This window comes from Chaetura pelagica, unplaced genomic scaffold, assembly GCF_000747805.2.
Source record: "Chaetura pelagica isolate M959 unplaced genomic scaffold, ChaPel_1.0 scaffold3, whole genome shotgun sequence".
NCBI lineage: Eukaryota > Metazoa > Chordata > Aves > Apodiformes > Apodidae > Chaetura > Chaetura pelagica.
This window is the reverse complement of record NW_009952974.1, coordinates 12,727,272-12,845,397: the sequence shown is the minus strand read 5'-3', so window position 1 is coordinate 12,845,397 and position 118,126 is coordinate 12,727,272. Positions and strand designations below refer to the sequence as shown.

Sequence of the window (118,126 nt, the reverse complement as noted above, 5' to 3'; positions counted from 1 at the left end):
AAAAAAAAAAGGTCATTAGAATGGTTCTACCACCTTTGAAGTCTAGAAAAAGCCTAGAATTGCCCATTCTATGATCAGTCCCAGTTTAAGACAGTAGATGTGTCATTTTTAAAATAAAATTTCATTAATTCCCAGGTAATTTTTCCTACTATAGTACCTCTCTCTTCTTGGCTTTCTCTCTCTTTCTGTGACCCAATCTTTCATTACTCTCACTGTGAAAATCTTGCTACATGTTACGCCTTTTAGTGACATTGTCCAGGTTAAACTTAGGAAATTAAGCTGAAATGTCCAGACTCATGCTCTAGTATCAATATGTGGTGGATCAGACTGTTCTGCATTATATGCTTCTAGACTGCCAAGGTCTGGGATATTGCAGAAAGGGCTGAGAGATGCTTTGTGTCACCACAACAATCCTGACTGACTTTGGAGCAGCACCAACATCATCAGCGACCTGTTACCCTTCTTAAAACAAGGACAGTTAGCACAATGCAAAAGCATGAATATGAGTAAATGTAAAATGCAAAGTATAGTATGAATTTCAGCGCATAAAGAATAGTAGGTTAGAATCTCTATGAAACTGGGTTTATTTACAGCTAAAAGAACAAACCCTACTGAACCCTACCAAACATAATGTTTAAAAGTATTGTATTAAAGCACAGTTCAGCTGGGTGATGACTACCTTTAAACTTCACAGAATTCAATGAACACCATTTAGTTTAGACAGTGCCCTTGAGTAGTGTTTCTTTTTAGCTCCGAGTGTATTTATTACTGGGAGCCATCCAGCTCCCTCCAAGTGGCACAGACCCAGGCAATTTGGGAGCAGTTGTGTGCAAAAGCAGCTGTGTTCTTCTCACCCCCTGGGCTGCACTGAACATTGCCTGGTCACAGCAAGGATCAGGGACACTGTTTTTATTCTTTCAGTTCTACAAAACCACTCATTTTTGCAGTTAGCAGTGACTTTGCAGTAAATATATGTTCTGGGCAGCAAAAAGCAAAGAGTATGTTGGTGGCACAAACCACAAGGTGTTTGTTTTATTACTCTCCCTTAAACATTGTCTTTAATCGGGTACAGTTGCTCTAGGGCTGTTTGACTTCTGCACGTGTTCCAGATGTACAATAACCTGTATTTGTGCAGTACTTCTGTGTTGGAGAGTTGACATTGGGATGACTGCTATCTAGATGCTTTTTTCCATTACACTTATAAAACACATTTTGAATGTAATACAGTTAGGATTATTATTATGTCTGACAGTTTAAAATGAGGTTTTCACCATTATGACAGATTTGGGTAGAAATATTCCACCAAATAGGGCAAACCATGACTAAAAGCAACTTGAAATATAAGATTAATTATTACATTGCCAAGAGATGATTTCTAGCTGAAGGAACCAAATTCTTTAAAGTCCTCTATCTGTATTTAATGATGTGGCCATGCTTGCAGTAAATCAGGTAGAGGTTAATGAGGGGGAGGCATTATTACAATGTGTTGTGTGAAAAGCACACATTAAAAAATCATATTGAAACTTGCAAATTTTTGCACACACAGCACTGACTTTTGTATGATATGTAGACACACTGAAGCACAGTAACAGAACTAGTCTGGATCTTCAACACTCCTTTTCTCTTCCAGAGTTCAGCTGTTTTCCCAGATAACCACAGTAAGAATTACATCTATTGTAGGGTCCATTATTATTTTGTATACCTAAACACACACACTCCTTTATCTAGCAAACTGCTTATGCCTGTATTGTGCTTAAGAACTGGTAAGGGGGAAAAAAAAAAGTTAACCTTAACTGGCTGCTAGATACATACCAACTTTCTGGTCTTGGACAAATATTCAGCAGAATTAAGTATTTTTATTTCAAGAAGACAGCAAGTTTATCCTTTGACAGCTATCATGTCTCAACACAGACAACAAAATGGTCTGACAAAATGTTGGATGGTAAGAAAAGCTCTCCAAAAGTAGCTTTTCAGAACGTTTGTGGCCTTATTAATAGAGCTAGGCAAATCCATTCCTTATTGTTGCTCTGAAACAGTCTTGCATAACCTTACCTTCAGGACAAGCATGGATAAAAATGGGCTGTCTTCAACATGAGAAGGGTGGAAAACTAAGATGTATTTATTCCATTCCTTGGTAAGGAAACCAATTTTGGTTACTGAAGTCTGTAATTTAGGGATGTGAAGGATTCATGGGCTGCCCTGCAGTTATTTATACATATTTTTGGTAAATTTCAGTATTTCTGAATCTTTGTAGTAATTCCATACTTCATCTAACAGCTAAGTAGCTACATTTTAATCTGAATTAGTTGGTTTATATTGTTTCCCTCTTACATCTATAGTGTTAGATTTTAATACAGCAGAAAGACCATATAAGCATGTTACCATAAAGACCTGACTATTATTATCATTATAGTAACAGAAAAGCTCTGAACATAGGGTATTCTTTTCCTCAACCATATTGCTGCAAAAATCTCATGTCCCTGAAAAAAAAAAAAAAGTTGTAACTGCCACTTCTTATGTGTAATTCCAATTTAGGCTTAGTAAAAATGTCCTTTCTTGGAAAAAAACCCTTCTTTTTCTGGTTAAGATTCTACTCTTTTCCTTGCAACAGAGATGACATGTAATCTGATGGTGCTCTCACCTTGACTCCTTCACTCTGGTGTTTTACAAGTTTTCAGACTTTTATCTTGTGGACTTAAAATAGGACATGCTGTAAGAACAGGTTTTACTGCTCGCTCTCCTTCAATTTTCTTAGCAGGCAAACACTTGATGGTGCCTGTTCCTTAATGGTTCAGAGCAGTGGAGCCTGAGCTTGAACTTGGTGAAGAGTCCTGGCCTGACTTCTGTAACGCGCTGTGGTTAACTGTTCATAGCTTCTAAATGTTCACCTTTTCTTCTTTAAATCTGTTTTACTCCCCCCCAAGAGGATTATTATTTACTAAACTGCCACGCAAACCGTGGTGCCTCAGTCCCAGCGCCTTCGCACTTGGCACCGCGCGCCATCTTGGCCCGTGTCTGGCGAGGCACGGACCGGCCGCCCGCGGCCCTTACAGCCGGAAAGCGCGCTCAGGGGGACTCCGGGCACGGCGTGTCCGGCCTGCCCGGCGCGGGGCCGCGGGGCCGGGGCGACCTTTCCCCTCGCGCCGCTCCCGGCCAATGGGAGGCCTTGCCCCGCCCCTTCCGCCGGCGTGTCCCGCGTGCCGCCGCGCGCGTCTCTTCCTGTCCGGCGGAGCCGCGCAGGGCGGAGGTGAGACCGGCCCGGGTCCGCTCGGCGCCGCGGGGCTTGCGGGGAGGGAGGGAGAGCGAGCGAGCGGGAGAGCCGCCGGGCCCGGCAGCCGCCGGGAGCCGCGGGGCCTCCGGCGGGCAGCGCGGGGAGGGAGTTTCTCCTCGGCTTTGCGGAGGCCCCGGGCTCGGCCGCCGCGCTCTGCCGCGAGGAGGAGGCGGAGGAGGCCGGGGCGGAGGGTGCGCGGCGGGCCGTGGCGGGGCCTGCAGCGCGCCTTGCTTCTCTGCTTTCAGATGCCCCCGAAAAAGGGAGGCGACGGGGTTAAGTCACACCCGATCATCGGGAGGTTCGGGACGTCCCTGAAGATCGGGATCGTCGGGCTGCCAAACGTGGGGTAGGTGGGGGAGCGGGCCGGGCTGGGGTCGCTGCTGCCCAGGTAGTGACTCCGCACGGTCCTCGGGTGAAGCCGAGGTCACATGCCAGTGAGAGACCTACGTTTTTAGCTTCAGCTGCTTGTAGGGTGAGGCTGGTCTGTGGAAGTCTGGACAAGATAATGGTAAAGAAATACAAGTCTTGGCGGTTGTTGAGTTTTAGGAAATGCTGCGTCTTTTGCATTTCCTTATTCCCACTCCGTGTATGGATAATACATGTTTTTGTGCAAATGTGCACGCATGCACAGACATTACTTATAGGGTTTTTTTTGAGACGATAATGCCCCCAGGAAGGGATTAATGGTATCGTAAGTGTCACTTGCAGCGAAGAGGACTTCCATTTTTTATTTTTTTTTCAGAGTTTGTAATGAAAATTATCTAAGTTACAGTTTGAAAGAGGTGGTGGGAGGTGAATTGTTTTTCTCTGTCATGCATCTCATCTGTAGTTGTTATAGCTCCTCAAAGGAGCTGTACTTAAAGCACTTAAGGACTGGAGGATAACTGTGTGAAACTACTGGCATTACTTTGTGTAGTGTATTTACTAAAAGTTCTCAACACTCTTAAACTTTAAAAAAAAATGGAGGAAAAATCTTGGAGAATGCCTCAGAACCATAAGTACTGCTTTAGTGGTTTTTCATTATCACTTATTTTACGTTTAGGATTTAGGTGAGTTGTGCCCCAGAAACAGGATAATTAGCAGTAACACTGTGTAAAATGTTGATGGGGAAAAATAGCATTTGTGGTTGTGTTAGGGTGTCACTTAAAAATAATTGTGACTGACTTTTGAGCACCTTGGCTGTTTGCTCAGAATAAGTTAGTGGCCAGAAGAGCCACTTTGCTTTTTACTTAAAATTTCTTTGCTAACTGACATGTGCAATATAATCCTTTAGGAGAATTCTCAAGGGCAAGGAAGAGAGGTAAACATAATTGGCATCCAGTGGGACACTGTATTTGAAGGTGTTTCGTACTTAAATCAAGGAAGTGGTCATTATTGAAGTAAAGGGGAAGTTTTGTATTGCTTTTGGGTTGGAATTAGATATGCGTTTCTATCCAGCACTTTTAAATGCATTTGATTTGAGCTTCTTAAGAACGTGTATATTTCGTTTATAGGAAATCAACGTTTTTCAATGTGTTAACGAAGAGTCAAGCGGCAGCAGAAAACTTTCCTTTCTGTACTATTGATCCAAATGAAAGTCGAGTGCCTGTGCCAGATGACAGATTTGACTTCCTATGCCAGTATCACAAACCTCCAAGGTAACTAAAATTCTTAATATTTTTCTTCAGTTAAGCAGCTGAAATAGTATTAATGAACCCAAGATTTTAATGGAAGCTTAATGCACTTATAATATCTTCAAGGTTTTACTGACATCTATTTTAAAATGTGAAATTACATATGTACTTTGATTGTACTTTTTCCCACCTCTCCAATATGATCTTTGTGGTATGAGAATGAGAAATCTGGGAGATGCTGCTCATTGCTCTGCACTGTTTGGGTGCTTGGTGTTCCTGTCTTTGAAGTTAGTGGCTTCCAGGTGACTTGGAGGATCTTCTGAAGAGATGTGGAAAAGGAACAGTAGTGAACATACCTAGCATGTCATGAGGTTTCTCATTTGCAAGATTTCCACCCTGTATTTTGTATCATTCACAATATTGTATATGCTGCAGGTAGCCAAACAAGTATCTGGCAATGTAGCTGTGCCCTCAGTCTTTTGACAGGAAGCTTTTTCGGCAGCCTTTTTTACCCTGATTCTTTCTCTCCTTTTTATAGGCTTTGATACATGTTACCTTGTATATTCACAGACAGTCCTACAATATGTCTCTTCTAATAATTTTCTTAATGCAGGAGTGTTGTTGCATCCATGAGTTTTGCTATTGGCTGTTTCTGTAATCTGCTCTATATTTTTGGTGTGGGGACTGGATTATTGCTTGAACAGCAAAACAAGGTGCTTTCAGAAAAGAAACTTTAATAGACGCTTGTGACTTAATTCTGTTTGCAGTTACTTGCAAAGGCATCTTGATAAAGTGAGTGTGCTTAAATCATAGGACAAATTGGTATGCACATCTGTGCTTTTGTTCAACACCTGGGCCTTGGTTTTAGAGCCACACCACGCCCACAATTAAAAAAAGATTGATGAGTCACTGATCAAAAATCCATTTGTTAACATCATTTTCAGGTCCAAGCAAGTTTCTTCAATCTGCAGTTCTTGTATACTTTTTAAATACTGAAAAATACTTTCATATGGAGCTGTTTGTTTAAGAGGATTATTATAACATGTTATCTTATTTTTCCGGCTCCAGTGAGTATTAAGCATACTTGTGGTCTGTTTGCATCATAAAACAACACTGCTGAGTTTGAGAGAAAACTTTCTGGTTGTTGATTGTACAGAGAAAATGATGTTGCTTTTCAGTTTTGTTGACAAATCTGTTTTAAATTGTAGTGTTGCTGCATTGGCCACATAGATAATCTTCTTTCAGCTATGAGTGGCTATTTCTAAATTAATAGTTGAAGTGACAAAGAGATTATTATCTCTTTCCTCATCCTGCCTTCAGCCTATCCTTACAGGAACTGTTAAGATTGTAAATACCTGTATGTGTGTTCTCTGACTTGCAAATCCTTTCTCTAGAAAAAAAACCAACAACCTCCACCCCTTAAATATTATTGAAAACAGTGTATTTACTGAATCTCTATTCAGTAGATATAGTAATTGCATAATAAGCTGGATATAAATAGTAAATCAGCTTTCACTGAGTGGTGTTTTGGCTTTTGAAAGGTCTATTTGTTACTTAAAATCAATGGATGTGGGGATTAGTGGGTAGTTATAGCTCCTAAGTTCAATTGTGCTGCTTATATGATTTTAGTATTTCACTGTAACAGTAACAAAGTAGTGATAATTAGTGATAACTCAGTGGCACAGTAGACTGAGGTAATTCTTCTCGGGCTCTTTGTGTTTATCTGAGACTAACTGAGGAAAAGAAGGCTATGGTCATGAAGATATACAACTGAATTGTAATTTTAATTCCTTTTTCTTGTATAGTCTTGATTTTGTTCTTCATCTTTATGTAATAAGTTCTGTGTTAATTTTCTACTTGTTTGGATTTGTTGATGTAATCAATCTGTGCACACAGTTTTATAAACAGTGAGTTATCTTCAAATTAAACTCCTGTCTAGTCTCAGAATTTTGCATTTGGGTTTTTATTTCCCATATGTTACACTTAGTCATCAGATCTCTGCAGTCATTGGTGGGAGGTGGGGGAAAAGCAAAAAAGAGGGTGGGTGTGCGACATTGTCTTAACCAAAGTAATGACAGGCCAAAGTGGTCTTGCCCTGTTGCCTCCAGTGAGTGAGGGAAGGGAGGAGTGGGACTGGCCCGGGCTGGCAGATGGTGTCTGTCACACGGAGCCGAGGTTGCTGCTGCTACACAGAGACTCTCTTGCCGACAGGGTTGCTAGTCTGAGTTTGTCGCCCTTCTGCCGTTGGAGGAGGAGTTCAGCTCTTCAGGTCCTGTTTGTTGCTTGACAATCTGTTCCTATCTCCAAAAGAAGAAAGCACTGGCTTGGATGGGGCTGGTGTGCAGTTAGTTGCTAGCCCTTGCTGAATGCTGACTGCTATTACTTAATTGGAAATGTAAATGTTTGTGAATGAAATCATGTAGGCAACAATTTAGAGACTATTAGGTAAAGGTAAATCTGTACTTAATAGATTAAGGTAAGCTGCCAGAACTTACAACCTGTGCTTTTTTTTCTTTCTGCAGCAGTGGGTGATGTATACGACTGTTTAAATAAGTTCAGGGATACAGACTGTACACAGAAGGTGGGCTCCAGGAATTTCCAGTAAAAACTGCTGTGTTGCTGCCAAATGAACTAGATGAGCAAATTGCCTTGAGCTTGCTTTCTGGTGTGAATGCAACTGTGGGTATTAAAAAAACAAGAGACTTTAATATATTAAAAATAATTCTGAATGCTTGTTAATTTTTTATCTTATTTTGCTGTTACTACCTTAATTTATGTATTTAAATTACTTGCTTTTAATTGTCATACAATATTCAGTGAAAATTCATATTTGTTACATTGTGCCAACACTTAGCTTTTTCAGAAAGGAAAAACTGTTGGCTGTTTGTTTTGTTGTCCTCCTGCCCCTGTTCCTCCAACACAGGCTCTTATTTTCAGTCAAGGTTTGACAGACTAATGATTGAATTAGTTCCAGTTTAGTAATTGGAAAGCAAGTATTTTCTTGGACTGATTCACTTCAGCAGGAGAATATATTCTTTAGACTGACTCACTTGAGCAGGAACTAAAGCAGAAAGGTGTAATTTTTTTTCCCCTCTAATCTGTGAATCTTAAACAGGTAGCAGAGGATGAGATCTGCTAATTCTAAAATGGGAAAGAGATAATTTTTCATCTCAGCGGGTAGCTTCTTCTTTGAAAACTGACTTGGAAGCCAGTTATCTATTCACTGCAGTTAATATTTTAATGGGACATTTTGTGTTTAGAAGTGATGGTTTTCTTACACGAGAAAAGAACTGTGTGTATAGCACATCTAAAGAAATTTAAATCTTAATAAAACTAATAAAGCTACTCTTGTGCATTTTTTGTTCTAAATTTCATTAATCACCTTAAGCCTAGAAATATGTATTTTTAGTGTAAGTATGTCAAACTGATGATATCTGGAAAAGTGATTTGTCATAAGTCACAAATATCTTGAAAGTCTCTTCAGTATATGCACCCAGCAGACTTAGCCTGTACAGTCCTGCCTAGTACCACAGCTGTAGCACACTGTGCCTGTCCAGGAGATGTGTCTCAGTGGAGACATATTTGATTCGAGTCTCAAAATTATTTTGAGTGAGGGGGTGGAAGAAGCTGCTATTTCTGCTTTTCTTTTTTTAATTTTGTGCCTTAAATAATCTTCTCGCTGCAATTATTTGTATTCTGACTTTCTTTACTTTAAACTATATGGTTTCCTAAAAGAAATATTAATGTAGAAGCCATGTAAGTCTAAGCTATGTTTTAACTGTAAATAGCTAAAACTGACTATTGGCTGACAGTAATCAACCTGTGTGAAAACATTAATTAAAAAAGTTATTTTGAAGTCAATGTTTCTGCTTCCTCCTCTGGTGAAAATAAAATGAAAGTGTAAGAAGGAATGAGTAAAATGTAAATAGTTTCTTTCATCCTTTCTCAAGTTAACTGTATTCATTTAATGCCTTGTTTGCACCTGTAAGCAAGTCCATTGCTTTGGACATCGGTATTCACAAAACACAATGCTTATTGCAGCCACAAACATTTCTGTTGGACTGTTTTTAATCTATCTTGGGTGTCGTTTTCAAACAAATTTTTAAAGCAATCCTGGTTATCTTGCACTAGCATACTATGTAAAGTGTAACTACCCCTCTTCAGCTCTAGCACTGTTTAGGTTGTCTGTCTTTCTGGTTGGCACATTGCTTTGCTTTGTTCTGTTGCATTGTAGATTGTTAAAATTTGTGCATTCAGATCCTAATGCTCCAGTGAAGGTTACTGAACCAAATCTGAATAACTTGCTTTGTTGTCTAGTCATGAAAGTTCTGCATAATATGAAGTAGAAGTTCTCTTGAACTTATTGTAGGATAGCATACTCAAATACTTCATAAAGTTTTGAAATCTAAATAATGTAATCAGATGGTGTAAAGTACTACTTAGAAACCAGATCAGCAGTAGAACATTTTTACTGACATTGTGTAGAACTTTGTTTGGAAAGAGCATTTATGGGAATGAAGACCACCTGTAGTTCCAGAATGAAACACGAATAAATTAGTTGAATGTAACTCTGGCATATCAGCATCTGTAGGAGAATCCCATTTTTTTTTTACAGAAAACAAGCAAAAAATTGGCAAGTATAGAATGTTGTTAATATGCTTTTTCCTTTGGTGTTACTGAGTTTGCCTGCTCTTCAGTTAGTTCTGAGCCTGTGTAAATCAGCTTGGCTGGGATGCTTGTTCTAGCATTGCAAATGAATAATTTGTCAGCAGTGCATGAAAGATGGTGGTGACTTGACTGCCTGGTAAGAGAAGTAAAAATTTAATTAGTTGTAATTTGCTGGCGTGGTAACTTACTGATGAGTTCAAGAATGCAGACATTTGATATACTCAGAACACTGAGTATGTGTCTTAATGCACATTGAATCTTTTGCCTTTCAATAATTCATTTAAGTGAAACTTAATTAGCAGATTTTTGACTTCTGGTTCATGTGCTGTTAGGTTCAAGTCTTGTTGGTTAGTACCATGGATAAAATGCTATTGATTTTATTGTTCTTCCATAGAAATTACCAGAGTACATCTGCAGTACCTGGTTCCTCAGAAGCAGATTCCTTTACCCTGTGAGGTATTTTGCTTACATTGGTCAAAACTGCTTCCAAGATTGAATGCAGAAGCTGTAAGAGGGAGTACAGTCTCCTGGAAGTGGGAGGGATGGTGAACTGTTCTGTATGGCAATGAGCCAAAAATACCAGTGAGGACAGATTAAGATTTGAATGGCTTTCTAAGAAGTTGTCACAATATACATGTTCTTCTGTGTTGCTACTTTTACTTCAGGTTATTTGTGAACTCTTAATGGATAACTCCTAATTAAGTTACGTGAAATTTTGGGACGGAGGAAGAGTTTCCTTTTCCAACAGATGTCAGGTAACAGCTTTTAAAGGCAGAAGAGCTTGTGCTGGAACTGGGAGATGAGTAGCAGATTTGGCTTTACTGATGAGGGAGCTGGACATTTTTATCCTTACGCTGAAGAATCTGGCCTTTTTGGTATGTGAGACCTATGGTCAGGCAGAGTTAGAGTTGGGAGAAATTTCTTGAACTATTCAAGAAATGAATAAAAATTAAGTGTGTTATGAGAATTATCAACCAGGCTTACTGGGAAATTGCTGCATTTTGTACTTAGTTGGAGCTGTCATATGGCTTTTCAGGGTCTCCTGGTGCATATAAGATTTCAGTAAAATGTAGTGAATGCTGCAGAGAAATTATCTAGGTATTGTTTTAATTGTAGAAGAAAGATTGTGGACACCTAGAAGAATAAAAAACCAGGAAGAGAAAAAGCATTTTGGTTCCAATCTAAGTCAAAGTTGCAGGTGTATGCTGCCTGTAAGGTTTTTCAACTAAACAACTGCTTGTAGAAACTCAAGAAATAAATGTGCCTCTTGCCCTCAAAGTTTGTAAAAAAAAAAAAGTGCGCAACAAATTGTAGATACCATATATGTGTGCATTTTAAAAGATAAAAAGTAACTGGTTGCACTGTACTGTTCAGTACTGCTCTACTGAACAAACAGGTCAGGTAAAGAAAGTCCTCTTGCTTAAAATAACTGTTTTGGACAGAAGTTTGAAACAAAGTTGGTGAGAAACAGGCTTCCTTCCCTGCAAAATACGTAACGCTATGGATGCATAAGTCTGTTATTCCTGAATACCCTTTCCACTGGATTACAAACCCATGCTTTCTTCAGAGCAGTGAGTCTTGTGCTCTTTGTCGCACAGTAGCTAGATAATACAGTGAAGTGTGCTGACACAAAACCTCTGCTGCTGTATACTGGGTGAGTCTTTGTTCAAGGATGATACCTACACTTAACATATAGAGATACTTCTGAATTTGGTGATCTGTGTCATATTATAAATTCCTGTGACATGCTTTATGGTAGGTTGGTGTTGCATTGATTTGTACAAAGGATCAGTTGGTGCCACCTGTTCCTGATGAACATTGGAGGCTCAGTGATGTTATGCTAATGCTGACAGACGAATCTTTAGAAATGGAAATTAATCTGTTTGGAGCAGAGGAAAAAAAAGAACAATCCAGTTAAGTCTTCTGAATTTATTACATTTAAAAGAGCTAAAAGACACTCGAGATATACAGTACTTTCCCCCCATTCTTTGCAGTGTTTTCTGGTTATTTAGTTTGATAATACCTGTTCTTTGTCCTTTAGAGCACAGGCAGGTGTGACTAGTTTGTGCCTTTTTCTGCTTTTCTCTGTATTCATCTTCTTACAATGAAATACAGATCTAGGCTTATGAAAGAGACTTCTAAGAATGGGGATAGTTGTGTTTTGCTTGTTATGTTATGTTTGTGGTACCCAAGGTGAAGGAGAAAAAACATCCTAGAAACTTGGATACTCTTCAAAGGTCTCTTGCTCGTATTAGGCCATTGTAAAATAAATGTGTGGGGGTTTCCATTGTCTAGCAAATGAGATTGATTCTGGAGATAGTGGTTCATCTGCATATGAAGGTATCTCTCTTGCTTTAACGTGGCATCTTTGTAGTGAAAGTGTGAATTCTTCTGATGACTGGCCAGGAAGTTAATCCTGCCAGAATGATGAGAGGGGAGCACAGAAAGGGAACATTTCTAACACCACCTTTGTTTACCTTAGAACACGGTTTAAAATTACAATAGAGAAGTGCTTTAAATAATGGCATTTTCCTGTCTTGCTCTTGACTTAGGTATGTGTCAAAAAGCAAGGAATTAAAACAATTCTTACTGGGAAGTTGCTGCTGTTTTCTCTGAGGCATGTGTTAGTTCTGCGGTTCTGTCAGGCAAAAAGAGTTACCGCCTTAATGTATTAATAGATCTATTGATTTCTGTCTTCAGTTGTGCATGACTCTTGGCAGTGTGTTAAATTTAAATATTTGCTGTTTCCATTTGAGTTTGTGGACTGGTAGTTAAAAAAAAAAAGTTTGCTAAAAAAAAGTAAAATAGTGGGACCAAATTGTGACACTTTCAAAGTTTGTGTCAAGATGTAATTATATCAATGTTCTTTCTACTGCATTCGTCAGCCTTAAGCTGCAGTATGAAACATCTGTCTTCCTGAGGGTGAGCCCTTCTTTTCATGGGCCTAGTGAAGGTTAAAGGTAAAAGTCAACAAGTTGTGTACCTGAATTTAGATATCTTGTGCTATGCTATAAATACTTTCTTGCATATTTTTTTAAACTCACCTTTGTGGGTTTTGTGTTCTGTTCGTGCTTGTTTCTAAGTACATCACAAAGGTATTAATGACATGAAACATGTAATAACTTCCTAACTTATTACACCTAGCAGGTTTAGTGATACATGTTAAAGACATATCTATTTGTCCAGATCTTGTATTGCAAAGTTAGTTTCACATTTCTTGGAAAGTGTTAGGGGACGATTGGAGAACAAAACCAGGGTAAGATCTTTGGCTTCTAGATCACCACACTCCTAGAAATATTTATGTTGAAATATAACTGAGGTATAATGGGGGTAATTTAAAGTATCTGGAATGTAAGTAGTGTTGCAGTTATTTATTTTTAAGCCATCAATCTGGAGATCTTGGTGACAATGGTCTGCAGGTTCTGTTCTTTTGCAAGTGAGGCATTTGCAGGATTTCAATGTGATTGTCTCTGCCATTGTTTATGATGGTGTTATTTGCATGGACTATATGAAGGTGCTTTTAATCAACACCTTATCACAAATTTTTGGTTGTTGTTTTTTTTCCTTGACTCAACTGTTTTTTTGAGAAATAATCTGGTTTAGAATATATCTGGAAAGATTAAGGCCATTTAAATTGTTTGCTTATTTTAAAGCAATGTGAGAATCTGCAGAGGATAAAAGGCCTACAGCTTATACATTGCCATGTGCATTTTCCATAGCTCTAAAAGCTTTCCGGTCCATTTTTTATAAGCTAAGTTGAACTTCATGACTATTCTGTTGCTATATAAAATGTGGTGTAGACATGTCTGCTAACCCAGTGCTGTTAACTGTGACTGAAAACACCAGAACCATTTACATTATAATGTCAGCTTAATCTTAACTCATTTTCTAGTTTTAATCTCCACTGTATTAAAAAAATGCCCTGGTCTTCTGAGAAAGTTGCTTCATTTATTGAACTAAATGGTAACATTAACAGGTGTGCAATAGCAGAGTGCAATAACTCTTTATGTGTCATGTCCCTTTGGTACTATTAAAACTACTCATAACAGACAACTGACTTTTTGCTTCAGTGTTTCAGGCCTGACTGATTATTTGTGTAGTTTTCAGTATGAGTCTACACTTAAAACCTAGTTTACTTGATATCACGTGAATAATGGCAGAGAATTTTAAGAATGCTTGATGTTTTACATGGGAAGTGGCGAATCTTGTATTTTGTACGTTGCATGTTAAATAAGGAAGAAAACTACTGTCATGTATAACTTGTTCTAGAAAAGAGGAATGTTGTATTTTCATGTTCTGAATTTATTTCTGTACCAAAAGCTTTGGCTAGTATCCTTCAGTAATGAAACTTTTAATTTTTGTATTTCAGCAAAATTCCAGCCTTTCTGAATGTGGTGGATATTGCAGGCCTTGTGAAAGGAGCCCACACTGGCCAAGGCTTAGGAAATTCCTTTTTGTCTCATATTAATGCCTGCGATGGGATCTTTCATCTGATGCGTACGTAAACTTATATATTCTGTCTGTAGCTAAAAACCAGCATTGTTGTACTCTAATTGTGGAACAAATATCCACTAAAATTTTAACTTTTACTATTCAATTCAAAGTCATCAGGTTTTGGGTTTTGCCAACCAAGAAAGTTGCCATCTGTTCTTCACTGGCATTGGGCTGAAGCTGGGTTTTTGGAAATCTGCAGTAATGTTTTTTGTGGTGCATGGCAGTGGATTTGTTTAGTTTTATAAAGGAGGAGGAATTTAATGTGCTGATAAAAGGCTGAAATGGAGGTAGAAGATAAAAATACGGAGTTAGTAGCAGACTCTGGGATTTTATTCCTCACAAGACAAACCTCACTTATTTCCTTTTCCCAATTTCTGTAAGACTGTTTATTATCTTGGAACACATCTTCTGCCCCAGGTCTCTGAATTCTGAACATTTCTTAATTAGACTAAGGGCTTTGATTCTTTCTTTCATCGTCTCTTACCACAATATAGAACTGACCTTCAGATTCATATTAACCTTACAAACTGAGCATCTAAAAGCTTGTTGAAAATGTACGCTTTCTCTACTGGTTTGCAGTACACATTGAGTGTTGAAAAAGACTTCTGTTCTGAAAAGATTGAGCTTCATAATATTTGTGCAGATTTGAGGAAGCTGGACATCTTTGTTGCTGTCTTGTAGTTGGCCACTATTATACAGTGAGTGATTGAACAGTAGAACAAAGTAAATAAAAGACAGCAATTATTTTTATTTGGTAATTGGAGCAAAATGTTTTTTGCTAGCAGTGTGTTTTCAAAACATCACCCAAAGGCATGGAGTATTACTATTTTGTAGTACTGATTTACATGCTTAGAACTTGCTCCCATGGGCTTGGTTTTTGAAGCATATTTTTATCAGAGCAGTGAACTGGTGTGCCTCTGCACTCATAGCAAACAGGTAAGTACGTTGCCTCAGTTAGATGAAATTATTATACATCAAAAATACCCAGGCACTGATTTGGTGCAGAGTTTTCAATCAAGAGAGACAAACTTTGTGGGAAAGGTATTACAGTCCTAGGCTTATTCTGTTGAAGAAGCAGGACATGCTTTTGGGAGCATTGGCCTTTTTTTAAGATCTTTTGGTACCTGGAAGCCATCTATAACTGTGTGTGTAACATTCTCATTTGAAAACTTGGCCTTACATACTACTACTATTTTCTGTTAAAATTGCTTGATGTGTACTTTCTGTAGAACAGAAAACTGTGAGCTATTGGTTGTTGCTAAGGAGTTAATATTTAAAACTACAGCCTTTTGAAAAGGCAAGGTCAGATCCTTACTTGTAGAGTAAGACTTGTAAGTCTTTTGAAGTTGTGCATTGTTGTAGGAACTAGTTTGATATGTGAAGGCTGTACTGGTACATCAGTATATTTTCACTATTTGTAACTACCCAAGAACCATTGCTACAGTATTGGTAGAAAAAAAGGGGAGATCAATTTTCGTAAATTCATTGCTATCCTGGAACTGTAATTACTCATTTGCCTGGTGTCAGTTGAGAACAAGTGATAAACTCTTTATACTTGCTCTGTTTTGATAATTGTATCATAAATGTTTGTTAAGAAAAAGATTGATACAATAGTGGAGAAGATGCATTTTAATCTATATGTTGAATAATCCTAAACATTTGTTTCAGATAGCTATTACAAGAGTTAACATAAATTGTATTTTTCTTTGGGAATTGAAAGAGACTATTGTTGTGGAGTTTTAAAACATTTGGATACTTCCTTCGTATTAACATCTATTTCTTCTTGTCCAATCTTACATTTACTTGTTATATGTTTCAGTTTCTTTCAAGGATTCTGAAATGTAATGTTGTTTTTCTTCTTCAAAGCAAAAAAGATAATGGAATCACTTTTATAATAGCACTCTTTCTTTTTAAAATCTCAACTCTGCCTCTCATGCTGTTCTTCCTAGATGTTTTAGCTAGAACTCAAGCTAATGATGAACTGAAGCAGAAATTCTGTGTGTTGATTGTCCAATAAACACAAAGATCTTTCAAAGTATTACTTAGGGATAATAATAATAAAAAGCTAATGGAAATGTTTGTGGTTGAGAGATGTAAAACTATCTTTTTTTCCCCCTGCAAAGTGCATATTGGTTCTACTTTCCTCTCCCCACAGTATTATAAAAATGAAGATTTGGCACTAAAATCTAGTAATAGCCCTCTAAATTTTTTAAAATAAAATAATGTGTTGGTCACACAGCAACCTACAACTCACTGAAGTTTTCAACATATTATGCCAGCTTACATTATAAAGATATATTAGCCTATTTAGCTGCAATATTTTTATACTCTCTCACCTGTCAAAATAATTTCCAAGCTAAAAATCCCTTTTTATGAGTTTGTGGCATACCTGGAGTTTGCACGCTTTCTGTCGGACTATAGAAACTACCTAAACTATTTTATTAAATCCTTAAATTTTTCATATCCTGAGAGGATGAAGCTCCTTTGTTGCCCTTGAGCAGGGTTTTGTCCAAGTTCTTAATGGACAGTGTCTCTTCAGGAACCGGTGCCCTGAGACCATCCCTCAGTTTTCAGGCTGATGGGTAGGCACTGAATCTCTGCAGTCATGTGGAAGCTGAGTTAAAAGAAACCCAGATGGGTTGCTAAAGAAGAGGCAGTGGTCTGGAAGGTGAGGCTTGCATGCTAGCAAGCTGGAAAAGAGGTGTTGCTGGAGATGAAGAGGAGAATGATAAAATGTACTTAGGAAGTGATCTAGGGACCATGTTTTGAGAAACATAAAAAATTCAGCATTTGTTTTCACTAAGGCTTTGAGTTAATCTGGAACAAATTTTCACCTTTGAGCACTGTTGCTCCCTGTCTTTATGCTGCTGTAGTATGTATTATTGCTTCCCATGTTAATGGCTAGCATGTGAAGCATAACCCCAAAATAGTTCTCTTCTCTCTGGATGCCAAGCAGAAAGTCAGAAGGCAGGTTATTGTGGGGTTTGTGTTGTAGACTTCAAGGTCTGCATGCCTGTATATATTGAAAGAAGGCTGGTAGGCTGAGACATATCTTGGTTTGGTTGGTATTTTTGCAAAAAGCAGCTTGAGGTCTCACTCAAATTCTATTAATGAAGGTAATGATAGGGAAGCAAGTGGCTAGCTGGGAATGGAGAGCTTCTGTTGAGTAGATGAGCCAAACTTGGGGAATATCACTGAAAGTATGTTATAGTCCTAGACTAAAGGTTTTGATCATGTTTTTTTTAATAATTGGGAAGGTCTTGAACTGTATTTGCTTTAGAACAAAATGTCTGTTTGTAGTTTTTTAGCTGCCATTAACAAAACTAACTGCTGTTACCTCTGTGTAAATGAGATGGTTTCTGAAGAAGGCAGTTGCCTATCAGTTTATCCACCACAGAGCACAGCCGTAGTACTCTCAAAGTAACTATAATTATATTTTTGTTGGAACTGTGGAAGTTCTGGTGTTTGCCTAGACTCTTTCTTGCATGACATAAAGCTGAGGAGAAATGAGATTTATTTCTGTCTGGCTCATTCTCTACTTTCCTTGCTTCATTTAAAGAAGTAAAGTACTCCCACCTTGAAATGGTTACAGATTTTCAGCCTTCAAAGTTTTGTATCCTGGATACATTGTTGCTTTCCCTGCCAGACACAGCCTTCATTAAACCAATTCAAACACTGTTTTTATGTCGAAGGTATATTTTAATATATCCAAATAAGCAGCAATGTGTGAGACCAGCAAATGGGAGAGTAATAGGACAAGTAAAAGGAGATGCAAGTTTGTGTTGAGCACCACTGTATTTTTGTACATGATTAGTAACAGTGTGAAGTAGATTCTCTTAGCTCAGCAAACAAAGTGAATAGGTTTTCTTACACAGAACAGAGTAATGCATTAGTGGGTTTTGATACATCCTATAGAATTTTTTTTTCTATTAAAGAACACACACTGAAAATGAATTACGGATATTTAAAATAAGCTTTTGATATCAATATACTAAAAATATTAATAAATTATTTCAGAGGTTTCTTAGAGGTAGGGGTGTATTTTATTTTTGGCTGAATCCATTTATGAAAACCTCAAATAGGTTACTTGCTTACTTATTGGCTGAGTGAATGGGTAATTTAGTTTTAGAACTTTTTTGTCCTGGGTAGCAGCATCTGTAGCATTAGTGTCATAGTAACCTGACACATTCATTAAAGTAGTTACAGCTTTGTTCATCTTCCAAGTTTCACTGTTTAATTTGAAACATTTCTGACGGTTCTGTTTTCCATTTTTCAGGTGTATTACTGTTTTAACTGAGGCAGCAATGTTTTCATGGTGGCAGAGGGCAGGCTGTTTGAAGATTGTAATAGTGTTTCTTCCCAAGTTGCATGGCTTTAACCACCTTTCAACTATATGGCAGATCAGTCACAAGTACTTGTAGAAGATGACTTTCTTTGTATGGTAGATTTAAAATGTCAACCTTGTACAAGTGTAAATTTACAAATTACTATTAAATAATGCTTTAGTTAAGAAAATGTTAGATGTCAACATTTAATCCCTGCTACAGCTCTGTTGATTTTTGAATGTGCTGGATCTTAAACAGCCAGAGCTCTTAGTGTTTTTGAGTTTCCCTTAAACACTGATGTCCTGCAGTCCTAGATTTCTACAAAATTTGTTCCACATTTTTCTTGTATTTTTAGTTTCTTTAATGAAGTCCAGTCTTTCCCTTCAAAGTTACAGAAATCCGAAGGAAATTTGTCTGTAGAAGTACTTTGGTATCAAGTGCTCCGTTTTAATAAAAAAATCCAAAACAACTTAAGAGTCCCATGGCCAATATTTGAAGTAGGGTAGGCAACACTGGCCTTTGTGGAAGAACTTGAGAGCACACCTGCATGCCATTGCCTGGTGTTCCAGTCCTGTAGAGGAACATTTGAGCCGCCAATGGTGAAATGATGCTGTGGGAATGCGGGCAGGTAGGGGTGGGAAGCTCCTGCTTTGCTCCTCTGCCAGGAATTGCTCTGACTCCACACCAGAGGATCTCTAGCTGCATTTTAGGGGCACCATGGAAAGTTTGGTAACTGATAATATGTGAAACTTTGTTCTTTGTGGCAAGAGTGAAAGAACCATGAAACAACAACATCTTCTGCAGTCTTATAGAAGTGACTGGTATGACCAATGTCAATTGTTTCCTAAAAGCTTTAATTGCTTTTATTCCAGTTTTACCTGGAAGTGTTTAGTACACCCTCTGGTTCTGCCTCCTTCAGGGTTTTAGGTAACTTGTAAACCAGTTTGCCATCATTTAAAAATTGGATAGATATAAATCACGTGAGCAGAATATAGTTTATTCCTTTTGAGATAAACACTGAGTGACAATATTTGTACTGATTTTTGCTCAGCATTTAAAATCAAGTTGACTAGGCTTTGTTTTTTTTATCATCTTAAGGATTATTTGGAACTTGCAGTATTACTGCCAGTGGTTTGATTTGACCCTAACAATCAAAGTGGTGATAAGAGTTAATTAACTGGATAAGATGCATTATCACACTTTTTTACTTTGTATAAAAATGTGTTTATTTTCTGCCTAAAGATTCTAATAATCCTGTAGCTTTTATATACTTGAGGCAGGTTGCATTTTTTCCCCATGTTCTTTAAGAGGAAATCATACCTTCTGATTGCTGCTTCTGGAAGCTGCCTGCTACAGAGAGGCAGCATATGATGATATCACTTAACTACACTTCACTGCACTGGCATTTCAGTGAAAAAAGTGAGAGTCACATCTCATCCCTTCAGCATGTGTGTTATGTGCAATGGGAATCATAGTGGCTCTGTTTATGCAACTGTAGCTCGACTGTATCACTTCAAATATCCAAACCTGTTTTTTCATTTTTATAATGTGTCAAAATTCAACTTAAAATTATGTAAATATAGGTCTCTTAGAAAATTTTGTCTCCAGCATTTTATGGCTCAAGTTTTTGAATATAGTTATTTTTTGGTTTATATAACTAGCGGTAGTTGCCACCTGTTAAAAAAGAGAAAAGGTAGGGTTCTTCTTTTACAAATACAAACCTTTCACTGCTAAGCTACCAAAGTTTAAAAGTGAATTGCACATATTAAACTTGTTAGTATTACACAATCAAGGTGTGTTTCTGTATGCTATTGAGTAGGTAGTAGTACTTACTGAGATTTTTTTATTCCTTCTTATTTGTTATCAACGTAACTTAGTGTTCAGTGAAATACTTGGAGTAGCTCACAGTTCAGCAATCCTTTCAGTTAGCTTTCAATGATTTTTCTGTATTAAAAGCCAAAATTGCAAAAGCTTTCAAATTAAATTGACAGTTGCAGCTGCCTGAAACAGTTTTAATGTATTAACTTCAGACCTTTTGCTAATGTGGTTGATACAGAAAGATGATACCAAGCAGAAGCAGCAGTACTAGATCTCTTCTCCTTGCAGCAGTTGGTACCTGCAAACAGGAACAATGCACAGGTAACTACCACTGGTGGAATCTGATCAGGAGTTTGCAGCCCTCTTGATACTATGCTACATTCTGTGTGGTAATGAACAAAAACGAGGAAAGTGCCTTCTGAAAACAGATGAGGTTAGATTCTGAAGCCAACTCTGTTGTACAGAAGACCTATATATATATATGTATAAGTCTTCGTTCCCCTTTTAAATAATGTGAAGCAGCCAAAAGGGAAGCACATTTGAATAAAGTTGATGGTTTTTCTGTTGGTTTGTTGGATTTTTTTGGGCAGAGAAGTCAGTTTGAGGCAAAAAAACCCCCAAGTGCCCAATTAAGAAGTGATTGGAAGAGGCAATGTCACAGAAGACTGATTTTTCAAGAAATAGGCTGCCACAACAAAAGCTTTGTTGCAGGGAAACAAGTTTACACTTGTAACAAGGTTGCTGTTTTTAGTCCACCATACAGAGAGTAATTTTCTACAAGTACTTGCAACTGATCTGCCATAAAAGTTAGTGTCATGTACTATCTTTAAGCTGTCTTGGAGAGCTAGTGCTGTGGGATTTTTCTTTCTGGATCCAAGGTTGGAAGCTCAGCACTGGGAAAAAGTGCTGATACAGAGAAGAAATGTTGATATAGACACGTGCTCAAAGCAGCCTTTTGAGAAATAACCATGTAGGAATGGAGTATATGTTTGTGCAGCATCCAGCAGCGGACACAACAGATGTGAGTGAAATTGGCAGTAGCATAGGTACCATTGTGTGGTACGATGGCTGTTATCTTTCACCTGTGCCTACTCTTCAATACAGTGATACGGGAAGAGGCCTTGGGGTGAAGGCTGATGCGGCAAAGGAGTTTAGAAGCATCTGAAGAGCATAAAAGAACCTTGTATGTGTTTTGAATAGTAGTACCTTATTGACTAAAATGTTGGTAGTGGAATTGAAGCACCAGGATGGGATTCTTGTTAATCTTCTGACAGGGAGCTTGAACTAGTACTACCACTAAACCTAAACCTACTCGAGGAAGATGTTTTGTACACCCACATCCTGTTGGATAGATCAGTGCCAGTGCAGGATCAACTATCGTAATTTGGCCAGCTGTGGAAAATGTTTAACTAATTAGATTTTTAACTTTGGCAAATAAGATTAATACAGAAAGGACAATAATCTATGAACTATTGCGGGTAAGTTTTGAAAGACCTGGTTTTGTTTTTACTTAAGTGTAATACTGTCTCTGAGATCTAGGAAGTAACATTATAAAATCACCCTAATCTTCTGTTTTATTGCTGGTGTTTCTTTCTTTTGGTGTGCATATGTAAACGAAACTTTGAGGCTTGTACCTCAAAACTGTTTGCTGTGTGCTGTTTGAAGCTTTGTCTCCCACAGAGAAGTGAGTTTGTTTTCCTGGGCCCATGGATGCAGGTTGTACAAAAGGTACTGGAAAATTGTCAGCACTCTAGTGAGTTAGCCTTTGTCTTTATTGTACTGTAAATTATATCACCAGGCTGAGTGAAAGTGATACCTGAGCTTTAATCCATATTCCTCTGAGGATAGGTAACTATGGTTTAAAGCACAAATAAACTCAGATAAGGGTTTAAATAAGCTTTATTTTTCAATTTGTCGCAAGTAATTGTTATTCTGAGAACTGAATAAGCCTCCCCACATGTATGGGTATGAGGAACATTGCAGTGTGGCATCATTTAAAATCCCTGATAATTAAATAGATGTCTCTCAAGGATATGCTTCTTCAGAAAGAGGGAAGGGATAGCTGTGAATCTTCAGATGTTTTTGTTACTGATCAAAAGCTTCAAAGTTTTTTATATTGAAGTTGTCTCTTGATGTCACAGCTGAATTTTGATTGTACAGTACCTTGGAGGGTTTTTTTGGGTATCATATATTGTAAAGTCTGTAATTTTTGTTAATTATTTATGCTTATTGCAAAGAAAAATTGTTCTTGCATTCTTCTCTAGCTTTTAGTGTAGTTTGCCAGTGCTAGAATTGTCTCATGCTAATTGAAGTTACAATGGATTTTGGAGGCCACTTTGTCATTCATCCTCAGCCTAATATCCTGTGCCTCTCTACGTCCAGTTTCTTTTTCTTACCAGAACAGATAAAAACATAAAAATTTCATGTCTAAAGGCCACCACCCTTGCTAGAGTAGCAGCATCTAGTGCCATTCTATTTATAGATGGAACTTGTTAAGTTTCCTCAGCAGGGACTTAAAGCTATGACCTCGTAGGCCAGAAACAGGAGGGCTACCTACTGAGCTGCAAGGGCTATCTCTCTATTCTAAAGAATACATAGAAAATTTCTAATATACTCTACTGTGAATCATAAAGTACTTGACCAGTAAACCCACCCTCCTCTGAGAATAAAGACCAGGCAGGTTACGTTTACTGAGTCATTGCTATTATTTGACCTACAACTGCTTTTATTACAGTTTGGTATGTCCTGTGGCAGCGTATAATTGCTGTTTGGACAATACAGATGAGACTTAATTTTTTCTCTGTAAAGAAATGTAGAGAAATTATCAATATGTGGTAGTGTTGGAGAGTGTTCAGGTGACTATTTTTGTAAGATGCTTGCCTGTTTGAGTGGGTGTCTTTACTGAAGGGGTAGGATATCCTGGCTTTAAGACAGTGAGAATTTAATACTATGTAAGTAATTTCTTCTTTGCTGTTCCATGGACTTTCTCGAAAGCTTGAAAAGTTGTTTTTTCTTCTGGTTGTAATATGAAATGTGAAAGCTTGTTTTCCTTTAGTTGGAGGAAGGCCACCTCAGAAAAGGTAAAAACAATTATTTGCAAGGATTTGGGAACAGAAAAAGGTAAGTTTGTCAGCATCATTTTAATTAGCTGCAGTGATTGCATTAGAAAGGTGAGTGCCTGTAGGCTTGAGAATATTAGAGATTCTCTTGCAGAAAGATGCTGTTCTGGTTTGAGCCAGGATGAAGCCAATTTTTCTTTTTACTGATTTTTTTTTTTTCCTTCAGCAAGCTTTCTTGTAACTAGCAACAGCGTGTTCTGCTAGGCTGATAAGACAGTGGAATGTTTTTCTAACTACTGAGGCTTCAAGGCCGCACCTGCACTCTGCCAGCTCAGACACTACGGGGAGATCTGTGACCCCCCCCGTAGGAGGCTGAGTTAGACAGACAGCAAAATTGGCCAAAGATATTCCATTCCATATATCTACGTAAGCTCAAAGGAAGGTCAGAGATCACAGAAGACAACTTCCTTCCTTCTTTTTTCTTCCCTTCTCTTCTGTCCATGGCCGGCGTCCAGGGAGGACTCTGTTCATCCATCACCATCGACCCTTAGGCTCGAGATCTCGTGACCCCCATAACTCTCTGCTCTTTTCCAGCAGCAGCTCCGGGATTCCTCGGGACTCTTCCCAGTTCAGGGAAGTGCTGTGGGAGTTGCTGGGGTGGGGGGAGGCGAGAGGCTTTTGCCCATACCTGAATATATCTGTATATAATTGTATATATTTTCTTGTATCATTCACTAGTGTCTTAATTAAAGCTGTGTAGTTTAGTTTTCAATCCAGCCAAGTCTCTCTCTTTTTCTCTCTCTCCTTCTCTACCTGGGTGGGAGGGGGAGGGGATCGAGAGCATTGTTGTCAGACCTGAGTCAAATGGTGACAGATGCTTTCTCAAAATTGCATTTCTCAGAAAAGGCAAAGAGTTAGGATTTTGTTGTTGCTTTTTTTTAGTGCAGAGTTTCAATAAAAACTTTAAATTAGGTTCTTAGAGTCACTTTTCTGTTTCATTTATACATAGATGGCCATATTTCCTAACATAGGTGAGGGCATGAACCTGTGTTGGGTTTGGGAACAGCAGTAGCAGTTAACTGTTGGTGCTCACAAGGCTCTTCAGCACTGTCCCATATTGCTCCAGAGTTGAATATGGCAAGCAGGTATGTGAATGTTAATACCAAATGAGTGCTCTCTTGTGCTGGCTTATTTTATTAAAAAAAACCAACTTTGCTGTGTCACGGGCTTGTGTTCAATTCATATTCCTAAAACCAATGTGTGCACATCATTGGACATATGTTCATTGTATTTACATTTATATTAAGCTTCATGCTTACAGATTATTTTGAATACACAAATGTTTTAATTAAAATCTCTCTGGATTTCTTGAATTGCTATTTCTGGGATGGTCCATATGTGATACTGCTGTGTACTGCACAGTGGAGTGCATATTGCAAATAAAAACGGGGAAGCTGGCTCTGGATTTCTTACTCTGTCTTTAATTATCCTACACAAACTAAACAAGGCTCCCAGCTTAGTTAAGATATGTAATTGTAAGAGTTAAAATGTAATTCCTTATTTTGTGTGTGTCAAGCAAATCTGTTTGAGATCTTTGTGGTGACAGTTTACAGTGCTAACTTTTTCTTTGCCCCTGGTCCTTCAAGTGCTTAAAAGTCACTGATGGCAGTTACAGATTAAATGCTTTTTGGCTTTCTAACATACAGTATCAAAAGACCTACTTTAGTGTCACAACCAAGCAAAAGTTCTATTCAAATGCAACCTTTTTCAGTCTGTGAGGCTGTTTTATAAACTAAGAAAAAACTTTGGCTGTTTATTTGAGCCATCTTCATTTCTGTAATGACCAAAATGCCACTTCTAGAAAAATAGGTGCCTGCCCTTTCCCAAGTCATACTTTGTGCCTGACTTGTACATTGCATAAGTATGTCTTTGGCAGCTGAAGCAGCTCCATAGTCCCAACACTTTCTGATCTATATCCAGCCACTTGTGCTCCTGTGCTGTTGGAACTGATTGTAGAACTATGTAGTAAAAGGGCTTTTGGTTTTTAAAAATAGCTGTATTCTTCTTGCTGGGTTATTTTAAAAAATAGGTCATTTATCTAATCAGTTTTAATATGTAATCCAGCAAACAGTTGTGCTGTTCTAGATGAGGGAGCATTAAGCTGATACACTGAATTGAAAAATTTGTTAAAAGGTGTCCATAGGTAACTCATAATGCAAATTGCATGCTTTTTCTTTTTTTTTTAAATTTGCTTTTTTATTTTCTTCCAAGTCTGCAAGGCTTAGAGATGTTTTCTTTCAAACCTTCCATGTTCTCCACTGGACTTTGAGGAGAACTGACTGTTTGGTGACTGTTATGTATGCTGGAGATGTTAGTAAGATGCAGGTTTGGTTGCAGATGTGCCTTTCTGCTGTTGCTGTAGTGTTAAAATATTGATGTGGAAATCTGCTGACTTTAGGTGAGTCTTTAATAAAGATAGTTGGTATTTTTCCAGTATGTTTCCCAAAACTTCTCTTCCATCCTGATGAGGCCCATGTTCGTATTGCGTAAGGATGAAGTTTTGTTTTTCTTCTTGGGTTTACAGGTGATTATTTCTTAATCATTTATCAAGAGCATCTCAGCAGAAATTTTGATGGTCTAGGTTTGTTTTCTGTCTTGTTTGGGAGTTGTCACTCTTGCATTTGCTACTCTCAGGTTTCTCCCAGCTATTTTTTAGTATATTTCAGGATATATTTTTGTCCTGAAGTCTTAGGCAGAAGAACAAAATTAGCCTTATGCTTGGTTTAAGTGCTGGATATTTATGTCTGCAGTAGCTGCTGGAGATGCTTTGAAAGCTGTTGTTTTAATATTGATGCCAAGGGGTTTTTATCCTCAAATGACATATTGAAGCCTCAGTGCCTAGATGCAATTAACAAATGGCATTAATTATCAACCTAACCATTTGTTATTGTGGAATACCTCAGAAATGCTACTTCAGTTTCAGTTTTGCAGTTAAAAGTGGGGCTTCATCTGTTGATTGATAACAAGAGCAACAAGATTCTTCAGAACCTTGGCATTTATCCTTGGACATAGAATTAATTTTCTGAGTATTCAAGCATTACATGCTTAATTTATTGTCTGTTAAAATTGGTTTAAAAGGCTTTCTTTATAAAATCAAACAGCACCCCTTCTTCCTTCCTATTTTTTACCTTTTTCCTTCTCTGCCCCTCTCCCATCCTGTTATACAGGTTTTTCTCCCAATAACAATGATGACAGATAAGCTTCTGCTTTAACTTTACTAGTTAAACTTTTAAAATATGTTTGAGCATAGGTTTGCATTTCAGTACTTACTGAGATAACAGTTCCCTGAGGGTTATTGAATATTTTTATGCATCGGGCTTTGGTAATTTGATGTGAAAATTGATGTCTCAAAACTAAATAGCAGTAGAAATGGGAAGTCAAGTGTGAAAGAGTTGCAAAAGTGGGAAAATGTATAGCTACAAGAATGTAGACTAGCTGAGAGGGATTGCTTGCTTTCAGAGAAAAAATGGAAAGAAGCAGAGGGAATATGAAAGATAGACAGTCTGAGACTCTTGAGTTGTGCTGCTCTGCACTGCTCTGAAGTGTCATAAAGCAGAAAGATTACTCCAGTGAACATCACCATAGAATTTGGTGTGTGTGTGTGTATGTACAGGATAAAAATATTGATGTGTCATGTTTTTTAATTGTTAGGGATGGTATGGTAAAATTGCAATGCAGGGGAAAAAGTCTGCTATCTCGGTATGTGCATTTAATCTATCCAGAACAACAAACACTAATATGTTTTAATCATAAGCAGATGGTTATTTCATAGTTTAATTACAAGGCAGGCAATAAAGATTGTTTTGGTGTGCTTATTGCATTTTTGCCTTCTCATTTTCCAGTATTTTAAAAAATATAATAAAATCGGTCAATGCAACTTTAACTTAATAAAAAAAAACAAAACGAATTACCTGTATGTTTGTGGTGTCTTTTGTTTTGTCTGGAAGTCATTTTGCACTTTAATGCAAGTGTGAAGTATTATCCTGCATTCTGTGTAGTGCAGATGTTTTAATTATTTTTTTATAACTGTGTGCTTAAAGAAAACAAAACTGTTCGTTAGACTGTGCAGTATTTAAAAAAAAAAAGTGTTTCTGTAATGTCACTCTTGGCCTGAAACTACATTAAGCAACAACTGAAAGATGTCAGCCTTTCAGTTGGTTTAAAGACCTGAAAGTAAAAATTTCCTTCCAACTGTGCTACAATATTCAGTTACCGTTGGAGATGGATATAGAAAGACAGTCAGCAATAAAATATAGAATTTATTGTCTGAAATGGGTTTAATTTATACATCACAAGGTACTATTTAAATATTCAGTGCTTTGTGCAATTACAAAACACTGTGAGTGTAGGCAGAGCTCAAGGCAATGGGATCCAGAGCCTTACCTCAGTTTTTTGCTTTTATCAAAATAATAGATGATTTTCCCTGAGCCGTAGTTCATCTTGGTAGTTTGTATGTTGAGCTTTTATTTGTAGAGATTGTTTAGTCATTATGATAGGACATATTACAAAAATTTTGATAATAAAGAGTTAAAAAGTTCCTAGTGTTTTCTTTTTATAAGCCACCTGTTGCCTTAGACGCAGAAGTATATAAATTTGAACAAAGTGCTCATCACTTGTCAGCCATCAGTGGCAGCATAAAAATTACTTGTGGTGCTTGCTTTGCAAGAAGTTCTTTTGTGTTTGTGACATCAGCTTTGTTTTATACAATTAAAGTATTACACGCTAGAATAATCTAAATTGCAACCACTAAATGGTGATGTAGTTATTTTTTCATAGAGCTGAATTTGTTTACTGGTTGTATACAGCTATTGACTACTGTTTAACGTGACATGTCCTTTTGCCTTGAACAATCTTTGGAAAAGGTGGTTTTTTTGTGTCTTGTTCTTGTTTCCCACCCCCTCCATTCCTCCTCTCTTCTCCATTATAGAAGGCTTTTCTTGTACTTTTCTTTTTTTTTATCAAGCAGATATAAATATATGTTAGACCAGTTTTGTTTTGTGATTTTGGTGGGGGTTTTTTTTGGTGTTGTTTTTTTTCCAACCAACAAGTGGTAATATTGCAACAGAGAAAAAGCTTTGCAGTAAAGTGATCTGGACTGCAGGATATGTTTTGTTCCATATGAACACCTTTGACATTAATGGAATAGATTTCATTTGCAACTTTTAAAATTAAAACTAAAAACAAACCTGGATTTTGGTAACACATACAGGGTTTTTTTATTCTAACACTACTGTACTAGTGACTGTACAGATACCTACTGAATGGCTTTCTCTGTTGGAAATACCTGATCTGTGATGTTCTGATCCTCTGTTATTGCTATATTTTTATTTTATTTACATGTCTTTCCACTTCAAAATGAACAGGAAGAATTTACATGTGACTGGGTTATGATTTCCTAATATTATGTTGTTTTCCTTGTATTAAAATAAAAGTTCAGTGCTATAGAAATTAGTGGAAAATACTATTATGTCCTCCTCATGTTCCGTAGGATTATTTTTGTGGAAAGTACAACAAAGCAGGTAAAATTAGTATAGTTCTTTGTATGTTGCTTGTGTTAATTAGGCAGTAGACCTGTCTTGTTTGTGTCTTGTACCTTAGTAATGGAACAACATCTCTTCAAAGTTTGCATATACATAAAAATATCTGAGGCATAGTTCCCATTTGAAGAAATTAGGCTTTAGCAAAATGATGTCATTACTGGTTTTTCTATTAAATGGCTTTATTTTTGTGAGGAATACATGACATCTCTAGTCTCTAGTCATTTGCATGGAAGAGTTACTTGCTGTACTGAATCTGTGATAAAATCACTGTGGCTGCACACTAGTCCTGAGGCAAGGCTGCTTTTAGCAGTCACCTCTTTTCCTAGGGCCAGAAGAACCGAGGAAGGGTTGTGTAAGCCCACCTTTCCTATTCTTTCACATGACATTGATCTAGTAACTTACCGTTCTCAGGAATGCTGCAAATTAGGGACCACTTGCCCTAGTAATTTCATTTTTTCTTCAAGCCTTCTCCCCATAGTGCTGCTGCTGAAGTGAAAGAAATCCAACTCTGTTTGCTTAGGTGTTCCAACCACTTTGTATGGCCATGGTGGAGCAAGGACTTTGTTCATACTGGTTACAACAGGGACAGAAATTAACGAAGCTTGATACCGAATTTCTTGAAATCAGATATGATGTTGGCAGGTTTCTTGTTTTGCTAGTTATAGCTTTTATAAGGGAAGGGGAAAAATAATATGCAATGTTATTTCAAAGTAGTCCCCCAATCCACAAAAAAAAGGGGTTTTAAGGTAGCTTGCAGTCAAATAATGATTACAGCACTGTTCGAGCAATGATCTTGTAGTGATCGGATATGAAAAATGTGAATGCAAGCCAAAGACCCTACTGAACAGTATTAAAAAGTGCAGCTGGACTCATTTAGTCTCTCTTCCCATGCAGTGGCTTTGATAAGAATATGATAATTTTAAAGTGCAGATTTTGAAGTTATGTTTAAACTGATAAACCATTGATAACAATCACTTTACCGATATGGTGTTTTTTATTTTATTATTCCAACATCATCTGAGCTGCTGACTGGTAAATTACAGATTCTTTTTCTCCTCCTTTCACATGTTTTCCCGTTGTTGGTTGTTTTTTTTTTTTTTAAATGTGTATGTAAGCAAGTAGGAAGAGAGAACAGCTTTAAAGTACTTTTATATCGTTTCAAAGGGTGCAGTTGTTTTATTTTTCATACTGTGTTTGTGATTTAAATTACATGAATTGCAGTTTGAATAAAGATGGCTTGGTCTGAAACTAAACTAATCAGTATATATTTATAAAAAACAAAAAACCCCACTGTCAGTCTCCTCTATTTATTACAATTGCAGACTGACATTAATATGTCTGTACCACATAGAATGAATAATTTAGTATATGAGTTAATTGATAATTGACAGATAGACGTTCTTCATGTATGGAAAGAGAAAATGTTTCCTTGTAGTCCCATACTGAAATAAAGTAATATTGGTATGCTTCTTTAAATTGATTTTTGTCCCCTCTCTGTATGCTTTCAGTGTGAATGGTTTTGAGTATTAATAGATGCAGTTGCACTCTTTGTGTAAATAATTGGGGAGTTCTGTTTTGTGCATGTGTTTTCCTTCATGCAGAAGCATTAAGATGTCACTGTTGGACTTGCCTTACCATTGTTAGACCTGGAAAGAACAGGATGCATATGCCTGGCAGAGCAGAGGTGCCTGGCAGAGCAGAGGTGCCTGGCAGCCAAATCGGCTACTCAGCCTTTTAGATGTCTTGCTCACTAAACCTCAGCAGGGTTTCAGGTATTAGCAGAAGAAAAAAACCAACAACATTCAGAATTATTTAATGATGTTTTTAATGAACCCTATTCTTTTTAAAGTGTAAGATACTATTCGGTTTTTATTCTCCTATGTGGTCAGTGTTATGTAATCATGCTAAGATACTTCGACTGTCTCATTTCAGCGTTGTCAAATAGTGGGATGGACTAGACAGTTGGAAAGGTACATACATTGTAACTCTCTTCTTGCTAATCAGCTGCCATTTTACACAAATACTTAACTGCTTTTCCTACTCTTGCTGTAGATGGAAATGTACAGCTTGCTGTTTAATGAACTAAGGGAACCACATAAGTGCAGGAGCACCGTGTATACTGCTGGGGTCTGGATATATATGTAAACTGTGGTTCTCGTAGTCGTGCTGCACAGATGTCTCTATCTCCTGTATTAAGGATGATGAGCATATGGCATACAAGCCTTTTTTTGTCTGCCCCATGCTTAGTCCTCGCTATTGCAGGCTAGACAGCTTACTTGATTTCTGCTCAGTTGTCATGTGTCTGTGGCACTTCAAGCCAAAGGAGAGGAAGCATAGGAATCCCAGGAAGGGCGGAATCCCAGGAAGGGCGATGCTGGGAGCCTGCTGGGATGGCAGGCGCTACCTGCTTCCTTCCCAGAAAGTGCCTTCAGGCTGCCCCAGATGGCCTGCATGCCAACAAGTTGCTGCAGACTGCCATCATTTCCAGCTTCTACGTTGGAGTCACACAAGGAGTCCTTAATTTTTCATGACCCTTCATCTGGTTCTCATAAGCAACATCTAAATTTCCTCCGTGCTGGAGAGAAACACTGCCTTTGTCAGCTGAAAACGTTATGTTTTTCTCTCGTGTCTTTCTGTTTATGGAAAGTTTTTTTGCAGAATTCCTCTGCATGTAGTAGTAGTTGCTGGTTTGGGTTTTTTTGCCTTCCTCCTTTTTGTTTTATTGCCATTTAACAACAGGGTGACATTGGTTAGCAGTATTTTGTATGTCAGTGGTGCTATTTATTAGAGTGTGGTTAATTTTATTGCACTAGAGCAAGGAAAGCATGAAAAATGATAATTCATTTGCAGTCTTGGAGAGCAAAAAACTTCTGGACTACAAAGATATCTTTGGGATGGCTGCAGCTACAGGAAAATTGTTTTAAATTGAAATGTTAAATTTGGAGGACTTTGATAGGTTAAGCCAGAGATTAGCAAAAAGAAACTTCAAATCTCAGCTGTAAAACCAATGTGAAATTACTTTTTTTTTTTTTCTGTTCTAAACTTTGTCTTGAATAACAAATAGCTGGTTTTTGCTTCAGAACAAGCACAATTATGCCAAAGTCAGTGATTTTTGTATTATACAAGCACTGCATAAAAATAATTCAACATAACTAGAATGAAATACTTGGCATGTTTCAGAAGAAAGAGCCTTTTGGAAATCCTTGGTAAGGGAAAAGATTACTTGTATGATGCAGTTTGAATGCATAAATCAGTCTCATATGTACGCTATGCCACCAGTTTTAATATTTTGATGGAGTGACTGGTTGTGCAAGCTGGGCTTGTGGATGTTGTGGGGGAGGAAGGCAGATGGAGCCACATCCGAGAGCAAGGCAATGTCTTCCTATGGAATGCAAACAGGCTATAAAGGCCTCTCTTAGGAGGAGGGGATATTGTAATATTATCAGCAATGTTGTGTTGAAAATTGAAAACCAGTAACTGAAAGCACATTGTAAAGAAGCAGATTATTTTAATGACTCCGAGACCGTTTTTAAGGTTAGTAATCAGCAAACCACAAAGAAAATTATCTTGTGATCAGAGTTCTGATTTTTCACCAAGATCGAGAGCCTAGTCAAAAGTAATCTGTCTTCTGTTCACTTAACATGTTTTTCATAGCTATACTGCCTACCAATTTATTTAAAGAAAAAGCTTTTTTATGTGTATGTACTATTAAATAAATGATGGAAGAGAAACTTAACAGCCTGATAGCTCTCTGAAAGTTCCTCTCTTCTGCAATAACATCTCATAAAGCTTCAGAAAAAGTTTCCATAGAAAAAAATTGTTAGAAAAACCAGCATTGAATAAACATTGGCTTGCTGATACTAAAGTGTGGCTTGGTTTCATACCAGTGCAGCAGTTATGCTTGCTTCAAATTTTATTTTGCAGCAGAAGTCTTTTCTTGATTTGTGGTGTGTTTCTAACCTTTTTGAAGTTTCTGTGTGATACTTTTGTAAATTCTGAACGTCAGGGTTTTCCTTCCAAATAAAAGGGAAAGAATATGGGCAGCATTTTCTTTCTGTATTATGTGATATGAATTTTTTTTATCTTTGATCCAGTTTAGGTTAGAACATATCATTATATACAAAGGTATGTATAGTATGCTTTTTCAGGGTTGTTACAAAAAGGGAAAAATTGAACAGTGAACTCTGTCTTCATAACAAAGTTAAAGTGGTTTGAAATCATAATGTTACTGAAAAATAGAATGTGACTCTTAAGAGATCTTCTTTTCTGTTGATTCTCCTCATTCCAGTAGTGGGTGATGTGAAGTCTGCTAGAACAGTTTTTCTGGCCTCTGGCTTGCTCCTCTCAGCCTTCTTCCCTGCAGGTAAATGGTAAGCAGGCTGCAAGTTGAGTGAAACTTCATGAAGTGATGGTGCTTGACTTGCTGTTCTGTGGAGCTGTCCATAGCAGTAGTCTTAGAGGTATCTGTAGATGCTTGAATAGTGTATATGCCTTTTTCAGGTTCTTTGGAATAGGAGGAGGGTTGCCATCTATCTTCCATCTAATAAGAAAATGTGTGTTTGTTTTCCAGCATCTGACAGGCTACTAGTTTTAGAAACCCTAAAATGATTCCATTTAGTTTTATAAAAATGATAGCCTCTTCAGGATAGACAAGGTCCAAGACAAAGGCTACATGATAGCTTCGGGGGAAAAAATTGCAAGGAGCTTAGTTACAATAATTGGATAAAGTTTTTTGGTTTTTGTTTGGTGGTTTTGGTGTTTGTGGGATTTTTGTGTGTGTGGGGTTTTGTTGGGTTGTTTTTTTGTTTGTTTGTTTGTTTTTTGTGCTGGTAAAAAATAATTTTATTTAGGGACAAAAAATTGCCAGAAGCATGATGGCCAGTGTGGTTCTTTTCTTCTCAAGAGTGTCTTTAAAAACCAGGTGTTTAGATGGAGAGGATCTCTGTTCTGCCTAAGAATAATTTTTAGGCTTATTTTATCAGGAAAATATCAATGTCAAACCAGACCTTGAGCAAAAGATGCTGGAATTAGCAACCTATACTGTAATTTTCAGAGTCCTTTCTGACTGTCTGTGAGTTTGACAGTTTGTATCACAAACTGTTACAAAAGTTGTGGTAGCAGTGATGTTTTAAAAGCCAATGATCAAGTGAAAGATGACAACATTAGTATTGATAATTTCTTGTTCTGAAATGTTTGGATTTCTAATACATTTTTTTACATTAATCAGACAGGGAATGTTTTAAGATGCGTTTCCTAATGCAAAAAGGCAGTTTCTGGTGACCTGCTTGACTTTTTTTCTGCATGATGCAAATGACATTCACATGTAGAACTGTGGATGTTTACTTTGAGAATCTGAGCGTACCTTTATATAAGTACTTCTTTTGGATTTCAAAATCAAAAAGCCCTTCAAAGATGTACATGTTGTTGCCTGCTTATAGTGACTAGGGAACTAGGGCAGTACTGCTGAAATGGGCAGTCTGCTGTTCATTCAGTGGTGAGACCACATGTTCTGCACTATTCTGTGCCTGCATGTGAGCCCAAAATGAATTGTGGTCATGTGCCAAACTTTATGGAAGGTCTGATCTTGTTTATTAGTAACTGACAACTAATTTTCAGCTGCAATCCTTGTGTTTGGCCATCCAGTAATAATGAAATTGTGGGTAAAGTTAACACCCCTTCATATGCATGTTTGGAAAGCTTAGCAAAGAATGTGAGTGACATAAAATAATTCCTGATGTTTAAAAATTATGTTAAAGAATTAAAAAAAAAAAAAAAAAGACACAAGCTTATATAGAAGTTGGTGACTAATGGTGGGACACAAATAGTGGGGGAAAAAAAAATTAGAATATATTTCCACATGGAAGTGTTGGTATCCTAAGAGACTACTTTGTAGGGCTGTGTGTGTGCACAGTTTTACCTAGCAAGCATATTTAGGCATTCGTGTTAGTACAGACAGATACAAAACATAAAATATGACGTAATAAAGAGAGGATTTTAAAATAGCACGTAAAATAGTGACAGCATGCAAAATACTGTCACTGTTTTAAAGTGGTAATTTAATTGCAGACCATAAAACAGCTGCCGAGCAAAGTACACGGCTGAACTGGTGTTGCAAACCGCTGCATTTAAAAGAAGACAATGTCTGTCTTGGTAACTGTCCCCTAACTCCAGCCCAAGGTGCCATCACCACAGCTCACCGTTTTTCCTTTGTACTTGTCCCTTTGTGCACTGTTCAGGTGCTGTGGGTAGGGGAAAATACATCTTACTACCATGCAAATGGTGAGACTGTAGTAGTTTTTTAACTGTATGTAACTACCGATAATATAGAAGTTGGATGTGTTTGCAAATGCTGAGCCATCCTGAGAGGTGTAACAATTTGTATTAATGGTGCTTGTCTTTAATGAACAACGTGATGCAAAAGCAGACCCCAAACAGCTTACCTAACTGCATCCCTTGCACTGACATTTTGAATTCGTAAAGTACTGTCGTTTCGGATTCCTAAGTTGAAGTTTTTAATGTTTTAAACAAAAAGGTTTGTAACAAACTCTTACTTATGCTGTGGTACTTTTATAACATCTTTGTCTTTTTCTGTCATTAAGAAAAGTGTTTCTGTAATGTTAATTAGCTAGTAACTGCTGTTTTCAGTGTGCTTTAATTAGCATATGTTGCTTGATTATATGTTATGAAATAAACTTAAGGTTATTCTAGATAGTTAAACAGCTAATGTATAACTACTGTGCTTAAGATGAGGTTTTTCAGATACAGTGGTGGGGATAGTGGGAGGAAAAAAACCTTAAAATGCAGTCTCGTTCCTTGTATATGAAGAGAATTTTAGAAGTGTCTCTTAGATTTTAAAATTACTATTTACAGAAAGTATCTGGTAAAATACCGTGGAAATACGTTGAATCATAACTGTGTATAATCATAGAATAGATTGTAAAGATGTAACTCTCAGATGATTTGCATATGTGTTACTAATAGGCATCCTTAGCTGACAGTCTAATTGTACAATGCAAGATACTAATAATTTACTATCACTTAAGAATTTTAAAAAAAAAAGCTCCTGTTCAAATTACATTTAGTAATAGCTATGTTACTAGTAGATAAATTACACACATGTAATTCTGTCTGTGCATGTAAGTATTCCTGCAGTGACAGTTGTACTTTTAATTAGCAAAATGTTCAAATAACTTGGTGTTCATGGGCAGTTTTTTATTAAATGTTAGAACAATGCTAAATGAAAGGTTGCACTTCATGGCTATGTTTGGTCAACAAGCAAAAAATTAAGTTAAGCTTTTTAGATCTGTTAAAACTTCTGATAACAAGTATATTTGTTTACCTTCCATATAATAAAAAAGAAAAATAAATAAAGTACTTGAAAAAAAAAAACAAAACTTGAAAAAAATTCAGCAGTTTTTTAGTATGGTAAATACTCTTCCTTTAGGAAGATATTTGCAGTAGTTTTTATATTAGCTATTGATGTAATTGATCTGACACTGGAAACCACTAGGAATTTTAATGTTGTTCATGTATGATTGCCTTAATCTCTGGTTATTGCAGGAGATGGTACTTTAAATACTTAAAGAGTTGTTTTTTTTTCCATGGTGTTTCTTTTTCAGATTGCTAAAATAAAATCTGTATTTGTTTCAGTCGATTGTACATAGAAATAAACGATTTACATTTTCAGTTGATGCATAACTTTTTCATTTGCTTTGCTATATCTTAAATTCTAGCTTCATCCCTAGTTGAATTTTGTGGTTATGTTCACATACCTCCCCTCAGGTCTTCAAGAAGTTCACTGTAAGCAGCTGCATAGCTCTGATCAGGAGCTAACTTAACAAATGGTGTAAAATGTATGAAGATAAATCCTGAATTGTGCTGGTTTATTTCCCGAGATATTTTTTTGTAATTTTTCTTACAGAAATGTTTTACAAATACTTAGGAGGATAAGGTCAGCTGGGGAGTTGGTTGATTTTTTTTTTTTAATTATTTTTTTTCCCGGTAGCCTAATAAAATGTGGCATTCTAAGTGCTGTTGAGAGGGTCTTGATTGTGGTCACTCTTGCAGTTAAGTAACTGCTTAGGAACACTGAAGACTCATCTTTTCTTTTAAAGAAAATAAAACAATTCAGTGTTCCTACCTGTAAAAATGTTCTAAAATGTAGCATACCTGTTCATTTCCCTTATTTCACTATTCGTAGTGGACACTGGGGTTTGGTACCTGTGGGTCTTTCTGTTTCTTTGATGTTGGATACATTTTACAGCAGTTGTTGTTTTAAGTATCAGAATGCCACTGCCAACTCATTACATGGTAATTTTTTTTTGTTTGCTTGGGTTTTGTTTTGTTTTGTTAAACTTCCTGATACTCCTGTTTAAATACTGTTGGTGGCACTTTTGTATGGCAAGTTGCAAGTTGCAAGTCTTCTGGATTCTTTAGTCACCAGATAATTTGTGTTTATGTAGGTAGTGATTATTCACTACTTGCATTTGGATCCTTTGTACTTTAAAAATGTAGTAATAAGAATAACACATTTCTAGAAGAGTGTTTGGGATGGGGTGGGGAAGAGTGTTGTTTTGGTTTTTTTTGAGAGGTAGACATTTGATGAAATGGTATTATTAATATACTAGGCAGTGTATGATTGAGATTTTAAAACATGTGAATTTAACTTGTCTTTAAGGTTGATTAAAAATATGAATGAATCAACTTGGGCTTTAGGTGAAAAGATTTTCATATGTAAAGCTTTTGTGTCCCTGATGGGATTATCTGAGTGTTTGACTGAAACATTTAAGAGAAGGAGAATGTTTCCTTAACTCTAAACACAGGGAATTGAGTTTAAAATTGGGAACCGAGGGGAAAAAACCCCAACCTTTAAACCCTCCTCTGATTGTGATTATCATGAAACTGGGCTTTGCTTCAATATTTTAACCAATTCTATGTTTTCATAACTTAATTGGTATTTATTTTCTCAGAGGGAACTGATTTGGATTTCTTAGAAGATGCCTATGACAAACTGGATCAATCAATAAGTAACCCATTTACAGCATTATTGTACTCAGTTGTGAGAAGTTTAATTGCAGTTTGCTTCTATCATTTTTCTTGACAGCTGTTGAAAATAATATGATAGAATTGGATTTATACTGACTTTTAGGAAGCAGATATTTGTTCAAAAGCAGTCAGAGAGTGCAAAGATCCATGCCAATATTCGGAATTCATATTTCCCTTGAATGGAAGGTTGTGATAAAATGGTACATGGTGTGTTTTCATTGCCTGTTGAAAGACTTTCATGCAGTTAAAATAAGCATTTTGATGGTGGTTGAATTAAGAGTTTTTGTCAGTCTCTTCTCATCATGGATGATTAGACTAAAACGTCTGCTTGTCTTGACTTGAGATCACCACAGCTTCAGATAACATGCTTTGTGATTGAAGGTCGAAATATTTTGAATTCTAATAGGCTGCCAGATGAATTGCTTGAAATAGACTGTAAAATTTCAAGGCTTCCTTTTCCATCTGCTGTGAAAAGAACCATTGGGAATGGTTGAGCTTGATGATCATAGAATTACGGGATGGTGATTCTAAAACCCTCAAAGGGAAGTTGCTATGGAGATCTAGTTCCAAACTGTGAAATGATTCACCTCTGAAAGGCTTCAGGGTCTGAGAAGCTGAACACATCATTGTTCAGGTGGTCATTGGTTAGGAAATTGCTGGTGCCTGTGTAATCAGCACTCCTGTGGTAGTTAACGATCTAAAAAGGTTTGTTCTGAATGATGTGGGACAACAGCAATGTGCATAAGATGGCTTCTCTCAATCATAGTTTGCTCAGCCTGGTGCTTGTAAAAATACAGTGAGCTAAATGGCAGAGAAATGAGCTGCTTCATTGAGGAAGTCTTTTAAAAACAAAATTCTTTGCTGTGATGCATTTGACATCTAAAGTAAAAGGAGAACTGTTTCAGTTTAAAAAGCTGTGCTTAGATGTTGCAAAAGTATCACATTTATATATTTATTTTGAGAGGAACAGAATGGCAGGGCTGTGTATTTGCTCACAGGCTAAAAGAGTGCTGTTGGGAACGAAGATTTCTACCTCAGAAACATAATGAAGTAGCCTCAATATGCTCAGATTGCTGCCTCTCACCCCCCTCCTCTCCTTTTACGGCCTGCCAAGCACTGTGTTTTGACAGTAATGGAAAAAACCCACCCTTTATATCCACAATTCAAGTTAATCAAAGCATACGGGTTTTTTTCTTAGTTTCTTACTTATGTGTTTTCATGAGAGTGAAAGGGAATAAGCAGAAACTGTTTGCGTACATGCATGAAGCAATGCATTCTGTCAACTACTGCTAAAATTTGCCAGCATATTCTTAAATTGCTTAGAAAGGTCAATGTACACAGAAGTATTTAGTGTGCTTTTTCAAGGAAGGCAGAAGGTATTTGTGTACAAGTATCTAATGACTATAGCTGTCTGTACCTAATTCAACAGAAAACATTTGTTTGACCACATGAGATTGTGATAAATAAGTTTGTTATTATTTCTTGCATATCTGTTCAGTAACCACCCTTGTCATAGGTTCTGTTAAGGGGAGTTAGTAAAGAGGACACCGATGGCTACTAGATGGTGCCAGATAGTTACAGAATAGAACTGATATGTTCCACAGTGTAGTTGTCCTTGAAGTAAAATGTTGATAGAAAGAAAAGCAAATACCTGAGTGTTAGGGATTACTTTACTGAAATAATGTACAAAATAATGAGTTTTTTACTTCCTGTGTAACTGATCAGCCAATTTAAGCAAGCAAGTAATGTGCTTAATTATCTGTTGAGATGCTGGCTTGAGTTTAATAAGGAAAAAGTGACTAGCATCTGAAGTAAAATATTAATACTGAGTTTTATCTGGTTAACTGTTACATTAAGATGTGAACATTGCACAGGAAATACTGCAAGCCCTCTTTATCCGGTCTGTCATCTCTAATAACATGCTAATTATCTATTACCTTCTGTTTTCAATATTTCAGGCATTTTTCTAAAAAGATAATTTGATAGTTCTTGTGATTCCAAGCCTGTACCGGTCCATGAGGTCCTAAGAACTGTCACATCAGCTTTCAGTGGTTGAAAAGTAATTGTTGCGTGTGAAAAACCACGTGTGAAGGATAAACTCTTTCTTAGCCAACTAATGATTTGATTATTATTAACAAGATTTCTGTTAATAGGAACCAGATAAGCAGCACTCTTATAAAATTTGAATTGATTTGCAAAGGATATATCTGGGTGAACTTTATTGCAACTTTTGTGTTAAGTTTCTATATTATGTTATGAATGTGGGCCAGAATGTCCAGAGGGCAGGTTGCATGACAAGGCACGTTTTTCTAAGGTAAATTTACTGAGAGGCTCTCTGCTTTTGTTTTTAAAGGTATTTCATTCGCTTAACAACACAGCACTTCATTACAAGCTTATGTAGGCCATATACATACATAGCAGCACTGCTCAAACCTGGCCAAAGTCTTCATCAACTCTCATTTTTGTTGCATGTTGGCTAGTCTTTCCTCAAGTCTGTTTACTTCTCACCTTCATTTTGCAACAAAATAAATACTCAAAGGAGAAACATTCAGACATGGAAAATGAGGTTCTTTGTTAACATGTCATGAGCTGGGTTTACAACTACTTATAAATACCTTTCCTCTAAAAAGACCTGGTTACTCTTTTTGTAAACAATGACTGATCTGTAAACATAACTTCTTTTTTTTTTTCTGTCTGCCAAATTCCATAATTCATTTTTATAGCATTTTTGCAAGGCTTTGCAAGAAGTTGTTTGATGGTTCTGTAGTGCTTTTGCTCTGTCATTAAAAAAACATAATTTTAAGTTTCAGAATATCTGTAGACTACTTAGATAACTAATATCTCAAAGCTGAAAACTTGTCATTGCTAAGTTTTGTCTGGGTATTTATGTGTCATAAGACATTGCTTTACATGTTTTTGAAGAGAAGTTGCCTTATTGGAGCAGTTTTGCATCCTTTATTGTGGGTTCCAGAATAGTTGTGATTTTGCATTTTATGTTGAACTGAACTGTCCATTCTCTGTTCCTTATTTAAAAAGACTAATAACCCTCCAAGTTGTTGAAGAATGCAGAACAGAGTCGAGCTGGCTCTGTGCAGGAGGCAAGGTGGGCTCAGCAGAGTTTAATAGCTTGAACTTTGTTGCAGCATTAGGTATCCAAAGTGCTTCAGTATCAGAGTTGTGGGAACTGCTATAGAGTGCTATGCTAGACCAAATAAAAACTTCAGGGCTCAAGTGTTGGTTTTTTGGTTTTTTTTTAAATATTTCTACATCTTTACCATAGTCAGTCTGTGGCCCAGACAAATTGTCCATGAATAATTAAAATATTTCCTGTATATTTGGTCATTCAAGGCCAAATAGAATTGCCCTGTGGGTTTTGGCTGATGGCTACTAGTTGCTATTCATGATCTTTAGAAATATATTGTCTTAAAAACATGGTTGTTGTTAGCAATTTTATTTTGTTATGGTGACTTTCAGAGCTGCTAGTCAAGACTGACGCCATAGAGCTTGGCACTGAGTGTTCTTAAAGAGAAGACCTTGATGACTGACCTTCAGAAAGAAAGGGTAAAATGTACCACAGAAATGGTGATGGTAGAAGTAATAGGAATAGACATGTAGGCATGTTTCTTTTTCCTGAATTTTTTTTTGCTTAGGAACCATGTTTTTGTACAGTGTAAATGCCATCAGACTGTGAAAACCTGAGTTCCGGTCTACTTTTGAATAGGAACATAGTCTTCTATGAACAGTAGGGATATGTGGCACACAGAGGCATGTTGAAAGTTATCTACTGGTGTTTGTGACCAGACCTTCCTGAGTGCAGTATCCTTTATGCAGGTGGTGCTACCTTAGGAGCGCTGAGCAGGGTGGGTGATACTCTCTCCCTTGTTCCTGTTTGCTTCTCTCTTCTCAAATTCAGCTCTCAAAGAAAGATTTTTTTGTTTCAGTCATTAGAGCAGAAAGTAATACAAAGCAGAGTGTGGCTGAGCTCAGGTTGACAAGAACACCTCTCTTTGAAGTAAATGTTGGTATTTGTCAGCCTTTTTGGTTTTGCACATTTTGGAGTGGTTCAGGCTAGGTTCCAAATTTCTCTTGTTGCAATTTTTGCAGTTGTGTTTTGGTAAAATCTGAAGAGAGGTATTTGTTTTTCCCAGGGAATTCTTATTTTAAACAATTTATGTTGTATGTAAGCCGTCTGAAAAAGTTATATGTGGAGTGCTGCTCTTCCTAGTGTCTTCCGATAGCAAGTCCATGCAGATTACCATGTGATTCTGTGTCAAGTGTATTGCAAGAAGAGTAATCAAGGATTTTGTCCCAAGCACTATTTGCAGGGCATTGCAGTTATAGTATTTCAAATACATGATCAAGGGCAGTCAGAGTGAGCCCTCTGCAAACAGAGGCATGAAGGGCTCGAAGATTTATTCCTTCAGTTGTCAAATAATGTCCTTTACCCAGTGAGGCCAACTTGATAGCAAATCTCAGCAGGTAGAAGGTTTTGCCTGCAGAGTGTTGACTACATCCCAGTGGTGCTAGGATGAAAGAGCAATGGCAAGTAAACACATTTTACATTTGAAATAAATCACTAATATTTGTCAGACAGACTCAAGGGTAAGTGCACTGGAACAGGGTTTTACAGATAAGCTCATTGGAGTGACTGTCTTGGTAACAACTTTTCTGTGTTAAAACTGCTTCCACTAGGAACAGAACCTGTCTGTTCTGTCAACTTAAATGTCCTGAATTGTTTTGCCTCTGTGTTTTGTGGGGAGATTATAATTCTCATCTCTGACCTTGTGCAGTACTTGCTTGATGAGTACTTTTATGCAAATGTAAATTCTTTGTATACTCAAGAAGTTGATACTACAGTAATTTAAAACCCTGTATTGTTGCTACATGCTCTGATTGTGCGTCTGCCAGTGCAGAAATAGACTTGCCCTTTTTTGTGAAATACTCCCAATAGATTTGATATTGAAAGCACTGCCATTCAGCTGCTGCTTCAGACTTTTGGGGAGGGGTGCTTGATTTGCGCTCTCTGGACTGATGCCGTATTAGGGCTCAGCGGGGTAAGTGTAGCTGCTTATCTATTATATAGGTAAGTAATGAATTTGAGTCCTAATACCCCCACCAGCCAGGAGAGCCCAGAGCAGCTGCTTTTACCATCCTATGTCTGTATAGCCATATGGTATGCATCAGCTGTAATGTTGTGTTCAAAGTAATTAATGCAGCAACTAATATTCTCAACTGTTTTTCTGTTGCTAAAAATCAGCTAAACTTGAGAATAAACACAAGTGTTTTTAATGGGAATTAAAACCTTTTCTTATATTTCTATGATGCAGGTAAACCAAAATAATTATTGCCATAGTGTCTGCTTGCATTTTAAATAAATTTATACATATTATTTTTTAAAAAATCTAGTTAACTTTAAAATATGTAAGTTTTCTTGTCATTTAGGGTTCTGTGAAGCTGATCATCAAGAGGGTTGCAAATCATTGGCGGTTTCTATTTTCAGAGTTCCACATCCCAGAGTAATTTGCTTTAATTTCACCCAATTTAACCTATACTTCACACCATCACCATTCAGCTTTAATAGCTATGTTCTATGCATAAGAAAAGCAGATAAATGTCCACAATTAGACTGCAAGTGATTACAACTAGTTAGGGCTTTATGAAGACAAAACTTAAAGGGTTGTAGCACAAAACAAAGCCACAAAAGATGTCTGAAAAAATTCTTTCTTCAGAAGTCAAGGTTTACTACAGCATTTTATTTTATGTTTTTTGTACTTGATTTTGCTTAAGTTGAAGATGCAGGCAGGTGCACCTTCTTCAACTGAAAATTACTCTGCTTCAAAGAATATTAGGTTTGTGTTACAGGTGATTAATTTCATTTAAAAATAGCTTGCAAGAGAAAACATGATAAGCCCACTTTATTTGTTGGTTCTTTGGTAATACATACTACATTTAAGAAGCTGTAAGATGTTGATTCTGACAGTATTCTTTTGCCCTTCTGATCGTGATTATGCATAGTAAAATATACAATAATCAAATTTTAACACATTGTCTGGTGTTAAATATACTTGAATCTCAGTCAGAAACAGTAGTATCCTTTACCATTTAAACCTTTATAATAATGATGACAGCATATCAAGCTAAGTGCAAATATTATTTATAATTTCATGTTTTTTGACACTTGTACTCTTGTTTCTTTTGATAGCTCAAATACCCTGCTTGTAGCCCCCCACCCAAGTTACCCTATTGTAGGTAGTATATTGTAGGTAGTTACCCTACCTTTGTTCTCTCCCCGATTCCCACCCTGGTAAGTGGCCAGATAGATATTAGTGCTTATTTATTTCAGGGCTTATAACAGGGTATATGTGTATTGTGCTGTGCCATATCAGTCTGTGACGAGCAGCTCTTTTTGGTAATAGTCATTGAATGTATGCTGGAGAGGAAGTGCAACTATCAATTAGTCTTTAGGTCTGTTTTTTGCTGGTGTTATCCAACATTCTCTTATAGCTTATTGACAAAAAAGGCTGCTTGTTACCCTAAATACCAATGGGAGTTTCAGCTTGTGATACAGTTGAGATTCTGATCAAATTGTAAATATCCCTCTTAATTAAAGCATGGCATATACCAGCACTGTTGCTTACCTTTTATAAATTAACACAAGATGCCAAAATGGTGATATGTGGAGATTAATATTAACCAACTACTTGATTCCATTTTACTTTTAGGATAAGGATAATTAAAGAAATGAAGTGATATATCAAACATAAATTAATCTTGAAGATACTAGTTAATTTCCATAATTGCAGGTAGCAGCAGAATAAGATAAGTCTAGTAGCTGTATTTTGATTTGTTTTTTAGCATCTCAGTAGCAGCTTGGAGCAGCTAGAAACAATAAAGTTTAGGCTATAGGCAGCTTCGTTTTTGTGTCAAACTAGTTTTATATGCTATATCATAAAACTTTCAGTCCAATCAGCAACTACATTTAAATACTGCAAATTGTGGCAGCAAAACAATAATTCTGCTGATTAGCCCCTTTCCATTTCTTGTAAGTGAACTGTTTATGCTGTTGAGTACCTTTTGAAAAAAGAAAAAGCCAAAACAGCCTTGATTAGTCAAGGAGTAATTGGATGACTTGATTTTAGCAAGAGAATGAATTGGTTGATGATAGCCTGTAACTAAGTGTAGTGGTTCTGTTCAGATGAATACATAACATACAGTCATCAGATCTTGACAGGTATAACATAAGCAATGCAAAAATCTCTGGAGGCTGAGAGGTAAATTTTGTCAAAGAATTTTTAAGCTGATTCTTGAAAGAAATGGAAAGAAACATGCATGCCATTAGGTGTTTAAAATGTGGCATTTGATACTGCTGTGCTGTATGCATATTTATCTGCTATTACTTTTGCATGTGAAGAAGAGAAGATATAGTCAGGACCTGACAAAAAGACAGGTCCTGGTCTTCCTCAGGGAAGAACCAGAGGTTTCACATCTTTTCCAGCCAGTCATTCTATTTTCTGACTCATTTTTATCTAGCATCACTTGAAAGCAAAGTGCAGAACCAAATACCATTGAATTACTTCTTGCTACTTTAAAACTACTTTCCCCCTTCTGGTATTATATTTGAACATCTTTAAAAAAGGTGTAATTGCCTGCTGGATTCCCTGAAGAATCTGCAGGTGTCCTGAGGACCCAGTGCAGAGCTCCTGCTGCACTCCTGGCTGTAGAGAAAAGATCCAAACTGCTTCCTTATAGTGTGGGCCCACCACAGTTCCTCCCAGGTAGCCCAGATAAAGTGCTCAGCAAAAGGGAAATCCTTCTTGGAAACTGCAGAATCCTTTAAGTTTGGGCCCACTAAGAACACAAGAGAGAGCTGGATAGGACAGTGATAATTTCCAAGCTTCTTATTTCTAGTAACTTCAAGTTAAGTTATTACTTTTGGTGATACCCAAGATAATCCGACCTTTTTCTTTAGAAAACTAAAATTCTCATCTGTTTGCTGTCATCTTGCATCTCAAGACCTTCCTCTCATCCTTCCTGCTTCTTCCAATTCACTGTATTTTAATGGGTCATTTTCATTTTCAACAGACTGCTTTTCTATATAGTGCTTGATACAAACTACTTATGTTACTTCTTATTCAAGATTCGCACCCTGTGTCCACCCTGTGCATCTTGTTCATCACATAGATATTGCACTGTCTTTAATTGGACAATGATGTCGTTTGTAGTCCCCTACTTACTATATTTTAAAATAGTCTTTGAGCTTTCTGTTTTATTGCTGTTTATGCTGCGGGGAAGAAGGAGGTGTTGCATCATCTTCCCTAACAAAAAAGAGTTAAAGGCCTCGCTTGGCAGAGGAGCTTCACTCACTGATAAAGCAAAAGCAGAGACAGATATTAATAAATGGCAACAAACTGATAGCAGTCTGTGTCAGGTAAGAATTATAGATTAATACAGTTTTTTTTTTCATCTTTGTAAGTTGCAAATAACAGGCACATTTTCTGGTGTGTCCTATTTCTTGAATCAGTTTTACATTTACAAACCCTGAACAAGAGATTCACAACTAAAGCGCAATGCCTGTTGTGTTTCTCAAGAGTCTCTCAGTTTATGCCAAAATCCGGACATTAATGGCAGTTTGGCTTTTTGGGCATATGCCTACCACTTCCTTATGGACTGTGGCTGTCTCAATAGGAAGAGATTGAAATTTCTCTCCTCTAGCTGTTCCTGATAACTTTAAAAGAAGAAATAAATAAAAATCTGCTGTGATTAATGGATTTTATATCGGTTCAGAAGTAATGACCTTTTTCAGGACACCTGTTTATTGATTTTCTTCTTTCCAAGTTAGAAAAATGTGCTTTTCCTCTAAATGTAGAATTGAAAATTCAAGCTCAAAATCCAACATCTTAATGGAATATACAGTTAATGTCCATTTCCAAAAGAGGAGCCAGGCAACCTGGTGAGGAGACTAGGCTAACTTGTTGCCTTGAAAGAGAAATCATCAGCTCAGTAGAGAGGCTCCTTATCTGAACAAGCAACTGCCTGTGCAAACATGGGTCTCCTTGTGGATGTTCTCTAAATGAGCTGCAGGATGGCTGCTGACGCAGGCGTGAGTACAGTTGAAAGAAGGAGGAGACTTGGAGTAAACACTGGCAAAATGTTGAAGTGTCCATTGGTTAAAGCAGTTAGTGGACTGAGAAGAGGGCAAAGGTGAAATATATGACATCAAGTTTAGAGGTGGAATTACACTGCAATAATTAATTTTGGAGGAATAAAGAGCTTGGTTTTTTTTGTTTTATTTATTTTTTAAAGGAATGGGAAGATATGAAGGGATTAAGATAGTTGCTGGTAAAGTATTTTACTGTTATTGAAGAAAATGGAAAAATATAACTAGTATATAAGCCGGGTTTTGTTACTGACTAATTCACCTTACATTTGCTTTTTCCATTTGCTTAAGACCATAATAAACTGTTTATATTTTTAGGTTCTAAATGTGAGATCTTTATAGTCATGGAGCTTTTCTCCTGGTTTTAACAGTGCCTTTTAAACCCATGGACACCAAATGCAGAAGGAAGATGTAAACAATTTGAGAATGTATTATTTAGGTGGTAATGGACACTTTTTTATTAAAACAAGGAAGAAAGAGAACCTTTTTATTGGTTTAGCTGCATAAATAGTAGTAATTGAGAAGGCTGGGCAGGTAGACTTATCTTTGAGCTGTATGATGACATCTTCCTATTATACTCCTCCCCCCCCCTTTTTTTTATCCAGTAAGTTTCTTGTAAATCAGAACAGAGCTGTAAAATTAAGATCTGTAGTATCTGTTCATCCAACCAACTGGTGTACCTTAAGTCAGGGGTGCAGACAGGGATTTATGAAAGGCAGAGGCTACAGTATCTCTTCCTTAATAATTGCCTGGGGTTGCTAGGGTTAGTTTAGTGAGTTTCTGTTTGGCAGAGCAGCCTCTTCTCCCATCATGGCCAGCATCAGCATTGGTTGGATCTATTGCTGAGGTGATTTCTCTTGTGTCAAAGGAGCTTGTTGGTGGGAGAGGAAGGAACTTGTAGTAACCACTGTTTTGAAGACTTTCCATAAGTTTATGTGAAAATTACTTTGAAGTTGGCTGACAACATCATTTTAAGCCTGTGTGCCATGTGTTTTTGTGTAAAATCTTTATTGCTAAAAGACAACATGAAGTTTAAGATGTTCATGACAATAAAGAGCCCCAACTTTGTCCTATCAGTTAAGAAACTGTTTGTAGTTTACCCTGTTTCCTGTGTTTAGTACAAGCCTTGGATTTGTTTTCCCATGTGAAAAAAGCAGTTGATCTTCATTTTTGGAAACATGAAAATAAAATTATTTTCATGGTTGGTTTCTCAGGCATATCCTTAATATTCCAGAATAAGCATGCAAATACTCTGAAAATTGATCCAGGAATAAGTACTAAACTGGTTTAATTTTATAATATTTTTATTTTGAAAATATGTATTGATTTTTTTGTGAGTGGGTTTTTTTGTGATACAGCTTATCTGATAATTTAAATCCTAGTTGAATTATTTTGCCAGATTGCCTTCAGAAGGGCATGAAGTCAGCACACATGCTTCAGTAATATCTGGTTGTTTTACCCTTATGTTTCCAGTTGGCAATTTGAAATTATGGCTTCAACTGCACTTTAAATATGTGATAATAGCATGTGTTTCTAATAAGGGCCAGCACCATTTCGTTCAGATAGTGTGAATGGTTGTCACTCATATATGACAAATGCACCTTCATCTGCTTCTTTGATGGCCCCCTAAAAACCATACCCTCAAATCAGGCCGATGAAATTAGCTGCTGTGTAAATTGTGTGTCTGAGTGGTTCATTATCTAATCACCGTCAGAACCACAGTGATAAAGTAGATTGAAACAGGGACGAGGTCTGCCAGATGATTTCAGGCCTTTTTTTCTAAGCCCTGTTTCCCTTGGAAACAGTAAGAGTCGTTCAGAACTTTAGCGTTCTTTGTCTAGAACAACTTTTTTTCTTAATGGATAAAATTGGTCAGGCAGTGAGGGCTGCCAGGGTGATTTGTATGGTTTTCTTTCCATGAGTCTTTTATTCATTACTGTGTGTATTAAAATGTTTTGTGATGTTCAATTTAGCTACTGTGTTTGCTACTGTTAGGTTAAATGCTGTTAAATGCAGTGGTACCTTTTTTCAGAAAAGTGCTTTAGCCTACTCCTATTTAGAAGAAACTCTTAAAGATGTGTTAAGTGCTCTCCTGAAATGCAAAGCACTGCACTTTGAATGGTTCTGTGTAAAGCTTTGAATTCTGAAGTTGATACTTAAATTAACAGACTAAAACAGTATGATATAAAATACTGGAGGTGATGCTTGTGTATGGGCAGTATGACAGACCTCCTGACTTCAGTATTTAATCTCAAACTGCCGTGACTCCTAATAGGATGTTGTAGATATACATTCTTGTCTTTTTAGTTTAATATGTAATTTGTGTTCTTTTGTTTTAGGAGCATTTGAAGATGATGATATCACTCATGTTGAAGGAAGTGTAGATCCTGTCCGTGACATTGAAATAATACATGAGGAACTTAGACTTAAAGATGAGGAACTGATCATGCAGAGTATAGACAAGCTTGAAAAAGTAGCTGTAAGAGGAGGAGACAAGAAGTTAAAGCCTGAATATGTAAGTATATGACCTATAAAAGTAGGTCAGGTGCTCTGTATTGAACTGAAATGTTTGTATTATTGAGTTCCCTCATTGACCTCCCATACAGATAATAGAAAACATTAGTATTTTTATGTCTATTTAAAAGTAATTATTATTCTGAGTTGAAAAATTTCTAGATACTAGAATTCCTGTGTCCACCAAGTGAATATATTTTGTTGGTGTTGTTGCACTTCGTGTCTTTTTAGTGCATGTTAAATAAAGATTGTTAGTTGAAATTGATTTTAGAATGTTGTGGAAGGCTGCTTAAATGAGTGGTGTGTCTTTGTAAATTAGAAACATGTAATAATTAATCAACTTTAGAGTATATTTTTGTTAATCATTATTTTATTGCCACTTGATTTATGAGTCTGCTAGACTTTGCCAGTAGTCTGGTTATTAATTTTTCTTTTATCTAATATTCTATAAATATTTCAGGTGGTATATAAAGTGCATTCTCTTAATTATTACAGCAGTGTATCAATGTGGAAACAGACTATTTATACTTAGCAATTAAGTAGTAAAAAATACTGTTTTCTTCCATGGCTTTTTAGATAGTAGGTTATAAGAAAAACATTGTCATACCAGTGCTGGTGTTTTATCAGCATTGAAATGCAATGATATTAGCTGGCCCTACCTCGTATTTGGAAGTTAATAGAAAATGAAAGTGAACAACCCTCTCCAAAATGTTCATCTTTATGATGTGTTGTTAAAAAGCACTTCTTTGGTAGCTTCTGTTGGTAAAGAGGTAGACTTCATCTGGCTTTGAAAGTATTTATTCCCCAGTTCATCTAAGCCAATCTCTGTTGGGTGTTTTGAAGGTTTTTCACATAAACCCTGAGAGAGAGAGAGAGAAGCAAGTAGTCTTCATTTAAGGCCTTATTTAACATGTACCAACCCAGCCCTAGGTACAGCTGGGCAGTGATTTTATCTTTTACAAATGATTGCATGTGCTTAGAGGAACATTGCAGCTTATGCCTACAGTTTCAAATACTGTCCACTTTCACCTTTAATTAAGCTTAAGAAAAGGGGCAAGCAAAAATCCTATCCATAGTGAATTCAAAGTTCAGCCTAAAGGCTAAGTTTTACATTGGCATGAGATGATGAAATGGGGAGTGTTGTGATGCTGTTTTGCCCCAGTCCTGACCTCTTCTCACTTGCTTTCTTCTGTGCCCATCTTTGGAAATGGCTTTCCTTATGATAGAGACATTCTTGCCCAGTTTTTGAACGTACATGTCTGGCTGCTTTGTGGGGTTTTTAACACAGTCTGTGTTCTCCCTGTTTTAAGGAAGAAGGGAGCACTTTCTTGTGTTTGCAAAGAGACATAACTGAAGTGTGATTTAAATAAAGATCTTAATAGTCATGCTGTAATGGGTGGTAGGTAGTTGATCTTGTATACAGAGCTGCTCTTACTCACTTTGTAACTACAGGAAGTTGATACTGTTTGAAAACAGAAGATGTCAGATTACTCGCATGTCAAGGGAGACAGTAAATAAACTCATCTAGAAATGCAAGTTAAATGAATAATAGAAAACTTCAGAATCTGCATTAATCTGTCTTTACCCAGCTTCAGTTTCTTATCTTTATCTTTGCATGTTCCCTCAATCTTCATCTGTAGTTCACCCGTCAAAATGAATTTGTCATCTTGTGTTTCGAACTTCCTTGGGTTTTTTATCCTTTCTTTTAGCACATGCACAGAGAACACCAGGTTCTTGTATTGCTCCACCAGTTGTGTTCTCAGCAACAGCTGTTACACTTGACTAGTCTCAGCTGAGTTTGTCAGAAACAATAGAGGTTTCAAAGGCATTAAATTCATTTGTTTCATGGAAGGGGTGGCTGAACAGAGGGGAGAGGCACAAATTAATAGTTCTCATGAGACAAAGGCTGCATGTAGGAGCTACAGTCAGTAGGGAATCTCTTCAGGGAAGTGCTTTGTCACATCTTTGACTCCTGTTGGTATTGGTCCTTGCTTGTCTTCCTTTGTGACTTGTATTCTGGAATTGTAAGGTAGACAGTAGACCTTAGTAAAATGGACTTTTTTTTTTTAATTATAAAGAGTTGTGAAAGCTCTACTTAGAAAGCTCTACTTTTCTTTTCCTAGTAAATCAATCCTTAGGCCTGGTTATGCAGCTTCTACAAATAGATTAGTGTAGTTTTAAAATTGTAACAGCAATTCTTGGGCTTTTCCAGCCACTAGATGGAATGTTCAGCCAGTAGGTTGTGTGAAGCACGGTTTGCTTTGCCATATTTTCTTTAACATTTCATGTTGTTTAGGAGGCCTTATGGTTGCAAATATGCAGCATATATCACATTATTACCTGTGTGGTAAGTGACTTAGGGGTCTGGGAGAGAAACCAGACAGGACTGGTGGAAAAAAAGTTAAAGATTGTGCCTCCCTAAAGTAGTAGCCAAATGTTAGGAGTGTGTTTTGGCTGTTGGATAATTCTGCACATCTGTTATCTGTTGAGTGTTGCAGGTAGCTTGTTTGGCACAGAGTGTGCCCTGTCCATCACAGTCTGTAATGTTTCTGTGCTGCTTGCAGCTACTGTTCAAGGCTTCCTCTCTCTAGGGCAGAAAAATCACTGAGAAAGTGTAGACTGGAATAAATACTGTTTTTCAAACAGGTTGCCTTCAAAGAAGGGAGAGGCTGGGAGAGAACCTCTCAGGATTTGCCTGTAAAAGTTATTTGCCAGTATATTACACAGCCATTGCTAATACCCTGTTCTTTCTGTAGCAGAGGTGTGCCACAGGTCTCTTGTCTGTGCTCTGAATGTACTCAGCCATTTTCCTTTTCAGGAAAACTAGGAGGTTACAAGGGAAAAAACTAAGGTGCAGTGTTAAATTTTTAGTTTCTTTTTCTTTGCTTTCCTTTTCCCATGTCTTTGGAAAAGACATTTGAGAAAGAGTTTGTTGTACTTGAGAGTTGTGAAAGTTGTGTGGTTCATTCAGATAAAGATACTGTGATCTCTTTTACCTGTTTCGCTTTCAAACCCTTCACTGGCTTGCTGTCCTGGGCTGAACAAAAACATCGAGCACTTGAATTGCATTTTTTGTTTCTTTCCACTTTTTCTGGGAACACTTTGAGATCTATTGAGGAAGAACAGTACGTAAGGTGAGCAAAGAAAGGAAATAATATTGATTGGAGTCAAGCATGTTTTTCCTTTGGTAGTTTACTGAATATAATGGATAACTTGAAATAAAAACTAAGAAGTTGCTGATTTCAGAGAAGCTATTATCTCTGTGTGACCTGCGTAGACTTATCGTTGGCATCAGAGGGGATTTCACTGTTTTCATGGAACCTAATTGCAAGTAGAAGTCATTCTTCTAATTTAATAAATATGAATTGTTTGCTTTAGAGGATTCTCTTTATCTATAAGCCTGCACAATTGTGATTTGATAGTCAGAAATCTCCAAAAGATTTAGGAGAAAAAAAGAAAATTGTCTCTCTGTATCAGTCAACAGTTCTTAAATGTGAGATGTGAGGTTGCCCACATCCTTGCATCTCTATTCTATCTTGTTAATTGTAATTTTTCCTTCGTGTAAGCCCACATTGCATACAGTTGGTAAATTCCCCTTTTTGCAGTGACCTGGCTTTGCAGTTGAATACAGTGTTAACTGTTGGTGAATTGATTTTCCAGTCCCTTATCAGCAGAAATAAAATAGCCAACTGCTGTTAAGGAGCCATCACTGAAATAATTTTCAAGTTCTACTTAAAAATCAATGACATGATATGGTACAAGATCTGCAATGTGTAATGTTGACATAGGCTTGGTATATCTTCCTTTACACGTATATTTTTGTCTGTTTCAATTGTGCTCTCACTGCTGCCTTAGAAATGAGTGTCTGTATTTACTAAGGTTACTACTCTTTCAGACTCAGTATGCCTTAAAATATTATTTTGGCTATAACCTTCTAAAGAGTTATTATAGAACAAAAAAACCCCTGTTATTTATATTTCAAATCTGTATGGTGCAGCTATCTGCTGAGACAGGAGAAAGATATTGAGTTAAACTTTATTATTAACTTATTTGTCTGTCATTTTGGGTAGCAGGAGATCTCAAAGTAAAATTCAAATATGAACGAATTTATAGATCAGCCTGTACAAAATTTTAAAACTTGTTTAAAAAACTATATATATATATATTTATGGCATTTTCAAACCTGGAGACAGAAGTCTTCAAATTAATACAGTGTAATATAGTTAAGTGAACATTATTGCAGGATTCTTCCCACCTGATTCAATTCTAGCCCTTAGAGACTGACCTTCTGCAATAGATAGTAATTCCTTCAGCCCTTTTTTAGTGCACTGACTCTTGAATTCCAGCACAGAATAATTCGTAGAGGTAATGGTATTGTGATTTATGTGTCTGACCATGAGAATATTATTTACAGTTGAGTTTATGCACATTATTGATGTTAGTGATATGAAGACAAAATCTTTAGATCAGTATCAATGTCTGCAGTGTCTGAGCTTCCAACTTGCAGTTGAAAGGCAGCTTTTACAGTAGGTCAGGATCAATGTTCACTGCATTTGAACTTCCAGTTTTCAGTTGAAAGGGGTGCTCTTTTAAGTCCTATGAGATATGTAGATTCCATTGTTAAAGTCTGTCAATTAAAAAAAAACAAACTAGTTTTTCAAATCAAGTACATTTTGTAAGAGCAAAAGTAACTGCAATTGTGAGAACAGTCAGAGAGTCCTTTTTAATATAAGGGCAGAAGAACCATTTAGTGTATATTTAACTTGGAGAAAGGCATCCAGCTTTGTTTTGTTGCTGTGATGAGTGATGAACTAATAATTGATACAATAACCACAGGTATAGAGTATAAATATCTGTTGGTGGTAACATGCTGTGAGGAGTAAAGCAACATCTTCATGATGTTTGAAGTAGCTTTAAATCCTTCTCCTTCCTTCCATTTGATGTCTCGGTCCTGTCCTGAGAAGACAGTAGCTGCTTGAAAGATGTTTTCTCGTTAATTTAAAATTACTGATACAGTGTGGGAGAGACTTCACAAACAGCAGATAACTGGTACATTCAGTTTCTTCTCACTAGCAATATATAAACACAGTGAAAATCCTTCCTTCCTGCAATATTCCAATGAATGGGATGGCGCAGAATTTGCTGACCTTCTGCTGCAAGCACTTGCCAGTTCTCACGGATGGATGAACTCTTGTTTCTTGTAACTGATGATGTCAGTTGGGAATTTTCACCTTTCTTACATTCTGAATTGATAAATACAGTGATGAATAGGGTTTGGGTTTTGGGTTTTTGGGTTTTGGTGTTTCTGGTTGTTTTTTTTTCTCTTTGATCTCCTTTTGTGAGGAGAGTTTGAGAGACTGGTTTGTTCTACTGGAGACAGAAGGAAAGGAACAGCATATACTTACACTGTTGACATACTTTCTGCTGATGGCTGTTACAATTTGTAACTTAAATGTTAAATCATAGGGAATTGAGAAAATATTTATATTCTTAATGCATATAATTATGCCTAAAATATTTAGTGGACGATTTACTGTGCTTAATGTGGTATTTAGAGGAAATTAAAGTTCATTCTGGGAGAACGTTTTGAATGTAACAGGAAAATATTCATGGCAGATGTTTGTGAATTAATCGGTAGTAAAGACTGACTTAAAAATACATAATGTGTAAATACGTGTTTAGGTTTCTTTTAGTTTTATTGATAGACAAAAAGAAGTCAATGCTTAAATACTTTCTGTCAAGGTTGGTCTTTCCTGTGTAGATTTGAACAGTGGTTTAAAGTAATTACTTTCATAAATAATGCCTGCCTGCGTCCAAGCCATGATGTAATTTTTAAATAGTATATACATACACCCAAAAACTCTGGTATGAATAGTCGTATTCTGAAAAAGACACCTTTTTCAGCTGGCTTAATTCACATCTAGAACAATGCATTCACACATGGATTTATTAGGAAATCAGTGTGTGTAGACTAATTCAGTAAGAAAAGTTCAATTGAATTCCTATGGAAGATATTTTACTTTTCATTTCAATTTCCCTGTTATAAATTTTTGATTGCTTGAAATAATCACTTGTGGATAGACTGCTTTCTGTATTCCTGCCTACATTTTTCTTTGAGAAGGTACAAGTGGCTATACAGTTATGTATCACACTTTAGAACCCACAAGGATGACCCACACAGGAGAATTTGGGGATTACTGGCTTGAATTACATTGCTTGGAGAACTTGTAGGATGTTTGGGGTGAAAGTACTTGCTGTGGTTTATAAACGTTTATTGGCATCTAGCTTTGAGTAAATCTTACATCACGTACAACTTGTACTGGCTCTGTTAGAAGGTATTGAATAGAAGGATAATACACTTGTCCTAAATCTATTACTTCTCCCATTGTATTTTTATTAAAGTCAGTGAACGAGAGAATTGTAAGAGATTAGACATTGTTTTGTACCACAGAGGAGCTCATTGTCACTCCAGTTTATGCAGTACCTGTCTTGTTCTCCTTCTTAAGAGCTTATTTAAGTACTTAACACAATTGAAAAACATGGATTTTGCCTCTTTTTTTTTTAAACTGCAAATTTTGTCTTAATTGTACTTTAAAAATACGACTGGTTCTAAACCTTGTGTTATAATAATTTAGGACTTTTTCACTTCAGCCTCACCCTGTTAAAGGGCCAGAAAACCTCCAGGAGAAGTATACAGCTGAGGCAATGCTAATGGGAGCTGAAAAGATTCCCAGGGGAAGCAACAAATGGCAAGACTGTGGGCATGGCACACCCCAAGCCTTGTGTGCACACAAATAATGGCTTTCAGAGCAGCACAGTTTAACTGGTTATGAGTACTCTTTACTACAAATTGCACAGTACTCTGATACCTGTATCTGAAAAACCATCAGAGCTATTTTGAAGGCCAGTTGGAATACTACTTATTATCTAGTTTAATCTCTTGCATATCCCAGTTTAATTCTCACAATTGTGCTTAAAATGTCTTAGTGGAAAAAATCAACCTCTATTTAACTATTTTCTAGCTAGAGAGAAATTACTGTGATTTGCATAAACTGTGCCAGGAATTACTTACCTTTGCTGTTTAGAAATAAAACAGCCTTAGTCTGTATTTGTCAAGCTTCAAGTTTCAGCCATTATATTTCTGTATGCTAGTGTAAAAACCCTGTAGTATGGGACTATTAAATTAGTTATTTATATATATGAAATGCAGTAAGAATAAAAGCAAACCTCTTTTTCTCCAGTTTTTCACTATTTCAACAGAGATAAATGTAGAATTATTCACTTTGGACATTATATACTCAAATATTGGATTAGACTTTTAGTTACTTGACTTGCTTGCAACCCTCAGTTCTTTTCAGTCACTCTTAAAAGGGGCAAGTCCTCTACCTGGAAAATACTGTATCCACCTTCCCTTGTTCCCCACCCAGAAAATGTATGAACTTGAATTTATTTTATTGGACAACATTGTTTGCTTTCACTAAATCTGTCTAGCAGTTCTGGTCACTACACACATGATTTGTGTTGTTAGTAATTTACTATTCTCAGAATCTGTGTCACTAATGCGGTCTTTTTTAGGCTGTTGATGAAAGCTGGTAGCTAGCAAAATGCAAATAATTTGTTTGGAGTGCCACCAAAACCACACTCATTAGATTTTCTATTTGCAGTTGCATCCTGAGACCTAATGGTTAGGTTATATTGACTCTGTTTAATGTATGCAGTATTTTTTGAATTAAATACCTTACATCACTAAACTAGATTCCTTAGGGAAGTCTGAACATGTTAATTATACACTACTACCTTCATTGTGGATAGGCTATGCTGTTGGACCGCTGTATGAAATGAGCTAACCAAGAGCTATAGGGTAATGTTTTAGATACTCATTATAGCTTTTCTGAGGAGCAGAGCAGTGAAAATCATGTAATTTTGGACAAATGAAACATCTTACTAAAAATGTATTTACCTGCTTTTGAAGTGTTTATGTTGTCCCAAAAGCGGGGTCTGTCACCCAGTGTGCAAGAAGCCACTCCACACATGGAGTCGGGATACTTGCTTTAAGAGCGAGTTCTGCAGGGAAAAGGGAGCAGGGTGGGATTCCACAAAGCAAGCTCAGTTTCCTGAAAGGCAAGTGCTACTTTTAGACCCAAAAATGTGAGAAAGAAGTTTATCTCTGACATTATTCTATGACTGGCACACTCGATTACTTGACTAATTCCTCACTTCTGTTTGGAGTGGCAATGCTTGGGAATCTCACAACACCTGCTCAAAGAGTAAAGGGCTTGTTGGTAGTAGGGGTCCTTCTAGCCTGTGGGTGTGAATTTTAGTATGCTAATAGCTCATTAATATATTCATATGGTGATTTCAATTACTCTTTGTTTTTCCGTCCAGTGCTCAAGACTATAACCAAGATAAACTGTGGGCAGTGTTCCTTTGCATCACCTGTATAGCGGGTGTCTTGCAGACCTGTCTCAAGGCCAGGCTGTTGACTACTTGGGGCATGTTTTTCTCTAACTGGAATCTGGTTTTGTTGAATTCTTACTGTTTCACTATTATCTAGGCCCTGTTTTTATTCTACATGTTCCTTTTATGTGATTCTCCCCCCAATGTGATTTCCCTCCTTCCCCTCTCAATTTTACTTATTTCAATTAATAACTGACATCATTTACAGGGACCTGGTCAGTTACTACACTTTGGAAGTTTAGAAGGGAATAGATAAAGTGCTGAGAAACACCCCTGTACATCCCAGAAACATCTCCTTCAGTGGGGGGAAAAAAAGCTTTCTGCACTTACAGCTACGCTCTGTAGTAATGGAGACTTTTGCACTGCCTGCAGGATTCACTTGCACTTTGAAGTGTGAAGTGATAATCCTCACAACTACTTACTTCTTTATTAAATTTGCGGAAGTTAATTACATGCCCTGCTAATTTACAACAAAAACCTCACAATTCTCTGATGCCAAGCAGGCAAGTGAATTTTCCAAGCTTCAGTTTAGTTCCTCGTGCTGTAATAAGAATTTGGCATTGGCACACATTATTACTGTCATCCTTCCAGAGAGTTTTTTAATGTATGCACTTTTTTCTACACAGTAGTGTTTTGAGAGCATGTGTTGATACATCTCCTAAATGTAGTATAAATGTATTTCTTTATAATAGTTTATACTGTTAAAGTCCTGCTTAGCAGTTATGGATTGACTGCTACTTTGTGGTAATGTGAGCAGGAGATAAATCAAAATTAAGGCATCATCTGTGGTTAAATACACTGCGTATTCACATGTGCTAAATTTAGTGCCAAGGACATAGTCAGAAATTAACTGATGTTTAAAACAGTGGTAGTTTTTATTCTATGCCTTGACAACTGTAAGTAAATTGGATTTTGTTAGGGTTTTTTGGCAGCTTTAAAAATAGTCTTTTCTATGATGTTGCTAGCTGAAAAACAGAACAAGAATCAAAATGTGATCAAACAAGGAGAAGTGGATCGTTTTGCTGGAGACAGGTTGATCTCGAAGGGTGCAACTGGGGAGGCCAGATTTAATGAAACAAACCAGATCATTGCTCTGTATGCTGTTATTAAGCTTCTTGGAGTTAACTGGAGTAATGGTTAAATGTGTTTAAATGACTGATAAAATGATAGTGAAGATAAAAAGGTTAGTTCATACTCTTTCACCAGGCCTAAACATAAGCAATTAATAAAACTAAAAATGATGCTTCATGAGATATAATGTGAAAATGTGCTGCTTGTGTGTTTGCTGTTGGGGCAGCTAAGTGCAGAAGAAGTATGTGGAAGTAGTTGCATTTCCTCATATTGTCATTGGTATTTAACGTTCTCTTGTTAAGGGATTATATTACATCTTATTTAAAGGGTACACCATTGTTGATGCAGAGGAATCTGTGTTAATCTGTCCTTTTTTTTTTTTTAGTTTCTGAACTGTCTACCTTACATTTCTGGTGTGACTGTCCAAAGAGATCAGCAGAGAAAATTTGACTTTGGCTCAATAATTACCAATTTTTTTTCTTTGTGTCTTTTTGCCTTGCCAGCTTCAGACTTAACTGCTGTATTTGCTTGTAGGTTTCCTTCCTTTTATCTAAAGAAAGTTTTCCAATGCTTTGCCACCTTCTCTGTAAAACCAAAACAAAATTGTAAGTCTACAGCTGTCGATCCATCCCGGCACATTCCCTTGCCGGTCAGCCTTCCCTGCGGAAGTTAGCCATGTCATTACTCTTTTCGAACAACAGTTGCAAACAGTATCAAGACAGGTACCTAAATGAGAACTCTGAAAAATTAAGTCTGTGTCAGAATGGGTTTAGATGTGTCTCTGTAGGTAGCAGGTGAATGTGAAAGAGAATCTTTGATTGGCAACTATATGCTTAGATAGGCTTTAGAAAGAACAAACTTTGTTTGCTGCATTGATGCTTCAGATTTTCTGCAGGTTCCACATTCTGTTCTGCCCTTACAGATTGAACCATTTCATTGCTGCTTAAAGCCTTGGGAGCTTGTGCTATAATGTTTTTTTTCTGACAATTTTTTTATCAACACTAATTTAAATGCAATAATGCATTGCTGTTGAGGGGAGGGGGAAACTGTAATGCTGAAAGCAATGTGCTAGATGCTTACAGAATTAGTTTAAAACCCAAAATAGTGGGTAATCGGAATTCCTTCACTGCTGAACAGCAGTCTTGGAGATTGTGTTGATTTTTATATATCTATTTCAACAAAAGCTTAGGATAAAGATCTTAAATGAAAAGTACCTATCAGTAGAATTGCATCCCTTATTATACTGATTAATTAAAAAATCAAAAAGCACATAGGGTTAAAGATAAGATGGTACCACTGTTTTCTTCTTTATGTGTAATCTTGTTGCATGTCTCTACATAAGCTGTTCTGGCCACTCATCATAGTAACCAGCTGGGCCATTTCACCTGCTGGAGCCATTAAAGAGGACTCTCTCCCCCTAGATTAATCCCCTCCGACATTAGTTTTTTGCTCTGACAACTGGAGCAGGCATTCAGAATTTGCAGGTGGCCAGTGTGACGCACATAATTGCCTACAATTTTAGGCAATGAATAAAAATGGTCTACATTACTTGTCAAAGGTTGTATATGCAGTGCCAAGTGAGATCTATGGGAAGCCTTTTAGGGTTTAAAGAACAGTTAATAGCAAAGCTGCACAGTGCTTTTTTAATCATAATGCATTTGTAATATAGCACTTTGATCTTCTCCTTGTAGGAAATGGTGTTATATTAGCCACTTTTAAACATTTATGAGTGAAATTCAGTTATAGGAGAGTAAGTGATTATTCTTAGGCAGAACATGTTAGATTTCATTAAAAGTTTTAGCTTACCCCTTCCTTGTTAAAATCTGTGGGGAGTCCTGTTCCTGGAGGGTTTCAAATCAGGATCTGAAGATTTAGAAGAGCTTTTTCTTTGTTTTTCACTAAAGCAACTGCAAGACTAGAAAAGACTGTAGTAAATACTGATGTTATTTGTGGTTGTTTATAAATGTACTTCAACCATGTAGCATTAAGTGCAAAAAAATGTTGCGTGCTCAGTGGTTTAGGGAATGTTTCCTTGTATTTCAAAGATCTAAATTCTCAGTTGTGTCAATTATAACCTAAGAAATGCATTATTTAAAGCATGATCATAAATTATCTACAACAAAAAATAGGCGACTCTAAAATGTACTAGTCCTAGAAGAGCAGAGTTTGACCTTTCAGACCCAAGAGCCTTTTATTAACACCTGCCTGTAAGGAGAACCATGCCACACGCAGCTTTCAGATTCACAACCACAAAACTGATGAGGAAAGGCTTGAAGGGTTCAGTTTGTGTCACTTGCTGTTTGCCGTTTCCATTTCACAGATGATTAATCTTTCTGTGAAGAAAGGCCAGAGAAACAAAGCACATTGGGCTCTTCCTGCAGTTACTCCTTCTGAATGCACACTAGCTTGCTAACTAAAAGGCCTTTAGATTTCCTGCCGAGAGAGATGTTCTGAAAGTGAATGCAGCTGGTTGGAGGTCACCAGTGCAAGGCTCTTGCCATTGTGTAATGGAGGCTTTGGCAGGTTTCATTTTGGGGGGGAGGGAGAAGGTGTTGGCGAAAAATTAATGCGGAATAAAAAGGGCTTTGGCCATTTGAATTAATTTCTTGAAGGGTGGATCATCAATAATAGGCTCAATTTCTTTTCCTCACAATTTAAAAAAAAAAAAAAGTTATTTGCTGTGTTTTTCCCACCCATTCTGTTTTCTTAATGGCACGTTTATATTGTACGTGGTCTCTGCCGCTGGATGCTGAAATGTCATGTCTTACTGAGTTTGAAAAGCCATCTAAAATGTACTGATTTTTACATGTATTTTGTGATGTCTGCTGATTTAGGTGGTGGCAAGAGATGGTACTTGAGTATCGTGTATTTAACTTCCTAATTCTGGGATTTGTATTGCTTTAATAATTGATACTGCTCTTTAGTGACTTTTAAAGCAGCAATTTCTGCTTTTTTGGGAGAGTAAAAATTTAGTTTTAAAAGGTATCTAATTTTAATTTGTGTGTACGTTTTGAATCTTAATGTATACATGCCTTGTTTATGGAAGAGAATGGTCCGATATCCAGCTGAGTTTTTGACTTTGTTTTTTCATGATCTTGTGTAGGATGTAATGTGCAAAATCAAGACCTGGGTAATAGATGAAAAGAAAGCTGTCCGCTTCTATCATGATTGGAATGACAAAGAGGTAGGCTGTAAATATCATCCTATGATTTTTTACTTCTAATTTTGCTACCTATTACTGTCTTTTTTTCACAGGTTTGTTTTTGTTTTTGTTTTTTTTTAGATCTCATATAGTGTATTGAATGTTAAATTTATAAGCTGATTCTGTGTTTATCAGTAATTTGTTTAGTACACTTCAATTATAGTGCCTTCTCAAACAAGCCATGAGGAAAATGGCCACAAAATGAGCTCAGGGTGGTATAGCTTGTTTTTTTAAATTCCCCTTCTATATTTTCCTTTCTAGATTGATGTTTTGAACAAACATTTGTTTTTTACTTCAAAACCGATGATCTACTTGGTTAACCTCTCTGAAAAAGACTACATTAGAAAGAAAAACAAGTGGTGAGTATGTCCAGGTTAAATATCTAAATTTATATTTCTGTTTCACATTTTTCAACAGTTACTAATTTCTTGTACATTAAGGTCACCTAAGATTTTAAGTAGAATAAGGGGTGAAGACTAATGCTGCACTTTTGTTACGTGTTACGCTCCCGTTAACGTGCTTGAGTAGAGTGCATATAGCATATGGTGAAGCCCCCAATGAAAGTGCAGAATAGAAAAGAATATACTCTCCTTCCTTACACTGAGGAAAACAGACTTGATTGAGAAGTACTATTTAAATAAATGTATAGTGTTATGATGTTATGTAACACTGGTCTGAACAACATCCTTTTCATTCCAAAGGAATGAACTGAATGCCAGAGGACTAAAGCTATGGGAGCTACACAGAAATCTTTCAAACTGTGGCCAAAATTGCACATTTTAACAGTAGTCTCCTGTTTGTAGTTGGGTGCCTGGCTTCCTTGGCACCGCTTGCTTACAGTTTTCACAGGCCTGTTTTGATGGGCTTTAATACCATGAAGAGTGGAGGTTTTAGTCAAGGATTCCTGATACTAATATTATGACTCAAGTACGTGATGGTTACAAAATCAGTCTACCAAACATTCAATGAACTGGATGAAGATCCAGTCCTAACAGGGTAGACACATGGTGGGAATCCACTGCTGAGTACTACACCATTTAGCATGTAATTGGCAACTCTACATGGGAGTTTATGGAGGAGGGAACAGATTAAGTAGTATACAATGAAGGAAAGTCTATAGCAGTATATTTAGTTTTAAAAAAACACAGCCAAACAACAAACCTTTTCTTAATATTCAGATATTTAAACACTGTACTTGTGAGCTACTTTGAAGATGTATAAACATGTGTTTGTGAACAGATACGTGTGTGTAACTCATCCAAACAAATCAGAAGTATCTAAAGCGGAATATCTGAATTTTCCTAAGTACACCCTCTGTTTCTCCCTGTACTTCATTAAGTACTTAGATGCACATGGTTTCAATTTTCCATTAAAAATTCTCATTTCCATATGATATCAAAGAGTGAGAAGGCTTTAAACTGAAAAATAAACATTCATAGACTGGAAGCCAAAACAATAATTAATGTCAGATGGTTTACTCCAATAAATCATTAGAAAAAATTCTGTGAAATTACTGCAACTAAAACTGTCCTTTTGATACTCCAAGACATTTTGTGTTAGTATTAAACAATGAAATTTAACCTATTTAATAGCAAACCCTCTGAGCCCAAAACAGACTTGTGAATAAACTTGATAACCAATGTAATAATGTAAGCTTTTAATATAATTTAAAATTAATTTGTTCCTCCTTTGAATGTTTTATGTGCATGACAATTTAAATCTTAAAAGTGGTTCTACCCAAGGAAGTCTTTACAATCAGGAGAGCAGTATTTGCTCTCTTACTGTCAGGTGGTATTTTTTTCTAAGCACAAATGTTGAGATTTCTGAAGGTTTGCTATAACAGTACAGATGGGGAAGTTTATGTGAAAATGGATGAGTTGGCTTCCCTGTCCAAAAAAGATCCTCACACCTGTATTTGGATGATTACAGGTAGAGCTCACCGGCCCTAATTGTACAGTAAATACCATTTCCCAGACCCTAATGGAAGACAGACTACTTAGGAGACGCCAGTCTGTGATTTAGCTGTCGCCAGTCACCCCATGTTTTTTGTGAGACTAGTTGTGATGATGACATAGTTAAACCCAATTGAAAGCAAATCTTTGTATAAATTGCAATTTTTAATTTGTAAAAAATCAGATGTTAGAGCTGAGGAGAGTCATATAATGAAATAGTTGAACTGTTTCTGTTACAATTAATGATTTAGTTTTTAAAAAGTATGCCCAGATCTCATGGATGTGAGTGTAATTGTAGCTGAAAGATCAAAGCCTGGGTAGCTGAATGATGTTCCAGAAGAGAATTTACCACATAGCCATTTTCAGTACAGTTTCTGCCTCCTGCTGTTCCTATTTTCCCTCAAGCTAGCCATTGACTACCCCCTGTGCATCCCTGCTCGTAAAAAATGATTGAGGAAGTATTTGTCATGTATTTATGAGTGGGAAACATTGTGTGATAAGGGAAAGGCATCTACTAGAACCAGAAAGATTGCCGTTTTCTTCCATTCAGCCACTCTGCTGCAGCTTTAAATCCTCTGTTTATACAACATAGTTTTTATATTTAAGACTAGAATAAATGTTTTCTATGAAGGATGCTAACGGTAGGCTTTTGTCAGTTGTATGATGGAAGCAGATGTAAATGATTAGAATATGTTTTACTGTTAGATGACACTTAATTTGTGATTTTTGTTATTATTTTGGGGGGTAGAGGGTCATGTTTGAAATGCAAGCCACATTTAGACGAGTCATCCAACTTGAAAAGTTTATTTCTGAGCTTGATTCCTAATCTTACTATAACAAAAGTAAGGTTAATGCAGGAAATGCTCAACAGTGAAATGTTTTCAAAAGACTTTTACAACTATAAAAGTGTTTAGAACAGCAAAGGAGAGAAGATGCTTTTTGATTGTGGGTAGAGAGGAAAACTGAGATTGTCTTAGTTTTACTGGATCACTCGTTTAGAGTTAATGAATATTTTAAGTTCAAAACACATCTAAGAACTAACATGTTGTTTTTTAATCCAAGAAAAAAAGAAAACACTGTGAAAGTTGTGTGTTGTGTGTTTGAGTAGGTGTAGTGACCTTTTGAAAGATGTAAAAGCTGGAATATCTCCAAGCAGTTACTTGTGGGCTTTAACAATGTTGAATTAGTCATTCAGTTGATTTATGATTAAGACCTAGCCACTGAAGAGAAGCTGACATGGCACCTGTGATAGTCGCACTTGTGTTATGATCAGATGACAGTAATCATGACGCTGAATGGGGGAATCCACTTAATACATATTGCTGTGCTCTAAATGAATTCTTAGGTCCTTATTTTAATAATTCCTAATGTTTTTTACATAGGTCTAGTACCATAACATGATATACATGCATTCAAGTTTACTGTAAAACTATTCTAAATAAGCCTGTTAATTTTTGGTGAAAACTGTTTTCTGAGGACATCGCAGAAATCCAGGACTTGAGACTTACCAGTCCCTCACCTACTTAAAGGTTTATATTTTAGTCTTGCTAAAGAGGGTACTTTTACCAGGTTATAATATGGATTCTAATTATGAAATATATTGAGCTAATGACTGTGTAGACTATTAATGAGTGGACCATGCTTAGCACAGTGTTTTACTCAGTATTTTGGACTGATTCTTCACAGTGAGCACCAGGAATACAATGTGTCAAAGCTGTGTAGGCTGATCTTTTGACTCAATTTATGAAGTCTAAACAAGTCCATTTTTTCATCCTATACATAGACTATAATTTAAAGCACTGATTATGCTGCTTAAGATTTTCTCGTATGTATAGGATTGTAACTAAGTCATCTGAGACTTAGTACAGATTTCTGAACATTGTTTTCTTTAATATAATTGAGATGTGTTGAATATCCGAATGTCTGTTAACATTATTTCCAAGGGGCTGTTTCATAAAATGTTACAGTAGACATTATTTTAAGAAAAATAAGTTGTGTTGATGGAATAGGATGCTTCTCTTGAAGTGTCTTCCTCCTGTACATATAGAAAGGTAGCATATGTGTCATAATAAAGAACCTTTACCCCATTAATTTTTATAGCATTTTTAGTGTTCTTAAGTTGGACGAGACATAATTAGGTCAGATGTAAGGTTTTATGTTTTTCTGGTATCATGTTTCTGACAGGCCACCAGCAGATGACCAGAGTGTAGAAATGGATGAAGCAAACAGAGCATATGCACCCAGATTCTTGCTCTCTGATGTTGTAGAATTGATTAAACCAGATATGATGTGCTTGTGGTTAATAATTTTTTAGTGATTTTTATTCTATGAATTTAGCCATTAACCTTTTGAACCTGAGTATGCTTTTGGCATCCCAATATCCTGCAGGAGGGACTTCCACAGTTTAACTATGTGCTATATGGAGAAGTATTTCCTTATGCTTGTTTTGAGTCTGTCACATCATAATTTCATTTGATGCTCCTTAGATCTCATAGTAAGAGGGTGAATAATCCTTTTCTATTAATCTTTTTCATATTGCTTTAGATGTTCCAAATATAAAAAAAAAAAGAGGGGGGAGCAGAAATCTGACATCAAGAAATATCAAGGGTAAAGGAAGACTATAGGATTGAGTATGAATTAATACACTTCACTCAGTCTTTCACTTTTAAACTAGTTAGGAAAGGAAGTTAATATATGTTGGCAAATGGAGACTTGGTGTTCTTGGTTGTATGTCTGTGGGTTTGTCCCCAGTGGTAGAATAGATCTAATAGTTGTATGTTCACCATCTTAGCAAAACAGCAAGACAATGTCATGTTGAGGTAGAGCAAGAGGATAGTGACAGGAGAAGAAATGCCATCTAGAATGTTTTAATGGCTTCAATATGCCTGTTAAAAACAAACAAAAAAAGAAAATAAAACTTAAAAGAAACACAACAAAAAAAGCTCTATACTCCCAAGCCTCCCACCCTTAAATACTGCCTGATTAGAGACACTGGAGAGACTGTTTTTGTACAGACTCCTCTGAGATTTGTTAGCAATACATGCTTGATCTCTTAAAGTCTTCCTTAGTATTTTACTTGCATTTTGGTTTGAGACCTTTCAAAAAACAATTTAAAAATATAAAGAAACAGAAATTAATGGAAATTTCAATATTACCATGACATACCTTGAAGCAAAACATGATTTAACAAACAGCATCAGAACATATATGTATTTCAGAATATTAATAAATCTCACAGGAAATAAAGTTAAGGGAAAGAACAACTGAAGATCAGCTCCATCTCTTTTGCAACAAGAAATATGGTGACTCAATGAAAGTGTGAAACATCTTAGCCCTATGGAAGCACAATCTCCTTTCTGTGCCCAGGTGTCAGCCCTTTTCAAATGCTTTCTGAAATAGATGAACTTTGCCAATTTTGCTAAAAACAAGAATATGCCCATTTGGATCAAACACCTAAAAGTTGTTCCTCTTCTGGAAGGGGGAACTGCTGCTATTAATGCTGTCTGCAGTGCAGACAGAAGCAAATTGGATCCTTTACATATGTGGGGTATAACCTGAAACCAGCTACAACTTTTGGAGCCAACTGTTACTTGTGACTACCAGTGTATCTGTCATGTAGCAAGATCCCTGAGTGAGGGCAGAATGCAGTTTTCACTACCATCAGCTTCTGAATTACGTTTATTTTCAGAATTGCAGTAAATGTATATTTAAATGTACTAGAGTCATGGATGTTTATGCAGGTGAAGTTCATTCTTATAAATATTTCTGATAATTTATTTGGTGTAGAATTATTTAAAGCATAATTACAAGTTCTAATGACATCGTGGTATTGAGATGCTTTCTTGACATAGCTGGTTAAAGATTTTAAGGCTGTCTTCTATTGACAGATGTGGAAAACTTAAAATTTCTTACTTTGTTGCACTTCTTGACACAGCCTTACAACTGCAATGTTCTTAAAAAGTATTAAAAGATTATTATCTCTGTGTAAATGAAGTTTTGCACACACAAGTTGTGAATTCAGATACTAAAAGTTAACAACATTCAGAATTTAGGCTTCCTGTTGAACTTTAGTGCCTCATTGAGTGAGTGCCCTGCAGCTCAGGTTGTTTTAACTGGAGGATGGCTTATGTTTTCCATAGAGCATTTACCGTTACCTACTTTAGGAGGGGATAGTTCATGCTGTTTGCTTAATAAACACTTACTCTTTATTACATCTTATACAAATTAATTAATGAATGCAAATTAATTTATAATCCATCAACATAATTGGAGCACCTTTGCTTTCCAGCACCTTTGTCTGATGTTGCAAGTTGATTTCTTGCAGTCTTCTCTTGCCTATTTCAGTGACTTTCCAGTTGTTCTGTGTATCCCAATTTTTTCACCCACCGTTTTCCTAGTGGAATTGTTCTCTGTGTGTCTTTACCAGATTGTCTCTCCCCTTTCTCTGGTTTCTTCCCATTCTTGCTGGCTTAGGTCCAGTCCTTCGGTCTGGATGATTTCTTTCACCAAGCTTCCTGCTTTGCTTTGCTTTCCTTTGCCTCCCCCTTTGGAGTCCCCCATCCCTTTGAATGTGAATGCACATTGTCTGGGTAACAGCAGGTGTTGGGGACATGTCTCTAAGCATGGGGAAATGGGTCCCTGCTCTCAGCTCTGTTGTGTAACCTCACCCCAGATACGAAAACACCTTCCAGGAAAAGTCTAGTTTCACTCCAGTGCTCTGCTTGCATGAAAGTGCTGTGGATTGTAGGAAGAGATTAAATTGCTGAGACACTTCAGTGTTACATTCAAGCAGTTTTGCTACCAAGAACCTGAATTTCTGATCTGAACGGATGTTTGCACAAGTGCAGTGTTTTATCTCTGACACTGAGTTTGCTCTGTGCCAAACATGAAGTCTTGGCTCTTATGCATTAGGACAGTGAAATTTTCGAATACAAGATTTATGGGATGTTTTAAAAGAGGGCAGTGCTGTATGGTGAAGCTGGTTTTGAAAATTTTAGTCCACCTGGTTACAACATGGCAGTTATAAATAGCTAAGTCTTGGGTTGCAAAGTCAGAAAATAAAGCCTCGGTAATTTACATAGGATATATTGAGTCTTGAAACTGGTAAAAAGGGGTGTGTGGTGGTGGAGAGGAAGCTCCTGGTTTTTGGAAAGGCCTGTCCTGGGCAGAACAAGGTAGTTTCAAGCTATTCTTAAAACTCATCAAAGACTGCAGACTGTGGAGAACAGGATGACCAGAGTCCTAAAGAACAATTTCTGCTGTTGTGAGTGATCCGTGCCAGCCCAGCACAGCCAAAACCCAGCGAGCCTCTTGTGTTCCCTGAGGGCATCGCGTTATCAGAGTAACGCCAAAGAACCATCTGTTGACACTTCATATCAATCAGCGAGGCTGTGCTGAGTGCAAGCAGCTACATGTAAGTTTTCAGCTTCATTGCTGTGTGTAGGAATGATCCCTGTCTTACCAGCTGTGTCATACCAAACCTGCTTTTGAACAATTCAGCTTTGCTTCCCATCTTCTGTTCCTTTCCTTCTTTTCTCGCCAAATGCTCTTCTCAGTGTATATGGCTTTTTTTATTGCCTGTCACCACCATAATTTCCAAGCTCTTTATACACAGTTCTGTGGGTGCAGTTGTAACACTGAACAACTGAACCTTAGAGTTTGGTTGCTCCACCAGTTTTATAGTTGCCTAGTGTAGTCTTATGAATTACTACCTGCTAACAATACTTCTTGAAAACTGCCTTGGCACTTCATAGAATCAGGTAATTTATGTAATATTTTATTTAATCACTTGGACTTTCATACAAGCAGAACCACAACTACTTCCTAAGTTAATAAAATGTGTAAAGGGTAAAAAAGGGCATCTTTATTTTAAAATACTGTCTGAAAACTTCAGGAAGTGTTTCTTTCTGATCTCCATTGGAATTGAGACTACTCAATAAAAATTTGTCGCCTTTATAAACACAGGTTTATAAGGCTACTTAAGATACATAGTACTAGAGAAGAGAATAATATGGCACTGTATTTTGAATACATTTCACACCTTCACTTCACTCAGTGTATAGAGAACTTGAGTGAAGAGAGGGACTTCCACAGAAAAACAGTGTGTAGTGCCATTGTCAAAGACAATGATATAAACTTTATTGCCAAATCATTGCAATGTGACATGTTCATGACCCTGGATGCATCATGAGGTACAACATTCTTTTCAAGCTTCAGTCTGCTTAGAACTGAAGAATGCTTAAACTGCCTGGAGTTTAAGTATAGATTTTGTTACTCTGTAGTGGACATGGAGAAGGCAGAGACTGATAAATAACTGATTTTCTTTTTTCCCAGTATTATGTGTAAAGGGCTTCAATTTTCTGTTACTTACTTTCCATAGTTTGGGAAGCTTGTGCTTTATGCCTCAGTTTTCCTATTTCTCTAAAAGTGTTGCTGCTGGTAAAATCAGTTTCTTTTTTCAAATGTTCTCTACTTTAAAATTGAGTTACTAAAAGATATTTATATTGTCTAGTAATTACATATTTTTTTCTGGAATTGTATTAGTGGTCTCCTTAATGGTATCTCTGAAGAAACTGTTCTATCAGTCTTCTTTTTCAAAAGTTTTCCAAATATTCTTGGAGCGACGTAAGTGTATGTGGTATGTAGTAGTGGTTTTTCACTGATACAGACTGTACTGCTTTCTTGCCTGAATGCAGGTTTAGTTCCCTCTTATTTATTGTGTGTTAGAGCATAGCTTTTGACAATGTAGAGTCAAACAACCTATATTAGTTTTACTGGCCACTAAGAGAGTTTGGGAATTTTCAGTAGCTTGGTATCTTTTTTTAATACTATAAAGTGAGATTTTTCGCTTCAGTGTGTCTTATCTTGCTTTTATGGCTTATGTTTTTAGGTTCAGACTAGCTTCTATTTAAAAGAATAGGCCTCTCTCTCATAGTAATCTAAGCCAGTGAAGTCTAAATACTGAAATGGCAAAAGTGAAGGAGAAACGTTTTTCTCATTTACCTTTGTTACAGAATGAAAGAAAGGGAAAGGGTAAGCAATTTTAGAGCCCAGCTTTTATATTGAGGACCAGATTCTGTAAATTACAGTCCAGTCCAGGTTTGTTAGTCCTGAGTGTTATCAATGCAACCCCATCTACAGGTCCTCAAGCATTTTGGACAAGACTAGAGTACTAACCACCCTATCAGTGCTGTCACTTATCTACAATGTCATTATCTCAGATGTGAATTTCAAATCCTACTTCCAATGGTAAATCGTTCAGTAATTATTTCACTCTTACTCATTTTACAGTAAAGCAGTTTGATATGCATATATTCATTGCTTGTAAGGAAGTAAAACACTGTTTCTGTACTATTTGGTGTTGTGCATATGAGAAGCACCTTTGCTGCAGTGATTTTTTGATTAAATAATATTGTTCAAAGAGAGGGACTTAGGGTGAAGGAGTCTACTCAATTGTATTTCCAGGCTTAAAGAATATTCCTTGAATGAAAATCAGTGTCTAAATCTACTTGTAGAAGGGGATCTCTGTTCTGCTGCATTTTTCTGTTTATTGTTGGCTTACAGAAATACTTCAATTCCTTTATGATAGAAGTTACAAAGGTCCAGTTACACTTCTCTAACTGCAGTTAAAATCCCATCTGCCAATATGATGAGTCAAGTTACCTTATTCTGCATATTTGAACTTCAGGAGAATTTTGGCAGGGAGAGATGGGTAGGGACTGTTTGGTTTATGAGTTCAAAGAATAACTTGGAATTTGTCCCATTAATGAACAGGTCTTAGCCTAGAAAGTAGGATTTTATTTTTTTAAATAAATGAGGGGTTTTGCACTTTTTTGCTTTACAAGTCAGAAAATAGAGAAGTATGCACAATTACTTTAAAAATAACGGGGAGGGATTATTTAGATAGTAGGGTTTTTTTATTCTTAAGTTATTGCATATGAAGTTATTTATTATTACTTAATATTCATTTACTGAGCCCTGTGCATTTCAGAATGAATGGGCATTGTTAACCTGTCCTTGTCAACTAGACAGTATAGAAACAGAAGTTGTGCATGTATAGCCCATAAAGCAAATAAATTGCACTTTCAAATCAAGAGAAAAATAGATGCTATGGGTATGTATCACCAGCTTTTATCATCTATTGGGTCATTCTTTTTATTATATCTGACATGGTATTTAAAAAGCACCAGTTATTTTTGTGTGGGTCCTCTTGAGAATTTGGATGATGGAGAGAAAGGCGGCTTGACTGTAGAGAGTTGAGTTGCTGTGGGCTGTGTGATGGGAACAGGGTGAGTAGCTCCCTCCTGGTGTTAGGATCTGATACTTTCTTGCTCCTTGTAAGCAGTGTTTTTTTGAGAGGAAAGATGGTCTTGCATTCTCATGGTAGACACATCAACAGTTGTAATAACTGGCAGATGAGCTTTCATGTTAGGATTTTTTAAGGCAGAATAATACTGTCTCTTATTCTGAAATACCAAGAGAATTACTTGTATTGCTTTTGCAGAAATGTACATATGGGGAAATTTGTATGGGATGTTGCAGTCAGTATCACTATAATAGTATCTGTAAGCAATGTCCAAATTTATGAGTAACTTCCCTTGCACAGTGTTACTCAGTATTGGTGCATCTAATTTGCAAACAAGTACATGTACGTACCTCTAAAATTCTGCTTATTCAGTTTTTCTGTTTGGATCATGTCTTGAAACATTTCTTGCCATTGCTTACTACAGATTTCTCTTAATCTCTTTAAGTTTGTAGAGTTGAAATTCATTTTAATTCACATACCATTCTTTATTGCACTGCAGTTGTTTTTTGATATATTTATGGGATCTGGGAACAATATCCATCTTGAAATTGTTCTTCCTGAATGGTCTGCAGCATCTCCATAATCTGGGGGAATACTTTATGGATTATTGTTCTATTTTCTACAAATACGGGCTAACTGGAAGATCAGTTAAAAAAAAAACCTATTATAACTAGAAAAATAATGTCTGAGAAGGAAATACTCGCTGCTGTGGCTTTCGTCACCCACCTGAAGCAAATTCTTTATTTCACAATTGACAGACACGTTTTTCTTTGATTATTTTGAAAATTTGATGCATATTATTTGTTTTTAAGAATCGTATAAATATTTTTCCTTTAAATTTTGTTATTTACAGCTCCATTTTATGTATTAAGTATATGGAAATATATTTTTATTTAACTGCTTGTTTCTCCCAGGAAAGATGATTACCTTCTGAAGTTTGGCCAGAGTGTTTTGTTTTCACAACTTGAGTCCTTCTGATGACCAGTACAAATGACTAATGTTCACATGCTGATAGTTGCTGGTTTTACAATGAAAAGAACTACATCTTGTTTTGAAACTGGGAATAAATATCTTCATGTGTATATTGGTGAGGAAAGTTTGTAGGTTATATAGGTTTAATGGAAGAACTGTTAAATGAGACATTTGGTATGGATATCTTCATATCCTTTATTACCAGTGCTTGACCTTAATAGTTGTTAATTATATTAAAAATAAATTACTTTGGAAAGAAGTTAAATAAAGTGTTTGGGATTTTCTTTGTTTTGGCAATAGCTTCTAAAACCTGAAGAGGTGTTTAGAAAATAAATACTTGAAAAGGAGTAAGTGCTTGTGCTGATTTTTGTCCTTCATTGAGTCAGACAATGAAAATGCATTAATCAGGTTCACTGTAATTTAAGTCTCACTCTTGTTCTTATGCACTGGCACAATGTTACACTTCTAAGTTAAAATGTATTTCAATCCAAACGAATGGCTTTTATTTTAAAAAATAAGGTCTTGTACCTAATGCACTGAAAGCCTACACAATGTTGTCAATCTAAACCATGTGATGATTCTTCCAGCTTGTTTTATTTCAGACACTCATTAAATCCATACCTGTTTTTATTTAATAAAATCTTTATGTCCTAGGATACTCAGATTAATGAGGTGTGTGTGCATTCACATGCGTGTTCAGTTTCCCATAGGTTCTTAACAATTTTTATTAGTGTTATTATTATTTTAAAGTAACTTTATGGTGGATAAATGTTTGTCTTTGGCTCCCTCTATCTGCCTGCCACTACTTGTCTTTGTGAATTAATGCTTTTTTGTAATTCAGTCAATCAGATAGATTTGGATCAGCAGATAAGGTGCCTGCAAGTGTTCCATATAGGTGTTTGGTAAAATAAAGAAATAGGGTGAAGAGACATGGAGGACTACTAAGGAATGTAGTTATTCAAGCTTAAAAAAAAAAATTTAATGTCTGCATGGTTTTCCATTCTGGTTAAAGTCTAATTTCTGTATTAGGTTTCCCATAAAGGTACAGTTATAGCTCAAAGTATATTAAACATAAACATGGATTTAGCCCTGTCTTGCAGCAGTGTGTAGTTGTGTGGTGGCCTTTTGTTTCTGATTTCTAGTTATGTTAGTGCTCTATTGATACAGAAGGTAACGAGATTGTTCTATTAGTGATTTCTGACTAACAGGAATTATTTGATATGCTAAAGCTATTTCTGACAGAAGATAAAAAGTTTTGACAAACATGCATGGCACAGCAAGTGTCCAATTCTAAAGAGCAAAATAAATGCAAGCCACCATTATGAGGAACACAAACAGCCTGAAAGCAAGTTATCAGTAAGCAAATAATTGTTGAACTGTTATGAATGGAATAGGATGTTGAAATAGGGCATGATTGGCTGATGTTACATATGTCCTTGATTACCTTCCTTGTGCTTTTATCCTAATAAGTGACATTCTTTGTATTCCCTTGGATGGCTAGACAGTCTGACACTGAAGAAGAATAAATATTGCATGTGGTACACATTAAGCTGTCATCTAGGACAGCATTTATAAAAAGTAACTAGAAAAATTCATAAGAAATTCTGCAGTGCTACAGTTTCCTGGCTCCAGTCATAATTGTCAAAGTTCTTGACACATTCAGGTCTTCTGAAATGATTTGGGTTTACAGTTACTTGGTGTATGAATAATTATTAAGGATTCATTTTCTCTGATGATGCAGACTGGTAATGTTAGTTCTCAAAATGTTGCATTTTCTTTTAAGGCCATGTGATAATAAAAAAAATACAAGTGTTGTATGTAGCTAGTCCTCTTGCAGAAGTCAGGACCAGCAGATGTGTATATATAAAATAAAAGTAGCTGATAAGATTAGAAACCTCTTTCTCAAATGCTATCTTTGAATCTTGCTGGAAAATCCATTATGAGCACACATTGTTACTATTATTCTACTTTGGAAATAAGACCTAATTTTTGTGTAAAATACCAGCCTTATGTTTTTCTTCACTGACTTGACATTGAGACTCAAAAGCAGCATAGCAGGATATCATCATCTCTGCAAGGGCAACAGAGAAAAACCTTTTCAAACTATCTAAGCTGATGAGTTAGTGTTTGAATGGTAATTATTTTAATCTTTAATTTTGAGAAGAGGGGAATGTAGTAGTTATATTCTTCATACTTCTAACTCTCAGTTTCTTGTGGTGACGTGTCTGTTGACCAAGAAATATTCAATGACTCATTTCTCATTCTGTATATTTATTTGTCACCTAATGTAATACCATGATAGTCTATAGAGTTTGACACAATTTCACTATAAATATTTTAAAGGATGCTTCCAGCTCCCTCAGGGACCATGTCAGTGGAGCATTCTCACTGTATACTGTGTTCATGGTATAAAGTAGTTTTGCTGTATACAAAAACATACCCTTCTTCTTTTGTGGATACATGCCTCTCCATTTGTCACAGCATTGTCTGACTCGTCATCATTAAAAAAATTATTTCACTGAATTAAGAATATGCCCTATGGAAAAATAGCCTGTTACCACCTCATCAAGTTACTTGAGGACTAATGTAATTTTAAAGGTAACATGGTGCTTATTTTCATACCTCTTCCAAGTAGCCTGTAACTTACAAGACCTCATTGTAAGAAGCTAGGAATGGGAAAATAGAGCAATTTGGTCTTCCATAAATTTGCATTTAATGTTAACTGAAAAGCCTTGGAAGAGATCTTAGAACAGGTTAGGAAAAAAATGTTTATTCATGGGGACAGATAAAGCTGAAACACCTCTTTTAGTTGAAGAAAGTTTTTGCCAAGTGTAACACTGCTCAAATGTTACAGGTGAGTGTTAACTCTGTAGACCACTACAGAGCACAAAATATTTTCCCAACTGGTAAATTGAACTGTAAGTCCCACTGTGGGAAATTGCTTTGCTGTGCTCCAAACAGCAGTTATCTTAGTAATTGTACCTGAATTCTTTTGTGACTAATAGACAGTTGATGTCCTTCTTACCACGACAGAATTATTTTATTGCAATATTACTAACTCTAAAAAATTCAGTTAATGTGTGTTTGTGTAATTTAAGATAGGCTGAGTAAGATTTTTAATTGGTGCTCTGAGAGCATTGGTTTTTGAGTTGAGAATGTGCATAACCCTACATTTCACATTCTAAACCGGCGCTCACAACAAGGAGCTTATCAGAGCAAATTGTCTGGTCCATCCCCTTCCTCACTCAAAACCTAATGACCCTTTATCATCATGGTTTACATTGCTGGACACAGATGTGAGAAAATACAAGTAATCTACAGGTAACTACAGTAGCTGCACTGATGTTCTCAGAGAACTGACTGCTGGGAAGATAAAAAGCTTCCCACAGAGCCTGTGACTTTCCAGCAGCAAAGCACATCATGAGCTCATACATGAAGTTTTATTTGCTGAAGACTCACAATAAGATGCATTAGGACATTCAGCAGGGTCCCTTCTTAGATGAGCACAAGAATTCAGTGAGGTTGTTAGTTGATGTGCTAGTGCATTGCTTCACACTAAAGCTAGAAAGTCCAACAATACCAATAATGTTTCTTTTTGAGAACATCACAAACTACAGCTGTAATACGATATTGATGTTAACATAGTTTGTCCTAGACAGTAAATGATCTAATGCTGTCAGACTTCTTTTTTTCTTCTTGTGGAAAGTATTCAGGCAGGAAGCAAATATTCTTTAGGAAAAAAAAATCTGCTAGCTGTTGAAATACAGAGTTAGCTAGATACAAAGATAGAAGTAAAGTCTTAAATGAGAAGACTTGCATGTGATTAATTACTTTCTTTTTTTCTCTGCATTTTTTGTTGTAATCATGAAGTAGATCTAAAAATCTGTGCATGTGTTTGGATACTTTTCCAAGGAATGGGAAGGAAGTAAAATATTTTTAAGATAAATTTCACATACTGTAATGTTAAGAAGGTAGTGGTCTTGTTGACTATTTTTTTTTTTTTTTTGGTAATTCAAGAAGCTGCTGTAATACAGCTTTTATTTTTAGTGATTATGTGAGGTTGAAATGTATCTATTAAACCAGATGGGAATGATCAATGTGAATCAGCCTGTCTACTCTTTCATTCTCTTCTGAAGTATAAAACCAGTAACTTATGTAGAAAAATTAATTTGGATGCTGAAATGCTTTTTTTCACATTTTTGTAATCATCAACCAAACAAAAACTCTGAAGGGCCTCCTCCCACCCTGAAAGAAACAAAAAATAAAACCTTCAAGCAACATCCCCCCTCCTCTGGTAATGTGAATGAGACAAACTTATGTCTGTTTTTTAATTTAAGTCCTTCCACCCTCTTCAGTTACCTTCAGGGCTACTGTGTTCTGTTACTGATCCTGGGGAGTTGGTCCATGGGGGTTCAGTGCTGCTGTCCGTGGCAGACCTTTGAGCAAGATCAGGGAGGGCTGACTGTATGGCTGTGGCTCTCAAGCTGAGCCACTGACCATAGCAGCAGTCTCCTTAATTTTCTGTTTTATTGTTGATCCTCTGTGAGAGAAAACTACAAGAGACTGTGAAAACTGTTTGTTCTTCATCATTGCCACTTGCCTCTGTCCCACTGTGTTATGCCTATTTTCCAGCTGATGCTGACCCAAATGGAATGCTGTATTACAGAGCCCAGTAGACACTTTCTAAGAAATTATTTTCAGTAATTACACATACCTTTTGGTTCATGGTAAAGACATGCAGAAATATTTTCTCTTTTTCACTAGCAAATAGGACCCAAAATATATTCTGATGTTGTATTTTGTCTTTTGATTGAGAAAGACAAAAGAAGTAAAGGGGTATACACATTGAAAGATTTATTTCTCCTCCCTTCTTTTTTAATATTGAGATTAATTATAATAAAATCCATTTACAAATTGCAGAAAACACTTGATATATGCTTTTTATGATATATACTGTGTTTCATATTCTGTAGTGGCTTTCATTCTTAACTACTGTAGACATACAGAAAAACGTTGGCTGTTACAAAGTTTTGTTTGAGCCTTTTAAACTGAGTGATTAGCAGAAATAATGACCCTGTCAGCCTTAATCACATTAAAAGGTGGTTAACATCATTTAATTTTTTCCACTTAATATGCGAAAATTTCCAGTAGATTTGCACTGAAGGCCATTGAAATTCCATTAGAACAAGAATAAAAATTTCAGGCATCATTTATTCAGAGAAGGAATAAAGGTCTCGACTGAAAACTGCTGAATCTTTCTATTAGGGAAACTATGAATCATTGCATTGAGCAGTAACTTCAGTTCTTACAGTACTGAATCTGGGTTGTTTCTCAATGAACAGAGTGCATTTATAGTGTGGTGCTTTTCTGAAAATTGCAGCATAGAAGTTTTGCACAAATTCAGTAGGTGCTTTCTCAATAAAGAATTACTATGTAGTGTTTTATAACTGCTGTAGAACTGGGGAAATACTTCTGGTTTAGACATCTCATCACTGAAATTCTGTACTTTGCATCATTTTCATTAAAACATTTTTAAAAAGAGAGTATCCTCTTTCTGATTGATCTGTAATGTATGGTTGTGGTTTCTTTGTGGTAAATAGCAAAATGAGGACATGTGCAGCTGCAACTGGAATATCGAGTTGTATCAAGTCTCCTGCACTCTTGGCATTTCTTGTTGTATGCTCCAAAGTACCAAAAGTACAGCATAGAAATTTTTCTTCCTGGGAAAGATGCAGTGTTTGTTAGCTTTGCTGTGAGAAGATACAACCTGCTAAGTGGAGACACTAGAAGTGCAACTATATGTTCTGTGCTTTCCTAGGCTCTACTGAAGGGCTTGTATTGAATACTTCTTTAAAACAAATATTACTGTACATATCTAATAAGATATACCTTTATTGATTTCTTTTTATGTTTCTGGTACTTAAGTGACTATACAGTGGATTAGGTTTTTTTGTTGGGGTGGGTTTTTTTTAACTGATACTTTGTTCCTGAGCCTAGTTAATGTCAGCCTATTTCATAATTACTTTGCCCTTATTCTAGTTGGAAAGATCATTAAAATGCATTGGATTTGTGCAGAACACAAATTTTAAAATTTCAGTATTTGGATGATTTATTTTTTAAACAAAATGTAATAAAATGTAGTGGTAAATACTTAATGTAGTGCTAAGTGCTGTGAGATACACAGTGGCTAAAGCATCTTTCCTAAACTTAAGAATTGAGCAGACCCAGCAGGAATTTGGAAGTGCTTTGGATCCAAATGTACCTCTGTATGTTGATGAACAAAGGACACTGAGTGGGGGGTGGGTCCCTTGCCAGGACCAGAACTGTTAATCACACAAATTAAATAAAAGAAACTCAGAGTGTGGGAGTTACCAGAAGAGTAGAAGGGAGATGCAGATTCAGTGAAGAGGTGTGAGTCTTGTGGAAACATCTTGCCTAAAGAGCTTCCTTGTAGAAGGATGGAAGGCTTTTAAGTCTCTAGAATGACACTAGGAAAAGAAACCAAAGTGAGCAACAGTAACTGTTGGATGGAATGGAAAAGGACCTGCATTTTAGGAAAAAGGGTGGCAAGAGACTGTAGTCAGTAGTTTCTTCTCCTTACACAGCATGGCATGAAATTCAGAGGTACTGTCTTTTTGTTTCTCTGCTCTTAGCTGGTATCTGTGACATGAATGCCCTACCTCTTCCCAGCTTCTAGTCTGTTGGGAGATGAATATTCGCTGTAGCTCCATTAGCTCAAAGTTAGATTTGTGTAATGGGTATGTAGTGAGTACATTCAGCTTAGAATTTAACTTTTTTTTAAAATTTTGTGGTTTTTTTTTTTAGAAATTGGTAGTTAGGTACAGCTATATTAAGTCTTTTAATGTTGTAATTGGGAGCACTCAAGTCACAAAACACCAGAATGAGGACTGCCAATGCATTTCAGAATGCATGTCCTGCACCAAAGGGTTTTCTGCTCGTGTGTTTACCAAACATCTCCCTTTCCTTTACAGCCTACCTTGTGTAGGTCCATGGAAAGGAGGAGCTTGCTCTTGATGCAATAGGGTTGGGTTGCATAGGATACTTCTGAAGATGGGATCCCCTTCCTCTGGAGCAAAACTTGATACTGATGTGGAACTGGAGGAGGACAAGGGATGACTTTTTGTTAAAGGTATCTTAGATTTGGTGATGGAGAAGAGGATTTTACTTCTATCTCTTAGATTTTTATTTGTGAAGTAAGAAAATTTCATTAACATTTTCACATGTTTTGAAAATAATAATGTTCTTAATTTTCTTCATATGACCGATTAGGATAATGAAGTCTAGTATTCTCATTAGTGGTATTTTAAAAATTTGTACCTTGCTCAAATTTTGAAATTACTTACTGCCAAGCTGTGGTACAAATACTGCAGCCACCTTTTCTGCTGTGCCTATACTCTCCTCATGACTGGTACTGCTAACTATACATGGTGCTGTGTACTACTTTTAACTGTTAATAACATTTTATTTTGGAAGAGCAGAACTCATGAAGTCCAGTTTTCCAGGAGGTTGAGTTCCAAAGTCTAGTTTTCCAAGAGTTTGAGTGTTGTTTCCTTGCTCCTAATTTGAGCTCATTCTTTAAAAAGCTGTGACATGGTGCACTGAACAGCAGGTACCATCATACTCTGTCACTTGGGAGGACTTTTGCGTGATGGTCAGGCTGCTGCTGCTGCTCAGCTGGCTTGCTGCAGCCAAGTCAAATATGTGATAGTTGGGTTCTTTATGCCTTTTCTCCAGTGGAGGCATTGGATTTTACAAAACCTGTAGGAACTTGTTTTGTATGAGATTGAGACTTCTTTGTCCCACTTTTGCATTTCTGTAGTCTTTATGTGCTTCTGAATTCACAAACTGTAGTGCTTGCTTGTAACTACATGGCAATCCTTAAATTGCTGTAATGCCTTCTCTGCATTCAGTAGAGAACCAGTTATTGTTGGTAGCTACACAGTATAATTATTTTCATAAATTAATTAAGATTTTTTGGACAGTAGCTGATTGTTTTACACGTAATATTGGGAGGTCATTCACAGAACCTTGCTGCTGCCTTGGGTTAAAAACATTCTGCTGATTTCCAGCCTGCTTTTCCATGTCTGATTTGTTTCATTGGTGGGTCTGGCAGCTTTGTCCTGTAGATTAGGTAGTATCTTATCTAATTGGTGTTTACCTCCAGTACTTACCTAAAACAGGTACTGTCAGTTTTCTCTCTGTCTCTTGTCATTTACATGAGGTTTTCATTCCTGTAATAATCTTAGACCTGTTCTGAATTTAGCTGACCACAGCTGCACATGGTACTCCACATGCTTTCATGAATAACTTGTATGCAGACATGGTGCATCCTCTTAAATGAAGGGAAGCATTTTCAGTAGGATCTATAGATTACACTTTTACTTTTTTTGTTGTTTTGGTGGCTTAGAGTTTCTCTGAAGATGACTAACCCATCGTGATACCCCTTCTGTATCACTTCCAGTTGATGATGATGACTTGGTACACGGTCTGTGCAAAACCGCTTCCCTGGCTGAATGAGTAGATTCATACACAGCACACTATCAAATACTTTCTAGATGTATTTCTCTTGCATAGAAAATCACATGTCCTATCAATGAGAGAATACATTTATCAGGGGATGCTTTATTTTTTTTCCTTTAAACAAAATTACTTGTGTTTACCAAGGTTATTTTCTGTGATCATTTCTTCTTTAATGGTGTCATTGCCCAATCAAACGAAGTGCAAATAGCATTGTGATCTGTGTTTGATTAAGTGCCTCTTTGGTGGAAACATGGGTAGACTGTGATGTCCCAGAATAACTGCTCACTCTGTTTTAGTATTTTTCCTTTGGCTAGAACAGCTTTTACCTATATATTACTTAGTAGGGCTCTTGACTGTTGAGTGGGCCTTTTCCAAACTTACATTCTTTGGCACTTCTAAAATAAAAGAAGATCTGTTAGAGTATTAAAACAGGAATGGGGCTTTTTTGCTAGTTACTGAAACTTTGTTATGACTCGTGCTAAAGGATATGATTGCTGTAAGCAAATAAGCAATGTTTCTAATGATAAGAAAATATCTGGATACAAGTTGAATAATTCACTGTTGCTTTGGGCATATGTGTTATTTTAGTCTTCAGTTGCATGATTAGGTGAAGTGTTTTTAATTGCTGTTTTGGATAGAAAGGGTGAATATGCAGAAAGTAGAAATAATTTTTATAGAGGCTTTTAGAAGTCTAGGCTTTTAATGACAATACACCTGTAATAGGTTTATTTTTCACTCTAACTGTAGATCAAACCACATTCCTTATACTATATCCTGTGCATATTTGAACTACTCTGAAAAAGTGAAATGATGTGATGTTTAGCTGGAGAGAAATGTCAAAAACAATGCATTTATATGATACAAAGGATTTGCAAGCATGCGCCAGCAATTGATAGTAATATTATAATTAACTCTTTATACAGCCTGTTTTTTATTCATGAACATTTTCATTTATGTTGACAACTATCATGTATGGCACAGGGAGCCTTTTCTTTACTCAGAAGAGAATGAACATGAATTTTTATGTTTTTGGGCTTATGTTCTGACTTTCTATTGAGAAATGGTTTCTGGGCCAAGTCATAGAAATTAAAGTAGCTGGCATTTTAGGTTTGGCTTTTTGATCCTGTTGTTAGTGCTAGCGTTTGCAGTAGTAAAACATACCAAAGAGTCCTGTAAGTTCAAGGTGGAAGTTTTTTTCAGTCAATTTTTTGTTGTTGTTGTTAAAATTACTGGGGGCATTGAATGCATCATAATTCTAGAATCGATAAGAAAATGAAGATAGATAAACTAGTGGGTTTATAATAAATAAAATATTAGTTTTGTGTTTGCAAATAAAGATGTTTTATACACACTCACCCACAGAATAAGAGTATTTATTTCTGACAGAAATTTACTTTGTCATTCCATTTTTAGCCATAAAACCTTCTTGTCTAACAGATATCCTTAGAGTTTGTCAGATAAATGGAGCGTGATTTCAGACACTGATCCAGATGTTTATTCCAGCTCCTGAAAAAAAATCAAAGTTAGTTTTTCCCCTAGGATAAGTATGTTTTAGTAGATGATTCAGATATTGGCAATTTTTTTTTCCATTTCACCATAGTGTAGACAGGTAAACAGACTGTGTCTGTAGAATTGAACATTTTTGTGACAGCTTTTCAAATTACTGAAGTGTATATTATACAAGACATCTCTTCACACTGTGAAAATCCTTGACTCATTTGTGTTTTACTCAGACATGGACATGTTCGTATGACAGTACGGTATATGCTGTTGTACCTAATAGACAGTATCTTTGGAAAATGTATCGGCATGTAAGACCTGAGGCACACCATATAGTTTTTCTTAAGCATCTTAGGCACTTAAGGTCAGAGTTTGTTTCTAAAGCAGTCTATGAGAAGGGGAGAGGGAAGATGTTTTAAGAAGAAAGTGGAACAGGAGCCCTATTTTCACTTCTCTGAACTGTCCTCAGAAGAGCCTCCTGCTTTATTAACCATAGAGGGAGCAGAGCAATATCAAGGGTCTAAATCAGGTGTCTAAAATTAAGTCTTGTATTCTTTGAGGTGCTGCAGTTTGTGTATTAACCATTCAGCTATATAACCGTTTCATATGAAAGGTTAGAGCTCTCTGAGAGCTGAGAGCTTAGATGATGATCTTTCTCTTGATAAATATCCAAGTTAATTTCTGATTTATTGAGTAGCATATTCCAGCCTAATAACAAGTTTAATATTTTCTTCTTCAGCTCCCCACCCACTCCAACTTAGTCCAATATCACTAGCTGCTGTGGTTCTTACTACTAGTCTCATTAAAATTGTTTTTTAAAGCATGGTTCATATTGTGTTACCACAAAATGTTAGTACTTGGTAATGGTCAGAGGGGGTGGGGGCTTAAGCAGGGATTATTATTTTAAATCCAATGCTCTTATTATGGTAATATTTGACTCTTGCAATTTTAATACTTGCATAGTTTTTAACAAGTGATGAAGTGAGGAAGAGAGCATTTATGTGAATTCTGTGGTCTGGAGAGGCTCTGCAATTAAAATCACACAGAGTAACTCTGGAGAAGCAAGGAAGGCTTCTCTCTCTATCATGTATGAGCAGGAGTGGATATTTCATTAAGAGAACTGGGGAGAAATATTTTGACCCAGTTTGTTTAGGTTTCATTAAATTGTGTGATGCCAGTGAAAGTCAAAATTAACACGTTGTCTTACACATTGCAGCATTTTTAATTAGCACTGGTGGAATATATTCCAAATTAGTCTCTATAGTGTCTTATTTCAAGTGTTGTTAGTATATATTTATTTCATTACACAGGAGTTTCATGAGGAACATTTTTTTTGTTTGGGAGTATGGCCTTGTATTTGCTTATGTGTACACAATACATAAAAGAATCAAAGAATATAAAATTTAAATGGTGGTGTCCATTGTGTATTTCATGTAAAGTTTTTCTTGTTAAGGCATTACATGTTTTTTTGATAAAATATTCTACTTCTCCATGGCTTGCAATTTTTTATGTGTTTACATATCTTGAGAGTTTGCTATAATACCATTGATATAAATTGTCCTACCTTTTATGTGTAGTTGCTTTAAGAATAAAGCTTTCCATGTGACATAAGAAACCCTGTCAAGAGATAAAAGTTAAAATTATCTTAGAATGTAAACCTGACTGGAATAGGGATTCTTCCTTCTGATCTGCAGGAGTATCTCAATCATCATCATTTTGCACATCTCGTGACTAAGATTTGCTCCTTCTGTTATAATTTATGAACAACCATTTGTTAAATTATTTTGTTATAGTTTTCAAGATAGCATTTCAAAACATCGCATGTTACAAATGATAGCAGAAAGAACAATAAGATGTTACTTTCCAAAGGCATCTTTTCTGAGCAGTGTATGTGCTTCAAGTGTTCAAGTGTTTTGCCTGTAATTATGAAACATAATGTGCATTATTTGTTATGGTCAGCATTGTTATGCAGTCTCATCAGTAGTCCAGTCTTGACTGTGCTTGATCCTGTCTGACAGCAACAACTATGATTTGGGGTGATTTGTTGTTTGTGGGCTTTTTTGTTATTTTTTGGGTTTTTTAGTTCAGACACAATTAACTTTCAGAATTGGCAGACCAAGGAGAAATGGAGACTGGAAGCCCTTCACATACCAGCAGGTACCACAGCAACAGTGTAGTACTGTTTTCATTATTGTTTAAGTCATAAATTGGTTTTGATCACTCTAATGAGGAATACAATTTGGATAAAGAGATATTACTGAAGTCTTCAAAATCAGATCAGAAACAAATGTTTTAAAAATAGATTTCAAGATCTTTATTCTTCATTAATTATACTGCTTACAAATTTTTAAATTTTAATTAAATGTTTAATTCCACGTAAACATGAGAAAAAACGTCTTTACTGTGAGAGTGACAGAGCACTGGAACAGGCTGCCCAGAGAGGTTGTGGAGTCTCCTTCACTGGAGACATTCAAAACCTGCCTGGACACGTTCCTGTGTGATGTGCTCTAGGTGACCCTGCTCTGGCAGGGGGGTTGGACTAGATGATCTTTCCAGGTCCCTTCCTTGATATTCTGTGATTCTGTGAATTTTCAGGATATTGCATTGTTTCCCCCCCCCCCATCAGCTAACACTGTTTTCTGCCTTGAAGAATCTATTTATTGATGATTTCATATGGGACAATTTTTACTTGGGAGTTATACAGGCGTTATATATATATATATGTATACATACACACACACACACACAAGCGTTCTCCAATACAAAACATCAACATTCCTGACCAAACTTGGCTTCATGGCATTGTTCTTTTTTGATGGTAGGCTAAATTAAGGCACTCCCATCCTTAAGAGTCTTCACCTATTCCTGCAGTTATATTGGCACAACCAGCTGTAAGGATACATGGGAGAGTGAATTCATCCAGTTGAAAGAAGAAGTGGGGAGGGAGGATATGAAGAAAATAAATACTCGCTCCCTCCCCAAACTGCTTTTTGTCAGATTATTTTTATTGGCAAACTGCTTGAGTGTGCTTGCAGGGAGTACTGCTAGAGACCCTGCTCCATGTGCAACTGGTAGCAGAAAAGCAAATGTAACATCTGGATGGATAAGGAATGGGATAAGAAGCTCATGTCCAGGTTATGAAAATGTTTCTTTAGAATCTGGGATACAACATGAATGAAAATACTAGGTGCAGTACTGGTCACCCCATCTAACAAATGATTTTGCAGAATTATAGGGGATTTAAGGTAATGGCCGTGATGGAGATCAAGGCACTGGAAAAACTTGTTTTGACACACATGAGGCAGAGAGCCTGGGATTACTTATGTTTCAAAGAACAATGTTAAGGAAAGTTATAAACATCTGTAATAAATGGCAAATGACAGTGTTGAACAGGAGCTTCTTTTTTTTTTCTTTTTTTTTTCTTTTTTTTTTAATACAATATCAGTTGAAATTGCAATGAAGTTAAGAAGTGTGAGGTCCAGATCTAGTAGAATTAAATACTTTATATACCCATTCTGTCATAAGATTCAGAAGATCATGGGATGTGTCACAAATACCCTGAATTGTTGTGGTAAAGGATTTTAAGGACTATTCCACAGCATGTTTCAAGGCTCAAGTCAGCCTGTGTTGAAGATGTGAGTGACATCTAACATGTAAGAGAGTTTGTCCACCTTGGTCTCTTGTAAGGTTCATCTGGGTGAAGTGACTAACTACAGGAGGGGATGTAGACATGGGACTCTAGGAACATATCAAGGAACTTAAAGCATTTAGGATGCATAGGATAAATGGAGTTCTGAGTTCCTGGAGCTCCTGACCAAGGATCAGACCAGAGTATGTAGGCAGTGCTTTTGTTCTGAAATGTTAGTAGAAACTATTTGCAGGTGAGGGGTGGATGGTGGGAAGGGACCTTTTGAAATCTAAGGTGTGCTTCCTTCTGGCCATCTGGGAAAGGGGAATTTAGAAAATCAATTGTAAATGTCTCTGGTGAGTTGAAACGGGATTGCCTAGGTCAGTAACAGGCACTCCCAAACCTTCTGTAGATTTATCATCTTCATAAAAAGCAAATGATTATGGTGGAGAAGAAAGTACCTTTTTATTTTCAATGTTTTCCTGTTTAGTCTTCCTTTATCATAGTGCAAGAGGAAAGGGACACTCTAACAAAGGCAGGTAGCAGTAAGAGTTTCAGCATGTTAATGTATTACAGCAGAGTACCAGCTGTGCTTTCTGCTTCCCATTCTTAACTTCTGCCACTGACCTATTGTGTGATACAAAATTATTATAAACATTTGCTTTATCATCCTCATTATTCCATTCTTGTTGATTATATAAATTTGGAATGAAAGCTTACTGAGGCTGGGAATGTTTCTTATTTGTATAAGAATACATATATATGTACTATATTGTAATTGCAAGTGCACTGAGAACAGTGGGGCCTGATCTGTAAGGAGTCTGTGCATGCTATCAGGATGAAATGGCATCACTTACGACCTGTGTCCCTCAGTACTGGCACTTAGGTAAATTAGATCTTCCTCTCCCATCCCACCAAATCAACTAAAGCTAGTGCTACTCACAGTAGAATGTTTTGGGACCTGGCAAAAAAAATTAAACATTGCCTGATTTATCATCATTATGGGTAAGTTGTGGATAATGGGTGAGGATTCAGAAGACAATAGAAAGCCACAAAGAGGGAAGAGGAAACAAGACATTTTTAAGTAAAGGAATTTTTCTTTAATTTCAAGACAATTATTGGAACAATTAAACTGTTTTAATTGCCTAGAAGCAAGCCAGTTGTCTTAACAAATTCATGCTGGCTTTTACTTGTTTAAATAGTCAGATGACTCTCATATTTTGTTTGTGATCAATTTAATGTTCTTGCACATAGTGAAGAGTTATACTTCACTAGATATTGGGATCTTTATTTTTTTTGTTAATGCCATACAACATTCATATAAACAAGGTAGGAATATTGGCTAGAGAGAGCACAGTTATTCTTCACTTTCCAGTGGAAGAATATCTCATTATAAGATGTGCAGAAGTAGCTGCTTGTTGAAGACTGTTACGTATTTTCATTAATGAGCTGGATGATGAGCATTCTTGTTAGATCTGTGGATGACCCTAAACCAGGAGAAGTCCAGGTATGTGTAGAACAAAATTATAATTTAGGAGCATCTCAAGAAATAGAAGAAATCATTAGGAAAAAAACCCAAACAAACAACTTTGAGAAGGATTTGATGTAGGAATAATCAGCTATGCAAATATAGTATTAAGAACAGTTAGTCAAGCAGGGTCATACAATATAAACTGAGCATGAGATAATGTTGCAGTGCTGTCAGAAAAAAGCATATGCTACACTGGGTTTTATAAACAGGAGACTCACTTGAAAAATGTGTGAATTAATCCTCTAGCTATTTTTAATGCTTATTAGACGTTACTATTGAGAGGTTCAAGAAGTGCATTTCCTGCATCCTTCCAGAACTTTTAGACCAATTGGAAAGAGTCCAGATAGGTGGCTTGCAAGAAAAATTAAAATAAAAAAAGAAAGACCTGCATTTTTAGGTATGTAAAACCCTGCTGCAAAGAAATAGCAAGTGTGTGTATTCCCAGTCCATAGTTTATAGGTTCAATTACACTAATGCATTTAAATTGAAATAAAGATGGCTTAGGCTATGCATATGAAAAAGTGGGGAACAAAGCAGTAAATAGATTGAGTTTGGAAGGTTTTAAAAATCAGGGGTTGCTCAGAACTGTCAAGAGGAGAGCCTGTTGGAATTGCTAGGTCCTCTTGTTCTCACTCCTATCTATAGATTTTTTAAAAATTATTATTATTTTTCTCCACTCTTTTGTATCTTTGGATCACTTAATTTCATCTTACCTGGTTATCTACATTTGTTTCTTTCCTTCTTTGGTGCTGCCTGGTATTTTCTTCTTCCCTCCCATGCTGTTTTTTTTCTGCCAATTTTCACTCATAGTTCAGGTGAAGAACAGAAAAACAATGGTTTCTTTTCCCTGTGTTAGATGGGGTTTTTTTGGTCTTGCTTGTACAAAAGCATAGTTTGACAAATCACCTTTCTTCTCAGGTCAGTTTTTCAGATCCTCTTGTCTTGCAGTTGTCCACTGAGCTTAAGTTCTCTCTGTAGCTTCTCTCTTCCATCAATACTTCTGATTTCCATCTGAACTCTGTCTGTGTTCCCAGCTGGATCTCTTGTGTGAAACTCTGTCAAAAATTTATAGTTAATGTACATTCTGCAACTTTTGTACCTCTTTATTTTGGTTTTCTTCAGATTTTGGTTTCTTCTTCCACAGGAACCATCACCATTTTAAAGTGAAGGCACTCCATTCTGCACAATTCCCCTTTCTGGGCCTCTTTACTTATTGGCCTTCTCAGCAAATGCCCTCATTTTTAAACCTTTCTCTAAGATCTGTTCTCATTCTGATTCAAGATCAGGAGTTAACTCTGGTAGTTGTCCTGATCCTTCTACACATAAAGTAACTTGCTTCTTTAATATACTTTTTGCTTGCCAGGCTGATGCAAAGTTAAAGACTGGAATGCCCTTAAATGATGCCTTTGTCATATTTTAGGATCTAGTAGTAGCAAGAAAACATTTTGGTCTTCACAGGTTTTCTGAGTTAGTAATAGATAATGGTAACATGCTTTTGTCCTACCTTATCTCAGCCAACAGTAACAGTGTTAGGTGGAAGTGAGCATCTTCATTCCTCTTTGCCATTTTTCATAGACGGGGTTTTCAGTGCTGCCTTCAGCTGCAGGTTGTTCAGATCTGGTTTTGTTCTTGTCTTGCCTTTGTTCTCGTATCATCTTTTTACAGTTATCTTTTTAATTGAGTTTTCAGTGCAACTTTTACTGAAGTTTCTATTTTTGCCATCACAGAATGAATAGTTGTCTTACTGTGTCTTGGGTCTAAATTTTTTTCCAGAAAGAATATTTTGTCCATTTGTGGTGAATAGAATGAAATTTCCATTCTGCAACCCTCTGTAGTTGCTGTTGGCATGCTCCTCCTCCCCACACAGCACCTGGAGGGAAGAACCAAGCCACCTCTGCAGGGGGAAGCTCTTGGATGTCCAGAAATGCTCTGAGAGATCCCTTGCAGTTATTACTGAGTAGTGCCTTTCTGCTTTCTGCTTTATGTTTTATAGTAAGAATGCAGTTTTAACTCTACTAATAATGGTGGGTTTAGAAACCGAACTAGGAAAGAGGATTTTTAAAAATTGCTTTTACTGCATACACTGTTACGTAGTTTTCATTTCACTTTGTCAAGAAGGGTTTTCATCTTGAGCACTTGTTTCTTAAAGTAGTTTCAGCTGTTAATCTTGGTCATTGGTTCTGCCCGTTCTACTGGTTTGGATTTTTTTTTTAATTTTCATTTTGTTACATTTTAGTATGTTGGGTTTTTTTTACCTGATATTTTCTTGTTAATAGTCTTTTCTGTCAGCCTAAAATTCAATACCCTTCGTGACTGATTATCGAGTATAGCATGAAATAATGGAGAGAGACTCCAGGATTTGCTTATCTTAACAAAGGCCCAAATAAGTGTACAAATGTTTTCCTTTTACAGATATACAGCATTTCCATGGAAATCCTATGTGCTCAAATAGAACAGACTTTGACATTAGTTGTTACCATTTGTTAAGAGCACACTTGGTTATCCCTAGCAGGAAAGCAAACTTGCACTATTACTTTGATTATTAGTCAAGGTTTTTTGTCTTGGAAGATTTAATTTAGAAATATATCAGTATTTATATTTGAGCATTTAGTTGGTTTTGTTTTCTTTATTTTTAGGGGAATTCCTTGGTACTTTTTAGTAATTCCTGTGACATTGCAAGTCACAAAAGTGAAAGACTCAGGCAGAGAACCTGACTGTCTGTACAGAGTGGGATGCAGCACCTCATTCTTTTAGTGAGGCTGTAGCAGGTCTGATGTCAGTCACTTCAGAGACCTTTAGACCTCAGCGCTCATTTATTGCTAAAATGTACCAGCTCTGCTCCTGCATTATGAAGATCATCTGTCAACACTTTGAGATATTCTCCTTTGTTATTAAGCTTGTGATGCTCTACACTGTCAGGTTTTTTGCCAATTATAGTTAAGGTACAATGGTGTATTCACTGGATCAAAGTCTCACACTGGCGGTAGAGGAATGATTTGTAAGTCTTTATTCATCTGAATTGTACAATAGAATACCTGAGGAATGCAAATAATCCCTCTGAGGACTCAATAGAAAAGCTGTTAAAATGACATTCTAAGACTATTATTATTCTGAATTGGTGTTTTAGCCAAAGTAATTATTTCTTATCTTGTTGTTCCACAAAATAGTTCTTAGTTTATTGGTTACAATGACCATATTTACCAAACAGATTTTGGATCCAATTTTTTACATTACTTTCATGTTCATTTCACTTTTTCAAGTTTGCATGTTTTGCTCTGTATTTCATTTGGTACATTATTTAATTAGTGTAGAAACCAGTGTTAGACACTTCCTAAAAAAAAAAAAGGTGGAATGCACAGATGTTGAAGTACACTTATGAATATCAGATCCATTTCTAGATACATTTCCTGTAAAAGGCTGGCATTCATAAGCTCTGAACTCTGATACCCAGTTTGTTTGCCAAAATAAATTAGTGAACTACAAATGTCAGTTTTAGCTGTTAAATGTCACATGTCACATTCAGAAATGCACCTTAATTGTGATTTTCAGTTCAGATGTTTCTGAAGGCAATAGTTTTTCAGTGTCAGCCCTGGATACAAGACTGTATTTTCATTGGGTAACTGGAGGAAAAAAAGATAAGTATAATAAGAATTGAAAACCACTGATGGGGTATTTACATAAGTAAATGATAGAAGACCAGCCTTATATAACACACGTGTGAAATGTGTTGAGTGAAGTTGTATATTCTTTGTCCCATCTAAAACCCTACTCAGTGGGCCATGCACTTAATCTCATAATAGCTCTGATCCCCTGCTATTTTCTTTGACAAATGTGTGTTGATGAACTTGTGGTTCAGTTCATTTTTTTCTGAAGTAACATTTGCATTGATTATTTACAGGCCACAGTTTCAAAGCACTTCAGTATAATAGCAGTTAAAACCTTAGTCTAAATCTTGGAGATTAGCAGGACTAAGAAAAAGAACTCAGCAAGCATAAAACCCGTGTCGTGTGGTGGGTGCTTCAGGTCTGAAAGATCTACACAGCACCCAAAGGGCTGTATATTGTACTTTCTGTCTGCACTACAGGAAATATTCTCATACCTCTTGAGTTTTTTCTTACTGAGCATACAGAACTGTCATTCTTACCATTCACACCTGTTCAGAAATACCACCCTATAAATAAGATGGAACTCCTTACAGGTAATTTATCATCTCTCCAAACATTTCAAATAAATAGTATTTGCAGTCATGAATGTGATGCCTGTGTTTAAAAATTGTTTAAACATTGGCTATTGCTGCCATTTCTGCTGTTTCTTTATTTTTAATGGGATATTGAACATTCAAAAACTAGCACCATAAATCTGTAGCTCTAAATTTGTAGTTTTGTTCAACTAAAAAAATTAAATAATTAGATGTAAGGCAAACAATTACTGATGCTGCCAGTTATTGAAGAGCAATAGGAAATGTGATTATTTATTTAAAAATAAATACTTTAAAAAGCGGTATAATATCTAGAAGCTTTGTCCTGGGGAGATAGGACAGGTGAGAGAAAGGTGGGAGAAAGTAGTAGAAACATGGCCCAGTATTCATTAGCTGTGACATACTATAAGATCAATAGCCAGAAAAAGCAGGGTGCTGCTTGCTATCTAGGAGTTTATAGAATGTAGTGTTTTCTTCTGTCTGCTAATATCTGCTGTCCTAGCCACTGAAATGCACTTTGTTTAAGAGGGGGGGTTGGAAAAAGGCAAAAACTGAAGACTCCCAGCTTCACTGAAAGTAAAAAAGTTATTGTTTGAATAAATATCTTTCTTGGGAAAATGTATGTCCAGAGATCTGCAAAGTTTTATTCAGTTAGTATTTTAGATTGCAAGTATTTAACCTCTACCAAAAATCTAGTTATTGTCTCAAATTATGCTTATTTCTGATGGATTAAATGCCAAACAGAAACCAAGAAACAGTGAAATGTTAATGGAGTACACCTGAAGCAATTGCTGCCTGTTAATGCCTTGACCTTGGAAAGTAATACACAAAAAGATGGCATCATAAAACCGTGCAATTCTTATGAATATGTATGTGCTACTTGATAATAATGAATGTGGTACAGCCATGCATGCACTACAAGATAATGTTGTGCCCTTTGTTGTCTACAGGTTGATAAAAATTAAAGAGTGGGTGGACAAGCACGACCCGGGTGCTTTGGTCATTCCTTTTAGTGGGGCCTTGGAACTCAAGTTGCAAGATATGAGTGCTGAGGAGAAACAGAAGTATCTGGAAGAGAACATGACACAAAGGTTAATTAGCATTCATTTTCCCTACACTATTTCCTTGCAGTAATTTAATTGCTTGCGCTGATAGAATAATAAATGACAGAGTAATTACCATTATAAAGAGAGAATCTTCTCCTTTCTTTACCATGAGACAGAGTGAAAAGATTTATTTTAAATTAAGTTTTTAACTGTCATCTGTCATCTCTGTACAGTGTTTTAATTATAACATAGGTATTAGTTATGTATATTTTTGAGAAGGAATGATCACCAAAACTATTTTGTCATCCATGGGGAACAGGGACATAGGAGAAAATTTTGCCATAATTTTTCTGAAGAACTACAATAAATTGTTTCAATATTGAATTTCAGTCAAACCGTTATGCTCTTATGACCTAGAGTCCTGAAAATTGCATGAGACCGAAAGTGCTGCCTGATAGGGTGACTTAAATTTATCCCGTATTTCTGTACCCTGCCAAATAAACAAATCAAAATCCTGTCTGTGTGATGCTGCACTGAAAAAGTAGTTCTGAAGAGAGTTCAAAGAAAAGGCTGCTGCGATTACTGCTGTGTTTAAAAGTAGACCTGGTGTCTTCAAGATACGTGGTGTCTTTCCATGTAAATTGATTGCTTGAGGCATTTAGCTGGTTTAGATATCTATGTTGAATGAACTGTATTAATTTTTTTATTTTTTTTCAGTGCTTTAGCAAAGATCATTAAGGCTGGATATGCAGCACTCCAACTAGAATACTTTTTCACTGCAGGCCCAGATGAAGTGCGTGCATGGACCATCAGGGTAAGATTCATACTTATTCATCAGCTATATCCAGTTCCACACTATTGAATTCAGATTGATATCACTGACTTTGAAGTTTGTCATGGTGGCGGTTAGCTAGTCATTACAGATGAGGTTTTTGTCCAGGATAACTTTAATTATTTGTGAGCTGCTGAACAGTGAAAGTGGAGCTGCATTGATTGAGGCAGGTAACAATTGATTCTGCCTATTACATAGTCTGAATTTCTTCATCCTGTAGAATCTGTCTACCCTCCTCCTGTGGTCAGAGATAAGACGTACCAGTATTGTGCTTGCTTAATCTGTGTGACTGGGTTTGTCTGCAGTGAAATTGATGTTGCTTTTCATTTTGTATTCACTAAGTTTGTTTGGGTTGCGGGTGGTTCATTCCTCCTTTGCTTTGCTCGGATTACATTTTCAGCAATAAAAGCAATATAACATCATTATATTCCTCATGGATACACAGTTGGGCTCAAAAACCTAAAATCAGTGTTCAGTAATTCAGGTGATTTACTGACTTCAATATTTAGACCTAGTTTATTTTGGTAGCTTTGTATGTTTATCCAACAACTCATGTAATGCCTAAAATCATATTAGGAATTTAAAATATTGATGCAGAATGATTATAGCCGTAGAGATTGACTAATTTATTCCCGGAGGGCAGCAAGAGCTGAGCTGTAGTGGTTTGTCTTTGAATGTAAATATGTTATAATATAAAGATAAGTATTGAAAAATATTTTTTAATGCATATAGTTACAAACTCTGTCTTAAAAATTACAAAAATATCAACTTTTGGAAGTGCAGATCTGTTAATGAGCTGTTGGTTTTTGCATCAGTTTATTTAGTGCTGTGCAGTGAATTTCAGTGCTGTATTTAATTTCATTCAATGGAATTAATTTGTTTTCATTAATCAACATAATTTCCAGTAAATTTATATTTCTATTAATACTGCTACAGACGTGTGTGTATGTTTTAGCACATTATTTTCTTAAAAGCACATTTATTTTTTTAGCCTTTTCATCTCCTTTTTCATTATAACTGCTAGCTGAAGTCCCTGAGACAGCTACCATAATAATATAAAAGCAGAAGTTTTGTGGTTCTGATTCTTGCCATGGCTTTTAAAAGCACATTCTGAAATTTTGCTGTTTTCAGTAGGAGAAATGCTTTATTAGAAAATTTGAAAGCTGGTTTATCTTAAGACTGATTGTAAGTATCTTTGATTTAATGTGCAAAGATATTTAGTCAGGTAAGCATCAGTGAGTAGCCATATTAACCCAATACATCTTTTATTGTAAAAACTGTGCTTTACACTGTCAGACTCCTTAGCACTTTTACATGCTTTATTAAGCAGCCTTTAGGTCGCCATTATTTCTCAAATTTCTCTCCATGGTTGTATGTGCACAGAATGTATGTCCTTGTAATTTAAAGCATGCAGTTATGATGGATTCTTCTCTATTACATAAACTTAAATTATCTTATAATAGTTGCCTGTGTTTTTTTTAATTTTTTAGTTATTTAAATAGTTGAACATTTTCTAAGATGCTAATTTTATTGTGTTATATATTAGATTTACTTTTATTTCAGAATAATTTTACTGAGCTATTATGTGGGGCTTGAGATCCGTGAATAATTTTTGCATTACAAATATGGTTTGCCAATAAACATTACCATTTAAGTGAGGTTATTTGGATGTAAGTAAAGTCTTGAGTAATTTAGGTTTAAAAGTTATGTAAAAATCTTTATTTTCCTCACTTTCTGTGTGGAGAGCCAGGGATCGAAGTGAATCCCACAACAAAACACGCTCATAGCCTCTAAAATCAATACTAATGTTGATACCTATTAGGAAAAACAAAGCTTCCCTTCTGTAATATCAGTTGTTTTTTCTGTGGCAAAGGCATCGATCTGTATGTCCCAATTTTGAGACTTACCCTACTGTATGTGTCATATTTCAACTGAAATGAAACAAAGTTTCAGCAGACCCTGAAAGCCCATAAAAAGGAGAAACCCCTTTCCTGTAATCAGTCATCTTAAATGCAATAATTTTTCTTCCGGTCTTTCCTTTGACAGAAAGGGACGAAGGCTCCTCAGGCAGCAGGGAAGATTCACACAGATTTTGAAAAGGGATTCATTATGGCTGAAGTAATGAAATATGAAGATTTTAAGGAAGGAGGTTCAGAAGCTGCTGTCAAGGTGAGCTCCTCATCTTTTACTTCTTTCTTCTTCTATATGTGCCATTTTTTCCATTTCAAGTCTATTTTTCACTGGGAGGTTGTTCTTGGTGCCAAGCAAATCATAAGTCACCTCTAGCAATAGCAAAATCTATTTTCATCTGTTAATTAGGAAAAAATTCAAATGCACCAACTTACTGAACAGGAATACAACTATTTCAGTATACAAGATATGACAGTTTGTGGACTAAATGGCCAGAAAAGACCAAAATGCTGTGCTAATTTTTTTTCTCTGCTTACATGTTAGTGTTCAGAATTCATAAGCTTTAAAATGAACTTGGTTTTGCAAAAATAATATTTTTATCATGAGATAGCAGATATTTTTTTAAATCACCTCTAAAAGGAAAATGCAACACAGAAAATCTGCTTTTTCTAATACAATATAATGTTTTGAGCTTGATGTGGGATGCAAATGGTTAAGAAAACACCTTTTACAGAAATGAAGCTTTTTTTTTTTCCAGGATTAGTGGATTCCACTCCAAGACTCTGATAGGCATAATTAGAATCTTAGATTTTAACCATTTCAATATTTCATTCAGTTGCCCTTTGGTGTCTTATTCAAATATTCAAAAATGCCATGCCTTGCTTTGATTGTTCAGGGTGACTGTAATAGTTGCATATAGTCCTCAAAAATACCGTGTAATAGCTGAAGTTTCCTAGCTACTCTCTACTGAATAGACAGTGAAGGTGTTTAGTGGAAAACTTTCTTGAGCTCATGCTTCTTTGTAGTAACACTTGTATTTACAAGTTTTATCTGCTTTCTCAACACTAGAGGGCAGAGACTGATTGGGTGCCCAAAGTTGTGCCCTTCTTATAGCTGACAAATTATATTTGATTTAAAGTTATTAAATATGAACTCCTGCGTGGCAAATAAATGTCCTAACAAAGCTGTTCTCCTCTGTGTTACTGTTGCATTATTTCCACTTTTTTTAAGAAGAAGAACTTCCCCTTATTTCATATACACACGATTTCTCATTTGGCATTTTTTGTTTTATTAAGATCTGTATTTTATAAAATTCTAATTATAAAGCACATTAATTTGATTTAATCAGTTTCAGTATTTGAAGGTTCCTATGCACTATAATGTGTTAAAGAATTTTAAAGGTTCAGCTTTTTTATTTTCATTTGCTAGCTTGAAAGGTATGCAAAATTATGATTTCAAATTCAGCTTATTCTCAGTGGTATCACTAAGGAAGATCATACTGAGCAGCGGGACTTTAATAGGTTTGTTTGAACCCCAGGAAGTGAGGGGAAAAAAATCCCAGTATAATTGGTTCGTTGCGGCATGTGAACTGCCTTATGAAAAGGGAAGTAGAGTTGTAGTTGTAAAGTGAAACCACAGCTATAAATAAATCTAATATTCTGCAGTCAGAAACCACTTTAAGTAACCAGGATTCAAATTTTGCCAGCAACAGTTTTTTGACGCTTAAATCTGAGTGTTTTCCCTGGGAATCTGCATCACTTAAATACCTGTTAAATTCATCCTATAAGTATTTTCCTTGTGTATTTTTATTTGTGTTTCGCAATGTGAGATTCTAAACATCAAACTTCTCTGTTTAAATTTTATGTAATGATTATATTGTTTTGAAATATCTGTGAAGGAAGCCTGTTTGCATTTGTTGCTCATTTTTTAAATAGTTTTTTTTTTAGAAAAAGACTCTTGCTCTTAGAAAACTGTTATATTACTCTAAGCTTTTCAAATTTGCATTGAATACAGTGTTTCTTGCCATATACAATGCTAATTACTTCTATATTGCTGGCAAATTCCAAAATTAAATTTGGGAGCTTTTAGGAGTCAACTGAAATAACAGTGGTAATGGGAGTTGCTTGCTTTGTATGTTATCAAGTTGATCGATTTTTAAGTTTGATTTTGTGTGTGTCTAACATCAGTACAGCATAACTAATTTAATGCCAGTGCTGTGAACTATACACTGAATAGCTCTGTGTGGGCTTTGTAGTCTACAGGGATATCACATTATTAGCAATCATATCTGCTTAGGCAAAGCTGGCTTCTACAGATGGCTGCTTTCAAGTGCAAATGAACTGGTTAGACGTGTCTTGTTTAATACATACTCAAGATTCACAAATGGGTATTGATTTTTTCAACCAGTGTTTCTGATAGCAATGGAAATGGATTAAATGGTCTCTAGAGAATTTAAAGGAACACTGTCACTTTTAATTAACTGTAAACTGGTAACAAAAATACATAAGCTTGCATTTGTGTGTAAAAATATATTTTATTAAAGAAGTCTGTGCCACTTTGACAGCACGCAGTAGTGTGCTAAAAAAAATCCACATTGTTGCTTTGTGGAGGTCAGTTTTTTCTACAAATATTTTTCAGTAGTAAATGTGTTAGACTGTGAAATGTCTCTGTACCTGTGCCTGCAGCTTACACTTGCTGATGATTTTTACAGCACTGTTTTATTAGTGTTTATGCCATCAATTACTCTTAATTATTCTTGACTTTGAGCATTATTAGGAACTTCAAAGGAAAGAACTACCAAATCTACTTGCAAGTAAACCTTTTATAGTCTAAACAAATTTCCAGGAGGTGGAAATATAAAAACATTTGCAAAGTACTATTTTTTATTTATCGACAGTGTCATATGGGATTGTTAGTACTGTCCTATATATTTGTCAAGGCTGTTTTACCTGCAGTTTTCTGTCAGCCAGCACTACTGGTGACATTTAAATAAGGAACTAGAGCAACAAGGTTATCAAGCCTCTAAATTCCTAGACAGCAATATGGGGAAATACTTTGCTATACAGAGCAGGTTTTGTGAAAGAAAGGTGTCTAAGTTAACTATGTACCTTTAATCTGATCTGTTCCACTGCAACTAAGGTCATTAGTTAACAGCTTTCCTGTAATGGGATCTTAGCATGCCACCACTGTGATAGTGTCATTGAGAATAATGGCACAGTGAGGTCTTGCATGGAAGCACTTTCTCCTGCAAGAGACAACTTCAAAACAGGAATGGTTATTGAACTAAAGCAGAAGCTCTCAACTTTTCCATATTGTAGATCACTTTTCAAGATAAATGCTTCTGCAGACCACCTCCCGCCCAGTCTGTCAGTCCTAATGCCACAGCTTCTCTGTAGCCTCTATAATGCCAGGCTTAATTATGACAAGATAAAGATAGAAAAATATAATAATTATTTCTAATACAGAGAGTACTGATATTTAATAGATTCCTTGCCTATTTTCTGCTCTCTTCAAGTACAGCATTTTGATAATGAATTTCCTTTTCATGTCTTTGGTCTATATGCCTTCTCCTGTATCCTGGTTTCACAGCCTATCTGCTCTTCTATCTGTCCCTCTGAAGCAAATTTCTTCTAAAGGAAATGTCTGGCAGAAAAATGGAGCTTGTATTTTGTGCTTCTCAGTCCTTCATTATCTGGGCACAAGCAGACAAGAAAGCCCTGCTCAAGGCACAAGGCATGTGCAGTTGTGACTTTGGCACAGGGTGCCTGTCTTTGGTTTTGACAGCACTCGCGTGTCCAGCTGCTCAGAAGTAGCTGAGACACCAGTTTAATAGCCACGCAGCCCTGGTGCAAACTCTTGCTGATTGCCCTTTCCAGCAATAGTGGTTTAGATTCCTGCCGCCAGCATTTGCTATCTGCAGGTTTTTTAGATGAAGAAAAAGAGAGCCTGAAAGCTGGGGGGGCAGAAAAAGGAGTTGTTTTTAGTGTCCTTTATCTTAAGACTTGCCAGAGCTTACAGATTTCCCACTATATAATGCAGCTGGCATTTAAGCAGTGGATTTAATGGAGGTTAAATGATTTTTGTGTATGTTTTATATGTATGTAAAATCAAATTTTGTCAAACCTGAGCAGTATTGTGGCTGTCAAACTCTGAAGCTGAAGTAGTACCATTTCTTTACCAAAATATATTTATATAATTACAATTTGAAAATACTATAAATATCTGATGAAATAATCCATTTTCCTTTTGTCTGTTCTATTTGCAGGCTGCTGGAAAATACAGACAACAAGGCAGAAATTACATAGTGGAGGATGGAGATATTATCTTCTTTAAATTTAATACACCTCAACAACCCAAGAAGAAATGAATATCAGATATTGTTCATTGCTCAGAAATAAACTGTGCTGCTTCAAAAAGCACATGAATTTTTATTTAGGGTGGAATATCTGGAAACAAAAAGCATACAGTTTCTACCTAGGGAACCTCCCCTCCCCCCCAGTGAAATTATTCTTGTTTGTTTTGAATTAAAATATGGCACCTCCAGTGAACATGCAAGTTCACTAAATGTGAACAGCTTTGCATTTGAAACGATTAAGACCCTACTCCAAATTGTAGAAGCTTTTCAGGAACCATATTACTCTCATGATACTTCATTAATCTCCATCATGTATGCCAAGCCTGACACGTTTGACAGTGAGGACAATGTGGCTTGCTCCTTTTTGAATCTACAGATAATGCATGTTTTACAGTACTCCAGATGTCTACACTCAATAAAACATTTGACAAAACCAGCCTTGGTGTGTTTGGGGATGTCTGTATTGACTGACTGTGGTGTGCTGAATGCGATACGGCACCTGGCGGATGCTGATTACAGAATTTTAAGACGTGTATGATACAGTAACTGGCAGTGTGGGGCAGCTGCAATTGTATCTCGAAAGTGAGTCTTTCATGGGAATCAGAAGATTAGGATGCCAGTGATTTGTCTCAAAAAAGTTAATGAATTTGTAGATGGACATTCACGGAAAGATGATTGTAAGTATAATAAGAATTACGCAGCCTAAATAATTTTACTGGAGAGTGGAAATATATGTAGAAAAATAGTATTTTCTTTGAGACTGAAGCTTTTGTGTTCAATTTATTTTTAAGAACTATTTTGTTCTTGCCTTGAAATTACGAAATTGTGGAGGCTGGAGCAGTGGTGCTTGATGTTGTGTATCCTCTCAGGTCTGGTTTTCAGGCTAGCAGAGGGTGACAGTGTTGTGAAGGAAGAGGTGATGCTGTGCTGGGTAGGTAAGTCCTTCCGTGGAAATGTGTCTGCAGCTGTGAATACTTTTTTACCCCATTAACTGTGAGGGAGAGCCAGTCTCTTTGGGTAACACAGAAAAGAGTAAGTTGTGGGCAAAAATAAAGCCAAGTTAATACTTTTAATGTGACCAGTAGAGTTGCCCTTGCTAGCAGTATGTTTAATGTAGTTAAAACAGCTTGACTTTCTGAGATGCCTGTGCCTGTGGTTTCAGCTACAGATTCACTAGGATCAGGGCTGGGAGAGATGCTGATTTTACCTGTGGCTTGTTGGTGTGCCAGACCTCTCTTATTGCTGTGATAAAATCACTTGCTATATAGTTTGAAAAGGCGGCATATCACTAGCTAACCTCTCCTCTCTGCTTAAGGTATTGGGAGCATTGGTTGTGTCCGGTTCCGAGGCTTCCCTTGAGATGCCATCTTTGAGCTTCATTGCTCATTTCTGAAAGAGTAAGACATGGGTCAGCCAGAGCCACGAGACTCATTGTTGAAAAGTTGGCATCCTGCCTTTAATTGCACTGAGGAGAAAGAGGGAGGGCAGATGACTTCAATATGTAGCTGTTGATTTTGTTTTAAAATAGTGTCTCCTTTTTTTCGTGGTGGTAAGAGGGGGGAGAGTATTGTAAAGCAGAGAAATTAGGAGCCCTTGTAGTTCTCTTTTGTATAGTCTCCCTGTGTGGTTAATGTTCTTGGCATTATTTTGATGTTACCTAACTGAGAAAAGATTAGGAGCACCAAATCTTGTGTTAAAAGTTGAATCCAAAAGAAAATGCAGCCTGCTTGTTTCTCTTGGAAGTCAGGAACGTGCTAGTAACAGAGAAAGGCTCATGCTGGGTTATAGACACAATGAAAAGTGAGGGAGAAGTGGAGTATATGTGTTGGTGAAAGAGAAATTACCTCTTCACTGCACTAATACCTGCTGAATTGTGTTCTTTTGTCCTGTCTGAATTTTGTTCTGGTTTCCAAAATATCCCCATGATCATTAGTGAATTATTACATGTCAGTGAAGAAGTTGTTAGGAAGGACAGCACAATTAATGGATTGCCTGTAATTTTGCATCTCTTAGTTACAGTTAATAAGCTGTATTTGTTTAGATTTGAATGTGTGTACTTCATGAAACCTCCCTGTTCTGAAAATAACTTAAAAATCGAATGAAGTTGTTCTTGATAGGCAGGGCTTTCTTAATTTATTACAGTATACTGAAAATATAAAATTAACTTAAAATACTTGCCACGTCTTTAAAATATATATTATATAATATTTTATGTTTCAGCTTATTAACTTGCCTGAAAAATTTTTCTTCAGCTGTTTTAACTAATGTTCTTTTAACTACTGAAGCTAAGAAATTATTCCAGAATAAAAACAAGTTTTGTTAAAAGAAAGAATAATCTGATAAGCTCTGTTACTCCTATCACTGGTGGCAACTGCCCCATTAAGTATGTGCAGCCTCAGTGGGTCTATGCATTTAAGATACACAGCTCCTAAAAACTTGTAGATATATGTGGCAAGTTTCACTCTGTTTTAAATAGAATTGTGATTTAACTTGAGCCAAGCACATATTATTTATGCATTTCAGCCTGCACAGGTGATTCCAGGTGCCATGTACCCATCCTACTCACATTTCATATTTAAGAAAAAGAAGTGAAATCTGCTTCCATGCTCTTCACTAAGGTTTGGTGACCCGTACTCAGTGGGGATGATGATGGTGAGTAGGAGACCTTTTGCTTCTCCAGCTGGAGAAGGGTGAAAAAACATTGTAGACAATGTTCTTCCAAAATAGAGAAAGTAGGGAATTTTGCAAAGGAGGAAGAAGTACTAACCCGTCCTTTTAACTTGGACTTCTTGGTGCCTAATAGCCATGGCACTGATGGCATGTTTCTGGGATTAAAACAGTGCTAGTGTAACAGGGAAATCACTGCTCCCTTCCCCTAGACTGGCCAGAAGAGAGTGCCTGAAAGTGATGTGGAGATGTCTGTGAAAGCAGCTGTGCCTGCTCCAGCACGGGGGGTGACTCTATAGGAATAGAGCTGGAGAGCAAAACGGTTGGCACGGGTGATCTGATGTTCCCACAGCATGAGCTTCTGGGGCTGCCTCGGATGAGTTGCAGGGCTCATGAGGAGTTAAGAGTGCAGTTTTCAGTCTCAAGAAACAACCAGTTTGCTGTAAGATATCAGAGGGATAGCCAGTTTGCCTGCTGTGAGACTCCTGTGTAATGCAGAGCAAAGCAGGCAGAGTGTGTGTGTGTGAGGAGGTGTGATCAGGAGAGGCACTTTTGAAAGTGTGTTTCTGGTGAAATAAAAACATTGCTGTAGAGAGGTAGGGACTTAACTCATGTATTTTATTGGCAGCATCAGCAGCAATATCTAGGGGTTGGACACCCCAATACATGACATTTCAGACCATTAAGAAGCATGAAGAACTGAAGTACAATTTTGGAAAACTATTTGTACCCACAGGTAACTCTCATGTAGGATACAGTTTTCTGTCCTAATCAGCACTTCCTAGAACAGCGCGGGGGAGAAGGTTTGGGCTTTCTGTTTGGATTAATATATCAGATAAAAAATCATATTGTTTCATAGCATGTTACCTAAAGTAAAACATAGTGGCTGTGGCCAGTGATGAACTAGAAATAGCCACCTAACTGCCTGAAACTCAGGTGTGTTTGTCCAGCTATTTGAAAACTGTAGTAGACATTTTAGGAGGATAAGAGCTAAGATGTAGCTGTCCATCTCTCTGCTGCCATTTGAGTATCTTTGGGGTCAGAATCCACAGAGGAACTGAAGGATTTCCATGTCTTCATTAATCCAGTACTCAGGCTAGGGTGGGTGACAGGCTAAACCAAACATTTGTTTTACATGGTTTCAGCTGTGCACTTGTTGCCACAAGAAGATGTGGATGCTGAAGGTTGGCAAGGGTTAAAAAATGATTGGATAAAGCCATGGGAGAAGAAAAAGAGGATTGATGGGGAAAAAGAAACCCTGTTGAAGATAAAGGTGTCATGTCTGTACTTGAAATGCCCTCAAGTCACAAACTGCTGGATGCTGGGAGAAAAAACTGGTATGTATATGTTCTCTGGCAGGCATCTGCTGCCCACTGTCAAAAACCAGGATGCTGAACTGATTGAGCCTCTGATCAGACCCAGTGTTGCCAATCCTGCCTCCTCCCCAAAGCAACTGTCATTCAGAGGCTATCCCCAAACACCAGTAAAGAGCATGATCTCTTTAATGTCCTTCCAAGTTCTGCATTATTATTTAAAAAAAAAAAAAAGAAAAAGTAGTATTAATTTCAAGTTTATTTGCTGTGTCCAGCCCTGTAGAGGTGGTAGCATTGTTGTGTTTTAAATTATTTACCTGTCCTGATGGATCCCTTCTTACCAGCAGTCAGCAGTGATCCTGCACTCCCCTTTCTGCTAGGTTGTTTAAACACTGAGGTTTTCTCCTACCAGGTGCAGAGTAGGACCGTAAAATTACGTTTGGAAATAGCAATGTGTGTGGCAAGGTTTTCAGTTTTAAAGAATTTAGCTAAATTTTAACCTTTCTCTCCATGAATTTAGCTCACAGTGGGTACGGGAGGTGCAGAAATAATTAGAAGTTCGTAGTTGTGTTCCAGGCCAGGTTGGTCTGGGCTTTGTGCAACCTGGTCTAGTGGGAGGTGTCCCTGCCCTTGCAGGGTGGTTGGAACTAGATGATCCCTTCCAACCCAAACCATTCTATAATTTGAGGTTTTATTCCCCCCATGCTAATGCCATGTTTGATTATGCTAATCCACCATTTTGCTTCAATTAAATAATGAAAACCACTGGAGTCTTTGGGGAAAAAAAAAAAAAATAAAAAAAGAAAAATCCAACTAGTGGTATCCATCACAGTATCCCAACAGACTGAAGTAGTGGTGTGCTGATTGGGCTTTGAAAGTTTTGCAGTAATTTCTGCATTTCAAGGCTGTCTTTGAAGCTGTTATTTCTTGGCTTCTATCTACAGGTAGTGCCCATTCCTGGTCCATGAGAATAGACACATATGGCAGCGTGTTGCATATTGTGAAATCAGTTACATGTGTGTGCTTGCTGTCATAAACCAATGATTTGGTAGGTGCCTGCTCATCAGAGCTCATTAGGGCTCTGCACAGTCACAGAAAGCCTCCAGCCTTTCATTTTTTACAGGCAAAATCTATGTGCTCAGCACAGAAAAAACTTCATAAACCATACAGAAAATAAAACCTGTGGCTGTTGCAATAGTACATGTGACGTATAAATCAAAAAAATACACCCACCTGAGTCTCAGAAGGTAAGTGGGCCTGCAGATCCAGGCTGGCTGAACGGGAACGGGGGGTTTTCCTGCCCTCTGTGGCTCTGCTGCTGCGGGAGGGGAAGGTCTTTGGCTTCAGTGCTGCTGAGCCCTGCAGGGCAGGAACTCTGCACAACGGGGGGAATTGAAATGGTTAAGATAAGATACAGGGGTGTGTCCAAATGTGGATAAATAACCAAGGGCTATTTTGGTGAGGGCTGGGATGGAAGAAGTACTGCTCTGTGTCACAGTGTCTTTATCCCCAGTGGCCCAGACCCTTCAGAGCTGGATGCCCTGGCTCAGACCCCGGCCCCGCAGCTGCTGGCGGCGATTCCCCACCTTACCCAGGCAGCGCCCCTGGGTCTCACCTCATGGCTCATGTAAGCCTGGACTTGGAAGTGCAGAGTTAAATCCCTGCACAGCTCGAGTTCACTTGCTCTATTTCCGTGAGCCGAATGCTCATGGCAGCATGCATGGAGGAGGAGAGGTTTGTGAGAGGGGATTTGGGAAACCCTTTTGGGAGGACCTGCACTACCTCACAGCTGTAGAGCCCAGAGGAGCTGCCTGCACCTGGAGCACAGCCTGAGGTAAGCACGTGTGGCCCCGAGTCTGGTACCTACTGCAACAACACAGAGGGTTAGATTGTGCAAAGGGATTGATAAAGTTCAGTTTATAGTAAACATGTAATAATTTAAAGGTTAACAAAGTCCTTGCTCAGTAATGAGGAAGGCAGCTGCCCACATGAAAATGTTCCCAGGAGTGAGCTGGAGCAGGATGGGCTCTGAGGGAGGACACGGCTTCTCAGTGTGTGATCACCAGCACGAGGGTTTAACTGCACCCAGCCCTGGCAGGACAGGACAGAGGTGATGTGGGTGCCTTTGCCCAAGACTGGGCCCCCTCACTTCTTGTTACCTGCTAGAAAAACTCGCCTGTGCTGTGCAAGGCAGAATTAGCTCTTCCCTGGGGCTCTGATGCTGCTGAAGGGCCACCTTGCCAACACTGTAAGCAAAAGATGCAACATCTGCTCTCCTTTGAAGATTGCATGTAAAACCTTTTAGTTGCCAAAGAGTTAAACTTCCCTGAAATGTGAATCATGTGCAAAGTGTCCAAATTTGGTTGTAAATCCTGTTTAAGTTTCAAAGCACAGCATGATTGGAGGTAGCAATGGTAACATCAAACAGCCTTGATAAGATCAACAAATTACTAAGTATAATTGTTTGTGCTGGGGTGTGTGCGAGGAGATAAATAGCTCATAAATTAAACACCATTGCCTGAGGGTGAGTCATTCATGGATTCAGAGCTGTCCTGATGCTTGCAAGCAAAAAGTAATTCTCTCTTAGTTCAGTAATTATGCAACTCAAGAAGGAAAGATCAGCAATCAATGCTAGGTGTTAGGTGTGCTTGCAAAGGTGGAAGGGAACTTCTGCTATTGAAAGGTCTGTTGCTTGCCCCTGTAGTGGGGAATATTCTGACTGAGGTACAATTCTTCAATAAGATAATGAAGACTTGCATAAAAAAAAGGGACTAAAAATATCTAAGGGTCAGGTTTTACTGATATAAAATGGCAACACTCTCTTGGCTTCAACAGAGTAGCACTAGTTTATGCTAGTGGAAAATCTGGCCCACATTATTAAAGAAAATCAACAACCCCCCTGTGGTAACTGCTGTTAGTCATCCAGCCGAGTGCCTGTTCCTGAGAGGCACCCGGCACCTCGCGGGCTGCGCTGCAGCTCCTGTGCTCTCAGGCAGGGCCATTACAGCCCCTTCCTGACTTATTCATCAGACCCTGAGGATCTTGGTCTAATCAAGGTTTTCCTAAGGACAGAGAGCAATAATGTAATCTGTTATTATAACAACATCATCTTGTTGTTTACTGATGTTTACCAGCCATTAAGTATTTTTTTCTGCCAAATTCAGATAGAGATCACACTGAGAAATTGTATTTTTTGGAAATGCAGCGTAAGTCTCACAGCTGCTCAGCAACAGTTGCTGCTGGTATAAACTCCCAGTCTTTGGGAGACAACTTCATGTGTAACATACAACCCTCCTGACCACCTGGATCTTAAAGAGCTTTCACCCCAACTGTGGAGTGCTGTGATGGGGGAAGAGCAGTGGGAATCCCAGAGAAGGACAGGAAGCCTGTGACAGTCTTCAGACTTTCCCACACAGACAGCCAGCATCCCTTGACTCTGGGCTCCAATCCGATGGGTCAAGTGCAACCATCTGCCTATGCAAACAGGTACAACATAAAGTAAGCAAGGATAGAGATTAATCAAATTTTAAAATAGTTTTTGAAGTCCCTCTTCACTTGTCATGTTAAGGTGAAAAAGTTTATAAAATAACATCTTCCTCACCAGCAGCCAAAGTCTGATGTCTCCTTTGCTCATTGGGCTTCAGTCATATCTCCAGAGTGGCTGCGTCCAACTTGTGGTCCCCCAGCAGGTTACAGGTGAGTTCAGGGCTGCCCAGAGTCTAGGCTCGTGCCCTAGAAGCACAGCAGTGTGACCTCTCTGCACAGGGCTGTCCCACCCAGACTGTAGAAAGGAATTTTCCCTGGAGCAGGAGTGTCCCTATCTCCATTCCTGTCAGCCACAGTTCCCATCCCTCCTCCCCCAGACTGGGAGCATGTAAGGGGCAAGGCAGAGCTGTGAGGACACTTCTTACGTGGAAAGGGGCTGGAAATCCACACAAGACATAAATAGGTTTTTCAAGTTCTTACCAAAGGATGGCTGCTATTTACGTCCAACTGTTGACATATTTGTATTTTTCATAAATAACAGTGGGATCCTGCCCTTAATGTTTGTGGAGCCTTTCACAGAGCAGACTTTGTCAGCTCTTCCATGGGAGGAGTTCCCTCACTCATGAAGAGGACTAACAGTGCATCAGGTTTCATCTGAAGATATATAGGAGAGATGGAAACACAACTGGTGTAAAATTACATGTATGAAGTACATCTTCTCCATTAAGTGATGCCTTCTTGCAACATCCCCATCCCTTCACACACAGCCTGGCTTTTCAAAGTTTGCCTGAGTTTGCTGCAATTCCCACCAACCAGTGGTATGGTCACCTGGCGCTCAGGAGCTTGTCACCAGGTAAGGACACTTCTCCTGTCACAGGCTGCCTTTTATGTGCTGCTTGGCACATAAACCCTTTGCCTTGGGGAGGTTCGTGTCTAAACCCAGTGTGTCGGTTTGAGCACTTGTGGGAAGCGTTTGAGGTCAGCCCTGGCTTTGCTGGCAGATGCCATTCTGGGAATGGAAGAGAAATGTTTAATTTATATTTACTATTTAGGAAAAAAGCTGTAAGTGTGCTCTTTTATTCCAAAATAAAAATGTGTTAATGACTGGAGTGTTTAGCGCATTGGGGATGTCATTGTTTCCAATTACGTGCTATTCTGACGGGAGAGCACAGATTCTTAGGCTGAACGGAGATTTCTGCTGCAGCTATTTGTGCCTTTTAAAACATTTTCTTTACTACTTTAAGAGAGAACTCTAAAATGGCAATAATGACATATTATTACAAGTAAATTACACTATAAAATAGCATTAATATTGCGGTTGAAACCTAGAATTTGAAATAAGATGGAAATACTCATTTGCACGCAGCTTTTGTTCTTATCAGAAACGATTTGGATTAGGAATGAGATGTACTTTGTGCCTGCACTAAGCTAGTGCTCAGTCACCTGGTTGTAGCTCAGGCTGTGAAGCTCATCTGTCAGAGCCACAAGGGCCAGCACAGCACAGGTGGCACGAGGCACCAGAAGCACCACGAAGCACCAGGCAGCTCTGAGGGAATAAGGGGCTGGAAACAGCTCAGGAAGAGCCAGTGCGTGCAGCAGAGCCTCGGGCTGGGTCTCTGGGGAGGGGCTGGTTCACAAGGGCTCCAGGGAGAGCATGTGGCCTCTGGTTTGTCTCCATGGTGGATCTGTACCACAGCACATGAAACCCACTCTTCTCCCATCTGATGAAGGAAGACTAACAGGGATTAGAAATGATTAATACCAAAGTGGGTGCAGGATAGTAATCGGGGATGTTGCACTCAGGGAGAGAGATGAACAATTTAATACTCCATTTACGAAAATTGTCCCTAGAATTTGATGAGCTTGGTCTTTAAAGGTCAAGGTTTCTTAGTCTTATTTTACCCCTCATCCACTCATACAGGAACATTTTTTAAACCCTTAAAGGTCACTTCTTTCTATACAGAGAAATTTTGCACTGCTGAGGTCTGCAGGAGAGCTCTGTCAGAGGGGTAGCAGAAGGGATGGGGTATCAAACTGCATTTAAGATGTATTCTTTTCTGGGCTCTGTTGACATTAAAGAGTAAGGAAGAAAAGAAACCATCTTCTCTTCATCTCATTGTAACCACTTTAAGTAGATTGCTCTGATAGTAGACCTGCATTTCCAAAGGCTTGTTTGCCTCTTACATAGCCTGAGGCAAAGTTTGGGCACATCCATCACCTACCTTTCAAGTAGGACAGCCACTGTACATTTCATCAGGACCACCAGCAAGGCCCCATGTGATAATGGGCCCTAAATCTTCCCATCTTTCCACCCTTCATCCCCAAACAGAATGAATTTCCTCTTCCTCACACCTCAGGCAAGGGCAGCCAGCTTGGTGCCCACCAAGGCAATGTAGTGGCTGTTTGATGGCCATAGGACTAGAGGGGAAATTCCAGGAATCCAATCACCTTTCTGTTACAACTTTTACTAATTTGTATTCCTATCAGCATAAAAAGTGCTTCTAGCACTTCTTATTTCTGTCAAATTGAATAATACAAAAGGAGGCAAAAAATCTGTGTTTGTGGAATAAGCTGGAGTGTCACCAGTATCTCCCTAATGCCTCTTTGCAGCAGTGACATGTCTCTGTTTTTTCTCTTTGCAGTAATTTTACTGTGGCACAAAGAAAATGAACTGCTAGCTGCTGAATCCTGTCTTATGCTCCTCATGACCCCACACAGGGAATTTGGGCCACCGATGGTGTCCACAGGAAACAGAGAGTGGCAGGGCAGGCCAGAAAGTGCTGCTGGGATGCTGCTGCCATCCTGGATCTGAAAGGTAAGCTCCAGCAAACTTCCCTCTCCACTGGTTAATGGGGCTAGAGGTCCATGCTGTGGCTGCCCAACTCCTGGTCCTGCAAGCAGCCTGTTTACTCCTGCCCTGACCCAGCCTACTGAGCTGGGAAAGAAAATAAAACCTGGTTGTAAAGATCCTGCATGCTCCTGACAGCATGGTTGTACTGGCAATGAACTAGCAAAGCAAAGTGGTGCCCTGGCTTGCATGTGCTCTGCTGCTGGTCAGTTCTTCCTGCAGGATCTGGGGTTTTTCTGAGAGGCAAATGAATTATTTTGGCAAACTGCAGTTTTGAAACATTTTTCAGTTATTCCATGAAGAAGAACATAAAATGTCATATAAGAAAGCCTCATTAAATATGTTCATTTTCAAAGTGTGTTCCTGGGGAGGTTTGGAAGGGCATTGGCATTGTGGCCATTCTGAGATGGGTATGTTCACTCTCAAACTAGTAGTTTTTTGAAATGTATTCTGTATTATTTCTAGCAATCAGTAAAAACGCATGTTATTTGTATTCCATTTGATGCCTTTACTTGGGAGGAAATACCTTTTAAATGCATTAGAAAAAAAGTTATACCATAATCCCCTGACCATCAAGGTAGGCACCTTCAAAATGAGGCAGCTTATTTCTTTGGGGGCCCAAAGACCAGTTGGTGGGCCCAAAGGCATTTGGTTCCTGAGCCTTGCTGGGGGCCTGGCTGAGGACCCCAGCAACTGGCAAGCATTTTGGTTCCTTTTGGTGCCCCCACTGAGCACTCACCCCTGAGAAACATCCATCTCTTTTCTCATTTCAATGTGGGATCTACCAAGCAGAAACACCCATTTGTCACACTACTGCTTCCACATGTCCCTTGGGATGTTGGAAGTGACAACTAGGAATTGGTCTGGGAAGATGGGGAGTAAGAACAAGTATCTTTCTTTGATGCTATTGAAAAAAACCTCAAACTTCAACTTAATCAGTTTTTAAAAATGCATTTAAGAAGAAACACATTTAAAAGCACTTTGACAGAGTTACTTCATTATTACAGGAAGCAAAGATGCAGAAATAAGCATAAGGGGTCCTGAGATAGGAAAGAGAAAATGTTGTCTAGGTCTTCTGTGCTAACAACAGAGTGTTTATGTTTCATATCTGAAATAACCAAAAAGGAAGGCAATGGCTCAGGCCAGTTCTGTTATGGTTTGCAGGCAAATCCAACTCTAATCGTAGCAATCCCACTGTATTTTGTGAAGCTATTCCATGCTTGGAGTTACAGATGTGCCTAAGTCTTTGCTAAAGACAAATAGATTTTTATAAGCAAATTAAGGGTATTCATGCTCTAAATCTTGGTTATCCTGGTGAGTTAAATTGGGGACCAAGGAAGCTTTTCTGGGTGAGAATTAGAATAGGCTTTTGTATCTCAATTCTATAAATATTTTTAGCAAATTTGCTATTTACCAATGCTCAAATGATGAGTGGGTATGTGGGAAATGCAGTGAACTATTAAAATGCTTGTGACATATCCTTGCATATTTAAGGATTCATGGATTTTTTTTGTTGGCTGGGTTTATGAGCCTGCAATACCGACTGTGCGTTTGTGCTTTCCCTTCTTCATAAATCCATGGCAACTTCTCAGAAAAGTTTTAACTACAACATGTCGATGCACTATAAAGGAAAGGTTTATTTTGTATATACCCTCTTTACCTGAGGTCCATGGTTGGACTCTGCATTAGAGCTTTTGGCTCTCATGTGCTCAGTTCATGCTTTTGATCATGCCACTCTTTGCACAAAGCTGGGAGAATTTCTGCTTCATAAAGAAGAAAATACAGACGCCTTTTGATGTCTGTAGAAATGCATGTTTGCTCTTATTTTTGAGGCAGGGGAACTTAGGGTTTAACATCTCTACAGTTTTTCCTAGGTCTCTGTGCAATCAAAGTTTCTAAGGAGGACTTAACGGGGAATAGAAATCATTTAGTTGTGGTGGTAATGGTGTACTTGATACATTTTTCTTTAAAGGTTGTACACTGATAAAAATAGTAAGTAACCTAGTCTACTCATAACTGCTTCATCTTTAAGTTCATGCAAGTTTAGGGAGCTGTAAGTGACTAAAAGGTTGAGTGGCTTAAGATTCACTGAGTGATACTGCAAATACAAGGACTGAAATACCAAAGGAGTAAAGGATATATAGACCTTTGCCCATTACATCAAGAAAATGAAAAAGTTAGGAAGGGGGAGGGGGGATTCCTGTGCTACATTTTTCAAGTCCTACTCCAAAAGGGGTAACCAGCCCATTAGTATAGGTGCCAGGAAGCTCGCTTTTGTGACATCTCGCCACACACACCTACTTTCACTGGACCATAGAAAGATCAATCCTGTCTGAAAACCACCCATTACCTAAGATACCTAATTTATATTAGAAGCTCACTGAAAGGCACTGTCTGGCCCCCAACCTTCACTTCCAATGATAAAGAGGATGTTTTACACCATATGTGACACTTAATCAAAACCGATATTCTTTAACAAACCCTTAACCTCTAGCACACAGGAGTCATCTGAGGCCAAGGGACAAGACACAGATCCAGCTCAGGATGGCATATCCTTTGATTAAGATGATACAGATTTCCCATTTTTATCAGGGTTATGGATTCTGGATATATCCCTTTTTGATTTGTCAGCATTAAACTTCAGGAGAGGTTCAAGCCAAAGAGAGACCAAGACTAGTTCTGTCTTCAACTGTGTATTACGAGATAATTTCTCTGAATCCTCTGCAGTAATGATCCTCAGATCTTCTGATCTTGCTGTAAGCAAGTTTTCCTGGGAACCTGGATTTAAACTATGGCACAAACCTTGCTTGCATCTGGGTCCTTTCTTAAGGAGGAGTATCTAAATACACTTATTCTGTGAGCCCTGAAATAGACCTTTTTTTTTTTTTTTCCTCAGGTCTTTTTCAAAGAGGCAAACCTTCAAGTGAGTTCTCTCACCCTCCCTTGGATTTCTGGGGCAGGAGGTTTTACTTACAGAGTATACAGTACTTTAGATGAGGATTGCAAACTTCAGGGGGTTAGACAATCTTCACTGCCTGCAGTACATTGGAATCTCAGTATAGTTGACTTTACTACTGGATGATTTTTTTCACCCTTCACTTTTTAAAGTAACCCCTTCTTCTAACATTTATATGTGGCTGATTTGGGCTTGGGGAAGTATCTCAAATTCCCTGGCACAGGGAAGTTTTTCCTCTTACTAGTCTAATTTTTAAGTCAGAGTTTAGATTTTGTATTAGGAGCATGGTTCTCCAGAAATTATTTCTAGTCATTATTCATTGAAAAGATTGTGCTGATTCATTATTAGTGTGTGAAGATCTTGGAAAGGGTTTTGGTTTTCAGTTGTATGTTTTTAAACACTGAAATGGCACATCTGTTCTCTGAGGCTGGCTGGAGAACAGCTGATACCAGCTCACTTCTGCTGAGTGCATATCCTCATTCAGCACCCAGAAACATTTCTTATTTAGACTTTTCATTTTTATGATCACCGCTAACAGATTGATAAGAAAAACTCTTTTTGTGAGGAACTGCCTTTTTCCTACTCTTCCAAAGGAGCAAAGGAACCCTTTTCCCTTTATGGAAAAGTCCAGATAATCTACAGATTTCTCTAGCAAAAAAAAAAAAAAAGAAAGAGAAGATTTTGCATGACTTCGGGATGCCAGGAAAAAGAGACAAGCAGGAAGCATTGATTCTCAAACCTTTCAGGTTTTTTTTTGTTTTTTTGTTTTTTGTTTTTTTTAACACTATAAAGGAAGAAGGGGCAATCTATATAGGCTATTTTTAAGAAAGAACTTCAGTCTTAGAGAGGGACCTGTAATCATGTTAAATTATCTTTAAAGGCAACTTCTGCTTAGTAAAAGCAAAGCTGAAAGCAAAAATCTGGAGGACTGGTTCTAGTTTATGGCATACCACATACATCAAAGTTCAGTCTTTTATTCTCCTGCACTTTAGTTTTTAAAACTTCATTAATAAAGAGAAGCATAATCAAGGATAAAGACTTGCATCTCAGCTGCTGTTCCCAGTTCCTTACCCATCTTGACTTCTTAATCAGAAAATTAATTGGGCCTTGAAATCTACTTTTTCTTAAATCTCTTCAGATTTAATCAGTGTTCTGCTGGAAGCAATCTTTCACTTAAGATTTCATAGCAATGTAGCTAGAGAACCATGTCATTTCCTGCATCAAATACATCAAAGTTGTGTGTGTCGGGCTTTTTTTGACTAAGTATGTCCTATGCTTCAGTTTCAGTCTCTTAGCTCTAAGGGAAGAGTGTGTTTTATTCCTCATTTCTACTGAGGCGTGAATCTCTTCTACTGCAATGAGGTTTAAAATTAAGAAATTCCCAGGGAAGGAGGACCAGACCCCTCCTCCTGAGCTGGCAGCAGCAGTGGGGCTGGTTTCAGCCATCGCCTCCTCCGTGGCACGTGGTAGGAAGGGGAGCCTCTTCGTATATTCATCTCATTAGCAGGCAGACTCTGAGTGCTACCACTGACAGTTAACTCTCCCAAAACGTGAGTGCTTTATGGGAGAAAGGCATAGGTAGCTTGTGAGGAGCCTGAGGTGGGCTAGGTTTTACTTAAGATGGAGAGATGCACAATCTCATAGCAAAGCTGAGTGGGTTTGAAATCGTGTCTCAGTGCTGCTCCTTGCAGGAGGACTTGGTCTGCCTGATCCTTGACTTGGATGTTTAGTTTACTGTTTGTTATGTCCCAGCAAATATTTCCATTCTCTAACAAGATGGGAGGGTAGTTAATATTTCCAGATTTAAAGCTTGCTTTTGCAGAGATTTGGCTCCAGAGTTCCCAGGAAGAAGGTGCCTCTAGGGCAGGGAAGGAGGGCTGGATTAAAGCATTTAACAGCTCACTCAGGTTAGCTTTACATATGGGGTCAGTTAAAAACTGTGCAGTCCTGTGGCAAGGTGCCAGGTTTGTGTTTCATTTTAAATTTAAGCTTTTTGAAGAGGCTTGTGAATATTGGGGGAGGGTTTTCCTTTTTGGCTTTGTTTTAAACCCAAGGTTTGGTCCCAAAGTTAAAGGCGTTGTCCTGTGAGGAGGGAAATCTTGCTTGGCTTCACCACCAAGGTACAAACCCTGTTTCCCACCCCTGCCCATGCTGTGTCTCCCTCTGCTGACCCTCAACTCAGGAGGGGTCAGGGGGCCTCCCAGGGGCATGGGGTTCCTCTGAGGCTTTGTTAAACCTGATTTCAGCCCTGTTGAGGATACACAGTGGTCCTGGGTCACAGCTCACACCACTGGCACACCAGACGCAGGCATCCCCAGCCAGGTGGCAGTTGTCCACAATTACCCTCCCATTCATTTATCCTCTGGCTGAGGTCCCCAAAGCTCCCCCAAAAGGTCCCCCTGCTGACTCTGGGATGCAAGACACCACCGTGTTTGGGCCACCCACTTCATCCCAAGCATCTTTATCCTGTGGCTGAAAGCAAGTGTGAGTCACCCCTTGTTTGCTGAATGAAGAACTGCTGTGAGGACAAGCCCTTGAAATGGGGTCCCCTTTCTCTGCTCTAGCCCCTGACAGGAGCCAGCAGGGGTGGCCTTTCTGTACTCCAAAGCTCCTCTCCTTGCCTACACCAAATTCTGGAATATGTGGATTCCTGCATGTCCTCTCTGCTTTGCAAGGCACAAATTAGGAAATGAGTAAAGCACAGCCTGTCTGTTCTAGTGATCACAATAGCATCCACAGGGCACAGACTTTTGTCTGTGTTCACAAATATTAATAAAAACTCCTCTTCCGTGGCTGCCCAGAAAGAAAGCTGGAGCTCGTTATTGCTTCATGCTCTGTGGGAGCTTTAAAAGTAGTGACTACGAGGTACCTGGTGAAACTTTAACAACATATAATTAGATCTGAGTTGCCTATTTTCTGAAAAAAATATTGAATTATTTTCCAGTTTTGGCCCTGGGATTAGGTTGCAATATAGAATGCTGAGTGTTTTGAGAAAATTCAGGAGTGAAAATACAAAGCAGCTTGACACAGACTAACAGCGGGGAAAAGAAAAAGGCTGGTGGCAGGCCAACGTCAGTATTTAGAAATTAAGTCCTAAATCTGATTTGTGGACTAGCTGCAGCTTGCCATGGGGCTGTGGAGACCCAGCTCTGCAGGTGCCACCTTCAGGCCGACTCCCCTGGCCCTCGGCCAGCAGTGCTGCAAGGCAGCTCTGCTCACTTCACCCCAACCTCTGGATGGATTGGACAAGTGGGGAGAAAAATAAGAAAACTGATGGCAGTGTTGTGGAAGGATTAAGACATCTGATGATGCTCACCTTGGCCTTACTTTCGAAGGAGCTGAGCCCCTGCTCTGCTGACTGCACCTCACTCCCTGGCTTGCAGGCACAGAGGCCCCACAGGCTCCTGTGCATTTGAGTTGGATAAGGATCTTAGGTTTTGCAAAACAGACCAGAAGAACTATTTAAAGCACCCCTGAAATGTATTGTGAGCCCGTCTACAACTGATAGATGTGAGTACTGAGAAGGAATCTAACTCATTCTGTGGGAAACACAAGCTGCAGCAGATACTAGGCTACAGAAGATGCAAGCAGGTCACTCAGGTGCCTGAGGAGGGCCCTGCACCACTGCATGCCATCAGGCCCTGATGAGAAGCTCCCTGAATCTCCATCACACGTTTCCTTTCACTTTCACTGTTAATAGGCACTTTTTACCCATTTTTGCATGTGGAGTGTGTTAGTAGAGGATAGGGCTATTATCAAATTAATTAGGAGCTCCCTCCAATTATTCCTGCT

General features: G+C 37.3%; 1 protein-coding gene across 1 annotated transcript; it reads left to right on the top strand.

The window, feature by feature from the left end:
- Positions 1 to 3,514: 3,514 nt before the first annotated feature.
- OLA1 (Obg-like ATPase 1) lies at positions 3,515 to 101,500 on the top strand. Its single transcript, XM_009996159.1, has 10 exons — positions 3,515 to 3,617; positions 4,765 to 4,908; positions 13,922 to 14,049; positions 49,390 to 49,565; positions 62,196 to 62,276; positions 62,556 to 62,653; positions 93,872 to 94,012; positions 94,685 to 94,781; positions 96,846 to 96,968; positions 100,975 to 101,500. Exons 1-10 carry the CDS (start codon positions 3,517 to 3,519, stop codon positions 101,074 to 101,076), a joined length of 1,191 nt encoding a protein of 396 aa, XP_009994461.1. The 5' UTR covers positions 3,515 to 3,516; the 3' UTR covers positions 101,077 to 101,500.
- The last annotated feature ends 16,626 nt before the right edge of the window (positions 101,501 to 118,126 follow it).

Excerpts from the sequence above, each read along its gene's own strand:
- OLA1 (XM_009996159.1), top strand. The coding sequence starts at position 3,517 with ATGCCCCCGAAAAAGGGAGGCGACGGGGTTAAGTCACACCCGATCATC. Across the intron at positions 94,782-96,845 it reads TGCGTGCATGGACCATCAGG|AAAGGGACGAAGGCTCCTCA; the intron begins GTAAGATTCATA and ends TTCCTTTGACAG. Across the intron at positions 96,969-100,974 it reads GTTCAGAAGCTGCTGTCAAG|GCTGCTGGAAAATACAGACA; the intron begins GTGAGCTCCTCA and ends TTCTATTTGCAG.